The sequence below is a fragment of the Girardinichthys multiradiatus genome, chromosome 9, assembly GCF_021462225.1.
Source record: "Girardinichthys multiradiatus isolate DD_20200921_A chromosome 9, DD_fGirMul_XY1, whole genome shotgun sequence".
Lineage (NCBI taxonomy): Eukaryota > Metazoa > Chordata > Actinopteri > Cyprinodontiformes > Goodeidae > Girardinichthys > Girardinichthys multiradiatus.
The window spans coordinates 17,020,734-17,164,912 of NC_061802.1; the positions used below are offsets into that span (position 1 = coordinate 17,020,734).

General features: G+C 40.7%; 4 protein-coding genes and 1 pseudogene across 7 annotated transcripts in view; all 5 read left to right on the plus strand.

The window, feature by feature from the left end:
* Window positions 1–3,200, plus strand: part of c9h8orf82 (chromosome 9 C8orf82 homolog) — a 5,317-nt gene extending 2,117 nt beyond the window's left edge. Inside the window, exon 3 of the mRNA XM_047374073.1 lies at window positions 2,167–3,200. Coding sequence (XP_047230029.1) covers window positions 2,167–2,645 — 479 coding nt within the window. The 3' untranslated portion in view covers window positions 2,646–3,200. The remainder of the gene's footprint in view (window positions 1–2,166) is intronic.
* A 2,022-nt stretch (window positions 3,201–5,222) lies between these two features.
* On the plus strand, window positions 5,223–16,496 carry naprt (nicotinate phosphoribosyltransferase). Its single transcript, XM_047374252.1, has 13 exons — window positions 5,223–6,029; window positions 7,795–7,922; window positions 7,999–8,081; window positions 8,211–8,341; window positions 8,427–8,542; window positions 8,786–8,982; window positions 9,638–9,778; window positions 9,884–9,968; window positions 10,042–10,122; window positions 10,202–10,304; window positions 10,456–10,613; window positions 14,262–14,369; window positions 14,504–16,496. The coding sequence occupies exons 1-13, from the start codon at window positions 5,783–5,785 to the stop codon at window positions 14,588–14,590; spliced, it is 1,665 nt and encodes a 554-aa protein (XP_047230208.1). The 5' UTR covers window positions 5,223–5,782; the 3' UTR covers window positions 14,591–16,496.
* Window positions 16,497–20,428: 3,932 nt separating this feature from the next.
* Window positions 20,429–69,356, plus strand: LOC124873539 (1-phosphatidylinositol 4,5-bisphosphate phosphodiesterase gamma-1-like). 4 transcript variants are annotated; one of them, XM_047374250.1, is made up of 33 exons: window positions 21,126–21,160; window positions 35,566–35,664; window positions 35,767–35,916; window positions 37,152–37,245; window positions 44,779–44,826; window positions 46,441–46,525; window positions 46,628–46,708; window positions 47,048–47,082; window positions 47,414–47,486; window positions 47,558–47,653; window positions 47,735–47,853; window positions 50,556–50,641; window positions 50,778–50,898; window positions 51,020–51,188; window positions 51,399–51,518; window positions 53,041–53,148; window positions 53,307–53,491; window positions 53,649–53,849; window positions 57,454–57,573; window positions 57,702–57,885; window positions 58,717–58,794; window positions 60,416–60,519; window positions 60,605–60,701; window positions 60,790–60,856; window positions 62,026–62,192; window positions 63,424–63,520; window positions 63,612–63,836; window positions 63,922–64,067; window positions 64,176–64,290; window positions 64,378–64,539; window positions 64,624–64,712; window positions 66,399–66,583; window positions 67,846–69,356. In XM_047374250.1, the coding sequence occupies exons 2-33, from the start codon at window positions 35,625–35,627 to the stop codon at window positions 67,904–67,906; spliced, it is 3,708 nt and encodes a 1,235-aa protein (XP_047230206.1). In that variant the 5' UTR covers window positions 21,126–21,160; window positions 35,566–35,624; the 3' UTR covers window positions 67,907–69,356. The 4 variants fall into 4 exon arrangements, 3 of the variants coding, with proteins under 3 accessions (XP_047230205.1, XP_047230207.1, XP_047230206.1); XM_047374249.1 differs by lacking the exon at window positions 35,566–35,664 and having other exon boundaries at window positions 20,429–21,160; XM_047374251.1 differs by lacking the exons at window positions 35,566–35,664; window positions 66,399–66,583; window positions 67,846–69,356 and adding an exon at window positions 64,829–66,377 and having other exon boundaries at window positions 20,429–21,160.
* A 6,095-nt stretch (window positions 69,357–75,451) lies between these two features.
* LOC124874492 (alanine aminotransferase 1-like) lies at window positions 75,452–86,446 on the plus strand. The gene is made up of 11 exons (XM_047375869.1): window positions 75,452–75,568; window positions 75,987–76,076; window positions 76,637–76,745; window positions 79,636–79,769; window positions 82,720–82,963; window positions 83,039–83,118; window positions 83,195–83,331; window positions 84,581–84,755; window positions 84,839–84,994; window positions 85,867–85,976; window positions 86,074–86,446. The coding sequence occupies exons 1-11, from the start codon at window positions 75,452–75,454 to the stop codon at window positions 86,237–86,239; spliced, it is 1,518 nt and encodes a 505-aa protein (XP_047231825.1). The 3' UTR covers window positions 86,240–86,446.
* A 3,630-nt stretch (window positions 86,447–90,076) lies between these two features.
* LOC124873906 lies at window positions 90,077–96,802 on the plus strand (annotated as a pseudogene).
* Window positions 96,803–144,179: the final 47,377 nt, after the last annotated feature.

Genomic DNA, 144,179 nt, shown 5'->3' on the forward strand with positions numbered 1-144,179 from the left:
GGAAGCATGAAGTGCTCCAAAATCTCCTGATAGCTAGCTGCATTGACCCTGCCCTTGATAAAACACAGTGGACCAACACCAGCAGCTGACACGGCACCCCAGACCATCACTGACTGTGGGTACTTGACACTGGACTTCTGGCATTTTGGCATTTCCTTCTCCCCAGTCTTCCTCCAGACTCTGGCACCTTGATTTCCGAATGACATGCAGAATTTGCTTTCATCCGAAAAAAGTACTTTGGACCACTGAGCAACAGTCCAGTGCTGCTTCTCTGTAGCCCAGGTCAGGCGCTTCTGCCGCTGTTTCTGGTTCAAAAGTGTGAATGCGGCAGCTGTAGCCCATTTCCTGCACACGCCTGTGCACGGTGGCTCTGGATGTTTCTACTCCAGACTCAGTCCACTGCTTCCGCAGGTCCCCCAAGGTCTGGAATCGGCCCTTCTCCACAATCTTCCTCAGGGTCTGGTCACCTCTTCTCGTTGTTCAGCGTTTTCTGCCACACTTTTTCCTTCCCACAGACTTCCCACTGAGGTGCCTTGATACAGCACTCTGGGAACAGCCTATTCGTTCAGAAATTTCTTTCTGTGTCTTACCCTCTTGCTTGAGGGTGTCAATAGTGGCCTTCTGGACAGCAGTCAGGTCGGCAGTCTTACCCATGATTGGGGTTTTGAGTGATGAACCAGGCTGGGAGTTTTAAAGGCCTCAGGAATCTTTTGCAGGTGTTTAGAGTTAACTCGTTGATTCAGATGATTAGGTTCATAGCTCGTTTAGAGACCCTTTTAATGATATGCTAATTTTGTGAGATAGGAATTTTGGGTTTTCATGAGCTGTATGCCAAAATCATCCGTATTAAGACAATAAAAGACCTGAAATATTTCAGTTAGTGTGCAATGAATCTAAAATATATGAATGTTAAATTTTCATCATGACATTATGGAAAATAATTAACTTTATCACAATATGCTAATATTTTGAGAAGGACCTGTATCTGCATACGGGATAATATTTTTGAAATATAGTATCGTATGTCTGGCGTGTATATAACAATGATACTGTTGTGTTTCCTTATCTAGCTGTTTGTAAACTGTCTCGAAGGGCTTCGGGGTTGACCTATTTGATTTTGAGCAGCTTGAGACAGAATCACTAAACTTAAGATTTTAGATCCCTTCATGTAAAGGCGTTTCTGATGTATTTGAAGTTTGCTAGATTGGATCTCCTTCTGCCATAAATTATAAATGTAATAACCTCCCAATTAAGACAAGATTGCTATGATCCCCTGACTGTTGGTCAATTTTTAAACTCTCATAACCAGATTAATTTATAACACACTATTAATAGATAATACAAATGTTTTATATGACTGTCTGTCAAAACGGGTACAAAAAACCATCAAGGTATACATGAAATGGCGCCTGGTTTAAACCTAGAGGCCTGTTTCAGGCAACTCCTTTTTGTTCTCAAAAGGTTGGAGGATAGCAATACTGCAAACATACAAAATAGGGACAAAACAACCAGCATTCTTTGAGAGAGTTTTGATGAAATGTTTAAATTGTCAAATTTTATCCCAGGTCTCTGTTATAACATTTTTACAGTTTTCGAAGACAAAAAGAACATTCAACATCAAAGCTGTAACAGCAGAGTACAAGGTGTGTTACACCACCAGCAAAACTCTGAGCACAGAAATGTGTAACTTTATGGAGCTCTGATTTGCTATCAATAATGTATCAGTAATTAGAGTAGAAAATTACCTAAGATTATTTGTCTGCTTTTTGAATTTCCGGGTATCCTTCAGGTGTCGTAGATGAACAAATGTTTGAGCTTGAGACATTGTTGTTTGTCTTGGTATTTCGAAGAGATCACGATGCCATGCACTCTAACATGGTGTTTGGAAGAGAAACAGGCCCACAGCATCATAGATCCTTCACTCTACCTAACATATATTGTTGTTTGGGCAATCCTAAACTCTTGAGTTCACCCCTCTGCCACTGTAACACCAATGGGACCTACACAACACTTTTACAACCTGATTGTTTACTTTTAGTGACATTATTTGTAATGCACAATTTTACACTAAGGTTCAACAACTCTAAATCTGTGCTACACCTTTAGGTACCATTTTGTTCTGATTGTAGTTTTCTGGTGTCTGATGCATCTGTCTCATTTTTTCAGATAAACAGTTCCTGGTTTTCTTCTTCAGTCGCCTGCGGATAAATCAGAGCGGGCGTTACCAGGAGGATTTTCCCTTCCTGTCTCTGTGTGGTAGAGAAAGAAACTACCTGCGCTGCGATGACAGACCGGTGGTTTTCACCCACCTGCTGCAGAACCCAGCAGGAGATCAGGAGCTGCTGTCGTATTGTGGCGGCGCAGAGAAGCTGTCCGTTCCTTTCAAACCGGAGGCACTGTACATGCATCCAGTCAGTGGTCGGGTTTATCATCCCAGCTCAGAACTCTCGGGCAGGGTCGGACTGGTCAGGTCGGCCCTGGCCATAGAACTCAGTTCCAACTTTGTTTATCCACCAGAGAGTGGCCAGTCAGGACAGCCCACACACTTTCTGTGGGAAGGACAGAAACACAGACTGACCAATGAACTGGCAGGATGCTTCCCAGCAGTAGAGGAGGGTGGTGGGCAGCAGGGAGAACTGGGATAATCTTCAAAATTGTGCAAAGGTGTATTTCAGTTCATAAAATCTGAAATATCAGTTCTCTGGTAAGCTAACACCGCCACTGTAATTCAGCCCTGTGTATTCTTGCTGTGTGACTTTATGTTAGAGAAACGTATAATCTGATGACGTCTCGCGGTTTTGGTTTTAATCCAGATTACAGGTTCATTTTATCTAGAATGACAACAAACCTCAAGTAGAAATTTGAAAAACGAGGATGGTGATTTGTCCACTGCCATCTTGTCTTTTTATGTCCTCAGATATGCTATAATGTAACAAAATTACTGCTTAACATAACATTTGATCTGACAAATCTGTGAGGACTAAAGAGTGTAATAGAACAAGTAATATATTAATCATCTTTCAGTTTAATGTATCTGTATTAAATGTGGCTGTGCTGGTGAAAGAATGGGACACTAGGAATCACATGCATTCATTTGGAAAATGCTTTATTCATCTTTGTAAAAAAAAATCTGCTCTGTCTACGACTTGCATTGGAGAGAAACTAAAATAAAAAAAACCTTGAGGAAGAGGAATTTTGAAGTCGGCGCAACACTTGCTGAAAAACGCTTGCCTTTTCTTCCAATCAGCATTCACACATGACATGTTTGGTACTCAGAAAATCCGGGATTTCTAAGCCTTGTCCTGATTGTCAGGTTCAGTGAAGAGGGAGATACAACCAACGAGACAAATTAGACCATTTCTCTAATTTCACTTAATTATTTTGGTTTTAAAGTCTGAAGAAGAAAAGAAAAAGCATGGCAACGACCATTTTCTGAAGGTTTAGTAATTCAAAAAGTCTTGATAATAGAAACAAACATACAGTATTTTATAGTTACAGAATGCTGGCCTGAACTCTGTTCTGTGTAAGTAAAAGTTACTTTTACTCAAGGAATCATTTTGCTAGGTAGTTAAAATTACAGGCTGATATATGAAGGCTAAATATAGTACTTTATTATATAGAGCAGCAAACAAAATGATGAATGAATAGGAAAATGTTACTTAGCTGTCTGGTGGACCGCTTTGTGGCATGGTGTGGAAACAATCATCTCATTTTGAACGTGACTAAAACAAAGGAGATGATTGTAGATTTTAAGAGAAACAGGAATAAGTCAAAAACTATTTCTATCATGGGAGAAGAAGTGGAGGTGGTGGAGGAGTATAAATACCTCGGTGTTCACCTGGACAACAGACTAGAGTGGAGATGCAACTGTGAAGCCATCTACAAGAAGGGACAGAGCAGACTGTACTTCTTGAGGAAGCTTAGGTCCTTCAGTGTTTGCAGCAAGATACTGCATATTTTCTATAAGTCTGTTGTGGAGAGTGTGATCTCTTCTGCCATCATCTGCTGGGGAAGCAGCATCAGAGTCAGGGACTTAAAAAAACTCAACAAGCTGATAAAAAAGGCTGGCTCTGTTCTGGGGACTCCTCTGGAACCTCGAGATCATTGTGGAAAGACAAATTCTTCATAAAATGAAGAACATTATGGAGAACCCTGAGCATCCTCTTCATGAAACTGTCCTACAACAACAGAGTGTCTTCAGTCAGAGGCTTCTTCAGATCTGCTGTAAGACGGAGCGCTACAGGAGATCCTTCCTGCCCACAGCCATCAGCATCTACAACGACTCTTTGAGGAAACCTTCATAATGAGCTACAACAACGTTTAATTTCGTTTTGGGATTAATGAAGTATTTTTGAATTGAATTGAGTTTGATTTTATTAGCATAACAATAGACCCAATGTTAACATTAACTGCCCAATATTTTATTAATAAATTTGGCAATGGGTGCCCTTTTTTTTGGCACCTGCCTCCAAAAATGTCTGTGCATGTTCTGTATGATTCTAGTTTTAGCTTTCTGGATATTTTTTGTATTTCCCCCTTTCAGCATGAAGCTGTCTCTCAACATCAAGCTTAATTAAGTAAAGGCCATATTAAATGAACTCTTAAGAGGATTTTGGGCGTTTACAATTGACCAGTATAATTTCAGTGACATTTGATTAACCAATGACCATCACTGATTGATGATGATGTTATGTTCCACATATTCTCTTTTTCAAAATAAATGAACAACTGATATGAGTAAAAAGACACATTTTAAGATGTGTAGGTTTTTACTTTTCTGCCACACAAGACAACTACTTTGATAGAATTTTCCTATGAATAATTCTAAAAACTTCGATTTGATTCAGTTTTATTTATTTAGCACCAGTTCACATCACGTCGCTTCAAGGCACTTTACAAAGTCAATTCAATCAAATCATTCAGATTTCAAGTACATACATTCCAATTAATCCTAACTATCAAACAGTGCAGTCAGATTTACTTAATTATTCAAGTTGGTTAAAAGTCAAGTCAAGTTTATTTATATAGCGCTTTTCAGCAACAAGGCACTCAAGGCGCTGTAGGTTTTCTATCTAAGGAAATCCAGCAGATTGCATCCAGTCAGTGACTTGCAGCATTCACTCCTCCTGGATGAGCATGTAGAGACAGTGGACAGTCACTGGCGTTGACTTTGCAGCAATCCCTCATACTGAGCATGCATGTAGCGACAGTGGAGAGGAAAAACTCCCTTTTAACAGGAAGAAACCTCCAGCAGAAACAGGCTCAGTGTGAGCGGCCATCTGCCATTCCAAACCCTCCAAATGTTGTGAAAAGCAGCCCAAAATTTAACAACCGGTCCAAAGCTATTTTCCTCCAGCCCAACATGTTCAAAAGAAGCCCAACTGGGAGGAAACCAGTCCAGTCTGGCAAATTGCAGAGCACTGTACAGTTTACCCCATTCCCATAAAGAAAACACTAATCAACAGCAACCATAAACATGCCAGAGCATGTGTATGCATGATGATGCACTGCATGGAAGCATGCTTGAGTTGTAATGAATGCGTTAACAATTTGAATGTACATGTCGGGGGTATTTGGAGCCCTTAAAAATATATAAAACGTTTGGATTTGTCAAATTTGAAAAACGCTGTGCAGCATCCTCAAGCCTATTTTACTGAGAGGAACTGGACTCGCTGTTTCTCACCACAGTTGGTGCAGGGGTCAGTGGATGTTTGTGGAACTGCAAGTCCCAGAGATCCAAGTAGGACCATAGAACCAGGACCTGTCGCTCTGACTGGAGAACATGGCAGCTCCGTCCACAGGCACATGCGGGCTCATGGAGCGCTCGGTCCGGGAGCGGGTCCCACCTCTGCTCACCGACCTGTACCAGTTCACCATGGCATACGCGTACTGGCGGGCCGGCCGACACCAGGAGCCCGCAGTGTTCGAGCTGTTTTTCAGGGACAACCCGTTCGACGGCGGCTTCTCGCTGTTCGCTGGGCTGCATGACTGCCTGTTGTTCCTGCGGAGCTTTCGCATCACAGACCGAGGTGAGAGTGCAACTTTTCACCGTATTTTTACCATTACGTCTTTCATGAACTTAATAACCCCAACTGAACGAGTTTCATTGTGGAAATGCATCAGGAACTTGCGACGTTTCTTTCCTCCATGCTCCTATGGTGCACACACACAGCTGATTGTGCAACTTCTTCAGCGTGAGAAAACGGGCTCCAGCGCAGCATTTCTGCAGATTTTGACCTTTAACTTAAACAGTCAGCTGCATGTTGCACTGATAGGAGGGCCCACATGAAGAACCAGCACACAACCCACAGATAAAATTGAATAAGTACCCTTAAGAGACAGATTATCCTGCGCGCATGAAAACTGTTTCTGAAAGTTTTTAAAACTGACTGAAACATTAATTGCATCACACTGAACATGGTCTTAGGCTTACTACTAGAACTAAAACACTTTCCACTTTTCCTCTGTTATCCTGAGTACTTGGATGACTGTAAGCTACTGTTCTTTAAGCAGTTTGGTCTAATAACTAGACCAGGAACCACTGGAAATGCGATGAAGTTTGTGATTTACAGAATAAATAAGCAAACAAACAAACCATGAAAAAAGTTTGAATGTGTTAAATCGTATTCTAGGATATATTCATGCTCAGAGACGTCTTGACTTCAGTCAGTCTTGTGAATTGTTATTGATGCGTTATAAGTTAAATCCTGCTTTATTTTAGCTATGTAAACTTGTGTTTTACAGCTAAACACGTTAATATTTCTAGCCATATTAGGAGTTTACGTTGACTTTAGTTCATTATAGTTACTCCACTTACCCTCACCTTAACCTAAACTCTATTAAAACCATAGCAGTTACCCATAACCCTAAAAATCGAGGGCTGCTGCATGAGGACCCAGCCTTAGTCCCAGTAAGGCCAATTGGTCCTTGGAAAATAAGAAGACAAAAATGCCCTTAAGATAATATAAACCAGTACACACCTTAGACTAAAATAATTTTAGATCAGATAAAAGTCCAACGAAAACCTCTGAAAGACTACAGAAAGCCTGAGAGTCAGGGGTTGTTTAAAACATTTAGTAGAGCTTAAACGAACGTGTTTCACGTTTCACACCAGCTGTATACAAAACAGAATTATAATTACTGTTTATGGGACTTACAGTACCTTGGAAAGGTATTTCTAACCCTTGAATGTTTTAAAATTTATGTTACAGCACCAAGCTTCAATTCATTTTATTATAGGTTTAAATGATGGACCAACACAAAGTACTGTATAATTGTGAAATGGAATAAAATTGATAGATTGTGGCAAAGTAAATGTGACTGCATTGTCTTTTTTTTTTTGTCCATTAAGGCCAGATTTGTAGAGTGCATGATCGGACTTCTGAAGCCATTGGATTTGATTTTGAGTCATCTGAGTTAAGGAGGCTGAATACAAATTAATGTGTCCCTCTTCAGAATTTGATTCATAAAAGATCTTGAGAAGTATTGTTTATTATCTTTAAATGTCAAAATTATGCACCATGTTGTGTTGGTCTGCCACATTTAATCCCAGTTAAATGCAGTGACGTTTGTGCTTGTAACGTAAAGTGTGGAAAAACTATAGGGCTGTGAATACTTTTGAACCAACCGGCTGCGGGCCTTCTAATGTCTGCTGATTTACATTAGCTGCAAATTACATAAGATCATAGAACTTAAATAAGTTCTATGATCTAACAGATCACCCATGTTTGTGTAAAAGCACATGGTTCAGAGTAAAAGGTCATGCTCAAGCTCCAGCTGTTTTTGTGGATACAGATGTGGAGTTCCTGCGCGTCATCCTGCCTCCCAACACCGACCCTGCTTTCTTCGACTTCCTGAGAGGCATTGACTGTTCGACTGTGACGGTCCGCTCCGTGCCAGAGGGCTCCGTGGTGTTTGCCAGGGTGAGATTCTGGGCTGAAACTACTGCTGTCAGGGCGCAGGGAATATCAGGAGCTAACAGGATTCTCACACCTACAGGTTCCACTGATGGAGGTGGAGGGTCCACTGGCTGTGGTTCAGCTGCTGGAGACCAGTTTACTGTGTCTGGTCAATTATGCCAGGTAAAAGTTTGAGTTTGTGCTCATATAGGAATTGCTTTTACTTATCATTAATAGTATCGGATGGATGGATGGATGGATGGATTTGATCTGATTTTAGTTTGTCATGTCCTCCTTCTTTCCTACTTTCAGTCTGGTGTGCAGTAACGCTGCTCGTTTCCGTCTGGCGGCTGGACACCAGAGGAAGCTGCTGGAGATGGGCCTCAGACGGGCTCAGGGACCAGACGGAGGCCTCACTGCCTCACGTTACACACACATTGGAGGTGAGTGGACAGCCTGGTGTGTTTTCTGTATTGATCCTTTCAAAATCAACACCTACAGAGACTCACCCAGCGATCTGTCTTCCAGGATTTGATCTCACCAGTAACGTTCAGGCTGGTTTCCTTTTTGGGATCCCTGTTGCTGGGACAATGGCGCACTCCTATGTCACTTCCTTCAGCTCCTTGGAGGAGGTTTGGCCACAGGTAGGTACATCCCTCTGGCCTCATGCTAGCAGTTTTTAGCTTTAAACTGTCAGAACTAATTGTACAAACAATATTTTAAAAAGTGAATTGGGGGACTTATTCAAGCAGGGTTATTTTACAAAATTTCTGTCAGCCTTTTCAGAAGAGGTTTCTTTATTCTGAGTTATATTGTATTTAGAGACTTTTTCATCAGCCTGAAATCTGATTTAGCTTTGCCCATTTTCTGCATTTGTTTCCACTCAGACACTTGTGACAGCAAGCGGAGACCCCGATCCAGTCGATGCCATTTCTCTGACTAAAGTCTGGTTGAGGCGGGTCTGTGATCTCCTGGGAGCAGAACCGGGGAAAATCCACGAGGGTGAACTGGCAGCGTTTCTCTCCTACGCCATTGCCTACCCTCAGAACTTCCTGCCTGTGATTGACAGCTACAGCGTGGGATGGTAACTCCTGACACTCATATCAGGGAGTTTATTCTGTTGTTTTCTGGTTTTGGATGATTTGATGTCGGCAACACCCCATCCACCCACTCCATGTTGCCAAATGAAACTTCCTTCCTTCCTTACTTCTTTCCTTTCTTTCTTTTCCTTCTTCCCTTCTGCCCTTCCTTCCTTTGTTCATTTGTTCCTTCCTTCCTTCCTTCTATCGCTACCTAATCCCTCCTTCCCCACCAATATCTCCTTTCTTTCCTATTCTTGTATCCTTCCTTCTATCCTTCCTTCCTCCCTCAGGTCTTTCTTTCTTTTCATTTCTTCCTCACCCATTTTTTTTCGTTCATTACTCATATTGTGCCTGCCTGCCTTCCTTCCTTCCTATCTTCCTTCCTTCCTTCCTTGTGTTTTCTGGATCCATGTATAAAGTCTGCCAACTGTACAAATATGTACTAGAAATTCATTGTGAACTTTAGTATATTAGATTTACACATGTAAAGGAACCAGAACAGTGGAAAGTTGAGCCTTAAAATGCTTGAAAATGTGCATGAAAAGTGTTGGAACCTTGTTCAAAATCTGTTACTCAAGCTCACAAGTTGTAAGCAATATTTTATAAGACCTGGTTAATCTTTTTTTAAATAAAACAATTTATTTTTATGTATGTCAGTAGTGGACTGTTGAACTTCTGTGCCGTGGCCTTGGCGCTTTGTGAACTGGGTTACAAACCTGTGGGGGTCCGGCTGGACAGCGGAGACCTCTGCAGGCAGTCCATGGAAGTCCGTCGGGTCTTTAGACTCTGCAGTGAGCAGTGAGTGAGGTGGATGATGCACACGTGAAGTTTTCTGTTAGTTTGATGTGGTTTGACCCTTTTGGAGAATCTATTTGTTCCATCATCTTTGTTTCTCATCTGTAGGTTTTCCGCATCAACTTTTAATTCTCTGACCATCGTAGGGTCCAACAACATCTCAGAGGAAACCATGATTGAACTCAACAAGAAGGTGACTGAAGCATCAATAATGCTAAAGATTCGCTTTTTACAAGTTACTTATATTTTGTGTTTTTTTGCTTCAGGCAAATGAGATCAATGTAGTCGGCGTTGGAACACATCTGGTCACCTGCACCAAACAGCCGTCTCTGGGCTGTGTGTATAAGGTAATATTTGAAACAGAAATGGGCATGCTCACAGGGCCCTGTCGTGTTAAGATCTGTATCATGCTGTTTGTGTTCCAAGCTGGTGGAGGTGAGGGGAAGACCGAGGATGAAGATCAGCGAGGACCCAGAGAAAACCACTGTTGCAGGGAGGAAAGCCATCTATCGGTTGTTAGATGATGACGGTGAGATTCAGCGTGTTTACTCCAGTTTTGACCTGAGTTTTCTGTCTCTGCAGACTCACTGTGCTCTCCTGTAGTCATTTTTGTTTCTTGCAACCTTGTGCTGCTGCTGATGTTGCTCCAAACTTGATTCCCTATTTATTGTCCTCTGCAGGTCATCCTTTTCTGGACTTGTTGTGTCTGAACGTCGAGCCTCCTCCTGAGGCAGGGTGTACATTGACCTGTTATCCTCTAGGGGGCGACAACTCAGCTGTTTCAGTCACTCCAGCACAGGTGACCTGTCTGCGAAGGGAAGTTTTCTTAAAAGGGCAGGTTAGTCTGTATATTACACTTTTAAAACACTTTCCAAAAAACACTTAAAGCTGTTCAGGCATTGATGAAGTGATAAAGAGTTTCAGGTCTTATTTTGTCCCAGACATTCTCTGTTGGGGCAGGTGAGGCCAGTCTAGCAGCCGTACCGTATCCTCTTCCTAAGACATGTTGTTGGAATGTTTGCAAAATGTGTTTTTCCATTGTCATGATAAAAATGCATGGATGTCCCTGCAAAAGATGTCTCTGCCAGACTTTTCTGCATTAATACTGCAGAAGTGGAAACAAGCTTTACCAACCCCACACCATCACATAGCCTGGCTGCAGGAACATGCTGGATGTTTCTTTTCTTTCCTCCAACAAAAAGTTGGAATACTTATCCATCTGACCACAATCCAAGATCCCACTCTGTGATGGTCCATCCCAGAGGCCCCCCAATGCCAGACCTTTGGACAAGGTTAGCATAGGGCATCGTTTCTGCACAGTATTGTATTGTAGAGCCTGAGAAAGGTTTCCCAAAGTGATCTCTTGTCTATGTGGTTCTATAAACAGTGGATCAATGGTGGATGAATGCAGTGATGTCTGAGGGATCAACGATCTCAGCTGTCCAAGTTTAGGCTTATTCCCTCAATTCGTCCAACTTGTTTTAGTGGTTCAATTATATATTGTACTGCGCAGATGAAAATCTCATAAATACCTTCGTTGAGCATTGATTTTAACCGCTTGAAGGTTTTTCCCCCATCTGTGATGAGAACATAAGATTTTCTGGACTGGAGATCTGTGGTCTAAGCGGCTATGTTGGTGGGGAAGGTCTGGTTAATCCGGGTTGGACTATAGGGCAACAAGAGTTTAATCTTAAATAATTTTTGTAGAGCTTTGCCATCACTTAGGTTGTATTCACACCTGCCACTTTTGGTCCACTTTAAACGTTTCTCCTGTTGGTCCAGACCTTTGGTGCAGGTGCGAATACACTAAAAAGAACCCTGGTCCGGACCAAACAACCGGACCGAGACCCACTTTTTGAAGTCGTCTCGGTCCACTTCCAAACGGACTCTGGTGCGGTTCACTAATGGTCTGAATACGAACCGGCCCTGATCTAAACCAACTACAGAAAACGTACATCTTTTTGGACTTAACAAGCCACCGTAGCTGGTAGCAAAGGTGTACATTGTACTGAAATCATACCTGATAAGCTGTATGTTGCTTAGCAATGCTACTGGCATGTTGTGGGACAAGGCAAATGCATTCTCCGACGCCGTTTCAAAATTATAAATAGAGCTTCGCAAAATCTGTTGAATGAGCTGCTCTTGACTCTCACAATAATATTGCAGCTGGAATAACAGCACAAGTATGCAGAACAGAGGTGCTGCACGCAGCACGTCTACAGTTGTTTTCCTAAATCTCCGGGTCTGTGCTCTGTCCCGCCCCCGTCATTTCTGTCCACTGGGAACAATGATCGTCACCCGCGTGGCTTTGTTTACAAGTAATAGTTCACTTGCAAAAAGTACGATGTGAAAGCAAACCGCACCAAACAAAAAAAATAAAGTCCGCTGTTGGTCCAGACCAAACAAGCGGATTAAAGGACTTTTCTGGTGTGAATACACCCTTAATCATTCTCTGCATGTCATAAACAATAACTATGCTTTATCAAGTTTGTGTATGGAATGTTAACATCTCATTTAAGATAATATAACTGCTTTTTATATTATTCAATAATCCACATATTACTTTATCAAACAGTCAAACGAACCACATATCTAATTTAACCTAAGTAACAATTTAATCGCCTCAATGCTTATGTAAAGGAATGTGCAGCAACACGAGAAGCTGAAGCATGTTGTTAGCTTTGATTGTTGCCTCAGTGGTGGAACCCGTGAAGCTGCAGTTAAAATTAAACTTAGAAGAATATGCCTCAAAACTCTAAACACTCTCTGTAAAATGTATGGATGAGTATGGAAAGTATTTTCCAGGTCCATCCATCCACCCATCCATTTGGTTGCAAATCCAATTACCCATCCATCCAGTTGCTCGTCTATCTTTCAGTCCATCTTTCCGTCCATTGATCAATGCGGTTGCCCGCCCGTCCACCCATCCATTCGTCCAATCGTCTACTCAGCTGTACATGCGTATACAAGTCCATCAATCAATCCAGGCATCTGCTTGTCCATTTGTCCCACCTTGCAGTGTGTAGATTTTGCAAGTTTACTATGTAAGGCCTGAACACAGTAAACAAATCTGACATAAATTCATAGTGAATTTTCACTTGCATATTGAAAAAATTGCAGGAGAAATGAAAATCTGGAATTAGAAAAATTAAAATGTATTAATGTCTTAATAATAATAAATTTATTGAATCAATTCAATTCAGTTTATTTATATAGCGCCAATTCACAACACATGTTGTCTCAAGGCACTTCACAACAGTCAGGTACATACATTCCTATTAATCCTAACCATTGAACAGTGCAGTCAGATTCAGTTATTTATTCAAATTGGATAAAAAGTTTTTCTATCTTAGGAAACCCAGCAGATTGCATCCAGTCAGTGACTTGCAGCATTCACTCCTCCAGGATGAGCATGTAGAGACAGTGGACAGTCACTGGCGTTGACTTTGCAGCAATCCCTCATACTGAGCATGCATGTAGCGACAGTGGAGAAGAAAAACTCCCTTTTAACAGGAAGAAACCTCCAGCAGAACCAGGCTCAGTGTGAGCGGCCATCTGCCACGACCGACTGGGGGTTTGAGAGAACAGAGCAGAGACACAAAAAGAACACAGAAGCACTGATCCAGAAGTACTTCCTATGGGAAGGAAAAGTAAATGTTAATGGATGTAGCTCCTTTAGTCGTTTCACCTAGAAAGAAAGAACAGATAAACTCTGAGCCAGTTTTCAAGGTTAGAGTCTGAAAGAGAGCACATATAATTAGTTACAGTTAAGCTCAGTCAATTTCCATGTCTAGGAGAGAGAAAGGGTTAAACACTAAAAGACAGGGCTATGTGGATCATCAGTAGAGGGTGATCATTAAGTTGTTGCCAGCAGAAGCTCGGACGATTCCCCTCTCCAGAAAGGTGTCACAGGCAGAGACAGAGCCAGGCCAGGTGTAGCTTCTAGGAAGAGAATAGAGAGAACAAAATGTTAAAAGCTGAAATAACAGCAAATAATGCAAAATTGGAGAGTAGTGTGAGAACGTAGCGAAGAGGGTGAAATTGGTCGTTATGTCCTCCAGCAGCCTAAGCCTATAGCAGCATAACTACACAGATAGTTTCAGTTCAGATTATTTAGTTAAGCGGCGCTTATTTACAACAATGTCGTCTCAAGGCACCTCACAAAGAGTCCCACTGATGGTCATTGTTATACTAAAAACCACAATGATTGGGATACCTCTCTCTGTCAGACTGATTATAACCATTGGAAAAGAGAAGGGGTCATACAGGTAGCAGAAATGGAGGGTGTGTTTGCACCTCAACCATAACTGAGCCGGTTTAGGCTAAACCTGACTCCCCCTTACTCCAACCAACAGGGAGGGAAGAAGGCTCCTCTAAAAACTTATATTGTCTGGACACCATTAATCATTACAAAACAAGAATTTATTGCAAAACCACACTTAGGGTGAATTTCGGTCTTACTTAATCTGTATTCCACTTTTTTTAGGTCACAGAGCCTCTTTGCAGCGCTGCAGAAACTAGAGCAAAGGTCCAGAGCTCCCTGCAGACTCTGCACCCTCGACATAAGATGTTGCAGGAGCCTGACTCATACACGGTGAGTTTAAACCTTGTCTGCATCAAATACATATCTACTTCGATTTCCTTATTGACACATAACAGACTCTAAAGGACTACACAGCACTTTGTTCATTCAAAAGATTTTAAGACAGTGGTTTTCTCTCCCACCAGGTGGCGCTTTCAAAGAAACTCCACAACTTGGTCACAGAGCTCCAAAAAGGAAGCAGCAATGACAGCAACTTTCTGTTAGCCAACTAAAAATATATTTTTTTATTTCAGTCTTTTTCCAAAGTGCCTCAAAGTAAAATGTGCATCGGCTGAAACTGACATCTTTCACTAGCACTGATTGACTTTGTAGATCGGTAAAAATAAGCAGGGGGAGTTCTGAGTTTGTGGAGATAAAGAGATCATTTAACTAAATGTTATTTGCCATTTAACTTTTTTGCAAGCATGTTTTATAAAAATCTGGCAAATAAAATGTACGTGCATCTTGGGCTACCTTCATGTTTCAGGTTTTAATACTTTTATACTGACTTCAATCCAGTATAAAAGGTATATGGTCAGATGCAATGACATAACAGTCGGATAAAATGCGACATGACCGTTCAGACTGAGGTTACTTTAAAAAGATCAGACAAGTAAGGAGCCTGGTCTAGTTTTAGAAAATCACAATTATTCTGCTCAGACATAAAAGATCAGACCTTCAGTGTGTTTGTAGCCCTGGTTTATAGCCATATTCCATAAATTAGAATGTTATTAAAAAGTTTATTTCATTGAGTCAACTCATTTAGTAAAACATATTATATAGAATATAATCAATATATATAGTCTGTGAACACAAAGACTGATGTTTTCAGGTCTTTATTTCTGGTAATTATGATTTTCCACTAACAGCTAATGAGAACATAACATTTAAGATAATATTACATCCAACCAATCAAAACAGAAACAGAAATGAGCCTCATCAGAGCACATATTCTAGTTTAATGAATATGACTTTATATGATAGCCACGTGCAGAAGGCCAGCTAAATTGCATTAGAGTTTATAGAATGTGTCCTGAAATTTTGTGAAATATGTTTTGAAAATCTAAGAAAAGTGATTTAAAAGTTTTTAAAACTGATTTAATCAAATTTATGTTCCTTTTCGTTAGGGATGAATATGTGGATTAACATCAGTGTCAGCCGATGTTAGCGATTTCTTAACCTATTTATATCGGTCCCTTAAGTAAAACTGAGCCGATAAGCAACCAATGTTTATTTCCATCTTGTTTGCATTGGTGTATGTTTCGTAATGGGAAGGGGAGGGGGTCGGCCGTGTGGTATTTGTTTGGCATGTGATAGTATTGCAGCACAGGATTGTGGGGTTTTTAACTGAAGCAGAGAAGCAATGTTAGCAATGTGGTTGTTTTTTCACAATGTCAAAAGAGTACGAAAAACATATATAATGTTGGTAAATATCGGTTATCGACCATAGTAGCAATATTAATATTGGATATAGATATATTTTTAATTGCCTTAGTTTTTTGTTTTAAAATTCTCTTTATAGGGGTTGTCTGTTTAAGCACCTTCCCCTTGGTTAAGTCTCCTCCTTCAGACTTTTGATTGGTGGATTTGTTTTCAGTTAGAAGTTAGTTTAGAGACAGGTGTTAAATATGTGGCATGTAGACAGTGGTCCATACTATATGAATCCAAATGAAGAACGAACATTTTTATGTCTAATTTCTTTTTTAAATCGTTATTTAATCAGATATGTTTCTTTTAAAACAAAATTAAAGTAGCTCTTCAGCTAAATCCTACTTATAACTTTAAAAAAGAAGAGAAAACAAAAGATTAAACAGAGAAAGCTTTGAAACATTTTTCATAAATATCTTGAAAAGACGTAGCTTTTATGTGGATTCTTACAACTTTTATGATTAATTACATCCTCAAAAAGCGACAGTGAATGATACAATTCAGCAAAACCTTTGCTTTTCTGGTTAAAGCTCCATTGATCTCAATCTGCTGAGGAATGCAAATTAGGAACATGTGAGGCTTATGATTAAATCTGTCATAAGTACGACCAAACTCTGAAATGGTGTTTGTAAGCTCACCTCAAATGTACATCACAATATTGTGTATTTGTATCTGTTTTTATTTTGTGTCATAAATTCACTTACAACTTCAGTGGTTTTCTTTTGTTTTTGCCTACCCACCCCCCTCCGCCCACCATTCTCCCAATTCCTGGACGTTGTTGCCCTCTAGTGGTGGCATAAAAAAACTGTTATGGGCATCAGCTTCATGACTGTTTGTGTTAGAAAATTTGGCTTTCCTCGATTGGAGGTTCATTCCTCTTGACAGCAACATGACATTGTCCACCTCCCTGTGTTTGATTCAATTCTGATTGGTCGCCTGCTTGTCCAGCAGCAGTACGGGCTCAGATACGCCCAGTGGACATATGGTGCCGATTAGACATGGAGAGGACGTGATATCATACATGACTGTGTCATCCCCCTGAGGTGGATCAGTTAGCGCTCATTCACATACTTCACATGTGTGCTACTTTATAGCCTTCTCACAATTCTGCAGGTGTTGGCAGACAAGTATTTAGATGCAGATTTAAGTTAAGTACCAGTAAAGAAATAAAGAAGCTTTGTAGTCATAAACCAACTGGGGTAAAGGTAAAAAATGTTAAATGTATTGTTTAAACATTAAATTCTATTGAATGTATATACAACCCACTGTTTTTGTCCATTGGAGCCTCAAGAAATGTACACTTTAAACCTCTAAATCTTACTGCTAAGTTATTGCTTTGTCCAATGATTTTGATGTTAGTAACTTGCAATTTACTTCTAATGGTAATTACAGAACATTAAGTACTTATACAAGTAACTAATTAACTAATAAACTATACAGTGGAAGGACACAACAGTAACCTCATACAATTTTGTTGATGTCTAAAGGATTTTACATTTTCTTTTTGAAAAGTAATTTGAAAAATCAATAACAGTTGCCTTTAGAGAGATAATGCATCCCTCTTCTTTCAATATCCAATTACCGGTACATGCTTTTTTTGGGGGGGGATCAATGTGATAGAGGACACCCTTGACAAGTACATACGACCATACAGACACACTCAATATCTCCACAGTTAAAGAACTCGAAGAAACCGACAGGGCATCTTTAGACACCTTTTTACCAGTTGGCATTAAAAGACCAACTCACTTTACTGTACTGTACTATAATCATGATCACATTGGGCCATTTGTAATTGAATATGTATTGATCTGTGTAAGTGGACTGTATTAGAGTGAGCATGGCTGCTTTGAAATAAATTTGGACTAATTTGGAAGTCTTAGGGATCATGACGTTCTGTCTAGGAAATAGTGAGGGGGCCTTTGTGTTTCTTTCGGTCAGCAGCTGTTTTTGTCTTGAAACTCTTCCTTTGATGCCATTTCTGTCCGGTTTCTTTTTAAATTGTTGACTCATGAAAACTGACCTTAACCAAAGCAAGTCAGGCCTACAGTGCTTTAGATATGTTGTGGGTGCCTCTGTGACCTCCTGAATAAGTTGTCGATGCTCTTGGAGTAATTCGATAGCCTAGCCTTTCATAGAAAGGTTCTCTACTATTCCGTGTTTTTTCTCCATGTGGTTCACTGAAATCCCAAATGCCTGTAATCGACCATTTCTAGACAGAACTGCTTTAGATACTGGTGCAATGTGTTGATTTATGAGATCTTTTAGCCTCTTTCACATTTTCTGACAGGTTGAACTTAAGTGATTACATTATTATGCGGGTCTGGCTGTAACAAGGCTTGGTTGTGGTTAGTGAAATTGAACCAAAATATGTGGCCACACCTAATTCACAATTTAAAAGGGAGCAAAATTATATTTTCCCATAAGGCCAGGTTGATGTGAATAGCTTTTCCCCATAATAAATTAAATCAGTATTTGTAGACTGGCATTCACTGAGGTTATCTGTAAAGCTAAAAATACTTTTTCAAAAAAACTTAAATAGGGCTACACAGTGGACTTCTGCGTGGAGTTTGCAAGTACGTCTGTTACATGAGTAAGATCTTTTCCGAGAACCACCTACTTACCAATTAGGCTATAACGTCAGGCTAAAAGGTCCTTCAGGGCTCAGTGTGGGGCTTAGATGGTTCTTTCCTGGGTGAATCTGTTACATATGGGTGACCTGTCCAGGATGGACCTTACCCCTGGCCTATTGACTGCTAACAGACTGCTCCAGAGGACTTTGGTGCAGATATGCTGTTAAAAGGATCATTGTGTGGTGTAATTCATATACTCAAACAGAATGAAGGTGATTTTTTTTTGTAATCTTGATAGAAATCCAAACATACCCAAAGTAATTGATGGTTAATTAGAATTCAGGCACAAAGCTGCACTACTTTGGGGTGTTTTTCAGAACTGGCATAGGTGTTAAAACCTGGTCATTTTGCGCTAAATATTTAAGGTTTCTCTTAAAATAGCTCCGGATCTCATAAAGAAAACATTTGAAACCATATTTATCAAATACCTACATCAAACCATTAGCTTTACTTTAGAAAAGTAGAAACAGTGTCCTCTTTACCTCACCAGAAACTATCAATTCAGGTAATGTGGACAAATACAAAGGAAAACGTGAGACAGGACCTGAAAGAAGCATCATGCTTCAGTTGATCATCAACTATGTGTGCTTTGTGCCTGAATAACTCCTAGGTCATATTTAGGTGGCCAAAGAACAAAAAAAGTGAAAGCAAGTAAGTGAGTTAATAAATAGGTAAATAACCAACAATATAACACAAAGTAAACTTGGAGACATGTTCCTAAAAAGACTAGTAAAAGTCATTACTCCAGCACTCACCAGAGGAAAAAAAAAAACATAATAAGGGGGCTCAGTTGTGTTCAAAGTTTCGGTGAAGTCTCAAAGTTAATAGAAATAGTAAATAATTTGGTTTTTAGGATCAAATAAGTTGTCAAAAGCCCAAGAAAATCTACTTAGAATCTGAGGAGGAGTGTGGGAAGTGTAATTCTGACACAAGATCTAAACATGAACTTAGGTAGTTGAGGCGAGGGTCATGTTTATGAAAAACTGAGTGAACATAGTTTCTCCATGTTAAAGTGCAGAACTCAGATTAAGATATTTAGGAAATATCAGAAAAGAGTATTAATATCTGATTTAGGAAGTGATTTTTTGGTCAATCTTAAACTCTGTTGTTCTCAGTCCTTTACTCCAGCTGCTAAGATAAAAATAACAACCAAGTACAATGACTGTGCATATTTTTTTATTTAACTCAAATTTATTCACATTTATTCAACAACTCACATTATAGGCAGAGATAATTTGTTCTATTTTACTGCACTATTAAATTATTTCAAAATATTTTTGGTGCCACACCCAGATTCAGCCCTTTCTGGTCTAAGCCCCCAAATGTTTCAGGATCCTGACACATCTGGCCTAGCTGAAGGAAATGTGAAATGCATTGACTCATGTGAGCAACCCTACCCCTTCTATCAGGCTGCCCCAGGGCAGCTCTGGCTACAGAGTAGCTCACCGCTGTCAGTGTGGTTAATGACTGGTTTTAGTGTAAAGCGCTTTGGAGTCCTCGGACTTGAAAAACTCTATACAAGTGCAGGCCATTTACTTGACCTGCTGACATGAGCAATAACCCGCTGGGTTTAAGGAAAGTTCTGACCCCCAGAGGATAAAACCCTCCCTGGGGGCTGCAGATCTCCTGCAGACCCGCAGAGGTCGCTCTCCCATCTGCCTCCCCTCCTTCTCACACAGATCTCTCCTTTCACTCTCCCCATTCTCCCTCAGATCTTTCCAACAGCACAGAAAGGAGGAGAGAAAAAATCTGATCGAGCCTTTCCGGTCTGCCAGCCCTGGTTTCCTTTCAGCCTCTGGTGTTGGTGCTGAGGGAGGCGCAGGACCGAGTCCTGGACGAGGAGGAGCCGGGGACTTTAAACCCCGCACGGTAACTCCAAGCTGCTGCTCCCACCTCAGAGTGTAGCGTTGTGGCTATTCGTTTCATTACATAAGTCGGTGTTTCCGTCCCTTGTTCTGACTCCGTTCTCCCGAACCCAGCAGCGGCATAAGTCTGTCTACCGTCTCAGCGGCAGCGGTCCAGGGAGGATTTACAGTCGGACTGCGCGGCTCCCTCTTCTGCTGTCGTGGATTCGGGAGGCCCAGAAGGAAAACGCAAACTGGGTGGAAACCTGAGCCCAGCGGTGATGAGAACTAACCCTGAGTGGATTTCACTGGTGTGCTGCCAGAAGCATCTGGAAAGGATAACACAGGGATCTACTCCCCCTCCAGAGGACCAGAACATAATTCACATCTCAGACATTTTGGCGTGTCAGCTCTGCGGCTGCTGCTGAGGGATGTCTTTTAGTTTGTTTTTTCCCTAAGAAATTGTTGTGATCACGCTGGGTGTCCTGAGATTCCCAGATTCCCTCCTGGCAGCAGTGGGGTTGGATATGTTGGAAAGCGGTTTTCCTCTGTGCATTGGCTGAGGGATCTGGACCCTGCTCATAATTAAAGCCCTCTCAGCAGATCAGTGATCCTGATCCCAGCTATGCAGTGAGGATGTGTGCGGCCAGGTTCAGTGGCTGCCTTAATGGCTGCACGGAGGAGGCCGCCTGCGGTGCCGTTGCTCCGGTCATTGCCTCCAGGATGCTGGACTGGAACGAGGTCGGTCCCCGCATCCTTAACAGTCTGGAGATAGGCACTGTGATGACCATCTTCTACCAGAAGAAGTCCCAGAGGCCCGAGAGGAGGACGTTCCAGATCAGGCAGGACACCAGGCAGATGGTGTGGAGCAGGAGTCCCGATAAAATGGAAGGAGAGGGTGAGTGTTGGAGCTCCGAGGAGTGGACTTCTGGACCTGCTTCCTGGTTTCCACTGTTTAAACTAGGATGCTTTCAGGAAAAAACACAATTTGCATTACAGGCACTTTAACTGTTTGTGTAGTATGCACTGATTTTAGAAATGTGCTTGCTCTGATGATGCTCAGCATGGACGTGGCAGAGAAAAGGTTCAGTCCAACTTCAAATGTTTATGAAGCTGTAGGGTGACTACAGAGAAGCTGCTCAAACACAAGAAATACAGACAGAAAACAGTAAGAAAGTCAGTCTGTCTATGAAGACATATGCATATTGTTAATCGGCTGCAAAACTGCAAACTGAAAGTGTGGCTAATAAAATATATGTTACTACATATGTTTTATATGATGGGAAAGTACTTATATCCTTTTTAACTAGTATATTTTTCCCCATTACATCCACTAACTAACATATTTCATTTGGATTGCTAGGACATAATTATAAAGGGAAGGAAAATGATACAGGGGTTTCAAAGCTCTGGAGAAGTTTAAAGCAGGGTTAGATTATAAATAAATATCCCAAGCTTTAAACATCTCACAGAGCACTGTTTGAGCCGCAAACCTTTGAAGAAGTCTACCTGAACTCACAAGCCAGGCAAGGAGAGCATCAATCAGAGAAGCAGGGGAGGAGCTGCAGAGATTCAAGGCTCAGGTTGGAGAATCTGTTAACATAAGGCGGGTGTGAAAGGTCCTGCTCTAAGCTGTGTACTTGTAACCCAGCAAGGATGCCTGTTAATTTTAGCTCCATCAGGGTGGAGATGTGGTGTTGATTTTAAAAAGAGAACCAAGATGTTGGCCAATGGATACACAGTGACTACAACTGAGCTGCAAAGAGATACAAGAAGAAACAACAATGCAGTGACAGAAGTTAAACTAGCAACCTAAAGGTTTTCCCATCTGTAGGCCTTGTCTTTTTGGACCTGATGCATCCTGTAAAACATTTTACTTAGATCAGTTTCCAACTCAGACAGTAGGGCTGGGCCAACAAGGAGGCTCAGTTTATACAAACAAGACGATACTACAGATTAAAAGATGGCAGTTCATCAGCAATGCTGAATTACACCAAAGACACACAGTATCGCCTGCTGAGATGAGATGCGGTGTTCTGTTCCTGTGTCAGGGAGGTTGGATGTTCTACATATTGGTTCTCAGGCGCTGAAACGTATGATGAAGCTGCTATGCATCGGTTAGATTTTCTCCGGGTCACATTGACTCAAGAGTGTCAGAGATCGTGCTGACAAAGACAGAAACTCAACACCATTAACCATTTCCTCCTGCTGCGTTTTTTCCGTGAAGAGGTCATCGTTTGGTATGTGGTCGCCTTGAATCAGGTGCCGATGACCTGCCGGAGAATGTATTTCGACCTTGAAACAGAGCAGATAGAAGAGAAGTTTTGCATGTTCCTTCTGTAAGTCTCTGCTGCTCTTGAGTTGTTTTGAAGAGCTGCTATTCTTAACCATAATTTAAACCTTCGGAAGTGCAGCGGTTATGTCACAATTTTAGCTTTCTAATCTCGGTGCAAATGGCGCTCTAAAATACACACATGAAGACAAGCAAACTTCAGCAGCTATGTTTTATTCCTATAAAGAAAATCGGAGTTTGTTTTCTTTTAAATTAATGATGTAGGAAACAGCTCAGAGTAACAAGTGTTGATTTGCATTCAGTCTTTGGTAGCAACACAGCTGGACAACAGTTGAAGTTATCTAAAGCTTCTAAAGCAACACATTTGCAGAGTTGGCCTTTTCCCCTTCTTGTGTGAGAAGCTGACAAGGCCGGTCACATCCCCACTCAGCTGAGGTACTGTTACGACCTCTTCTGTGGACAGACAGATCACAACCCTTTGACCTCCGCTTCCTCCACTTTGACCTCGCAGTAACTCTCCAGGCACAGCGGCGTGCTGCTGCTGCTCGGATCCTCAACGGGCCTCAGGCTTCCTGACTGGATGTAGGCCGAAACAGCAAATCCTCGTTGCGCGGTCCGTCCGCCCCGTCTAGGGCGTGGAGGCTATTGTTTGCGAGCCGGATTTTGTGGCCTGAAGACGGATTTGTTGCAGTTTGTGTTGACGAAGAAAGGAAGACTTAAAGCATTCACAAGTGGCATGATGGAGTTTCCTTCTGTCTGCCATGTATCTTTCTAACTTTATGGCAGAACTCTGTAAAGAAAATAATCCCTTGGTCTCAGACGAACAGGCCGGATTGTTTTCACATCAGACAGATGCAGCTAACTCAACACAAGAGAGCAATAGTGAAAGCATGCACAGAACTAACATGAATACACAAACATTTTGTCTATAGAGTGGATATGAAACATGTCTCCTGTTTTAAGATAGGAGCTTTTCATGAAGTAAAAACTGAGAGAATAAATTCAAAACTGTTTTTTTGTTTAATCAACTTTTGATAAATTTTCTGCGTTCAGTCTTCTTAGGTTCAAAGCTGTCCTTGCAGGTTTTTCCTTGACATTTTCTCATTTGCCTCCTTTAGCTACAGTCATATTTCACAGAGAGATTACAAAGGACCACAATGATCTCCCTGTAAAAAGGTCAAAAGGCATCGGGCCCAGCCACCCTATTTTAAACCTGTTTTGGTTCTAAGTGTAAATGCTTTTGATAAATCTATCCAGCTTTAAAGTCTGAATTTTGAATCTATTGATATGATGCACTGGAGCACGTCTGATGTCCATTTACCTTTAAGCTCATCTGGCCGGGTTTATTAATGCAGAGCCAGTGTTCCAAAATCTAGCATGCTCTTTGCTTTAGCTTGAGTTAGTTGGTGTAAATAAAATAGAGCTGATTACCAGTTTTGCCTTAACTGGTCTAATCTTTGTTGCTTGTTCCAAACTTATCAGTGATTTGGCCTGCAGTGATTGATTGATTACTGGTTGAACAGTAATGTTGACTTTTAAAATGGAAAGTGATGAGGTTGTTTCCATCCAAACAACTGCATTATGCTATCAAAAGGAGAGCTACAGAACATCTCAGAAAGTGGGGATGGTTTGGAGCTGTGTTAGAAGGTGCAAATCTCTCTTGATGGATCCCCAATGTGAGTAACTGTTAGCTTGACTTGTCCGTTTGAATTTCTCTGTGATTTTCCCAACTTTGATCACTATGACTGCTGTGTGGCGCAGGTAGCATGTTGACTGATCAGAGCTACTGCGCACAACGCCTCATTAATCAAAAGATTCATGTTTCCTCAACTTTTATTCTGAAGTTGTGGTTTTCCTAAGATTCCAGCCTCATTTCTGGTTTCTCCTCTAAATTTCGTGATAAAAGACGGTATTGTGAGCAGGTGTAGCATCGTCAGTATTTTTCTTTTGTTTTAAACCCTACCGTCTTTCCCAGTCAGGCTTATTCATCCACACATTTTCTGGTGAAAACATGGCTTATACAAAAATAAACACACTGGCTTTCATAACCCCAGATCAGCCCTTTACAAACAACCTCCCACCGGACAAAGCCTCCAGCAGATTCCAGGAACTCAGCAGGTCTCTCCTTCATTTTATTTCCTACATTTTCTCATCATTTATCTCTTTGCTTTCTCTTGCTCCCATCTCTCCATTCTTTATATAATTTCCAAATTTCCGGCCTCCCACACATTCACCTAAACACCCCGCTTATTTTCAGATACACTAAATACACCCGTTTCAAGGTTGTTATTCACATTTATCTGTCTGACCTCCTCACTCCTCACCTCTGCCAGTACTTTGTTTTTCTTCTTTTCTATGGTTTGGTTTGATATTTGTTTTTATCCTGAAACACACAAATCTATACAGCTGTCTTAGTCCCAACCGAAGATTGATTCATCATATACAGCCTAACTCACCTCAGCTCCAACCAGGACCTCAGAAATTAAACTCAGATTTAGCTTCAATCTGTATAAGGACCTCTGTTCCCAGCAGAGTTGGTGACTAAACCAGGAAAAGCTATAATGAGCTAAGAAAAACAGGAACGCCGACACTTGGATTCTGTTTTACTTCGAAATGAGTGAACGAAGCAGTGGAGATATGAAATCCTGAGGCACAGGAAGTGTTGAGTTATCAGGGAGTGTCTTCCTTCCCGTCTCAGATTGAAGGACTGAAAACAAAAGCTTTGAATCTTCTGCAGGAAGGAGAGACATTGAGCACAAATGAGGCGCCAGTCCTGTGGTACGAATGGTTTGACTCACGAAGCAAGTATTTTAGAGCACAATTAATGTTAGACAGAGCTTTGTTCATATAAAGTTTAAAGTTAAAATGTTCAATAAAGTACAGAATAACTTTTTAACAACAGAAGTTTAACTAACAGTAAGCTAAATTCTTTACTTTCCAAGTATTAAATGGGGAAACAACCTTTAAACCCAGTTTATGATCAGACATGATCAGTATATTTTTGACAGTCTGAGGTTTTTGTGTCCACACCCTCCTAAATATATTTCTCTTGCTCTGAATCAGTTTGAAAACAGATGCATTTGACACGAAAAATTGGAGCTACCCCAGCAACCTACTGTCCAAAATCCAATATGGCTGCTGCAGATATGAAGTGTATAGATGGCTGCAATAATATGGTGTTTATTTCCACTTCTGGTGATTTATGTCTCCTCAAATTGGGCACACAGAGTACACTACATTATCTGTTTGTGATCATGCCCTCTAGATAGAAAAAAATATATAAAGTACCTTTATTTCATTTGGCAATTTGAAAGAAAGCAGTTCTGTTGACACTTGTGACCATTTCATCACACTCTAAAATAAAGTTAGGAAAATGGAAAAAGTTTCTGTAAATATTTGTCTTAATAAAACTGGAGAGAAGTCTCTTTTGTGACTAAGTCCAGGATATGTTGTTGCTCAGCTGAGAATCAAAAAGGTCTCACCCTGGATTAGCCTTTTAAGACATTCATCCTCCCAACAACTTTTCCATTAATTCTAAGAAAATCTTTTTCAGAGGGCTTGTACCATCTTGTCCCTTTGGTACAGGATGTGATGCCATTTCTTAATCTGTATTCTTTGTCAGAATAGCACCCATAGACTTCCCTATGAACACATGGCTTGTTCAATGTCACAGATTGTTGTCGTTCACTGTTTGGAACAAGATTAGATTTGGTTTGAAGTCATTCTGAGGTCTGACTTACAAATTTCTGTTGTAATTGCAAGCTAGTTATTTTTTGCTGGAATCACGGTGCTGAATTAACCAGAGACTCGAACATGTGTCGACCAGCCTGTTTTCTAATCCTACCCGTTTTTTGATAAAAATGTTTGATACAAAAAACTGGATCTGTTTGTTGGTCCCTTTGTAAAGAGGAATTATGTTTGCAGTGTGTTTTTTATTTGTATTTTAGACTTTTTTAAATTGAACTTTTATTTTCAGGAACCATATTGTAAAAGGCGGCTCTTTGTTTATCAGCAGTGTTTGATGCAATGAAAGTTCCATCAAGACCATTTGCTTTTTTAATCTCTTTACTCATTAAAGGTCTTTTTTTGTAGCCATTCCTTGATTTCTGCAGATCCACACACTCCTGGCTTACACAAATTACATCTTCTCTTGTCTTTCCCATTTTGAAGAGTTGCTGAGACAATTGTTCCTCTAAGTCAGACTTCACTGTCAGGACACTGCTCCTCCTGAGTTTAAATATTGTTGGGATTATGATTATTGATTAATTAATATTTATCAAGAATTATAATGAAAAATCATAATTTGAGAAAATTAATTTCTTAACCAAAAATCCTCATTTATGAATCGCAACCAGAGATGTCCTCTGGTGTTGTAATTGTGGCTCAAAACCCTTGATAATTACAATTGTTAAATTCTCAGTAATAATTGATAACTATTATTAGATGTCACTGTTTAATCAACCGTTTCTGCCGAAACGTGGGGAACTTTAACCTTATTTTGACTGACAAATCACTCTTGCACAAAATAAACAGAAATGCCTTCTCTTTATCTACGTGAACATTTATTAAATCAACAGCCCTGATACAACTTGCTCTTCCGATTCAATAATCTTCACCTAATCAAACATGCAAAGTTCTACTAAAAAAGGTAAACTATCTAACTAAACAAAACAAAACAGCATTGAGTGTGTATGAAATCAAACCAGCAGTTATGGCAAAATACAAAAGGACTATGGTTGAGCGAAGCTCGGGGAGGCCACTCCCCAAAGTGTAGCTCAGTGGGACACAGGCAGTCATAAAACTTCCTCCAAGCAAAGTTGTAAACCCCTAGGACAAAGGATAATAAAACTTTTGGCGGCAAGCTAGTAAAGCACGAAGTTGAGGACAAAGAAAATGGTTGATTTTCACCATAAGGTTATTATAGCAGTACAGTTTTACAGCGCACCTGCGTTCAAGTGTCCAGACAGTAAAACACAACTTGCGAGACTCGGCGGCCTCTGAAATTCAACAGCAATCAAGTTTCAAAAAAACAATGCCATGCACATACAATTCAGAACACATTAAACTATAAGTGGCAATTCTAAATCGCACTAAAATCCTACTCTATCCTGCCCAAGCTCTTCCTAATAAAGAAGTAAAAGGAACGAACGGACTTTACTTGTTGAAGTCTTCCTTGGGGCAGAGAGGCAGAGAAAGGAGTGGGGGGGAGAGTTTCCACGCGTCTGTGAGTAACTCAGGTGGGGATCGGTCTGTCTTCATCCTCTCGGCCTCCTTGGCAGAAAGGTGAAAAATATGACAGACCGTCACTAGTCGAATGGAACAAAAACAAACGAGGAAAATTGCGTCTCCCTGAAAACTCTGTGGTTTTTTTTTTTGGTTACGTGTTAAATCCACGCCTTCGATCGGTAAAGTTGAAAACTCCAGACCTTCCTAGTCCCAGAGCCTCTTTTATGAGTTTGTTCTCGTTGGCCAACAGGGTGAATGAATGAAAGTCCACGTGGGATTTTCTTCTCCAGAATGATGCGCTTCAGATGCCGGTAACTGTATCTCGGTCCCAACTAAAAAAGCGCCTCATTAAAGGGCTCACCTTACTATATAGCCCACTGTGACGTCAGAACTGGGACGCCCTGTCCTATCAGCTGCGGAACACGCTGGGATTTGTAGTAGCGGACTATCCTGGGGTACAAAATGGCCAATGGTGCCGGAAGGCCTGGTGGCGTCTAGCAACGTGCAAATGGTCCAAAATTCAGCAAAACGTGGTCCAACAATATCAATAATCTGTTAGAGCCTGAGAGGCTGAGAAATGTGATCCCTCAATGGTTGGAGGGTCTAAAATGTTTGGAAAATAACTCCAATCTGGCACTCCACAGCTGTAGTCCCAGTCCTCCATGTGATATTAAAGGGCTGTGTCAACCACAAAAGCCCCATAATGTTCAGAACCTTTAGCTTCTCGGGATGAATCATGTCTGCCTTGGGCGCCCTATATGAAGGTAATATATTAGTTACCTCAATGACCTTTGCTATGGAGGTACCAAACAATATTGTATGTCCAGGTCACTGGTTCCCCTCCCAAACCATACAAAGACTGGAAATGGTTTTTCCATTCCCTTTCTGAGATTTCAAACATTTTTAGGAGGAGTTTTGCTTTTGGCCTGGCTGTAGAGCAGTGGAGCAGATCTTTACATTCATGAAATTGTTGAAGAGATCATATGAGTTTGCTTTTTCTTTTATTTATTTCGGGGGGTAAGTTCTGTGGGAGTATGGGGTACTGGGTTGTCACTTGAGGGTTATCCTGTTCTTGGATATCCAAAGCAAAGTCTGTGTTCACATTCTTGGGACAAAGTCAAGCATGTTCCCAGTGCCGGCTGGGCTTTGCTGGAATCCCCTTCTCAGTGATTCTGTTTTTGATGCCGAAACCAAGCTCCTCTAACCTGAAACCATGGTTTTCTATTGGAAAAAGGTGGATTGTGCTCTATGGGTTGGGGTCGGTCTCTGCCTCAAATAGAGAACTTCAAGTAGCGTGATGTCTTGTTAATGGCTGAGAGTGGAATGGAGTGGGAGATGGATAGACAGATTGTCAGCTTCTCTGCAGAAATGCGGGCAGTGCTCCAGTCTGTTGTGGTGGAGCAAGAGCTAAGCCTAAAAGTAGATATTTTCTGCAATAAAAGTTGAATTTATTTTAAGGCCCTTCTCTAATTTTCACCCTGGGAGGGGCCAATACTTGTGAGGATGGCTGTCGTTCATCATAATATAACCCTAAAATATGTAAATAAAAGCAAACCACTGACAGAAAGGGTAACTTTCAAAATTAACTATGGATCGTATTTAATCCATCACCGTGATGACTAGACGTTTTTTGAAGGACTGAATTCCACCAGAATCCTTTTAATCTTTTAGTTTCCTCCTGTGCATCACATTTCTTGGACTTGATCTAAACTGGGGTTGCCATCTGGCAGGCAATGATGTGACCAACTGTACCATGAACAGTTTATTTCTCTGGAAATACTCTGCAATCATGAACAGCTGGTAATTTCAGGTCAACAGTATGCAGCTGTTTGGATGGACTGTAATTCAGTTCAGCACCGAGAGCTAACTGAGAAGGGAGAGACAGCTTCCTATCAAGCTGCTCTGATAATGAAACATATTAACATAGAACCTCAGATATGAGTCATCAGATTTTTTTTTTTCCTACGGGAAGACAGGGTAAAGGAGACCCTCTTGTCCAGGCGGGACGTTCTTCTTTGGAAACACAATGGATTCTTGGCAGCAGTGGAAGATTGTGTGCCTGACTACAATGTCGGTCGAGGACGTAGAAAATGTGTACATATTTGGACTTTGATAACAGGATTTCTGCTTTTTGGAGTTGGTGGTTACCTGGCTTATCGAGTGATTCTCAAAACGTGGGCGGCTGTTCAAAACTTTCCAAAGCTGCCTGTGATGTTAGATGGAGTCTGTAGAGCGATCAACACTCAGACTGAAATGTTAAGAGAGCAGAATCGCAAGCTGGACACAATTCTTGAACAGAATCGCAGCCTGGCAGCGGTTGGACTCAGAGGTTGAAGGATATAATCTTGTAGAAGTTTTACGCTCCAGATCTGCGGAAAATACCAGAAATTTGGCTATTTGGATTCGCAATTGAGACATACCAGTAAAACCCTTAAGGTGGTTGGAAATTCACAACTGCCTGAACCACAACATTTATTGTTTTTCTAAATCTGACTCCCCAATGTGGCCTTGGCAACTTCTGCTAACTGGCAATCGACAAAATATCTCCTGGATGTTATATAAACACGACGCTCTTCCCCAGCACTCCCCTACCAGCTGTGTGCTGATAGGACCTCTCTTCTCAAGGACAATGGCGCTTCTATCGGTGTTGACAGTCTAATTCTTGCAAACACACTCAGATTTACATTCGCACCATCAAGATTCCACTGTACCCTTGCCGAATCTTTACTTATGTGTGTGTTGCTTACCCCTGCTGAGGTTTTTTGTACTATTTCAGATTCTATTTTGCTAAGAATAGAGTCTGAAATATGATTTTTTTTTCCCTCCTATCTTACTTTACCTAAATGTGTGATTTCATTACTTTTCATAGATTTTACCAGCGAAAACCAAACATTATTAGTAACTTGGACTTTAGCTGCTCTTACACCAATGACCCAGCTTTCTTAATTAGATTACTTAGTTCAACTTCAGCACCAGTAAAAGCAATATATTATTAGCACCTGAAAATGTGGATTAAAGCTGTTTTGTACCAGTGACTCAGCTTCACTAGTTAGAATTCAGTGGAATGATGAGACTTAGCACAAGATGCTTTCCTCTACATAGAGGACTCAATGATATAATTACCTCTTTAGAAAGATTGGTTTAGAACCAGCTCTTACCAGTAAAACCCAAAGGATTATTAATGTTATCTGTATCATTGTAATATTGACCAGATATTTTTAAATTTCTCAGAAGGATTCATAGATTTTTAGCTTTCTTAGCATTTGATTTGTTTTTCTGTGTTCTTTGTGATTGTATTGTAATTGTATGTACAGCGCTTTGAGTGTCTCGTTACTGAAAAGCGCTATATAAATAAACTTACCTTACCTTATCAGTGTGTTTTCTATGATCTGACCCTCCCTGCTCATTAAAACTGATGTCACCCTGAAAGTTGAAGCAGTAGTGTGTCTTTATCACAGCTGTGTTTACAGCAAGAGCCAGGATTAAAGGTTGTGGTGTGTGAGAGCAAAGTGAGTTTGATGAATTGAGAGCCTATTTTCCTCAATGTCCAACGGCCAAGCTCAATGGCAGGAAATGATAAAGGGAATGGCAGAAAAACGTAGTAGTGTTTTGGTTTGTGCTTTATTGCTTTAGGCGAAACGTGACTCAGCTTTCACTTTAAAACCTTTGTGGTCTAAAACCTTTATTTGAAACCTGAGATTAGTCTAGTCTTTTTATACTATAAGATGATATTAACAATAAATTAGTTGTGTGTTTGAAGCTCTAAAGATACCGGTTTTTGCTCCCTGACCATCTGGAAATCGACATACAAGTTCCTGCAGGTCATTCTTTGTGCATTTCAGATCTTATGACAAAGTGTACAATGTGATATATACAAGTCACGTTTTTGTTAATCTTAGTCGGAAGGCTCTAGCCATTTGGGTGCCCTAAGCTGTGTTGACTCACAATTAATCACAAATTAATTGCAGATTTTTACAAATATTTTCAATTGACCTTAAAGGAATATTTTTTGACTCTCATGGAGGAACATTAACTAAGACAACAGATTTTAAGTGGGATTGAATGAGGAACCAAGTAAAGTACAATGAATAAAATGCAACAATGGGGAGTGTAATACATAACGGAAACTCATCCTATAAAGTGCTGTTAGACCTACTGTTTGTGCTGTTTTCGCATGTATTTGTTTGATTCAAACCCCTAAATACATCACGTTCTGACTTTAAACAGGAAACTAGGACAGATGTAAGAGGCTGAACATGGGATCATTTCTCATATCTCTTGGTTTTGCATTTATAATGTTCATGTTTTTATTTGTTCAAATAAGTTTAGTGTTGCTTCAGAAGTGAATAATTGCATGTGAAATGATGCTTTGATAAGTTTTTGTCTACAACAGTAAAAAAAATCTCCAAAGGTTTCTTCTGTTTCTCTCAGCTGCTACCGAGGGGCGCCCAGAGCTGCTGGCAGGTGGACAGGAGGCGGGACTGAGTGGAGTTGTCTCCCCAACTTTTTTAAGAAACGGGAGAAACAGCTGAAACAAAAAACTAAATAACGTTCAATCTATAGCGTATATGAGGTCCACAAAGTTCATAAGCACGTGCATTAATAGCACATAAAAAAAAAAAAAATAACGCCGACTCTTGATGATTTTCAAGGCCATGGTAGGTGGAGTGAGATACATCTTTTTCTTTAGCAAATATTTTTGTTTTGTATTGGTTATATCTAATAACATACATTACACATTTTTATTGTAAATATGTTGTACTGCCCTATGTTCACCGCGTGATGCGCAGGTTCTGGCTAGGTTTTCAATCTATCCCAGGAAACACACAAAACAGGCCTCAGTTGCATACCTGACTTTCTCAACTGTGCTGAATGCTGGTTGGCCACTATCAAACCATAGCAAACCCTGCTCGTCATAAACGTGCATGCTTTTTGTGAGTGCTTGGTCTTATTCAGCCCGAGCAGACTACAAACAAATAATGATGATCATGAGTATTGGGAGTAATTACTGCACTGTTACAGCTGTATGTTGAGCAGCAACAAGCAATCTGCAGCCAAGACAGCCCCAGGTCTTTGTCGAGTCACCAGCATTACTCTTCAACCTTAACATAAAAAGGAGATTTGATAATGCATGGCGATGTTTATCTGTAACACTGTTATAAATCTTTTTTTTTTTTTTTTTTTTACCTTTTTAGAGATTAAATCATATATATTTCTGCTTTTGAAAACTCGAATGAAAGATCAAAGAATGATTTCTTAAAACGATCAACTAAAATCAAACCACCATGTGAGGAAGATGATCCTCTCGCTTAATCTCATGCCAGACCTTCTCCCTGCTGTCTGCAGATGCAGACCATTCAGATCAGAACCAGACATACTCCTGCCTGTTTGATTCAGGATTATTTACAACTTGCTGAAGGCGAACCGCTTTGACTTGAATAACACGATTTCTTTCTTCTGTTGTTTTCCACTGTCATTTCTTGAATGGATAACTAAGTCCAAAATGTTTTTTTTTTTTCATTGGCCAAAATATATAAAGTTGTTGCTAATTTCATTTAGAAGAAGTTCCCCTCGCAGAAAATTTGTTTCCAAAGTTTTTTAAGCAACCGTTTGTGAATGTGATGAGTGTCTATGAGAGCGTGTTTATGTGTGTTTGCACTGGACATCTGCTATGTCAGTAAACTGGAGGTTTTCTTTGTGGGTGTGTCGACTGCTGCAAGTGTGAAGTAGAGTCCAGAGTTTACTTCACATTCTGCCGTTGCCCACTGGACCTTAATTCAATTCAATTCAAAAATACTTTATTAATCCCAAAGGGAAATTAAATGTTGTTATAGCTCATATTATGAAGGTTTCCTCAAAGAGCCGTTGTAGATGCTGATGGCTGTGGGCAGGAAGGATCTCCTGTAGCGCTCCGTCTTACAGCAGATCTCAAGAAGCCTCTGACTGAAGACACTCTGTTGTTGTAGGACAGTCTCATGAAGAGGATGCTCAGGGTTCTCCATAATGTTCTTCATTTTATGAAGAATCCGTCTTTCCACAATGATCTCCAGAGGATCCAGAGGAGTCCCTTGAGAGTCAGCTCCACTGACTGCTTATACACGGACAGACTTTCATTGTTTTTACTGATATTACAACACACAGAGCATTTTGGTGGGAGACAACAGTGTCTATAAACTTCTGATACTAAACTCTGAAATTAAAGTTTAGTAAACATAGCCGTCTATACATCTATGTTCTTAGAGCAAACCCACACTGCTGACAATAAGGATTGAATCCAAGGTTTTTGCTTGCCCCACAAACCTAACACAACTAGATACAATTTGTCTGAGTGTGACTTCAGTGTGGAAATCATTAAAGCATTTAAATGCAGATTCATACAAATACAAATTGAAATCCATACTTTTAGGTGACACTGAATCATCTGGATGTCAGTACTAGGGTGACCCAAACACCCATGTACTGTACATGTGAGACAAAAAACATGTCAAGGAAAGGTTACATGATAAAAAAAAAGAGTATTCAGCAAGCAGCAAAGAAAATATTCAGCATTTTAAAATTGCTTCTGTTTTGTGCATGAAAAAGTCTGAAGTAAAGACTTATCATTTATTTCATCACCTACAGTATAGACATATCATTCTACTTTTTGAAACTTTTGAAATTACTTGCACACCTGATGTCAGAAAGCAAAGTCCTCTGTTGAGAGCATATTAAACAATACAATCTCTGATATACAGTATGATGGAGCTTGATTATTAAGAGTTTCTTATGTAAGGAGGCGAATTCTAAATAATATTCAGGATTTAACATTGAGCCAATGAAGAGAAGCTAAATCTGGAGAGAAATGCATTGACTACTTTTTTCTGCTCTACTCTTGGGCAGGATATTTTTAATTATGGCATTATTGCAGAGGTGAAAGACACATAGAAACTTGTTTATTATGAGATTTAAAGGATTTGTCCAGATTAAAGATGACAGCAAGAACACCATCTAGAGGTAGTGACTGACTAAGCGGCTTGTTTTTCAGAGGCTCTGGTGCAAACATTACATCCTCTGTCTTATGTTTATCCTTGCATCCTTGCGGGGATATGCCTGTCTCCAGCAGTCCAGCAAAAAAAATAAAAATAAAAAATCTACTCTTATGAAACTGAAACGTTCTCTAACATTTGCCCAATTTTTTAAAACTGAATTATAAAAATGTTTTGTCAATGTATTTGTTACCCTAGAAAACATTTTTCAATTTCTTTTTAATGTAAAATCAGATGATCTTTCTCTCTAATCAGTATGTGATCACAATCCAATAACACCGTTAATGATATATGTTTCACATGATTGTCAAAGAAACGATCACATCTTATTAATGAAAAATAATCTTTATTCTTTAATACTCTAAATATTAATTTTTGCATGGCGACATGGAAGGATCTCACCGCATTTCGACACAACCTAGAAACAGATTCCCTATGGTCACGTTTAATAGAAATAATTTAAATTAAAACATACCAAAGATACTTTGAATTAACATTGCTTTGTATTTTTTTTCTAAATTTAAACAAATAAACTAGCTAACCTTGTTTTATTTTGCAGCAGTTTACATATTATTTTAAATGGTAAAAGAAGACTTTTTTTTCTTTTCCCTCCCACTGACGCTGCATTACTAGGTCAACTTGACCAGAATAATTGATCTTTTTAAAATAAATAATTCCATCAACGGCTTCATATTTTTGTGAGTATAAACAGTGTTCCTGCAGTTAAAGATGTCTGCAGACATTTTTCTCTTCCTGCAGCCCACGGTTGAGATGTTGGTGTATCCGTTTCTGGTCTCCTGCTCACACAGTGACCATTGATGCAGCTCTCCAGCAGCAGATTTCTGTGTGTTTGGCACGGTAATGAACAACGTGCCAAAGTGTGATTAATGGTTTAGCATATTTGTGTTCATGCAACACTATCCCTTCTCTCTCCTCCTCCTCCTCCTCTTCCTCCTTCAGTTGACATACGGGAGATCCGGGAGCTGCGGTTGGGAAAAGGCTCGCGTGACTTTGAGCGATACCCGGAGGAGGCTCGTAAACTGGACCCGGCACACTGCTTCATTGTGCTGTATGGCCTTGAGTTTCGCCTGCGGACACTCAGTGTAGCAGGTCAGTGCGAATTTTTAATAGGTTAAAGGTCATAACCTTCTTTTTATTTAGTATTTTTCTAGATTTCTTTGCTTGACTTACCACATGTTAAACATCAAGTATGCATTGGGGTATATATGTTGTTTTCCAGGTCTAAAGATCAACAGTGTCTGAAATCTAGTGAGGATTTATCAGCAATGACCTTCCATTGATGACTTTACTGGCTTTAAGTCAAGTCAAGTTAATTTATACAGCACTTTTCAGCAACAAGGCACTCAAAGCGCTGTACATGAGGAAAAACATAACAATGATACAGAAAATCAAACAGAAAAACAAATCAAATGACACTAATAATCCTTGAGAGTTTACTGGTAAGAGCTGGTTCTAATCCAATCTTTCTAATAGAGGTAATTAGCTCATTAAGTCCTCTGTGGTAAGGAATTCATCCGGTGCTAGAAGAAAAATGATTATATTAATCCTTGAGGTCGCTGGTATGAGGCATTTGTGGTCCCATCATTCAAATAAGCTGGGTCACTGGTATAAAACAGTTTTAGTCCAAACTTTTTAAATACTAATAATGTGTGGCTGTCACTGGTATGATATAGTTGTAATACTATCCTTTTAAGAAATCAAAAATTATCTGGTTGTTGGTGTAAAAACAGCTTTAGTCCAAATTTTCAAATACTAATAGTATTTGGCTTTCGCTGGTAATCCTTTCTGAGAAATCTAAAAATCTATGAAAAGTAATGAAATCACACATTTAGGTAGATGAGAAAAGAGACCACATTAGGTAAGAAGAGGGGAAAAAATAATAATATTTCACACTTTATCCTTAGCAGGATACAGTTTGAGATTGCAAAAAACCCTCAGCACAAAGAAGCAACACATTTGTTTTTGATGATACGATGGAACGTTCATCAACCGGCCACACAGTTCTGAGCAGGTCCACAGATGTCCTCAGGGAAGGGAGGGGGCAGAGGGAGCAGAGCGGGCTTCAGATATTTTTTTCTACAAAATCTTATTGAAAAATGTGGAATAATAAAGGTTTGGGGGTGTAATACACACCACTAAACTAACTGAATAACGAGAACTGAGATTTGTTCAAGATTTCCTGTGAGGTGCCACATGGCTTTATACTAGGGCCAAACTAGTTTATTTTGTACATCAGTGATTTTTCTCATGTGTAAGAGTTGTTTCAACCCGTTTTGTTTGTTAATGATACTAATGTTTGTATATTTTTCTCTGTGTGATGGTAGCCTACAGCGAGGAGGAGGTCAACATGTGGATCATGGGTCTGAACTGGCTAATGATCGATACCCAGAAAGCGCCAGCACCACAGCAGATAGACAGGTATTTAAACAACTCCATTCTGAAAAATGCCATAGCAATTTTTGTGAAACTTGATGAAACTTTGCAATGTCACTTTGGCTTTGGACGTCTTTTTACTTTAAGATCAGTGGTTACTTACAATAATGTTCGACTCTCTTTACCTAAGGAATAATGATCTTTGTGAAAGTACTGAAAAATTAATGACATTTTTTACACCACCTAACCTTTCAATCAGATTCAGGTTTATAACACAGTACTATCATGAACAGATAACAGGTTTAAGACTGGACTGAGATAGCAGAAAAAGATAGCAGGAAACATTTCTTATTGCAGTTTCATTTTAGCCATTGTGATTCGGTATGAGATCCCCGAGTTCCTTATATGAAAGTTAAAGTGAGGGAAACAACATTAAATTCAGACTGCACTGTTCAATGGTTAGGATTAACTGGAATGTATGTACCTGACTTGAAATCTATATGATTCGATTGAACTGACTTAGCCCATTTTGAAGTTACCCACCTTTCACACAATGCAACAGGAAACAACACTCTTCAATTATTTTTACCTCTGCCTTCCTCCCTCCTGTTGGATGGAGTAAGGGGGAGTCAGGTTTAGCCTAAACCGGCTCAGTTATGGTTGAGATCCAAACACACCCTCCATTTCTGCTACCTGTGCGACCCCTTCGCTTTTCCAATGGTTATAATCAGTCAGACAGAAACGGGTACCCTCAATCCGTGTGGTCTTTTGTATAACAATGGCCACCAGTGGGGTCTACAAACAAACTTTGTCAGTTTATTATTTTACTTAGTACCCCTACACATAGCCCATTCTAAAATGGCCAAACTCTAACACTCAGTAGTTTATTCTAACCTCCCCAACAACCCTACACCATTCCAGACCCTTTGTGAAGTGCCTTGAAACGACATGTGTTGTGAAATGGCGCTATATAAATAAAGCTGAATTGAATTGAATTGAATTGAAATTGAATTAAATGACGGTTATAACCAGGACTGCACGATGTTAGAAAAACTTGCAATATGAGATATTGGTAAATGTTTCGATGATACGAAACGCAATAAACACAAAATTAAAAAGTGTTAATGTGTTTCTGCTTTGGGTTCATAGCAAACATCGACTCCAGATAATATCTAGTCTGTCCAGCTACTGGAAAAAATAAAATTCATAATTTACATCTCAACAGCTGATTCTGGTATGAGTCCATTGTTTTGTTCCTAACAACTTGACCACCTTAACACCTCTTTACATTCTAAAATGTTTTATGCTGCAATGAACAAGTGTCATCAAATATATTTAGGGCCTGAATGCATGATAAATTAGCGATACATTGTGCAGCCCTATTCTTGAGGTCAGTTCTTGTTATCAACAGAAATTGAGTATGACACCTGTGGCAAAGATGAGTTTAGATAGAAAAATGTGTCTATTTAAACTCACTCCTTCAAAGACATATTTTTTGTGAGTATGAACAGGGTTCCTGCAGTTAAACGTGTCTGCAGACATTTGTGTATCTATTTCTAGCCTGGATGTTCAAAAAGCCTTAAATAAATTAATCTTTTATTGCAGTAGAATATTATCAAACAGAAAAATAAAAAATTCAACCTTTAATCAGGGGATGTTTATTCAGTGGGACAGTAGGGAACTTCTTATTTGTAATCCGTGACTTTCTGCTTCCGTGGGGTATAAATATGACATAACCCAGAGGCCCATTTCTCTTAGGCTCTCTGCAAAAGACTCTGTAAAAGACAAGAGAACATGCTATTCAAGTAGGTAAGATGTGTTTTGATCCTCATGGATATCCTTATGGATCAAGATTTGATCCTCCAAGAAATCCCACACAGTGAAGAGGATGGTAAAAAATCTCCAAACCGGGATCACAGTTTGTAATTTTACCGTCTTTGCCAAAACCTTTCATGGTGAAATAAAATCTCTGGTTGTGAGCTTGGTTTGGTGGTCTGTGAAGGATGCAGTGACCATCATGGTTGCATTTCCACAATCAAAGACTGCCTAAGACAAATATCAAGTAATGTCTGATATTTTCTGGGAACTTTGTTTAGTTTGACTGCTGCTTCGTGTGACGTTTGATTCTTGTTCTCTTTTCTCAGCCATGAACTCTTTTGTGCTATCCCCTCCTCTCCCTTTTCTCCCCTGCTCTCTCTTTTCTCAGCATCCGACTCTTAGAATAACCCCCCATAACTTGCTGTATATATATTGATTGACTGATATGTCTGTCTGATCTGTTTGATGTGATTGTGTTGCATCAAAAAAAGTCGTGCAGTCTGGCTTCTTCCATTGTTCCCTGAGAGAGGAGATATTTTAATATCTCGCTAACACAGTGTGACACGATGCAGTTCTTTAAAATTACACCTAATTACAACTGCAGCTAAGAGTGGGATCGGGGTGGGGGGGTTGGGGGTCACGGGGTCTCCATAGCATCCATTAAACACTATCAGTATGTCAAGCAGTTGTTTGGGAGGCATTTTGCAAATAAAAAAAACAACCTTTTCTATCCTACCTTTACAAAGACTGTTGTGGAGTTTGGACTAGAACCATTAATAGGCCAATGAGAATAAGGCTACATACACACTACTGAACCAAGTGGCCCAAATGCAACTTTTCTGCTCATATACATTTTTTTTAAGACTGCTAATTAGAATATTAGAATAAATGCTATTTTTTAAAACGACCCTGGATAAAATCTTCAACTACGCGCTAAGACCTGCAGTTTGAACATAGTCTTTAATTGAGCTTTTCAGCAACAAATACTTCAGGTGGGTCCGGGTTTAAACAGAAAATAAACATGGGGAATTGCTCCTCATGCCCACTGTTAAGTATGGTAGAACATCTGTGACGCTGTGGGTCTGTTACTCTTCCAAATATACGTATAATTGATATCTGGTGGACACTGCTAGAAAATTGAAAATGGGTCATCATCAGGGGCTGCACAGCGGCCTGCAGTCTCTCTGCATGGAGTTTGCATGTTCTCCCCATGCATACGTGGGTTCTCTCCAGGTACTCTGATTTCCTCCCACAGCCCAAAAACAGTTAAAACTGTTACTTTGTCTCTCTAAATTGCCCTTAGGTGTGCATGGTTGTTTGTCTTGTGTGTCTCTGTGTTGCCCTGTGATGAACTGACAACCTGTCCAGGGTGTACCCCAACCCTCGCCTGCAGACCGCTGGAGATAGGCACTAGAGGGTGACACGGGAGTGGATTTTCTCTCCTGTCCCATCCCGCTCCCACAGAAAAATGTCTTGTCCCATCCCAATCCCAGGCCAGCATAACAAAACAAATCCTGTCCCGTCCCACTCCTGGTAAATTGACTCCCACTCCCATCCTGCTCCCATTCAGAACGACTCCCACTCCTGTGCCACTCCCATTTTTGTTTTCTTCATTTAGTCTTTTGGCAATTTCTTTCTTTGAAGGACCAGTTAGGTCCCTGTTTTTAGCTGTAGTAAAGGCCAGTTAAAGTAAAAAGAATAATAATGAAGAAATAATAAAATATCAAACAAGGAAACAGACCCTGCCTATCTTAGTTGAATAAACAAAATGTACATAGTTGTATTTTACTTATTTATTAAGTGATCGTTTCCTTTGAACAATGACAATACTTTTATGTTTCAAGTTGCTGAAATTAAAGAAAAATGCACCTAGTAAGAGAACTGTACTTGTTGAACAAAAGGATAAAAAGGCATTACCTTCATAATTTAGAAACTGTACCTCAATGGTTCACAGCCCTGGTCCTCAGGGACCCCTTCCCTGCAAGTTTTAGATGTGTGTCTGCTCCAGAACACCTGATTTAAATTCTGACTTGACCTCCTATACAGGCATCAAGAATGGAGGGTCAAACTGGACAAATTTAATACAATAAAATCATCATTAAATAAATAAATGTTGTGAATGTCCAATAAGTGAAGTAAATGTAACAGGAAAGAAATGTAACATTAAATGTGCCATTAAATTAAAGGTACCATTTATTTATTTAATACATCATTAGAAACAATAAATGTATCATTATATCATGAAATGAACTATTATGCAATTAAATGTGCCACTGAATAATTAAGTATAATTTTAAAGACGACATGACGTAATTAGTGGTACACTTAATATTTAATGATGTATTAAATAAATTGTACATTTAATGGTACATTCATTTTTTTTCTATTTCACAACATATTTATTTAATAACTTCCCTTGATGAAGCCTTTCAACGAGGTCCGCGAGGGGACATGGGGGGAATTTTTTCTCTTTTGTGTCCCCACGCAATAGTCTTTGCGTTATTTCCCAATACTTTGTGGGATAGTTTCCAAACCAGATAACTGCAAAAATGAAACAAACACTACACCCGTTTTGAGATTTATTGAGTTTTATTTTGAAATCAGCCTTAAATAAAATGATCTTCAAATCAGACTAAAAGAGTTTTTATCCACAAGCTGTCAAACTACTGAACAATAATACTGCACGAAACCACATCTGTGACACTTTGTTTGCTTATTACTGCTGCATGATGTGTACTTTTTTTTGTACGGCATTAGTGTTTTTGTTCTTATCGTGATTTGAACGGTTCTTCTTATCCTAAACATTTAATTGCATTGTTTACTGCATGTTAACCAGCATATGACAAATAAATCATATCAATGACATATCAGTGCTGTTTGTTTTATGAGCAGTTTGTCATCTGTGCTGTTGCTCCAAAATGCCGAACGCAAAAGTATTGCGTGGGGATGCAAAAGAAATAAATTTCCCATGTCCCCTCACGGATTTCCGTACCTTACCTCTTAAATCTTTAGTGCACATGCAGTAGTTTTGTTGGTCAGATGAGACTTGACACATGATGGTACTTTTGGTTTGATGAATGAAGAGATGCAGGGTTGATTTAATCCAGAATCTGTCTTACAAGTGTTCCTTAATCACTGGTGAACTTGATTACGACTAAACACGTTTTACAAGCAGCAGACTGCGTGTTAACAGCAACTCTCCTGAAGTTCGGTAATATTTGCAACTTTCCTGTCAGCTTTATGAGTTTAATAGATAAGTCCTTACTTCTGACTTTACGTTACAAATCCAATTTTACCACGTCCAGTTCTCCACCTGCGTTTGCTCCCTCCATTCTGAACGCAGGTGGAAAACACCGAGCAGAAGCACTGTTGGCTTGTGGGTCGTGTAGTTCGTTTGACTCGCATGATAGTATAGGCTTCTTGGAAAAAAACTACACAATGGCGGCGTCGATCCAAGTTTTTTTTTTCTTAAAGTTTATAACAAAGTCTCAGTTTTACATTTCCAAAGATAATTGATCCTAGTTTATTTTCCCTCCTATTAGTTAGCTCCCGCTCCCGTCTGCTCCCGTTCATTTTTTATCCTGTACCGTCCCAATCACGTGATCTTTACTGATGCTGTCTCCCGTCCCGCGGGATTCCCGTGGGACTCCCGAAAAAATGTCAGCCTCTAATAGGCACCCCTGGATGGATGGATGGATGGATCATCATTGGAGCTTTCAGTGGTTCATGATCCAAAATATGTGACCGAATTAACACAGAAATTGGCCTCCAAACACAAAAAGGAAGCTTCCTCCATGGCCATCTCAGTCTCCAAAATTAAACTCATAGGAAACCTGTGTGGTGAGCTCAAGTGACAAGAGTATAAGAGGCGACCCAGGACACTGGATGGTAAGAGAGATTTTGCTAAGAGGAATGGTGAAATATCACTCCCTGCTCCAGCATTGTGAAAAGTTATGGCAAGAGTGCTGAGCTGTTGGCAAAGTATTGACCGCAGTGATGCCAATAATTGTGATACATATGATCTCCTATAAAAAGAACATCCTTTAAGTAAGTTCTTCCCTAATAATGACTGTACTTAATCAATTTTAAGGCGTCTTTGCCAGAGGCACCAATAAATATAGAGGTGTTGGTAATAATGAGCTAGCCAGGAGCCAAAAGACTGGGACGTTTTACAGTACAATAAAATAATATGTTTCTATAGTCATTAAAGCACTTATCTGTGCTTGCCACCCTGGATGCCATTAAGTAACGTCTGGCTGCAGCAGAGAGGAGGCAACCTGGACATGTATCCAGAGGACAGGACAAATATTTATTTTGGGATAAAAATATTTATTACCGGTGAATGTTCAGTGGTTGTTTTTGGCTTCGGGGGTGAAAGCAGGAAAACACCATGAGGCTGTGAAGGAGACCGACAGTTTAGTGGGAACATTGAGAGGAAATGAAAAGGGTAATTTTGTCTGTTTTTCTGAAGTTGTGTAAACAGTTTTTTTAGGAAGCATCCATCAGCTGGTTTAGATATTGTTTGTTGGATTTTATCCAGACCATCAGAACCTGTCTTTAAATTCAGTTTAAATAAAATTAAAAAAGAAGTCTTGTTTTTTCTGTTGCGTTTCTGCAGTCACGTTTTGCAGTTCTTAATTAACTTTGTTCTTAGTTGAAGTATTAAAGTAAATGTTGTTTATGAAAAATGAAATGTGATTGACTCATCTCCATATGTAGATATAGCTTCTAGTTCTCACCTAGAGGAACCTTTTCCCTAGCAAAAATAAAAGGTGCCCTGCTGTACCTGCTTGTGACGCTCTGACAAACCAAGACTGAGAAGAAAAATGTCAAACATTGTTACCAATGATTTGTATGTAGATGTCTGCATGTATGCACCGTGCATGTTGAGCCACACAGGACAACATTCAGGGGCAACCGATGAGCCGGCTGAAAAGACAAAGCCGCTAACGATGTAAGCCATGTTGTCTGTCTGCCGTACAGTGAGGGCCCATGTTTGATTGTTGCCTGTATGTCGCCGTGGGTGCTTTTTTGTGTCGACTGTATCCGCTTTATTTCTGTCGGTTTTAAACACGTTTGATTGTGCTTAAAACAGGTATATCCAACCTTTCAACCAGATGAACTCATAATTAATACATACAGTTAATGAATACACCTTACATGGTGATGTTGGTTTCCATTATTACTTTTTTTTTGGAGTTGCACTTACAACTAAAATAAAAACTCTTCAGTTCACATTCATCATACTTGACAGGCTTTTGAACTTTCTAACTGTATTTTATCCTTTTGTGTGCATTTTATTTTGTAGTATGCAATAAATGCAAAATTCAATTGAGAAAAAACAAACTAAAAATGAATTTCTTTCTTATTTTTGGAAGATAGTTGTTTAGACTTGTTAATTATTCAAACGAATAAACCAATAAATGAACTGGAAAACAGCCAATAGTGGCAACTCTAATTTATGTTGTATTTGTTTGGTAAATTAGTTAATTAGTTTAGTTAATTTAGTTAATTGTTAATATGTTTTTGTTTTATTTAGCATTTACTTCAGTTGTTGTGTTGGTCAAAAAAAATTTTCCATTAAGAGAAAAAAGTGCGTTAAAAACATCTTTAAATTTGAATTTTTTATCAATGCCGATTATCTTCTGATTTGTTTGATGTATTTTTTAAGTCTCCGTTTCCTGTAAAACATTTAAGCTCTGATCAGTTTTCATTTTCCACATTTCCGTCTTTTGAAATCCCCTTCCTTTGTCTCTGTAGGTGGCTGAGGAAACAGTTTGAAGTCATGGACAGGAACCACGAGGGCAGGTGAGTGGCTCGCTGCAAACATGTCACCACCCAATCACAGCTTTAGTAGCAGACTGTTAAAAATGCTCATCAGCCAAAGCTTTGCAACGGTTTGCACATGAAGGTAAAACCAGATTCACTTGTCATCAGAGAACGTGTCCGGACTGCAGGCTTCTGTTTTGGAGTAAGCCTCTCCAGGAAAAACAACCTGTCACTGCTTGATAAGAAGCAGGAAGTGATGCAAAGCAATGGGAGAGGGCAACTTCCTGTCCCCTTTGATAACAGAAACAGTAGCCAGACAGACTGGTGGGAGGCACCCTGACTCAAATTGTGCAGAGATCCAGGTCGATGACCTTGGAAGATCCTCTCGGCTTCAGAGGACTGAGCTGAATTCTTTCTGTCCACCTGTTTTTTAAACTTCCTTCCTGTTTCTGGTACAGACGGTTACATGTGTTTAGTTAATCACCAAATGATTATCCATGTGTAGTTCTTTCATAAAATAAAATGTGTGGCTGACTGAAGCATATGCACCTACAGATGTCATCCATTCATCATATTTGTTTTGTCCGGATATTTTGCGATATGGGGAAGAAGACCAGAAAAGGACTTTTCTGGTGCAGGAGTCTCCAGCTCAGGTTCTCGAGAACCACTAATTCAACTACACCAACTTTTACGTGCAGCCCTGTTCCAACACACCTAAATCAAATGGCTGAATTACATCTTCAGCATGTCATTAAGGTCCATCAAGTTCTGCAGAGGCCCGGTAATGAGCCTTTCATTTAATTCAAGCGTGTTGGAACAGGGATGCAACTAAAAGTTGCAGGACAGGTTTCTCTCAAGGACTGGATTTGGAGACCTCTTGTCTGAAGAGTTCTCATTATTTAGAAAGAAACATCTTTCTGCAATGTTTGGGACATAATTCACAAGTGTAAATCATTTAAAAGACCTGACAATCTTCCCAAGAGCATACTTCCCAACAAATTCTTTTCAAATCAAATTGTCCAAGTCTCAGACAAATTAGACTAAAACATCAGCTTTTCTTAGGCTTTACAACCTACAGGTAGAATATTAAATGTTGAGGTTTGTGATAAGACAAACCTTAGTTTCTGAATCAAATGTTTAAAAAGTATTCTTTACACAGATAAGAATAAAGAAGAGATGTTTGGTCCTAATGTAGACCACCATGTTGGGAATAAAAGATACAGAGCATATCATCACTAACATCTACTATTAACTGTCAGGCACTGTGGTGGAACGGTAATGGTTAGGGCACCAATGAACTTGGCTTCAATTGAGAGGGGATCTGTCTGATAGCTGAAGCTTGGCCCGAACTGGGTCATCAACACAACAATGATCCCAAACAGAGGAGTAAATCTACTTGACAATGTCTGCAAAAGACAAGAATCAAGGCAGTGCAAAGGCCCAGTCAAATAAAGACCTCAGTCTGATTGAAATGCTGTGATAGAACCTTAAGAGAGCAGTGCAGAACAGAAGGTCCGTGCACGTCCATGAACTGAAGCACCTTTAGAAAAAAGAGCGGATCAAAACAATTTTACAGCGTTGTCAGAGACAAATACAGTCAGTTGATAGGATCATAGTTGGACTGAAGCTTTTCTCCTCTCGCTTCCTTTGCAGCATCACATTGAAAGATGTCAAAGCTCTTCTGCCTCAGATCAACTACAGAGTCCCCAACATGCGCTTTCTCAAAGACAAACTGCAGGCCAGATGCTTTATGATTTTGTTTTTTACATATTATTCTCTTTGAATTTGACCCCAGCACCAGTCTGTGTAAAAACAAGTCCTGTTCTCTGTGTTTTTCCAGGACCTGGAGGGAAAGAGCGAACTGTTGTACCCCAACTTTGCACAGCTCTACAGGACGCTTATGTTTGACGCCCAGAAGAATGTAAAGCTCAGACTAAGACACATAAAATTTTGCTTTAATTGTAAAATCAAAGTAATAAAAAGCATTGCAAGCAGTTTGTTGACAAGGAGTTTTAGTAAAAACATTCATGAAAAAGCACATGAGGGCACCGGTTGTCAGAAAAACCTAATTGTAGTGTAAAGTGGAATAAATAGATTAAAATATTTATAATCCTTCTTTAGTAAGTTTTACACAAGTACTTTGATAGTCCCCACCTCTACACTCGCAACACACCACACTCACGTTGTCTTCTGCTGTTTATGCTTCACCTGACCCCCTCCCACCTGTCCATCACTTGGGTCCTCCCCTCTACTTCCTCAGATTATTGAGCAGCTGGAGCTCTCCTTTCCCCTGCGGTGAGTCCCTCCACCTTCACCTCCGTCTCCTCTTCTTCCTTCACACCACAATGTTATCAGTCTACTGATCCTTTCAGTTTTTATTATAGCAGTCTTGTATTCTCCATGTGCTTGTGCTGTCTTAAAGGTACTAAAATGTTTCTTTCTTTGCTTGATGAACGACAAACATTTTCCTAATGCTAGGAGGCATTGCCTAAAAAGTGGTACAATTTGGCCTAATTAAAGCTAAAAGTCTGTTGATGTATCACATCTCCTTTCTCTGAAACCTAAAATGTACTTTTGTTCAGCATTCACTCCTCTGTGATTAAACCTCTTAAACTTGTATTCTCAGAAATGTTGACCGACCAGAGCTTTGTCAGATATCTCTCTACGACTTCCAGAAGTTTTTACAGATGGACCAGAAGGTACAGCGCCTGTCAGCACAACACTAAAAATGATCCATGAAACCTGCTTTGATCTCACTTTTCTGTTTCAGGAGTCCTGGGCGTCGGATCTGAGTCGAGTCAGGGAGTTTCTCACGAGCTACATGAGGGGAGGACCTCAGCTTGAACCAGTGCTGCAGCTGGATGAGGTGAGACACCTCTGAAAGGCACAAAAAGAAATATTTGAAGAACTTTTCCATCTTACTGTACATTTATTTATGTTTTCTTAGTTCCTGACCTACCTGTTCTCAAAAGAAAACTCTGTGTCCGACCCTCGACTTTCACCTGTTGTCCCTGATGACATGAAAAGACCGCTGTCACAGTACTGGATCTCCTCTTCGCACAATACGTAAGATACCTATACCCAATATCTCAACTTTGAGACAATATATATGCAAATGTGTGAAGAGCAAAAGAGAATGAGTAAGAGTTCATATTTTTAGGGCAAATTTCCATGCAACGACGTGGAATGTCACCTCACTGGAGGGAAGGAGCCTGAGCTTGTGCGGGAGGTCGAGAGATATAGACTAGAAATAGTCAGGCTCACCTCCACGCACAGCGTGGGCTCTGGAACCCATCTCCTTGAGAGGTGCTGGACTCTCTTCTACTCTTGAGTGGCCCACGGGGAGAGGCTGTGGGCTGGGGTGGGTTTGCTTGTTGCCCCCCAGCTCAGCCGTGTCGTGTTAGGGTTTACTCCAGTGGATGAGAGGGTCGCATCCCTGCGGCCTTCGGGTTGGGGACAGGTCTCTGACTGTCGTTTCGGCCTATGGGACGGGCGGTAGTACCCGGCCTTTGGTCCTGGATAGTGCCCTTCCCGGGGACTCCATTATTCTGCTGGGGGACTTCAAAGCCCACGTGGGAAACGACAGTGACACCTGGAGAGGCGTGATCGCGAGGAATGGCCTCCCCAATCTGAATCCGTGTGGTGCTTTGTTATTAGACTTCTGTGCTAGTCATGGATTGTCCATAACACCCTTATACTTGAACATCATGTTCAAGCATACAGGTGTCCATCAGTGCCCTTGGCACCAGGACAGTCTAGGCAGGAGGTCGGTCGATGATCGACTTTGTTGTCGTATCGTCAGATCTTCGGCCGCATGTTTTGGACACTCGGGTGAAGAGAGGGGCTGAGCTGTCCACTGATCACCACCTGGTGGTGAGTTGGATCCGCTGGAAGTGGAGAAAGCCGGACAGACTTAGCAGGCCCAAGCGCATAGTGAGGGTCTGCTGGGAACGTCTGGCAGAGCCCTCGGCCAGGGATGTATTCAACTCCAACCTCCGGGAGAGCTTTGACCAGATTCTGGGAGATGTTGGAGACATAGAGTCCGAGTGGACCATGTTCTCTGCATATATTGTCGATGCTGCTGCCCGTAGCTGCGGCCGTAAGGTCTGCGGTGCCTGTCGCGGCGTCAATCCCCGAACCTGGTGGTGGACACCGGCACTAAGTGACGCTGTCAAGCTGAAGAAGGAGTCCTATCGGCTGTGGTTGGCTTGTGGGACTCCTGATGCGGGACCGTGAGGCCAAGCGTGCTGTGGCAGAGGCAAAAACTCGGGCCTGGGAGGATTTCGGTGAGGCCATGGAGAAGGACTACCGGTTGGCCTCAAAGCGATTCTGGCAAACCGTCCGGCACCTCAGGAGGGGGAAGCAGTGCTTCGCCAACACTTTTACAGTGGGGGTGGGAGGCTGCTGACCACGACTGGGGACATTATTGGGCAGTGGAAGGAGTACTTCGAGGATCTCCTCAATCCTGCCATCATGCATTCCCTGGTGGAAACAGAGGCTGGGACTCGAGGTTAGACTCTTTCATCACCCAGGCTGAAGTCACCGAGGTGGTTAAAAAGCTCCGCGGTGGCAAGGCTTCAGGGGTGGGTGAGATCCGCCCTGAGTACCTCAAGTCTCTGGATGTTGTGGGGCTGTCATGGTTGACACGCCTCTTCAACATTGCGTGGCGGACGGGGACAGTGCCTCTGGACTGGCAGACTGGGGTGGTGGTCCCCCTTTATGAGAAGAGGGACCGGAGGGTGTGTTCCAACTACAGAGAGATCACGCTCCTCAGCCTCCCTGGTAAGGCCTACGCCAGGGTATTGGAGAGGAGAGTCCGACCGATAGTCGAACCTCAGCTTCAGGTGGAGCAGTGTGGTTTTCGTCATGGCCGTGGAACACTGGACCAGCTCTACACCCTCTACAGGGTACTCGAGGGTTCATGGGAGGTTGCCCAACCGGTCCACATGTGTTTTGTAGACCTGGAGAATTCACTCGACTGTGTCCCACGTGGTGCCCTGTGGGGGGTGCTCCAGGAGTATGGAATCGGGGGCCCTTTATTAGGGGCCATCCGGTCTCTGTACAAGCGGAGCAGGAGTTTGGTCCGCATTGCCGGACCTGTTCCCGGTGCATGTTGGACTCCGGCAGAGCTGCCCTTTGTCACCGGTCCTGTTCATTATGGACAGGATTTCTAGACGCAGCCAAGGGCCAGAGGGGGTCTTGTTTGGGGACCAGTGGATTTTGTCTCTTCTTTATGCCGATGACATGGTCCTGGGTCATGACCGAAAGAACGAGATCCCGGATACAAGCGGCTGAAATGAGCTTCCTCCGTAGGGTGGCCAGGCACTCCCTTAGAGATAGGGTGAGGAGCTCTGCTATCTGGGAGGGGCTCGGAGTAGAGCCGCTGCTCCTCCACATCGAGAGGAGCCAGTTGAGGTGGCTTGGACATCTATATCGGGTGCCTCCTGGACGCCTTTCTCAGGAGGTGTTCCAGGCACGTCCCACCGGGAGGAGGCCCAGGGGACGGCCCAGGACACGCTGGAGGGACTATGTCTCACCGAGTTTGACTAAACATGTTTCAAATGCAATGAATGGACAGTATAAAGTTCAATATTTCACGATAATAAGGAAATTATTTCTCAGGAAACTTATTACATGCATTAATCCAAAAGTACCAGTTAGCATTGCGAACAAGCTGCTTTTCTTGAGGGGGCCTTTATACCGTAATTTCTTTAAACTCTCTATCTCAATGAACATTTGTATGCATTTGTTTTACACTGTCTTTTTAGGTACTTGACAGGTGACCAGTTTTCCAGTGAGTCATCTCTAGAAGCCTACGCTCGTTGTCTTAGGATGGGATGCCGCTGCATTGAACGTAAGAAAGACTTTTTGAAGTTATTAGTAGTTGTTGGAGGGGGGATGGATTGGATAACTTGGATTCTTAAGAGTTTTAGATTGAGAGTTTGGGTTAGAAGGAGGTTAGAGGTTGAATCACTGTTTTGTGCTCTCAGTGGACTGCTGGGATGGACCCGATGATCTGCCAATAATCTACCATGGCCACACTTTAACCTCCAAGATCAAATTCCTTGATGTGCTGCACACCATTAAAGAACACGCCTTTGTCACATCTGAGTGAGTTCAACTCACCTTCACCAGCCTTTACAATTGCCTACAAAAAATGGGTGAAAAAACATTTTTAAACCCAGACCCCCTCCAACATTGAGTTCACCTTCCTGCCATTAAACCTGTGTAGGTATCCTGTCATCTTATCCATTGAGGACCACTGCAGCGTGGTCCAACAGAGGAACATGGCCACACACTTCAAGAAGGTGTTTGGGGAGCTGTTGCTCACCAAGCCAGTCGACAATAACACAGACGAGCTTCCTTCACCCTTCCAGCTCCGCAGGAAGATCCTCATCAAGGTGACATCCTGACGTCTGTTTGACACCAAAGATTTCCGCTAACATAATAAAAAAAACTGAGAAAAAAAAAAAGCATAAATGTTGAAGATCTGACAAAAAGTTGGGTGTAAACAAATATCCGGTAGTGCTGTAAGGAGCCCATTAAGTTTGTACTGCTTCTGAATAAGAAGTGTTGCTTATTGTATCTCATGTTTAACTGTTTCATTGCAGCACAAAAAGCTGGTGGAAGGAACCCTGTATGAAGAGGTGACCTCAGCTAGCTACTCTGAAAACGACATCAGCAACTCCCTAAAGAACGGCATCCTTTACCTTGAGGACCCCATTGACCACGTGAGTGTCTCTGCCTTCTGTGTTTTTATTCAAGGTGCCACAATAGAAATATCACAAAAATGATTTCTGTGTGAAATAAATGTGAGAAAATATACAAAAAATAAATAACTTTGGAAATACAAAAATGTAAAATGTGAATACATTAAAAAAATTAAAACAAACGACGGAACATAAAATGCATTTCCAAAGTAGGCTAGTTTTATTAATTTTGTTATTTTCTCATTTATTTCTATGTTTGTTTTGTTGATCCTCAACTTACATAGGCTAAGAAAAAAAAACATTCAAGCAAGTAGTTGTGAAGAAGTAGACGGCAAAAGCTCGATCTGTCGCATTCTGAGGTTTAGATTGACCAAAGCGCAGACAAGAGGTAGGCAGCTGCATGTTTAAAGGAGTCTTCTTCTTTATTCAAAGAATAATCCAAAACGTAGCAAAAACACTGCAGGTACAAACACAAGACGAAAATCCAAAAACTTACAAAGTTTACTCTGCAGGAACATGGTAGACACCGTACTTAGGCGAGGGTAGTGAACGGGGTAGTGAACGGGGTGGTGAACGTAAGGAACCAGCGGAGAACAAACAGAACCAGAGAGCTTATAAGCAGAGGGGAGTGAGGTATGAACCAATGAGGACCAGAGGTAGGAAATCAGAGGAGGATGGAAAACAGGTGTGAACCAGGCTTGAGAGAACTGAGGGAATATGGATAGTTGCTAAGGAGACCTAACTAGAAAACAAAGGGGACATGAGAGGAGCTGGACTAAGACATAACCATGGAATGTATGTACCTGACTTTTGTGAAATACCTTGAGACGACATGTGTTGTGAATTGGCGCTATATAAATAAACTGAATTGAATTGAGCCAAAAATAGACATTAACGAAAGTAAACAGAGAACTAGAGAAAATAGAGGAACACTACAACCTAATAATTAACAAAGAACCCATAAAGAATCCCTGACCATAGAATAAACAAAACCTAAACAAACATTGACTGAAGTAACAGAAAAGGAAACAGAGAACCAGAAAATGTGCAAACCAAAAGTAAACAATAACTAAAGCTAACCTAAAAAGGGAGGCTGGAACTATAGAAACAAAACCGAGGAACTAAACCAAGAAAGAGAACAAATACCTAACATAAATAAACATGGAGATACTAAATTAGAAACTAGACTAAAGAATCCAGGGAGACAAAGAACTATAATAATAATAATAATAATAATAATAATAATAATAATAATAAGAAAACCATAACAAGAAATAGAAAAGCAACCACAAAAGGAACTAAGAGCGAGGGGAGAGAAAACAACAAACACTGGGAGGCAGTAGAAGGAAATAAACAAATAACCATGACTACAAAAACCAAACTAAAGTCAAAACACAAAACCACAACAAGGTCCAAAATGTCGCACCACGACATGATCAAGCTAATCAGGTTTGTCTGTTATCTGTTTGCTTATTTTCTTTCTGCAGTCATTCTATAAGACCACTATATCACTGATCCTGAAATGTGTTTTTGTGATTTTAAGACCTGGACACCGCATTATTTCGTCTTGACCAGCAATAAGATTTACTACTCAGAAGAGACGTCTCACTACCAGACGGCTGATGAAGAGGAGGACGATGAAGCAAAGGAGGTAAGGAGATAATTCAGTCTTGGTGGTTACAGGTCATGTCACATCCAACTCTGTTCAAGGATCACTTACTAACGGACTAAAAAATCATTTATGTTGTTTGTTTCATAGCTTTCATTTTAAATCTTCATCCTTTGTTTTCCCCTTCTGTGATCTGTCAGGAGTGCAACAACAACAAGCAGCACTGTGCAGAGCGCTGGTTCCATGGGAAGCTGGGAGGAGGTCGCGACGGTCGGCAGGTGGCGGAGAAGCTGCTCCAGGAGTACTGTGAAGGAGGGGGTAAAGACGGCACCTTCCTGGTGCGAGAGAGTGAGACGTTTGTCGGAGACTACACCCTTTCCTTCTGGTTAGTGGGATTTCACTTTTAATTTGATCCAAAGGGAACTAGGGGAACTGAAGTAGTCTATTGATGCATGTTAAATAAAAATGACCAGTTAGCAAATTTTCATCTTCCCTCCAAACAAATATTGGAAAAATTGGAAATCTTTCTCTTTCTTCTCCAGGCGTTCTGGTCGGGTGCAGCACTGCAGGATCCACTCACGTCAGGAGTCTGGCTTTACCCGTTTCTACCTGACAGACAACCTTGTGTTTGACAGCCTCTACCGTCTCATCTGCCACTACAGGGAAACGCCGCTGCGCTGCAACGAGTTTGAAATGAGGCTGGGAAACCCTGTGCCCCAACCCAACGCACATGAGAGCAGAGAGTGAGTGACTCAGACCTGGAAAACTTCACTAACGGAGAAAGTATTTGTATTTTTCTAGTTACCACATCCTTAAAATTCTCTTGCTAAGTTAAATTTGATGTTGAGAATTGCTGAGAGCATACTTTTGTAAGCATGTTTTTTATTACTTCCACATTTAAATCTTAAAAGTTTTAGCTACAAATGCTTAGAATTCTTGCTGTAAAAATGTTGTTTAACTCAGTTAAAACAATAATTTGTTTATTCTATGGTCCCTGCCTGTTGTTTTCAGGGTTTAGGGAGGGCAGGGCTAGATGTGCTTAGAGTCAAACATTTGACCGCACCCTTGACTCCATGTGTGATCGGACCCATGACTCACACCAAAATGTTTTATCTGATGTCCTTCTAGAAGCCTCTCACGATAGTTTGACTGTGTTTTGCCCAATTTCTGGTGACAGAGCTGGTGTAACCGAGTTAGGATTGTAGGCCACCTTTCGAACACACTACTTTTCAACTTTGTCACCAGATTTTCTATATTGAACTAAGATGAAGGTTTTGTTATGGCCACTCCAAAACACTGATATGATTGTCCTTAATCCACTTTGTAACTAATCTGGAGCAATGCTTAGGGTCATTGTCCATTTAAAAGACATATTTGTGCCCAACGTTTAACATCTTTTCTTTTGATGTTGCTTTAATATTTCCTCATAATGTTCTTTCTTCATGATGCCATCTACAGGTCCTTCTCAAAATATTAGCATATTGTGATAAAGTTCATTATTTTCCATAATGTCATGATGAAAATTTAACATTCATATATTTTAGATTCATTGCACACTAACTGAAATATTTCAGGTATTTTATTGTCTTAATACGGATGATTTTGGCATACAGCTCATGAAAACCCAAAATTCCTATCTCACAAAATTAGCATATCATTAAAAGGGTCTCTAAACGAGCTATGAACCTAATCATCTGAATCAACGAGTTAACTCTAAACACCTGCAAAAGATTCCTGAGGCCTTTAAAACTCCCAGCCTGGTTCATCACTCAAAACCCCAATCATGGGTAAGACTGCCGACCTGACTGCTGTCCAGAAGGCCACTATTGACACCCTCAAGAAAGAGGGTAAGACACAGAAAGAAATTTCTGAACAAATAGGCTGTTCCCAGAATGCTGTATCAAGGCACCTCAGTGGGAAGTCTGTGGGAAGGAAAAAGTGTGGCAGAAAACGCTGCACAACGAGAAGAGGTGACCGGACCCTGAGGAAGATTGTGGAGAAGGGCCGATTCCAGACCTTGGGGGACCTGCGGAAGCAGTGGACTGAGTCTGGAGTAGAAACATCCAGAGCCACCGTGCACAGGCGTGTGCAGGAAATGGGCTACAGGTGCCGCATTCCCCAGGTCAAGCCACTTTTGAACCAGAAACAGCGGCAGAAGCGCCTGACCTGGGCTACAGAGAAGCAGCACTGGACTGTTGCTCAGTGGTCCAAAGTACTTTTTTCGGATGAAAGCAAATTCTGCATGTCATTCGGAAATCAAGGTGCCAGAGTCTGGAGGAAGACTGGGGAGAAGGAAATGCCAAAATGCCAGAAGTCCAGTGTCAAGTACCCACAGTCAGTGATGGTCTGGGGTGCCGTGTCAGCTGCTGGTGTTGGTCCACTGTGTTTTATCAAGGGCAGGGTCAATGCAGCTAGCTATCAGGAGATTTTGGAGCACTTCATGCTTCCATCTGCTGAAAAGCTTTATGGAGATGAAGATTTCATTTTTCAGCACGACCTGGCACCTGCTCACAGTGCCAAAACCACTGGTAAATGGTTTACTGACCATGGTATCACTGTGCTCAATTGGCCTGCCAACTCTCCTGACCTGAACCCCATAGAGAATCTGTGGGATATTGTGAAGAGAACGTTGAGAGACTCAAGACCCAACACTCTGGATGAGCTAAAGGCCGCTATCGAAGCATCCTGGGCCTCCATAAGACCTCAGCAGTGCCACAGGCTGATTGCCTCCATGCCACGCCGCATTGAAGCAGTCATTTCTGCCAAAGGATTCCCGACCAAGTATTGAGTGCATAACTGTACATGATTATTTGAAGGTTGACGTTTTTTGTATTAAAAACACTTTTCTTTTACTGTTTATTGGGAGTTTTAAAGGCCTCAGGAATCTTTTGCAGGTGTTTAGAGTTAACTCGTTGATTCAGATGATTAGGTTCATAGATCGTTTAGAGACCCTTTTAATGATATGCTAATTTTGTGAGATAGGAATTTTGTGTTTTCATGAGCTGTATGCCAAAATCATCCGTATTAAGACAATAAAAGACCTGAAATATTTCAGTTAGTCTGCAATGAATCTAAAATATATGAATGTTAAATTTTCATCATGACATTATGGAAAATAATGAACTTTATTACAATATGCTAATATTTTGAGAAGGACCTCTATCTTGTGAAGTGCACCAGTCCTTCCTGCAAATTTTGATCTGTCTTACTATGTTGCTATGGGAGTAATGATGTCTTCATTGCTAAGTGGTCTTTCAGCCCATGTCTGTTTCACTGTGGATAATCACAGTTGCTTACCAGCTTCAGTTTGCATCTTCATACAGCTTTATGTGGTTGTAATGCACATGTTGTCTTGGATGCAGAACCTGTCTTATACTTGTATGGCATGGTGGGTGGACATTCCCATGCTGTTTATACTTGGATTTAATGGTTTAAACAAGATGAATGTTGCACCTTCAGTCATCTGTACCCAAGAATGAACCAGACTTATGGAGGTCAAAGGTTCTCTTCCTAGTATTTGTCTGATTTATTTTGTTTTTCCATGATGTCAAACAAGGATGATACATGATCGTCTCCCTATTGTACACTGTAGGAGATCTATTTGTTGAAACAGTATATAAAATAAATGAACTGTTTCTGGGGTTTTTTGCCCAAATCATTTTCTTATTTTATTTGTTCACTAAAATGATTAATTATTAACTAACCTAAGCAGCAATAAAGTTTAATAATGTGATATGTAACACCTGCCAGCAGACGGCACATTCAGGTTTGAGGTGGAGTCAAACATTTGAGTCCGCCTACATTTGACAGAGTGCTTCTCCTATTTGTAGAAAATAAGCATAACTATATATGGTATTTGTAATTATTATATGAATAAACATTAGCTCTTTAAAAGTGACAAAATGGTAGACAAGTAGAAATAGCTTGAAAAGAAAAGAAAATCACACCCTCAACTGAGCCATGAATGTTAGAGTCTCTTGTATATGCATTTACAAGTTCATAATTTTTTGAAGACACATTATGTTTTTGCTTTTGTCTCTTTTATCCATCACTGCTGAAAAGCTTTGACTGGTTGGCTGTTGGGTCTAAAAAATGGAAAAGTAGCTGATATGCACGTGTTATGGAAATATGTTTTTGTAGTGATGCCATAAAACAAAGGGAAAAGAAGCCTTAAACCACAAACAAGGTGTTTATATCATATAATGTTGCAGTGCTTTTATTGTACATACAGATCAATATACAAAAAAGCACTCTATTCTTAATTTTTTTCATGATATTATAAGTTATATGTCACATAAGTAATAAGCAAGGCTATTTTGTATGATGGGGATGTATCTTGATGTCCAGGTGGTACCACTCCAATCTGTCCCGTGTTCAAGCTGAACACATGTTGATGCGTGTTCCACGAGATGGAGCTTTCTTGGTGCGAAAACGCAGTGAACACAACTCCTATGCCATCTCCTTTAGGTAAATGATCAACATAAAGTTGAAGCTGACAATTTGAACTGCATAGTTTTACAGGCAGTTTTCCAAATGAAAACCTGCTGATTTATTATGTTAAAGGTTTTAATAAATAAATGTCTACTGGCTTGCAGGGCGGAGGGTAAGATCAAACACTGCCGCATCCAGCAGGAAGGTCGGCTCTTCATGTTGGGGGGTTCTGCAGAGTTTGAGAGTTTGGTGGATCTAGTCAGTTATTATGAGAAGCATCCACTGTACCGTAAGATGAAGCTCCGCTACCCCATAAACGAAGACACTCTGGACCGGATGGGCACCATGGTGAGTGAGACATAAGTCTAAGCTAAAAAGAAAACCATTCAATTATCATCAATATAATTTTGGCATTTTTTTTTTTTTTATATTTATGACCCATTTTATATTACTACAACTTTATTTTTCATTGCTAAGAATGTTTAGGCAAACATTTTAAGTCAACCACACATTTCTGTTGCATTATTTGGTGCCTTAGTTTAGAAATGCTGTCTAGCAATTGATTTTTAATACTTAAACTTGTTTTAAAAATACAATTTGTAGTTATTAATTATTAAGTTATGGTATGCCCCAAGGATGAGTCCTCAGTCCACTCCTGTTGTCCCTCCACCTTTTCCTTTTACCAGGTCATTTAGTAACATGGTCCACATTTAAATTTTCCAGTAGATGTTTCTCAAATGCACATGCAGTAAAACCCTGGAGATATGTGTTGATTTTTACCAAGACATTTTAGCTTGGCTGTGGTAATCTACAAGTAATATTTAATTTTTGTTATGATGCAGAAGTGAAGAGGTACAATCGTGATTTCTTTCAACAAAAAAACAATGTTTTGTTCATTTCCTTTAGAATGCTGCCTCAAAACAGGCACAGTGTTGAGTTTTTTTCTACCAAACCGGTTCTATTGCTAAAACCGGTTTAGTAATGGATCTCTTTTTGCTTTCTTTGCACCAGTCCTTTTTCTGAACCAAAGTAGAGTCTGCTTATGTACAGAGAAAAACTATATAAGTACCAAACTTGAACATTAATTTAAAGATCACATTAACACTATTATAATGTTAGGTCAGAGTCTCTCATGTTTAGAGGATATGTTAAAATGTGTTTCTCTGTTTGTCTTCTCAGGAGCTTGACTATGGAGCACTGTATGAGGTCAGAACTCCTCACTTTTACGTGGAGGCCAACAAGATGCCTACAGCGCGGGTGAGTGGTCCTCTACATTGACCCTTTTGAACCTTCTGTCCTGCATGTTTAGGTGTTTTCCTGCTCCACCACACCCGATTAAAATAATGACATTACCTACCCAGCATCACATGATGTTCTGCAGAAAGCTGTGAATTACCTATTTATTCAGATCAAGTGTGTGGCAGTAGGAAAACACGTAAAACATGCAGGACAGAGAACCCCGACAACCTGGCTTGGTAACTGAGTCCAAGAAATACACACAGTAGTTTTTGATTCTTTAGTAAATTAATCAGGTACAAAAGCTAAAATTAAGGCATACTGTTTCTATGACCAGGAAATGATGCTTCTGGTAAATATACAGGGGTTGGACAATGAAACTGAAACACCTGGTTTTAGACCACAATAATTTATTAGTATGGTGTAGGGCCTCCTTTTGTGGCCAATACAGCGTCAATTCGTCTTGGGAATGACATATACAAGTCCTGCACAGTGGTCAGAGGGATTTTAAGCCATTCTTCTTGCAGGATAGTGGCCAGGTCACTACGTGATACTGGTGGAGGAAAACGTTTCCTGACTCGCTCCTCTAAAACACCCCAAAGTGGCTCAATAGTATTTAGATCTGGTGACTGTGCAGGCCATGGGAGATGTTCAACTTCACTTTCATGTTCATCAAACCAATCTTTCACCAGTCTTGCTGTGTGTATTGGTGCATTGTCATCCTGATACACGGCACCGTGTCCATCTAGCACAAGTATCGGGCCAAGGGAATGCCATGATATGGCAGCCCAAACCATCACTGATCCACCCCCATGCTTCACTCTGGGCATGCAACAGTCTGGGTGGTACGCTTCTTTGGGGCTTCTCCACACCGTAACTCTCCCGGATGTGGGGAAAACAGTAAAGGTGGAGTCATCAGAGAACAATACATGTTTCACATTGTCCACAGCCCAAGATTTGTGCTCCTTTCACCATTGAAACCGACGTTTGGCATTGGTGTGAGTGACCAAAGGTTTGGCTATAGCAGCCCAGCCGTGTATATTGACCCTGTGGAGCTCCAGACGGACAGTTCTGGTGGAAACAGGAGAGTTGAGGTGCACATTTAATTCTGCCGTGATTTGGGCAGCCGTGGTTTTATGTTTTTTGGATACAATCAGGGTTAGCACCCGAACATCCCTTTCAGACAGCTTCCTCTTGCGTCCACAGTTAATCCTGTTGGATGTGGTTCGTCCTTCTTGGTGGTATGCTGACATTACCCTGGATACCATGGCTCTTGATACATCACAAAGACTTGTTGTCTTGGTCACAGATGCGCCAGCAAGACGTGCACCAACAATTTGTCCTCTTTTGAACTCTGGTATGTCACCCATAATGTTGTGTGCATTTCAATATTTTGAGCAAAACTGTGCTCTTACCCTGCTAATTGAACCTTCACACTCTGTTCTTACTGGTGCAATGTGCAATCAATGAAGACTGGCTACCAGGCTGGTCCAATTTAGCCATAAAACCTCCCACATTAAAATGACAGGTGTTTCAGTTTCATTGTCCAACCCCTGTAGGTCAATATCAATGTAGATGGGATTTCCCAAAGGCATATTCTGAAGCCTAATTTCAAAAATATCTCTTTGCCTGCACATTTTAGTGTACTGTCAAAGCTTTGTACGACTACAGAGCACAGAGAGAAGATGAGCTTTGTTTCCCCAAACAAGCGCTCATACTGAACGTGGACAAGCAGGAGGGCGGCTGGTGAGTCCTCACCTTCGCAGCTTTCTCTGGGTTACTTGTTTTTATATAAAAGTCAGTCAATGTCATGTTTGAACGCTGCATTCAGGTGGAGAGGTGACTACGGAGGAAAGAAGCAGCTGTGGTTCCCTGCAAATTACGTAGAGGAGGTGCCCAGCTCTCCTACCAGAGAGCTGGATGAAGCCGTGAGTCGGGATGTGAACCTGATTGTTTGAAGATCTTCAGGCTGTTGGAACTGTTGGAAATAAATTTCTCTCTTTTTTGTTGCTTCAGTCTACAGAGAACAGTCCTCTGGGTAACTTCCTCAAGGGCTTTATCGATGTACCCACCTGCCATATTGGTGAGAACATTTTTGTCAGAATTATGCATTAGTCAACAAAGTGTGACAGGTCAACAGAAATATGGCGATAAGCTATGAGTGATCAATTAAGTATTTTTACAATGTACTGTATTATGTGGATCAATACGGTCTATCCAGCCGCAGTTTTAAGTCCTTTTGACAGTGATTCCATGATACCAAGGCAGAATATTTAAAAGCATTTAGTTCTGCTATGAAGACATTTGTAGAATACCTTGAGAGCTGACTAATCTCTTCAGCTGCAGGTCAAGTGCATTCAACGAGTAGGTGTTTCCTTACCTGCAGTGAAAAACAAGATGTACAATGATGCATAAATATTTATAGGATGTCACCACTTTGTTTTTTTATCCCCTTGGGCAGTTTTGATCTTAACTCTTCGCCATTTGATAAAATCATGAACTTAGTCTTTCCAGCATTTAACATAAAAGGAGAACATCAATGACAGGCTGCAAAAATTCAAATATTTGAGCTACTGATGGAGATAAACAATAGATAATAGTTCCATCTACATACAATTGAAATGCAGCATTTTTTTATATTACACTTACAGAGTGATGAGCAGGGTTTCTAATACAGAGCCCTGAGGAACTTCCTTGGATACTGGAAGTAAAGAGGAAAAAGACCAGGCATGATGGACACTCCGTGTTCACGCTGACAAGTAATATGAGAACCAACTTGGACTTGATGCACAAAGGTCAACATGTTCTGGTCTGTTTATCAACACAGTGTGGTCAACTGTGTTAAAACATTTTGAACAAACTGAGGAAAAGAGCACCAGGATATTTTTCTGCTATCTCTTGCATCAGTTTTTGTGTTGTGTTGTTTTCGGCATCAATCCTGACTGATGCCTTGACAAAATAAATTTTTGCCTCCCAAAAATGATGTATCACCTGACGGGTCAGCTCCTTTTAAACAAAGGAACCATTTAGGCAAAGTTCCTCTTTATTTTATAGGGAAAGATTAAAAAAACATAAAATACCACCATCTATTGCAAATGTCCCACTTCTTCAATTTACTTTTCTAGCAGGATAATACAGAAGATTTGCTTATGTCAATGTTTTGGGTCCCAGATTTACTATAAAGATAATTTATTGACATGCAACTTGCACTATGTTCTTCCATCTTACACTGGTTTCTGTCCTACCTTCCAGCCGTGCATAAAGATGGGAAGAACTCCCGGCCCTTCGTGTTTACCATCCACTCCCAGCACTTGAGCTCTCATCCAGTTCAGAGTCTGGATGTGGCAGCTGACAGTCTGGAAGATCTTAACGCCTGGGTCAGCAAAATCAGAGAAGCTGCACAGAATGCTGATGCACGGGTCAGTGCAACGCTGCACAGCAGACACAGAAAACCCCATACAAACACCCTTTATACTGATGTTTTTGTGCAACAATCGGTGCCTTGCTAAAGTGTCAATACCTCTTGAAGTCTTACGCATTTTGTCATAATGTATGTCATTGGGATTTTAGAGAACTGACAAATACAAAGTAGCATTATTCTTTTGAAACGCAATGAAGATTTTACAGTTCAAAATCTGAACTTTTCTGAACTCTCAAATACCAATCAGTACAACCAATTACCTTCAGAAGCTAGTAAACGGAGTCCACTTGTGAGTCATTTCAATATCTAATGTATAATGCAGCTAGTTTTTTGAAGGCCTCAGAGGTTTGTTAGAGAACATTGGTAATCTAACAGCATCATGAAGACCAAGGAACATAGCAAGGGGATAAGGTGGTGGAGAGGTTTAACCCAGGGTTAGGGTAGAAATCCATCACCTAAAAAAGGGAACGATTTGAAGCAAAGACCACCTAAATTAGACAGGGTGGCCATGAAGAGCATTAATCTGAGAAGCAGCCAAGAGCCCCATGGCAACTTTTGAGTAGCTGCAGAGATCCACTGATTAGGTTGGAGAATCTGTTGAAAGAATAACTATTAGTTGTGCACTCCACAAATACTGCCTTTTAGATGAGTGGCAGGTAGAGAGCCATTATTAAACAAAGCCAAAAAAAGTCAAATTTGTACCAGGCACGGCCCACCTGTGAGTGACAGTGCTCTGGTCAGAGGTACAATGCTATGTGGGGTGTAAAACTACCCCTGTACATCACCCTAGACATATCCCTCCTACAGTTAAAAATGATGATGGCAGCATCATGCCATGGCAACACTTTTCTTTAGCAGGAACAAGGGAAGCTGGTCAGTTTTGATGGGAAGATGGATGAAGCTACACCTCTTACAGGCTGTAAAAGACTTGAGACTGAGGCAAGAGTTCACCTTCCATCAGGGCCAGAACCCTATTCAACCAGTGCTGCATTGGTGTTTGGATCAAAGCATGTTCATGTGTTAGACTGGCCCAGTCAAAATCTCCAGAAATGCAAAGTTGTTAGAGACATAACCCAAAAGATGTGATTTTACAAAGTAATGACTTGGGGAGTATAATTAATATCCTTTTTACACAATTAGATGTTTTTTTCTACATTTGTTTGTACATGGTATGAGATGATGTTAATACAATTTTGAGATTGCTGCATTGTTGACCTGTATGGCAACAGATGCAGGAGGAGAAACAAATGGAGAGGAGGAAGAAGATCGCTGTGGAGCTGTCTGATCTCGTGGTTTACTGCAGGCCAGTACCTTTCAACGAAGACAGTGAGCATCAAACATTACTTCTTCACTTTTTTTAAAGATCGGTTTTTTAATTGTTCCGTGTCTCAGTTCCTTTGTTATGTGCCGTTTGCAGAGATCGGGACTGAGCGTGCCTGTTACAGGGACATGTCTTCCTTCCCAGAGACAAAAGCGGAGAAGTTTGCGACTCGTGCCAGAGGGAAGCGCTTCCTACAGTACAACCGTCGGCAGCTGTCCAGAGTTTATCCCAGAGGCCAGAGGCTGGACTCGTCCAACTACGACCCGCTGCCCATGTGGCTCTGTGGCTCCCAGCTGGTGGCTCTTAATTTCCAAACCCCAGGTCAGTAGCTTTCCTACGCCCCAGGAACAAATATCACATTAGGACCCTCAGAAACTAATTTGTGCATTAAAATGTTTGTTTACAGATAAACCCATGCAGCTCAACCAGGCCTTGTTCATGCTCGGAGGGAGCAGCGGCTTCGTTCCCCAACCTGACATCATGAGGGACGACACTTTTGATCCTTTTGACAAGGACACACTGCATGTTGAGCCAATCACCATCCAACTACAGGTCGGCCTGACAATTGGGATTGATAATGGAGAAATTCAAGAAAATATTTGCTCAAAAGCAGAAACAAAACATTAAAAAGTCCAAAAATCCACCTTTTGTTTTAATCAGGTAGTGGGAGCCCGCCATCTGCCAAAAAATGGTCGCAGCATCGTTTGTCCTTTCGTGGAGATGGAGATCTGTGGAGCCGACTACGATGGTTTCAAGTGCAAGACTGATGTCGTAGGTGAGGCAGCTGCTGCATGGCATTTAAAGCACTTTATCATGGTGGTCTGAATGCACTTTAACCATCTGCTCCTCTTGGCCCTCCCAGCTGATAACGGTCTGAATCCTGTGTGGATGCAGAAGCAGTTTGTGTTCGACATCCACAACCCCACCTTCTCCTTCCTACGCTTCACCGTTTACGAAGAGGACATGTTCAGTGATCCTAACTTCTTGGCACAAGCCACGTATCCAGTCCGTCTGCTGCGAACAGGTGAGCCGCTCCCCCTCAGCACATCAAAAGAAAAACACCTTTTTTATCAAACATCCAGCTTCATGTAACGTTTCTGTTGGCCAGGCTACAGAAGTATACTTCTGAAGAACAGCTACAGCGAGGAGCTGGAGCTGTCCTCACTTCTGGTTCACATAGAGATCGTCAATGCAAAGGTAGGTGGTGGTTCTCCCTCTGTGATGTTTGAGGCTGGATCTAAAGCCACCAGATCACTCCAGCATTTTTCTTTTTGTCCAAAGATAGAAAACACTAAATATCTTACCTGTTGTAGAAACCTCTCTAGGCTGCTTCATTTGAGACAAAAGTGGACTTCTGCCACGACTGACCTGAGATGTTCTTCATTAGCCCTTGAGAGTACATTTTTTGTGCTTCACCTGTGGCCATTGGACACAAAAAATGCTCCTTTAAAGCTTACAATAGACATGTTATGTATAAATATATTTTTCTTGTTTTGTTCCATAAACCAGTATTAGCTTCAGTCCTCACCATTCACAGCAAATATCCCTTTGAAATTTAACCCCTTAAATGCCAATCTTAGCTATTTAAGGTCTTTTTGTTTTGTTTTGGGCAAAACACAAAACTTGATTGTTTTTATTTCCCCCTCTCATATATGCAAATTAGATTTTTGGGGGTCTTATCTGACAGGGTTTCTCTACAGCTGGAAAATGTATTGAAAGGTATCAACCGACATTTCAGTGTTTTCCACTTCTGGGTAAATATGGAAGAAAAAAAACAAGAGTATTGAAATGTATTTGTAATTCCAGACCCTTTATCCTTTCCTTTCATTAAAATGTCCTTGTATATTTCCTTGTGTCCTTTCTTCCTATCTTGCATCCTACCTCCCTTCTTTCCCTTCTCTCTGTCTTTCCTAACTCACTGTCCATCATTGTGCCCTTTCTCTCATTTGTTTCCTTCTTTTGTTTCCTACTGTACTTCCCTGTATCTATCCTTTCTTTCTTTATTTCATTCCTTCTGCCCTATCATACTTCTTCCTTCCTTCCATCCTTTGGTCCCTTCTTCCATGTGTTCATCCATGTGTGCTTCCATCCTACCTACCCATTTCTGGTTATTTCAGGTTGCATATGTAATGTTTGCAAACTATTAAAATATCTGTCATGAATTCATGGTGAACTTTATATTTTAGAATTTGATCATTTTATATTTTTTTGTTCAAAGTCGTTAAACAGTTGTCCAGTAGTTGTTTTTTACATGCCATATATGCAAATAAATTTTTTTAAACACTAAAATCACATAAAATTTGATTGTGAAAGATTTTAACCTTCTTAAAAAATAAACTACACTAAAAAATTTGTTTTTAATTGAGTGAATAAAGTAGTCAGATTTTCATGGACAAGGGACCTGAAAATCAGTGTAGATCCAAAATCTGAAAGGGTTTTGCACTTTTGCCTTATTAAAAGAAAGGAATCCAGTTTGCAAATTATTTTGAACTCGATTGAAAAAAACAAACATTTGGTCTATTCTCAGCTGTAAGAACAGGATTTGGGTCACTCTTTCTTTGAGAATACTTGTTGTATTTAGCCAAGTTTAATAAATTAAATAAAAGCAGATTTGAAAGCTTTTGAGTAAAGGTAAGTGGATAGATGTGGTCCTATTTACTATAAAAATTGAATAAAATGTGAAATGCGTGGTTTTTAAAGATAAATACTTTGTCTCCTTGTGCATTAACCACCTGTGTTGTGGAATAAATTTTTTTATCATCATTGAATTACAGTCGGGAGCCGCACAAAATCAGTACAGAGACCACAAATGCACACTGTAATCCACACTGACCTGATATGACCCCTGATACGCCACGCTCCTCACCCTCTCTGGGATTGCAGGAAGAAGATGACGAGAACATGTACACATCCATCCAGCGGCTAAGGGATCGAACCATTGAGTTGTCCACCAAGGTTTCTCTCCTGGAGAGGTCGGGATCTGCGGATCTCAGCTACCAGCAGAGTCTGGAGGAGCTCACGGTGGCCCAGGACCAGCTGAGCGAACTGGTCGAGGCTCGCAACCGCCGGTAACACATGATGTGCCACGAAAAGGAACAGAAACATACAAAAATGATGAATGATTATTTCTGACATCCACACGAAAACAGATCACACCTTGTACAATAGGAACAATTACTGGTTTTTCAGATGTTTGTTTTTAAATACTATATTTTTGTCTGAAAAAAACCTGTTATTCTCTTATAGTGGCCCTAGTGCCCTGAAAGCTGTAAATATCAAAAAATAATTGATCTTCTCTGTTGACACAACTTTCTGCTGTGTCATCAGAAGGACAAGATGTTTACACTCTCAAGCCTGTTAGATCACAACGCAACACGATGGAGAGCGGCCACAAACAATCTGTTGTGAGAACCGTCTTCTTCTCACAGTCTCAAAGGTTAGGTGGAGCAGGCAAGGCCATAAACTATATCTGTTTCTTGAGCATCATTGGTGGTTAACATGAGACCGTGCAATTAAAGAAGAAATTGCCAAAAAAAAGGAGCTCCATCCCAGACTCTGAAGGCTCTCGGTTAACATATTAAATATTAAAGCTGATCACAGGATTATTAGATAGATATAATACTAGGCGGAACAAGAATGAGTTGTTCAGGATTAAAAGAAAAGAACTATTTTGTTTTCTAAAAGTGAACATCTCAGTTTGGTTCTCTGTTACAAAAAGAGCCTATCAGCACAAACACGCCATACCAGCTGTCAAGCACGGTGGTGGAGGGGTGATAATTTGGGCTTGTTCTGCAGCCACAGGACCTGGGCACCTTATGAACTGCTGTATATCAAAGTATTCCCGAGTCAAATGTGAGACCATCTCCCTGGTAGCTAAAGCTCATCCCAAACTGGGTCATAAACATGACAACAATCCCAAACAGAGCAGCTAATCTATAACAGAAAGAAAGGAATCAAGGTGTTGCATTGAAAAGTCCAGACCTCTGCCTGAGAGAAACTTCATGAACTGAAGCAACGTTGCAAAATTCCTCCAAAGCTATATAGGGAGCTGATAAGTTCATACGAAAGATCTGTAGCTGTTAAAGATTTTTACGTGCTGCATGTCTGCTTTGACTGTTTTGGTCATTATATATAAATAAATATTACTTTGAACTGAAAAGGCGTTTCGAAAAGAAAACCAAGGATTTGTTTTTTTTTCTGTCTAAACCACTTGTTTTTATCTTATCAGTGTTTGATTTTTTAGCTTCTCGTTTGAGAAATTCTTTCCATCTCATATGTTATGAACTGGATTCTAACCTGCCTAGATCCTTAAATTCTGCTTGTTTTCCAGCCTGATGGAGAAGAAGAGGAGGGAGAAACTGAGGCAGCAGTTTGCAGCAAAACGCAGCTAATGGCATCGTCCACCAGAGAGCACTAACCTTCAAACATAGTGCCTGGCACGCTGTGAAGAAGCTGCTTCCACAGAAGCGGAATGCAATCTGAAACTGAAAAGAAAAATAAGTGGGATATAAAGCACGTATGGTAAAAATATTACAAACAGAAACATCTCATGGACTAAAAACTAAGCTATAAAACAATCAGGATTGAGGCTGAAACACACTAAGAGCAAACTGTGGGGGCTACCTCTAAAGATTTCATGAAAACAGCTGAAACAGGAACGTAATATATAGATAAAAGTATATTTTCCACTGCTGTGTAAAAATTTCAAAGCTCAATAAATAATCATTTTAGTAGAGTTTGACTTACATTAAAGCTTTTAAAAGAATAAAATGATATTACATCTGATCTTACTGTGTTTCAAAGTTTATAATAACAGGATGAAATGGAGAAGAAAACTCAGGTTACACACAAAAATTGAATAAAAGTGTTGCTATCAGGATGTAGAAAGGGAGTGGTGGGCACACGTAGCAAAGAGGTAATATCCTGTTTGTGCCTTTTTGTTATTAACGTTTTTAAAGTGTGCTGAAAAGAAAATAAAGTCTGCTTTTCACTAGAACTGGAAAAGTTTTCCTTTATGGGAAAACATAAAACAACTGGAGAACGAATGCACTCCTTTGGTTTAGACCACTAGTCATGAAGGAATTTAAAGACTGAAGTCTCCTAATCGAGTCTTTTTTGGGGGCAATAACAAGAACTAGGTCCTCAGAAGAGCACAAAATGTCAAACAAATTCCCCCCAACACAAATAAGGACTTATTTTAATACTTGTAAGGGCTCTGTATTAATCCATGCTACCTTCAGAAAAAGGGCGCCCACTGGATGTCAACCATTACACCAGTCAAATAAGGGCTATGACAGAAAACTAGTAGAGGACTTGTGTCTGATTTGTTTTGCTTTTTTAACTGCCAACTCTTTTTTCAACACATCTAATTAGCTTGATCGGTATCAGACTCAATCATCTCACTAATCAACAGATGGGGATGAGCCGGTCGTGGATCTGCAAAAAGCAGCTTTGAATACTGCATGGCTTCCTGTCTGACCCACCCATCAGGGGCTACTTTACTCTTGTCTAACTGATCATTGTGTACATAACTTCTTTTAGGTGAAAAAACATATTACAGAAACAATGCTCTTTGTAACTTTATGGTAAAATTAATATTGTGTACCTGGAGCTCCCTTTAAAAATGTTTCCATGGATAAAAACCTCTCTTTTCTCCCTTTAGTATGCTGTACTGTGCAGAGACTTCTATGCAAAAGTCTTCTTCTCTGCCTCTTTGTGTATTAGAAAACCAGACTCCAGTTGTGTTTTCTCTCTCTCTGTACCTTTGCTTACTGTCCAGTATTAATACTCTGTATTACAAATTCTGTGTGAGTTTCCAGTTAATAAAGCTCTTTATGTATACTTCTAGAGTGATCTTGTCTCTGTAGCAGAAAATAACTACCTAAAAGACCACAGAGGTATTGACTGAAACATTTACCTATGTGTCTCGTGCTTAGGAAAAGGGGTGGAATTTGGGCCAAGGACTGGATTCGAGGGTGATGTACTAGCCACATGTTAATTCCTTATAAAGGTTTAATTCAAAACATCCATCCATCCATTGTCTATACCAGTTGTGGGCAAACTTTTTGACTCGTGGGCCAAATTGGGTTCTAAAATATGACAGAGGGGCCGGGCCAGGAGCGGATGGATGTAGTATTTGTGTCAACTAATATAAATGACATGTAAAAGCCATAACATAAAAAAGGTTCTGTCCTTTGGTAGTAAAGCATGGATATGCAAGGCTTATTGTTCAATTGAATTCAAATTATTTTCCAAAGGCATTTTTTTCCACAACACAGTAGAGAGCCTTATGTTTGGCGGGCCGGATTAAAAACCCAAACGGGCCATAGTTTGCCCTTGCCTGGTCTATACCATCATATCCTTGAAGGCAAGGCAAGTTTATTTGTGTAGCACATTTCAGCAACAAGACAATTCATAGTGCTTTACATGATGAAAACATTAGGAAGGAAAGCACATTTAAAAAGCACATTGCATCTCCAATGTTAAAGAGATTAAAATGTAAACTAATCATTTTTGTCTTTGTTGTGAAATAATAGTAAAATAATTTTTAACTGCAGAGCTGGTAAATGTGTAATGCTACTTTAAGGCTTAGAATAACCAAATTAATGATTTAACAAGTTAATCCGTAAATCACAAATGTTTCTCCAAAGGAGTTCTGACACGACCCGGAAATAACATGTCAGTGAGGAGACATTCAGTGTGATGTGCTGGAACTAGTAGCACTTGAGGGACAAACCCTCATCTAAACCTTATCAGGAGATGGGAGATATTCTCACAGAAAATGTCCTGGAAAATCCTCTTACGTTTGTATACCCGATAAAATACTTTTGAACACAGTTAAACCCAAAATTATTCAACCAAGAGTATCGAATAAAAACAACTTATCTAGATTAAAATTTCATTACAAGAAGGTTCCGCATCAAGAAATGATTCCCCCTTCTTAATAACCTTAAGAAGGTTATTATAAAAAATTGTCTGAGTAATGAACAGTTTTGGGTTTAAATGCAACCTGCATAAAATAAGAATTATGGCCATATTATTTTCAAAATCATTCAAAAATGAAATTCATAATTATTCAAGTACAATAAAAGTTTGAAAACTTCAGTAGTAATAAGCACAGCTATAAAATAAGATCTAAAATAGCTTAAACTGCAGCTTTCTTCATCTAAAAGACAAAAGAGGAGCACCCAGTCTTCTCTGTGAAAAACAAGCATCTTATGACACCTCAAGGCTGTTGCAAGCTTTACATAGAAGGGATCGTTGGATTGACCTGAAAAGAAGAGAATAATGTTAAAAGAGTCACATCTGAAATAAATACAGTTTCTTGTCATCGGCTTTTGGGATGGAGCTCTCTCACGGGGAGGTGCCCCTGTGGGGAAATAACCTGTTCGATATCTATGTCCTGGTTGGGGGTGACTCTATGGGGAAATTCATGTTTGGGTTCATGGGGGGTGGGAGGGTCATGGAGTGGGGTTTATAATACATTGGTGGGGACGACTGTTTCACCCTTGGGTGGCTATGGATAGCTGGCTAGTTTGGACTAGGTGAACCCCTCCTTTTTTTTTTCAGTTTTTTATACCCTGTCTATGGATGGGGTTGGGGGTTATCTTGTATTCTCTTTATCCTTTTTTCGCTCCTCTATTCTTATCTCCGCTCCCTTTTAACTTTTTGCCCCACCACTCTCCCTTTCTTTCTTTTTTTTTCTCCTCTTATTTCCGTCTTTGTGTCCCTGCATTTGAAATAATCCCAAAGCAGTTTCTACTAAAGTTTTTTATATCTATCAAGTGGAACATTACAGAGAAGGCCGTAATGCTCCATTTGTAAAAGTAAATTTTTGGGCTTCTTCTTGGCACTTACACAATTCTGAGCACTGCTCTGCCAGACAGGACACGAAAAGAAAGAAGAACAAAACAAACACTCTTTGCACCGTGAGGGACCGGTGCAAAGAGGATTGGGTGGCAGACGAAGGTGGAGACCTCAGCGGCCCGATCCCCGGATGCTTAGGCTGGCTCTAGGGACGTGGAATGTCACTTCGCTGGGGGGGAAGAAGCCGGAGCTTGTGCGGGAGGTCGAGAGATATCGACTAGAAATAGTCGGGCTCGCCTCCACGCACAGCGTGGGCTCTGGAACCCATCTCCTTGAGAGGTGCTGGACTCTCTTCTACTCTGGAGTGGCCCACGGGGAGAGGCGGCGGGCTGGTATGGGTTTGCTTGTAGCCCCCCAGCTCAGCCGTCTCGTGTTGGGGTTTACCCCAGTGGATGAGAGGGTCGTATCCCTGCGCCTTCGGGTTGGGGATAGGTCTCTGACTGTCGTCTCGGCCTACGGGCCGAGCGGTAGTGCGGAGTACCCGGCCTTCTTGGTGTCCCTGTCGGGGGTGCTGGATAGTGCCCCTCCCGGGGACTCCATTATTCTGCTGGGGGACTTCAACGCCCACGTGGGAAATGACAGTGACACCCGGAGAGGCATGATCGGGAGGAATGGCCACCCCGATCTGAATCCGAGTGGTGTTTTGTTATTGGACTTCTGTGCTAGCCACGGATTGTCCATAATGAACACCATGTTCAAACATAAGGGTGTCCATCAGTGTGCTTGGCACCAGGACACCCTAGGCAGGAGGTCGATGATCGACTTGTCGTATCATCAGACCTTCGGCCGCATGTTTTGGACACTCGGATGAAGAGAGGGGCTGATCAGATCCCGGGGGATGTTGGAGACATAGAGTCCGAATGGACCATGTTCTCCGCATCTATTGTCGATGCTGCTGACCGTAGCTGTGGCCGTAAGGTCTGCGGTGCCTGTCGTGGCGGCAATCCCAGAACCCGGTGGTGGACACCAGCAGTAAGGGATGCTGTCAAGCTGAAGAAGGAGTCCCATCGGCTGTGGTTGGCTTGTGGGACTCCTGAGGCGGCTGACGGGTACCGTGAGGCCAAGCGTGCTGCGGCCCGGGCTGTGGCAGAGGCAAAAACTCGGGCCTAGGAGGAGTTCGGTGAGGCCATGGAGAAGGACTACCGGTTGGCCTCGAAGCGATTCTGGCAAACCGTCCGGCGCCTCAGGAGGGGGAAGCAGTGCTTCGCCAACACTGTTTATAGTGGGGGTGGGAGGCTGCTGACCTCGACTGAGGACATTATCGGGCGGTGGAAGGAGTACTTCGAGGATCTCCTCAATCCTGCCATCACGCATTCCGTGGTGGAAACAGAGGCTGGGGACTCGGGGTTGGACTCTTTCATCACCCGGGTTGAAGTCACCGAGGTGGTTAAAAAGCTCTGCGGTGGCAAGGCTTTGGGGTTGGATGAGATCCGCCCTGAGTACCTGAAGTCTTTGGATGTTGTGGGGCTGTCATGGTTGACACGCCTCTTCAACATTGCGTGGCGGTCGGGGACAGTGCCTCTGGATTGGCAGACGGGGGTGGTGGTCCCCCTTCATAAGAAGGGTGACCGGAGGATGTGTTCCAACTACAGGGGGATCACACTCCTCAGCCTCCCTCGTAAGGCCTACGCCAGGGTATTGGAGTGGAGAGTCCGGCCGATAGTCGAACCTTGGCTTCAGGAGGAGCAGTGTGGTTTTCGTCCCGGCCGTGGAACACTGGACCAGCTCTATACCCTCTACAGGGTGCTCGAGGGTTCATGGGAGTTTGCCCAACCGGTTCACATGTGTTTTGTGGACCATTCGACTGTGTCCCTCGTGATGCCCTGTGGGGGGTGCTCCAGGATAATGGAATCGGGGGCCCTTTATTAGGGGCCATCCGGTCCCTGTACGAGCGGAGCAGGAGTTTGGTTCGCATTGCCGGCATAACTTTTATGGACAGGATTTCTAGACGCAGCCAAGGGCCGGAGGGGGTGTGGTTTGGGGACCAGTGGATTTTGTCTCTTCTTTTTGCGGATGACGTGGTTCTGCTGGCCCCCTCTAGCCAAGACCTACAGCATGCGCTGGGGCGGTTCGCAGCCGAGTGTGAAGCGGCTGGGATGAAGATCAGCTCCTCCATGTCCGAGGCCATGGTACTCGACCGGAAAAGGGTGGCTTGTCCTCTTCAGGTTGGAGGGGAGTTCCCTCCTCAAGTGGAGGAGTTTGAGTATCTCGGGGTCTTGTTCACGAGTGGGGGAAAAATGGAGCGGGAGATCGACAGACGGATCGGTGCGGCTGCCGGTCCATTGTGGTGAAGAGAGAGCTGAGCCGAAAAGCAAAGCTCTCAATTTACCGGTCGGTCTACATTCCTACCCTCACCTATGGCCATAAACTTTGGGTCATGACTGAAAGAACGAGATCCCGGATACAAGCGGCTGAAATGAGCTTCCTCCGTAGGGTGGCCGGGCACTCCCTCAGAGATAGGGTGAGGAGCTCGGCCATCTGGGAGGGGCTCGGAGTAGAGCCGCTGCTCCTCCACATCGAGAGGAGCCAGTTGAGGTGGCTCGGGCATCTATATCGGATGCCTCCTGGACGCCTTCCTCGGGAGGTGTTCCAGGCACGTCCCACCGGGAGGAGGCCCAGGGGACGGCCCAGGACACGCTGGAGGGACTATGTCTCTCGGCTGGCCTGGGAACGCCTTGGACTCCACCCGTAGGAGCTGGAGGAGGTGTCTGGGGAGAGGGACGTCTGGGTGTCTCTGTTGAGTCTGCTGGTCCAGGTCCCGGATAAGTGGAAGACGACGAGTACGAGTACAAACGTTCTGTCACAAGAGCTGGGACTGAACATTAAAGTAAACTAAAGTTACTAAATGTTTTATGAAAACCTACTGAATCCATGCTGCGTTAAACAATTGATTATCTTTCAGCTTAAAGCTACTTTGCTGCTCTGAAACTGGCCTTACCTGAAGTCCTACAAGTAAAAAAAAATGGCTTCTGATATTGCAACTAGTCAAGGAAAGACATCAGAAGATGTTTCCTCTCCTGGCCTCCATTCTCCTAAATGTTGTTGACAACAAAAGTTGTACGTCTTGCTTTCTTAGAAACATAAAAAAACTTAAAGATGTCCACATCTGCTGCTTTTTTGTTTTTAATTTAGGGAAATTTTGCAAATAAATGTACTATCTTAATATGTCCCAACTTGGCTAAAATCAGCAGAGACCTCCATATGTCGTGGCACAAAGTCTGTCCTGCTTCAGTTTATAAAGACTGATTTATTATCAGGACATAACATCCATCCATCTTCAAGAAAAAAAATACAAATCAGGCAGAACATCAAGTTTGTTCAAAGTCCAGCTTCAGTTGTGAGTCCTGCTGAAATAATTCAGAGGTTTACACATCAAACACGTTTTGATTGGATCACCGAATAACTGTAGTACATCAGTTATACATTCATCAAATTTTCTCTGGACTGCACATCAGAGACACTAAGAACTTTACAGCAGCTGCCAGACAAAACACATCATTCAAGAAGACATTTTCTGCAAATCGTAGTAAGTTAAATTTAAGCCTTTTTTAAAACACATTTCAATGTCATTGTTATTTCATTTCAAGACCGACATGGCTTAACTTAACTTAATAGCTTTATGAATTGCACTGTTGCCCATAAAGTTGGTAATTTGCAAGATCTATCAGTAAATATTTTACAATATACACTTTATCAAGAATAAATCACATCCACATAATCACTTCATGAACAATTGTATTGTAACTTTATTGATGAGTGTATATTTAACCTAATAACTGGAGCTTACCTTACTTTAACACATTATCACAGTATATAGTAATAGTGCTAAACTGTTACATATGACAGGCTTTAGTCACCCAACTGATATCCCTTGCTAAATATATACTTTCTTAAGAGCCACAAGTGGATTACGCAACAATAACATTTAGCATTGTATTTGCATAAACATACAAACTTACAGCAGAAACAGGCATTTTCTACAATAAAAAATATATAATAACAAGCATTTAATGACTGAACATGTAAATTTAAATGATAAATAAATGTAGTTTTTGACTAAAAACTACCTGATGCAAAAGGTGATGACTTCCCTGCAAGATGTGAACCCCAGAGTGAGAGGGATCAGAGTCTCATCTCAAAGTGCGCTGCAGAGTCTGGCTGAGAAAACCACCAGAGAAATCACGCAGGTAAGTCCACCCATCTGCCTACAATTATCAAGAATCACTAATATTTATAGTAAGTACACTAAACCGTATTACTTGCCTAAGGCTCAATATGTCAAGACAAAGTAAAAAAACTTCTAATCATATACTACCAATTATTAAAACAAAAAATAAATTGCAGATGGTTTTTCTTTTCAATACATGCAATGTTTATTGAACCGTGCATCCAGTTACAAAAACTTTGAATAAGTTGAAAAATAAAGAATTAAGATATTGCAATGGCCTAGTCAAAGTCCAGACCTCAATCTAATTAAAATGGTGTAATGGGAACTTAAAGAGAGAGCTGGGTAGCAAGTAATGTCTCCTTACTTTGAAGAAGGACATGTAATTTGTTCAGGACTAGATGCTAATCTGTGGTGCTTTAAAACATGTTTTCTTACAGGGGGTGCCAAAACCCTTCAAGAAGGTGATTGACGTCAGTTCAGGTGATCCCCAGAGAGCAGGAATGAAACCCAACTCATTTGTTCGCCAGGTTAGCTTTTTCATATGCTTAAAATTGATTCAGACGAAAATCCAGATCTGCTTGTTTTTAATGCGAACATATAAAAGTCCTAAAAGTATAACTCTATTCGCTGGTTTATCAACATTTATGGATCAATCAAATCTTTGGGAGCTGTAATGGGAACTTAGCAATAGTTACGAAGCGGCTTAAAGACAACAAAGTCAATATTTTGGAGTGGTCACCACAAAACCCTCATCTCAGTCCCACAGAAAATGAATGGGCAAAGCTGAAAAAGGTGTGTGAGAGCAGGGCAACCTATAAACCTGGCTCAAATACACCAGCTGTATGAGGAGGGATGGGCTAAAATTCCAGTAAACTATTGTCAGAAGCTTCTAGAAGGACAACCACAGTCATGTTTCTAAAAGGCAATTCCACTGGGAGTTGTGTGACATATTCTCTGGAAAATAATCTCCTTATTCAGGCGTTTAAGAAAGAAAAATAATTTTGTAAGTATAATGTTCTGGTTTGTGCATCCTAGATGCTATATTTTATTGTTTTAATGAATCTTTGAATCTGATGCTGTTTTCCAGGTCCTGGCTGTGTGCTTGTGCCCTAAACTGCTGAGAGAAGAAGGTCTTCCTCTGGACGTCAGGCTAAGAGCTCAGAGGCTCCTCGAGGCTTGTGATGGTGAAAGCGTGGGTAAGGATAAAAAAAACCAAAAAACAAGAAAATCATTTTCCCCACAGTTTAATATTCATTGTGTATGCATGGTGCTATACATATAAACTTGGCTTGCCTATCATCAATACTGCAACTAAAAACCACATATGTGAATATTAAAACAAAGATAAAATAAAGAAAGCTACTTAAATTAGACATTACATGCACTGCATATTAAGACATAATCGTACCAAAATGCTGCAAAAACTTCTCATATTCAAACAAAGACAGCAATATGAAAATCCATACAAAAAGAAAAAACCTAGAACTAAAACCAGGTTCTACCAAAGTCCTGTTCAGTTATTGACGTTGACTGTAGGTGTGTGGATTTCATCATATCTAGTTTACAACTATTAGATTTGCAGAATAATTTCTAAAAACTGATTTAGTTGTTCAATGACCTTTTGCATCTGTGGAACCTATTTACGGTGAATTTGTGAAAGTTAGTGAAGCTGTTTCCTTATCTTGCTTGTGTGTTGTATATTTGCACATGCTTACTATGGTCATTGTCTCTTCATCTCTCTCAGCCACCGTAGAGAGGAAAAAAAAATTTGTTTTACTTTCACCAGTTTGTAACCTCCCAGTCCACTTCCAATAAATCGGAAACAAAAAGCAAAAGATTAAAAAAAAAATTGAATTGAATTGATAATATATCAATTAAATTCAGTTCAATTCAGTTAATTTATATAGCGCCAATTCACAACACATTTCGTCTCAAGGCACTTCACAACAGTCAGGTACATACATTCCGATTAATCCTAACCATTGAACAGTGCAGTAAGATTCAGTTATTTATTTAAATTGGATAAAAAGTTTTTCCATCTAAGGAAACCCAGCCTATTGCATCCAGTCAGAGACTTGTAGCATTCACTCATTCTGGATGAGCATGTAGAGACAGTGGACAGTCACTGGCGTTGACTTTGCAGCAATCCCTCATACTGAGCATGCATGTAGCGACAGTGGAGAGGAAAAACTCCCTTTTAACAGGAAGTAACCTCCAGCAGAACCAGGCTCAGTGTGAGCGGCCATCTGCCACGACCGACTGGGGGTTTGAGAGAACAGAACAGAGACACAAAGAGAACAAAGAAGCACTGATCCAGGAGTACTTTCTATGGGAAGGAAAAGTAAATGTTAATGGATGTAGCTCCTTTAGTCGTTTCATCTAGAAAGAAAGAACAGATAAACTCTGAGCCAGTTTTCAAGGATAGAGTCTGAAAGAGAGCACATAGAGTTAGTCACAGCAAAAGCTCAGTCAATTGTCTAGGAGAGAGAAAGGGTTAAACACTGAAAGACAGGGCCATGTGGATCATCTGTAGAAGTTGAGCGTTGTTGTTGCCAGCACAAGCTTGGACGACGCCCCTCTCCAGAAAGGTGTCACAGGTAGACACAGAGTCAGGCCAGGTGTAGCTTCTAGGAAGAAAAAAGAGAGAGAACATAAAGTTAAAAACTGAAATAACAGCAAATAATGCAAAATAGGAGAGTAGTGTGAGAGTGTAGCAGAGAGTGAAAGTGGTCATTATGTCCTCCAGCAGCCTAAGCTAAGGATCTGCCTCCCATTCTACTTCTAGAGACTCTAGGAACCACCAGTAAACCTGCAGTCTGAGAATGAAGTGCTCTGTTAGGAACATATGGAACAATCAGACCAAGACAAGGCTGTCCACCTAAACTTACAGGCTGAACAAGGAGAGCAGGGAGAGAATTGATCAGAGATGCAGCCAAGAGGCCTATAGTGACTCTGGACGAACTGCAGAGATCCACAGCTCAGGTGGGGGAATTTGTCCACAGGACAACTGCACAAATGTGGTCTTTATGGAAGAGTGGCAAGAAGAAAGCCCTTGTTAAACGAAAGCCATTAGATGTCCTGTTTGCAGTTTGCCAGAAGCCATGTTGGGACACAGCAAACAGGTGCTTTGGTCAGACAACACCAAATTTGAACTTTTTTGCCAAAATGTAAAATGCTATGTGTGGCTGAGAACTAACACTGCAAAATACTCTGAACACACCATCCCCACTGTCAAATATGGTGGTGGCAGCATCATGCTCTGGGGGTGCTTATCCTCAGCAGGGACAGGGAAGGTGGTCATAGTTGATGGGAAGATGGATGGAGCCAAATACAATGCAGTCTTGGAAGAAAACCTGTTGGAGTCTGGAAAAGACTTTGAAGTTCACCTTCCAGCAGGACAACAACCCTAAACATAAAGCCAGGGCTACAAGGGATTGGTTTAAAACAAAACATATTTATGTGTTAGAATGGCCCAGTCAAAGTCCAGACCTAAACCCAATCGAGAATCTGTGGCAAGATCTGAAAACTACTGTTCACAAACACTCCATCTAATCTGACTGAGCTTGAGCTGTTCTGCAAAGAAGAATGGGTAAAATTTTCAGTCACTAAATGTGCAAAGCTGGTAGAGACATACCCTAAAAGACTTGTCGCTATAACTGCAGCAAAGGTGGTTCCACAAAGTATTGACTCAGGGGGGTTGAATACTTCTGCACAATGGCCTTTTCAGTTTATTATTTGTAAAGAAAAATAAATAAAATAATGTTAAATTAAATGTTAATTAATATATATATAAATATAAAAATGGTGCATTTATAAAAAACTGAAGAAAAAAACTATTCCTAAAAAACAATTTAAGATGCACCCTTAGTAGCCTAATAACAGAGTGACTTTAGTTCTCATTGTGGGCATAAAGCATATATACTCATATGTATAATCCTGAGCAACATGTTCACTATAGAGTTTCGATTCCTCGTCCTTTACAGAAAATCCATTAAAACATCAAACATGAGTGATGTTTGAAATGATTTTACTAATACCCTATTTAAAAGGTTAAATAAACAACTGATTGTTCCTCCTTATTTTCAGGTTCCTACACTGCCTCCTCTGGGCTGCCTCACATCAGACAAACCATCGCTGAGTTCATCATGAAACGAGATGAAGGTGTTCCTGCCTATGCCGAGAACATTTTTATCTCCTCTGGTGCTCAGAGAGCACTGATGGTATGAGCATGAACATACTGTCATTACTATTATTAAATGCTAATCCTGTTCATATTAATCACGCCATTATTTCACTGATCACTAACACTAAGTTGAAAGGTATGACCAGATATGGCAATAAAAGTAAAAACAATAAGAGAAAGATTAAGAGTTGCAATGTAAAAAAGCAGGATGTTATCGAGACTATCACAAATAATCTGGCTAACATTAGGTGAATTTATCACAAATTTGAGTAGTCCAAGAAATCTGCTTGTATTGGCCGTTATGTAAAATCAACTAAAGGTTTACAGCAGATTAAAGCTGTGGTTTCACAAACATTACAAAATTGCTTTTTATATATTTTATCTGTATTTAGTTTGACTGTTTAGGTCATTATTCAGTTCAGTTTTCAATTTTTAAACACGCAGTTATCATTAAATCATGAAAGTGTTTCCATAATATGAAGGAAGGTGTTAAACATTGTTCAAATTTTGTTCAAATCTTTGAGTTTGAGCCATAAAAACTGTCAAGATAATTTTGATAATGGCATCATTAAACAGTGATATTTACATTTTTGACATGATACACAATCCTGTTTAGGTTTGAAGAAATTCAGAAGGATACATCCAAATTATGAAAAATATCTAGTTTTGAAACTGCTTGTCGATGTCCCTACAAAAAGAAGAGCTGGGCTTCTGCAGCTTGACTTGTATTTGTCCACAACAAACAGTTTACCCCCTTTAAAGGGTCACATAAATTGTATTTCCTTAAGACTATAGATATTAAGCCATTTACGTCATCTATGTATTTTAGTTTCTGGAAATTCTGGGTTGTACTGGTTTGGGTTCAGAAAACAAGAAATGGATGCTGCCTCAACAGAAAAATAATAATTGCCAATCAAAGATAAGAGTAAAATGATTACTTATGTACTTTATTGTTTACTTGCAAGTCAAATATCTGAGTTCCAAATCTTAAAAGTTAAAAGAATATCTAAACCAGAGATTAGATTCAATATGAATATAAAACGTATTCTTCTGACAGTTTATATCTCATTAAGCTATTGGCACACATTGCACTGTGCAACATTAATCTGTGAACATGTTCTTTTGAGGCCGACGGGCCCGCCGGTGGGCCTACTAGGCCAAGCCCCTTTTTTGACGGTCTATAAAACTAGGTAAAACTCGACCAATTTATTATTATTTTTTTAAATATATCGCAAGAGGAGGCTTTAATCTTTACAAAACATGTGTGCCCTGTAAGGTTTAATAAGTGGGATTTCAAGCCTTATAAATGGGGTTGGGACCATCAGTTGTGTTGTGCAGGAGGTGGATACAGTACACAGCTGATAGTCCTACTGAATAGACAGTTAGAATTTGTATTATGGCAAGAAAAAAGCAGCTAAGTAAAGAAAAACGAGTGGCCATCATTACTTTAAGAAATTAAGTTCAGTCAGTCCGAACAATTGGGAAAACTTTCAAAGTGTTCCCAAGTGCAGTCGCAAAAACCATCAAGCGCTACAAAGAAATTGGCTCACATGAGGAGCGCCCCAGGAAAGGAAGACCAAGAGTCACCTCTGCTGTGGACGATAAGTTCATCCGAGTCACCAGCCTCAGAAATCGCAGGTTAACAGCAGCTCAGATTAGAGAACAGGTCAATGCCACACAAAGTTCTAGCAGCAGACACATCTCTAGAACAACTGTTAAGAGGAGACTGTGTGAATCAGGCCTTCATGGTAAAATAGCTGCTAGGAAACCACTGCTGAGGACAGGCAACAAGCAGAAGAGACTTGTTTGGGCTAAAGAACACAAGGAATGGACGTTAGACTAGTGGAAATCTGTGCTTTGGTCTGATGAGTCCAAATTTGAGATCTTTGGTTCCAACCACTGTGTCTTTGTGCGGCGCAGAAGAGGTGAATGGATGGACTCTACATGCCTGGTTCCCACCGTGAAGCATGGAGGAGGAGGTGTGATGGTGTGGGGGTGCTTTGCTGGTGACACTGTTGGGGATTTATTCAAAATTGAAGGCATACTGAACCAGCATGGCTACCACAGCATCTTGCAGCGGCATGCTATTCCATCCGGTTTGCGTTTAGTTGGACCATCATTTATTTTTCAACAGGACAATGACCCCAAACACACCTCCAGGCTGTGTAAGGGCTATTTGACCAAGAAGGAGAGTGATGGGGTGCTGCGCCAGATGACCTGGCCTCCACAATCACTGGACCTGAATCCAATCGAGATGGTTTGGGGTGAGCTGGACCGCAGAGTGAAGGCAAAAGGGTCAAAAAGTGCTAAGCATCTCTGGGAACTCCTTCAAGACTGTTGGGAAACCATTTCAGGTGACTACCTCTTGAAGCTCATCAACAGAATACCAAGAGTGTAAGGAGCAGTAATCAAAGCAAAAGGTGGCTACTTTGAAGAACCTAGAATATAAGATATATTTTCAGGTGTTTCACACTTTTTTGTTCAGTATATAATTCCACATGTGTTAATTCATAGTTTTGATGCCGTCAGTGTGAAGCGGCAATATACATAGTCATGAAAATAAAGAAAACTCTTTGAATGAGAAGGTGTGTCCAAACCTTTGGTCTGTACTGTATATCAGACAACTGAGTGTTCATGTAGGTATATACAACATTTGCATTATTTGTCTGAATAAAAGAAATGATGCAATCAAAACAATCTATGCCTTTTTATTTGAGTCTTTTCTCATGGTTAATCTGTATCAGTTGCACTAAAACATGCAGGAAAAACAGGAAAATATTTAATTACTATACTTATTAATTTATATAATTGTTTAATGATGTACTTCATTCATTCATTTTTGTTTGAGACAAAAGCTTTAGCCCACAAAGACAAGACAAAGTTTGTTCTCCTGGTTAGTCAGTTTTATAAATGCATTTTGTAAAATAGTAGTTAAAATATTGCCTAAGATCAGATCAGAGAAAAAACTTTTATCTTTGTGTGTTAAGGTGATTGTAAAGCTGCTGTCCGAAGGGGAGGGGCAGCCCCAGACCGGCTTGTTGATCCCTCAGCCCTGCCCACACACGCTGCTCCCTCTGCTGGACGAGGCAGGGGTGATGGCGGCGCCCTACCGGCTGGTGGAGGAGAAAAGCTGGGCTGTTGATCTGAGTGAGTTGCACCGAGCTTCAACAACCTCTAGAGGGCACTGTACGTTAAGAGCAATTTACATCAGCAACCCAGGAAACCCCACAGGTACCCACTTTACTGGATCCAAGCCTAATCCAGCTCTTTACCTACGCTGATGAGGCCACTGCTTTCTTCTTTTAGGACATCTGCAGGACAGGAAGTCAATAGAGGAAGTGATTGAATTTGCAGCAGCTGAGAGACTCCTGCTGCTGGTTGATGAGGTGATGACAAAACGTCTCCTCAGCATCAGATTAATCTTTTTTATTTATTCGTCAGCTGTTCTTCTCCTCCCTCCAGGTTTACCAGGACAGTGTTTATGCACCAAACAGAGAGTTTATTTCATACAAGAAGGTTCTGTTTGAGATGGACAATCATCTGAGAGAAACGGTCGAGATGGTGTCCTTCAACTCTCTATCCTGCGCTTGTGTGGCAGAGTGAGTTCCTATTACCATCCTCATCAGTTTCCATCAGATCCAGCCAATGGGAATCTCAGCTATATGCAGTGAATGCTTTCTTTCTGTTCATGAATTAAAAAGATTTATATGATTTTCAGATCTTTTTACATAAATGTTTTTATTTCTCAGTTTAAATCTAAAAGTTATCCTTCAATCCTTGGTTTATGGGCTTAACTGAAAAATATGTTTACATATTTTGATAAATAAACACAATAACTCATCCAATATACATGTATTTTTCTTTTCAAATCTAAAGATAAGGTTTCCATATTTGTCCCTGAAAATATTATTATCAGTGACTACTTACATGTAAATAGTTAAATACATAATGCAGTTTTGTAAATATCGATGGTTGCAGGGAAAATGCAAATCTGCAAAAAGTTGAAAACTACATGTCTTTTTTTAGTGATTTTTTTATCTTTAGACATTGAAAAATAAATGCTTAAGTAGAGTGAGAGGATTATCACTATTTTATTGTATTTAATTTTTTTTATTTTCATACTGTTAATGGAAAAATCTTCTAATTTTTTAATTTGTTTTAAATATTTTATTTTATTTTATATTTCTTCAGTTACACAGGAATAAAGGGTTGAAATAATTTTATTTGATAACAGACACATGTTATTTCAGTCAAATTGTTTAATGTTAAGTATTAACAATGCTTTTAAATTACTTTTTTACTATCTTTTAAATGCTTAGAAAAAAATTGTGACTAATGTATTTTGTTACGTTTCAATATTTATAATGAGCAAATGCAGTAATCCATGATAAAAGTTTAAGGACTAAAATATTGTTTTATTATTTGTTTTATTTGTTTCATGGGTAAGATGGCATAGGGTTTTGAGAATTCTATATTATTTTAACACTGATAATGGAAAAATAATAATATAATTTCCAGGTTCAGAAACTAATCTGTTTTATTTGTTTCCTTTTAGAGGCTGCTTGAGAAATGAACAGTTATGACAACTTTACTTTATTTTAATTTTACATTTAATAAACCTGTATTTTAATACTGATAATGGGCAAATAAATCTATTATAAAAGATAAAGGATTAACAAAGTTGGTAATCTCTGTCTTTAGTGGCTAAGAAACCACCAGTTAATGCTAATTTAATTGAATTGTAGTTTTTTATTGAAAGACTGTATGTTTTTTGTGTCCATGAATGTGGAGAAGTAAAGACGTTTGTGGAGGATTTTTATGAATCAGCCCCCGATGATCTCTGTGTAGGTGTGGCCTCAGAGCGGGATACATGGAGGTGATCAACATGGACTCGGGGGTGATGCATTTCGTAGATACCATGCTCTGCACTGACATCAACGCTCCAGTCACAGGACAGCTTGCACTGGATCTTATGCTCAGCCCACCCAAACCAGGGGATCCTTCATATAACACATTTGCTGAGGTCAGAACAAAACCATAGTGTCATCAGCAGCTGATGTTGTTAATCTTCTAACAGTCTTCTCTTGGATGATATTTTCACTGAAGGAGACTCTCCTGACTCGAGCCACTCTGGCCCAAAATGCTCAGCAGACTCTAAAGCTGCTGAATGATCTACCAGGAATGAGCTGCTGGCCGGCGATGGGAGGAATCTACCTTTACCCACGACTGAATCTACCAGCTGAGATCAGGGAGCAAGCCAATGTGAGGAAGGATGCAGTAAATGTTTGTTTTTATTTGCTTGCATTTGTCATCAGTTACACCTAAAACCTACCAGCCTACCAAGAAAACAACAAAGTACACAATTCTGAGGAGATATTTTCTTAGCCATAAAAAACATGGTTCTGCATAATATCCTTGTTAATGTAAACCAGGCAATCATATACATCATGTAGCCATAAGTGTTTCAGTGCTTTCATTAAGTGTTGCCAATCCTATTCACAAAGAGCAAATAAGTTGTAGAAAGAAAAAACATGAAGACTAAGCTGCATTTTACCAACAAGAAACCAATAAATTAATCCGACTGCAGACACTTTAGCTGGAAGTTTTAACATTTGCATTGGTGTTTCTTGTATTTGCAGTCTTTGTCTTATATTCTAAACTTATGTCTCAGGTAATTTTAATTCCAAAGCTTAAAATCATTCACAAACAGAAGTAGAGCAAAAATAATCTTTGTTTGAAGTGAAATTGGAGATGAAAATAAGCTCTAATCTTCATTTGTATTATTTATCACCCTAAGTTCACCCTGAACATATTATAACATCTTTCATCATTTTGGCTTTTCATGTCTTGTAACTTCACCTTAGAGCTCAGATGTACCAGAAGTAGTTGAGCTCTGTACTTTGTTTCCTCTCTGCACGCTGCAGATGATGTTTCATAGGAACTCACTTAAAGTTTCTGTTAACCATTAACTTGCTATACATGACGTTCAGTCCTTTCTTTACAATAGCAAAACACAGGGAATCCTCATCGGAGTAATAACAAACAACAATACATGACATGAACAGAGACACGTGTCAAAAAGAAACAGAAAAATGCAAACCTTTGTTTTGATTTCCTCATGTTTCTGCTTTCAGATGCTGGGGTTGGAAGCAGATGTGCTGTACTGCCAGATGTTACTACAGGAGGAAGGTTTGATCTTGGGTGCAGGCCAACATGGTGGAACAACTGGCAGCCATCATCTCAGGTAGGAGACAAGAAATGACAAAGCACTGATGGCCCTGTACTGCATCGTTTGTTAGTGCAAAAATATTCCTCTTTATAATCTCTCTTGATTCCTTTAGATTATGTGTTCTGGTTCCTCCTGACACCCTGGAGGAGGTTCTCTCCCGCATTTCTTCCTTCCACCTTCGCCTCACTGACAGAGAACATAATGGAAGTTACAGAAAGACAAAGTCGAGAAGCAATATGCTGTCATCAGCCGAGGAAATAGGCCAAAGCTACATTTGACAGCTGTCCAATGTTAATTTCTACTTTATGTATTTCAACATATTGTCATTAAAATCATACATTTCTTTGTTTAGCAACATGCTAGTGTTTAAATCTGAAAGCACCCAGAGTTGTGGTTCTGGTGGGACTGCTTTTGCAACAATAGACCAAATAAAAAAATAAAACTTTGATGGAGATAAATAAGAGAAGCACCATACAATCAGTGTCAGAAAGATTTTACGTACAAAATGACACACTGAAGTATCTGACTTAATTAATGTGCTGGTTAAAATAAAATCATCAAATGAACAGGTTCAAGAGTGGAGATCATTTTTTTGAGAACTTTGAACAATGCTGGTTCTTACACGATGATCCTTAAGGAAGCGTAGCTCACCCTGTGGATAAACTAAAGATGTGCCCTGTGTTTTTCAGGGGCAAACTTCGGACAATTTATGCAGAAAACAGCAACAACATTTTCCCTCAGGGAGGGCACAAAACATGAACAGTCAGCTGACTGTTTAGCCGACTGTTTAGCACAGTCTGCTTTTGCAGTCTTTGTGAAGACCTGATCTTGATGTTTGACTCTCCTTTTAGGTTATATTTATCGATAATGTCTTTGGTTTGGTTTAAATGTAAGAATAGAAATTTAGGGGTCATGCCCTGATCATCAAAAAGGATTGAACAGAGTTATTTTGCACCCTAACTTTATTGTTTATAAGCAGGGGACATAGAGTCAAGCTGAAGAAGCTGCAGCTGCATGTCACTTTTAAATTTTCTGTTAGGCGACCTTCACACAGCAGGTCTTTATGCTTAATTCCCAAATCAGATTTTTTTGCATGGTGGTTCACATTACTATTTAATTGCAATCGCCATCAGAATTCAGTCTGAATGGTTCACCCAAGTGAGCCCACCACCTGCAAGGGGAACAGTGAGGGACCGGTGTAAAGAGGATTGGGCGGCAGACGAAGGTGGAGACCTCGGCGGCCCGATCCCCAGATGCTTAGGCTGGCTATAGGGATGTGGAATGTCACCTCATTGAGGGGAAGGAGCCTGAGCTTGTGGGAGGTCGAGAGATATCAACTAGAAATAGTCGGGCTCGCCTCCATGCACAGCGTGGGCTCTGGAACCCATCTCCTCGAAAGGGGTGGGACTCTCATCTACTCTGGAGTGGCCCACGGGGAGAGGCTGTGGGCTGGGGTGGGTTTGCTTGCTGTCCCCCAGCTCAGCTGGCTCATGTTGGGGTTTACCCCAGTGGATGAGAAGGTCGCATCCCTGTGCCTTCGGGTTGGGGACAGGTCTCTGACTGTCGTTTCGGCCTATGGGCCAAGCGGTAGTGCGGAGTACCCGGCGTCTCTGTCGGTGGTGCTGGATAGTGCCCCTCCCGGGGACTCCATTATTCTGCTGGGGGACTTCAACGCCCACGTGGGAAATGACAGTGACACCTGGAGAGGCATGATCGGGAAGAATGGCCTCCCCGATCTGAATCCGAGTGGTGTTTTGTTATTGGACTTCTGTGCTAGTCACGGATTGTCCATAATGAACACCATGTTCGAACATAAGGGTGTCCATCAGTGCACTTGGCACCAGGACACCCTGGGCAGGAGGTCAATGATCAACTTTGTTGTTGTTTCATCAGACCTTTGGCTGCATATTTTGGACACTCGGGTGAAGAGAGGGGCTGAGCTGTCCACTGATCACCACCTGGTGGTGAGTTGAATCTGCTGTAGGAGGAAAAAGCCAAACAGACTTGGCAGGCCTAAGTGCATAGTGAGGGTCTGCTGGGAACGTCTGGCGGAGCCCTCGGCAAGGGATGTATTCAACTCCCACCTCCGGGAGAGCTTTGACCAGATTCTGGGAGATGTTGGAGACATAGAGTCCGAGTGGACCGTGTTCTCTGCATCTATTGTCGATGCTGCTGCCCGTAGCTGGGGCCGTAAGGTCTGTGGTGCCTGTCGTGGTGGCAATTCCCGAACCCAGTGGTGGACACCGGCAGTAAGTGACTCTTTCAAGCTGAAGAAGGAGTCCTATCGGCTGTGGTTGGCTTGTGGGACTCCTGGGGCGGCTGTGTGCCGCGGCCTGGGCTGTGGCAGAGGCAAAAATTCGGGCCTTGGAGGTGGCCATGGAGAAGGACTCCCAGTTGGCCTCGAAGCGATTCTGGCAAACCGTCCGGCGCCTCAGGAGAGGGAAGTAGTGCTTCGACAACACTGTTTACAGTGGAGGTGGGAGGCTGCTGACCTCGGCTGGGGACATTATCGGGTGGTGGAAGGAGTACTTTAAAGATCTCCTCAATCCTGCCATCACGCATACCCTGGTGGAAACAGAGGCTGGAGACTCGGGGTTGGACTCTTTCATCACCCAGGCTGAAGTCACCAAGGTGGTTAAAAAGCTCTGCGGTGGCAGGGCTTTGCGGGTGGATGAGATCCGCGCTGAGTACTTCAAATCTCTAGATGTTGTGGGGCTGTCATGGTTGACATGCCTCTTCAAGATTGCGTGGCGGTCGGGGACAGTGCCTCTAGACTGTGTTGAAGAACCTCTTTAAAGAGGCCTTCAGCGCGTTCGTTTATTCACCATAACCTGGAGGAATTACACACATATTATAATAAATCACACGGAGACAGCTGTATGCAATTCAAAGTACCTGGACCAGGGAAGCTCTCATGTGATCAGGCCACACACCGAGACGACTTCAGAGCTTCTCACTGGGCACATTGCTTTTATTAAAACATACTTGAAAATGGGCAGCGCCCTTGATTACAATATTTTCTCACATGTAGTCACGTACACACTTTTTCCAGCTTACCATATTTAGACAGTCATTGTTCCACCACCTGCACTTGTATCTACTGATATAAGCAGGGAGTAAGTCAGTCTCTACTTTTCACACACTCCTTCAGCTCTCAGTATTTTTCTGCTTCATCACACTCAAGGCCAAGTTTGTGCAATAACAATTCTGCAGGCCACAATGTCTTATACTAACACGTTATACATTTTATTTCCCACACTGGTTATGGACATAATAATGATGCACACACATAATATATCTCCACAACTGGCAGAGTGGGGTGGTGGTCCCCTTTCATAAGAAGAGTGACCGGAGGGTGTGTTCCAACTACAGGGGGATCACACTCCTCAGCCTCCCTGGTAAGGCCTACGCCAGGGTATTGGAGAGGAGAGTCTGGCCGATAGTCGAGCCTCGGCTTCAGGAGGAGCAGTGTGGCTTTCATCCCGGCAGTGGAACACTGGACCAGCTCTAAACCCTCTACGGGGTACTTGAGGGTTTATGGGAGTTTGCCCAACCGATCCACATGTGTTTTGTGGACCTGGAGAAAGCATTCGACTGTGTCCCTCGTGATGCCCTGTGGGGTTGCTCCAGGAGTATGGAATCGGGGGCCCTTTATTAGGGGCCATCCGGTCCCTGTACGAGCGGAGCAGGAGTTTGGTTCGCATTGCCGGCACTAAGTCGGACCTGTTCGCGGTGCATGTTGGACTCCGGCAGGGCTGCCCTTTGTCACCGGTCCTGTTCATAATTTTTATGGACAGGATTTCTAGACGCAGCCAAGGGCCGGAAGGGGTCTGGTATGGGGACCAGTGGATTTTGTCTCTTCTTTTTGCAGATGACGTGGTCCTGCTGGCCCCCTCTAGCCAAGACCTACAGCATGCGCTGGGGCGTTTTGCAGCCGAGTGTGAAGCGGCTGGGATAAGGATCAGCTCCTCCATGTCAGAGGCCATGGTTCTCAACCGGAAAAGGGTGGCTTGTCCTCTTCAGGTTGGAGGGGAGTTCCTGCCTCAAGTGGAGGAGTTCAAGTATCTTGGGGTCTTGTTCGCGAGTGAGGGAAGAATGGAGCGGAAGATCGACAGATGGATTGGTGCGGCTGCGGCAGTAATGGGGCCACTGTGCCGGTCCGTTGTGGTGAAGAGAGAGCTGAGCCGAAATCGAAGCTTTCGATTTACCGGTCGGTCTACGTTCCTACCCTCACCTATGGCCATGAACTTTGGGGTCATGACCGAAAGAACGAGATCCCGGATACAAGCGGCTGAACTGAGCTTCCTCCGTAGGGTGGCCGGGCACTCCCTTAGAAATAGGGTGAGGAGCTCGGCCATCCGAGAGGGGCTCGGAGTAGAGCCACTGCTCCTCCACATCGAGAGGAGCCAGTTGAGGTGGCATGGACATCTATACCTGATACCGTCCTGGGCGCCCACCTCGGGAGGTGTTCCAGGCACGTCCCACCGGGAGGAGGCCCAGGTGACGGCCCAAGACACGCTCGGCTGGCCTGGGAACGCCTTGGGATCCCCCCGGAGGAGCTGGAGGAGGTGTCTGGGGAGAGGGACGTCTGGGTGTCTCTGCTGAGTCTGCTGCCCCAGCGACCCGGTCCCGGATAAGCGGAAGACGACGAGTACGAGTACGAGTACCCTTTAAATTTTCAGTACCTGGTAATTAATCTGTATTATTGTTTGTTATTTGCTATGTAATAACAATTTAAAGGGCAAAACAAAAAGCACATGCCAAGACCCATGTGTGCTGACAGGATTTTAATAAGTAGGGTTAAAACTGTACAAACATTGACCACTTTCCAGTGAAAATGTCAGACTCGTTTGGTAACGTTTGTAAAATGGTTGACATGTTTCCTCTCAGGGTGAGCAGAAACCTTTTCAGAAGGTGATCGATGTCAGCTCAGGGGATCCCCACAGGGCTGGGATGCCGCCCCTCTCTTTTGCTTGCCAGGTTGGTTCTAAACATTTTGTTTTCATGTGTTTTGTTGGTTTCACTGAGATCATCCATGCTGCTACACACGAGCTTGTCGTCTTCTGTTTGCTTTCTCAGGTCTTGGCAGCCTGTTTATGCCCTGAGCTCCTTAAGGAAAATTCCTTTTCCTTCAGATGTTTGTCAGAGGGCACAGAAGCTGCTGGGTGCCTGTAATGGAGGCAGTGTTGGTAAGGTGAATCATATTTATTTCGTGTCATTTATTTCTAGCTGTTTTTCTCTAAAAGCTGATCTAATTGACCATGGCAGGCTCGTACTCTGCCTCTTCCTGTGGGATACCCCATATCCAGAAATCTGTTGCTGAGTTTATCACAAGGAGAGATAGTGGGGTGGCTTCAGAACCAGAGAACATAATTTTCTCCAGCGGTTCCCAAAGGACCTTAATGGTATGACAGCTGGGACTTGAAGAGGAAAGGGACCTCATGATACAACATCCAATGTGTTATTCTGTTATTTGTTGTTGCATATAGCTGGTTCTGCACCTGCTGTCCAGTGGACAGGGGCTCACTCAGACAGCTGTGCTGACCCCCCTGCCATGTCCACACAGCCTGCCCATGCTGTTGGATGAGGTGGGGGTAAAACAGGTTCTGTACCAGCTACTGGAAGAACACGGTTGGGCCACAGACCTGGAAGAGTTGCACCGAGCCCTGAAAGCTGCCAGGGGGCATTGTGAGCCCAGAGCCATTTACATAAGTAATCCAGGAAACCCCACAGGTACACAGCACAGCGATGCACCATCAGACATGCAGTTAGAACCAAACTTATTTATCCCACTGCCATAGTTAGTTTTAAAGTTATCTTTAAATTTGACAACAATTTCCTTCTGATTTGATGTAACATTAACATTTTGGAGTGACGCAGCCAGAGGTCATTCAGGCTTAAACCTGATAAACTGTGGGGCTAGTTAGCTAGGGCGCCTTCCAGTCTCAAAGAGCTTATCAAGAAAGATAAATTTTAATCAAACTCTTTGGTTGAAAGAAAATAATAAAAAATTCAAATCTTAAATTTGGGATTTATTATTTTTTGTTGTTTATTTTTTATTGTCTATCATATTTATGTTGTGCACCATTTTTATCTTTTGCCCTAAAATAAATTAAAAGTATTTTTGTTTTCTGCTAGGTCATGTACAAGACCTAAAAACTATACAAGAAGTGATTCGTTTTGCTGCATCAGAGCGGCTCATTCTGTTAGTTGAAGAGGTAAGTGCATCCTGCACAGGCTAATTATAGCTTTTATTTGTTTTGCAGTTAAACTGGATTCTTTCTTTTCACCTTCTTGCATCCTTTTAGTTGTACCAGGACAGCGTGTTTGGACAGGAGAAAAAGTTTATTTCATACAAAAAGGTCCTGTTTGAGATGGGATCATCCTACTCGGAAATGGTGGAGATGGTGTTGTTCCACTCAATATCCGCAGGCACAATGGGAGAGAGTGTAATCGGTGCTCCATCAGGAACATTAATGTATTTAGTCACCACAAGCCTCAGAAATCAAATGTTTTACACACACATTTTACTACTCTGAGCAAGGTTTTTCTAGATGGCATTCATCAAAAATAATCTTATATCTCACAGATGCAATGTGTATGAAGTTTTCTTATCAAGATACTGTTTATTATATGCATGTCAACAAACTTTATAGCATTTCTTGAAGCAAAGTTTTTTTTCTGCTGGTTGTAAACGCGATAAGCTTAAGAAATTATCCACTATTAATTTGTGATTAGTTAAACCTTTAAAAAAAGTGTTAAATGTTGAATCCATTCTTTTTCTCTTTCGAATCATCACAGTTTACATCTAGACTTTGCAGGAGTAAGCTCCAGCCAGAAATATAATTTAGTGCTATTGATAAAGTTTTACCTTTAATCAGATGATAACAATCCAAGCGTTATTCTCAGTCTCATCTGGAATTTCTTTAGAAGAGTTAATTTTACATTTTCTTGTCCATGTTCTGTTTTCATTACTTTAGGTAATTAGTCAGTAAAATAAATGAGTGTGATTACTGATACAAAGCCCTATCTATTGGGCTGTTGTGTAATCATGTTTGAATTCAGAATGTAAAACTCTAGCAACTTGATTGTCATCAGTTTGAAAATATGTTTTTAGATAACTTAAGGTTACAATTTCCAGAACCTCTCAGTAAATGGTATCTTTTATCACCTCAATTGTGTGCTGCAATCAGCGCTGGTCAAATTTTGCATTTTTCCCTCCTATTTAATCAAGCAGTTGTACTTTTCCCTCAAATGCATTTATAAATCTCTATTTGAATATAAACGAACTGAACCAATGCAGTTTGAGAAGACGTTGAGAATTTGATGGATACACAAATACAGTTTTTTGTGAAGAGTATATTTAATGGCTATCAAGAAAATATATCTGTCTAATCTAATTTTATTTTATTTAGGTGGACCTGATCTGTATCCTACGTGCTCTGTTTAGGTGTGGTCTGAGAGGAGGCTATATGGAGGTCATCAACATGGACCCACTGGTCAAAAACTTTTTAGTGAGTATGCAGGCTCCATGCAGTCCTCCAGTTTTGCCACAGCTGGTGCTGGAAATCCTGGTTAATCCACCATCACCTGGAGATGCTTCATATGAATTGTATACTCAGGTAGGGAGAAAACTTAAAAACTTTTTTAAATACATATCTTTGAGAGTATGCACATAATACAATTTGGACAAATGTTAACATTTTTCTTTGGAATAAGAAACACATTTTTCTTTGTCCTCAGTTATTATTCTTACCTTAGATCGTACAATTTCAAATACTTGAATACAAGTGTCTTTTAGGTATTAATTAGTCAACTCAGAGGAAAGAAGTAATGACACAGAGTCTCTGTTCTTTTCTTGCACAAGAGGTAGCCCACACTTTGCAGCGCAAATCTACAAAGTGTTGGCACCCCTCTCTCTTTATTTATACCTGCTGGTTCACACACAGTTCAACAAACATTCAGGGTGTGTGTGTGTGTGTGTGTGTGTGTGTGTGTGTGCGCGTGGGGTCAGTACAATACAAATACAATACAATACAATACAAAAGTTTTCAAACCCTAACAGTGTCCCTTATAAAGTTGCTGAAAAACCAGAACCCTTTGGAGGTATCTTCAAGATTCTAACATAATTCGACTATGACCTCCAAATTCTTCTATTTCAACTTATCTCAAACCAACGGTCTCAGGATTTGTAAATTTGTATAAGGACCAAATTGCAGACAGGCGTCTGGAGGTAGCATGATAAAAGTTTAATTCAGTTCAATTACATTTAAAAATACTTTATTCATAGTAATGAAAAACAGACAAACTTACACCAGAGGACTAGGACTAGCAGCAGAAACAGAGAAACTCAGCAATGAGCACTGACAACCAGATAGCTTATATACTGAGGGAGATGTGGAGAGTGACATAGAATGCAGGTGTGTTAATCAGTGGATATGTAGAGCAGCTGATGCAGAATAAATGCAGGAAGAGGAGGGAGACTAATTAACCTGTATGGAGCTGAACTAAAACACACAGAAACTTTAAGAGAAAAGACTAACAGAGATCTAACAGAAATAATTCCAAATTTACAAAGAACAGAACACAAGAATAAACTATACACAAAACAACTATCTAATACAGCTACACCTTAAAGAACATAAACAATAGGGAAATGAAGAAAACAGACAAAAGAAACCCAAAAACCCAAAACACCTAAGGATAATAAATAGCTGAAAGTTGAAGCTTAGACACAGTAAGGTGTTATATCACAGTTGGGTTTGGAATGGATAAAGCAGGCTAACTTTGGACAACTAAAATGGTCTAAACCTTAACCCTATTGAGACAATAATGGACCATGCCTAAACCATACATGCTGCTAAGGGACATTTATTTCAGTCTGAACATATATATAAATATATGTACATTCCGTAAGATCTAACAAAGAACAAGCAACAATCCGAAACAATATAGTAAACACTTTTAAATGAGCCTCTTTATGTTCAGCCATGGCACATGTATGACAAAAACTTAATTATGTCACAATGTAAAGAGGGAAAACCAATGAATTAGTAAGAATAATAGGATAAAAATTTGTTTTAGTAAGGTTTGGTAATTTGTTCAGTCTTTTTTTCTTGACATCTTTGTTATTTTCTTATAGGAGATTCTCCAGAGAGTGGAAACTCTCTCCCAAAATGCTCAACGAGCATGTGAGTTTCTAAACGACGTACCAGGGATAAGCTGCCAGCATGCAATGGGAGGAGTCTTTCTTTATCCTCGTCTGCATTTACCTGTGCAAATCATAGAGGAGGCTGAGGTCAGGTTCAAACCAAGACAATGTTTAAGTATAATGCCAAAATAACTATAGATCCAGCCTTCATGCTTTTTAGTAACCAGTAAATAATTATTAAGTGTGTTTGTTATACATAATAGATGTCAGGCTTGCAAGCTGATGTTCTGTACTGTCAGACATTACTGGAGGCAGAAGGTGTTTGCTTGGGTCCAGGCTCTGAGAATGGACATGACAATAAAAACTATCATATTAGGTGAGGAAAAAAATTTAAATTGTTAGCTAATGTGTGTGTAGAAATAAAATTTTGGTGTCAGCTAGCTCTAGTCTGGGGAGACAGTGGTGACAGCGGTAGGGGTTCGCCTGCAACTGGTGGGTTGCTGGTTCGAACCCCTGCTCTGTCCGTCTCAGTCATTGTGTCCTTGGGCAAGACACTTCACCCACCTTGACTGCTGATGATGGTCAGAGGGCTCAGTGGCACTGATTGTATGGCAGTTTCACTTCTGTCAGTCTGCCCCAGGGCAGCTGTGGCCACAATGTAGTCTACCACTGTCAGTGTATGAATGGGTGGGTGACTGATTGTAGTGTAAAGAGCTTTGGGGTCCTCGGGCCTTTTAGTTTTCAAAGACCTTAGTTATATCTGGTTTCTGATCTACCAAAGTATATTGCTATTTTAATTTTCAACTATATAAGCGTGTTAGAAACTAAGGCTATTTTAATTTTCAACTATATAAGCGTGTTAGAAACTAAGGTCTGATGTATGACTGAATTCTTCTAAATATTTTCACTGTTTCTTCTTCAGACTTTGTGTTTCAGCTCCTCCTGCAGTCCTGGAGGACGTCTTGAAACGTCTTCGTTTGTTTCATCTGCGCATCCAGGACAGACATCACTGACAGAAATCCGAAGCATACAAACTTAGAAGAAAAATCACTTTAAACAAAATGTGCCTTAAAACCTGCTTAACTTTTAAACCTGAAAACAACATGAACAAAATGGAAAAAAGTCATAATTTTTATTAATGTCTGTTGTACAGCAGGTCTTGCAGTGACTTTGTAATGTTTTGATTATTAACACTTTAGGGTTGCAGGAGTACCAATGAAGTTTATATAGTTTGCTGAAGGATATTCTAACCCCACTTTGATCTCCCAACTCTCAATCTATTTACATCCAAATGTTGCTGCTTTTAGCCTTGTGTTCCTTGTGTAGCCTTGAGTTTATGAAACCCTCAAACTTACTAAATCTCTTGTTTTATTGAATTAGAAGTTCTGATTAGTTGACTGCATTTTAATCTGAATCTGACTGCCTTGGATTAGACAGATTGCAACAGGAAGTAAAATGCCTTGATTTTTTAATTGGTTTATTAACTTCATGCATTGGCAGATTTAGTCGCCTCACACCCAGATTTCTTTTTTTGTTGAAAAGGAGGGGTTTGCAATATGTCTCTTCATACATATAGTACCTTCCACAGTTGAAACACAATATTTACATACACTATTTAAAAGAAATCATAAAGTCTTTTTTCTCTCTCTCTCTCTGACAATGAATTAGATTAAACCTTTCTTGCTGTAAATCTGACAGGATTACCAACATTTGTTTCCTATTTGCTAAATGACAAAATAGTAAATCATCCACAATTCTGGCCTATCTTTGCCATTATTCCAAAAGCAATTTAAGAAGCCAGATTATAGTTTCCAAATGCACTCAGAGACAACATTCTTGATTTTGTACTGTTTTTGAAGACTGAAGTGTTTGACCATTATGACTATGGTTAAATTTAGGGAAAAATAGATGCTTGCAAGCCTCAGATCGCCATTCCAGCTGTGAAACACAGAGGTGAAAGCATCTTGCTGAATGGGTGTTTTGCTACAGGGAGATTGGCAACATCTTAAAACATCAACTAAGAAGTTCAAGCTTGGGCACAGATGGGTCTTCCTAATGGACATTGAATCTAGGCATAGCTCCAAATTATTTACAAAGTGGCTTCAGGATAACAAATGCATTGTTTTGGAGTGGCCACTGCAAAGTCCTGATCTCTGTGCAACAATAGGTGTTGTTTAGCTTTAAATAACTACACTGCTCAAAAAAATAAAGGGAACATTTAAACAACACAATATAACTCCAAGTAAATCAAACTTCTGTGAAATCAAACTGTCCACTTAGGAAGCAACACTGATTGACAATCAATTTCACCTGCTGTTGTGCAAATGGAATAGACAACAGGGGGAAATCTTTGGTGATTAGCAAGACTCACTCAATAAAGGAGTGGTTCTGCAGGTGGGGACCACAGACCACTTCTCAGTAACTATGCTTCTTGGTCGTGCTTTCACAATCGTGGTAGCATGAGACGGACTCTACAACCCACACAAGTGGCTCAGGTAGTGCAGCTCATCCAGGATGGCACATCAATGCGAGCTGTGGCAAGAAGGTTTGCTGTGTCTGTCAGCATAGTGTCCAGAGCCTGGAGGCGCTACCAGGAGACAGGCCAGTACACCAGGAGACGTGGAGGAGGCCGTAGGAGGGCAACAACCCAACAGCAGGACCGCTACCTCCGCCTTTGTGCAAAGAGGAACAGGAGGAGCACTGCCAGAGCCCTGCAAAATGACCTCCAGCAGGCCACAAATGTGCATGTGTCTGCACAAACGGTCAGAAACCAACTCCATGAGAATGGTAAGAGGGCCTGACGTCCACAAATGGGGGTTGTGCTCACAACCCAACACCATGCAGGACGCTTGGCATTTGCCAGAGAACACCAGGATTGGCAAATTAGCCACTGGTGCCCTGTGCTCTTCACAGATGAAAACCGGTTCACACTGAGCACATGTGACCGACGTGACAGAGTCTGGAGACACCGTGGAGAGCGATCTGCTTCCTGCAACATCCTTCAGCATGACCAGTTTGGCAGTGGGTCAGTAATAGTTTGGGGTGGTATTTCTTTGGAGGGTGGCATGGCCCTCCAAAGAAATACCAGCTAGAGGTAGCATGACTGCCATTAGGTACCGAGATGAGATCCTGAGACCCCTTGTGAGACCATATGCTGGTGCGGTTGGCCCTGGGTTCCTCCTAATGCAGGACAATGCTAGACCTCATGTGGTTGGAGTGTGTCAGCATTTCCTGCAAGATGAAGACATTGAAGCTATGGACTGGCCCGCCTGTTCCCCAGATCTGAATCCGATTGAGCACATCTGGAACATCATGTCTCGCTCCATCCACCAACGTCATGTTGCACCACAGACTGTCCAGGAGTTGGCGGATGCTTTAGTCCAGGTCTGGGAGGAGATCCCTCAGGAGACCATCCGCCATCTCATCAGGAGCATGCCCAGGCGTTGTAGGGAGGTCATACTGGCACATGGAGGCCACACACAATACTGAGCCTCATTTTGACTTGTTTTAAGGACATTACATCAAAGTTGGATCAGCCTGTAGTGTGTTTTTCCACTTTAATTTTGTGTGTGACTCCAAATCCAGGCCTCCATTGGTTAATACATTTGATTTCCATTGATGATTTTTGTGTGATTTTGTTGTCAGCACATTCAGCTTTGTACAGAACAAAGTATTCAATGAGAATATTTCATTCATTCAGATCTAGGATGTGTTATTTGAGTGTTCCCTTTATTTTTTTGAGCAGTGTATTAATAAGTACTAAAGGCAAATATTAACACTGTTTCTAATTCAGATTACAATTACCAAGTTGGGGCACCATCTGATTATCAGGAATTAATAGCCAAACTGCTCTTAGTCTGTCAATAATAGTTGTATGAATACCTGACTGGTGAAGTGTGGCATTATTTAGCAACAGATGAAGGAGTGAATTATCAAACAGCAAGTCCTGTACACATACATAGAATAAACACAAACAATTTCTCTCCAAAATCTAAGAATTTCTTTGCAATATAATTCAACTTTAAGTTGAAATAATTAGTATTTATCACCATTATTCATCAAAAATACTTAATGCCCAAATAAAAAGGGGGACAAAACTGGAATAAAAATACATATGCACAATGGTACATGGATACAAAACATTAAGCAGGTTGGAATAAAATGATATTACTGAATCTAATGAGGATGTAATGTGTGTTGACAGAGTGAAGTAGCTCAGAGATGATATCCTCTATGATTCTTTTAATTGACATCACTGTGCCTGCTGTCTATTGCAGGTAAGATACTGCCTGCTCACAGGTATCTAACTGTTAGTTAGCTGATAAATACAGACAAGTATAAAATAAGACAGAAGTGAACCAAGTAAGTTTGACTTGCAAGGTGACACAGTCCTTTGCCAGAACAGCGACCTCCTTCTCACAAAGGGAGAAATCCTTGCACCAGCCTTTTATTTACAACTCACATTCCAACAAGCAAAAAGCGGGAATTGGTTCAATTCTTACAGAGATTTCAACCTAAAAGTGTAGTCATTCCCACATATTGTATAAGCTTGTCATGTCCAGGGAATGATCCACTCCAGACCGCATTCTTTAACCTTCCACAAACCCTTTTTCACACTACAAAACAATCATAAGAATCATCTTAGCTATAGAACTTCAAACGTAAACATGATTTAAACTGAACAATGACATCTTATATAAAATTTTCCAACAATTCACTCCTATTTATTATTGATTAGTTTAATATCACATCCATGCTTTATGCATACACCTCATTAAACATTAAACAATTGTTAAGTTTAGTGACTTCTCCTCCATAATGTCATCATAGTCTTGGTTCTTGTCCAGAAACTGGTAATCCTGGAACAACATTGTACCAACAATTCCTCCAACCATTCTTAATATCATTGCTATGATACAGGGAACAACGCACAGAGTAAAAAGGCAAACAACAATAACACAGCGATGACAGGGGTCATGATTTCAATAACAGTTGCCACCAAGGTCCTGAAGTAAGCCACAAAAAAAAACGTCCTCGGCTGTGATGGACATTCTGCTGCCTACCCCTTTTAATTTCATTTAATTGACGTATAGCATCACTCAGTGTGTCCATCTTCGCCATTGGTTTCATCAGGGTTGTAGGTGCAGCAGGTCTCGTTCAGGAGAGAGCAAACTCCCCCAACATAAGCCATCAGCAGGTCCAACACCATCCTGTTCTGCAACACCACGGTTTGAAGAGTTGTGACTTCTGTCGACAGTCCTGTGAGAGCTTTTGAGGTTGCATTAACAAACAGTCCCAGTCAATAATCTATAGTTTCTAATCTAAGCATGTTCTTTCCTACTCCCAACCATGGGAATAAATTTTGCAAAATCTTATTTTCTGTTGATCTATACTTGAATTCCTCAGGAACATCTGATCCCCACACACTGTCATGTGGCTTCACACAGTTCTCTCTTACTCCTATTTAGGGAAGGTTGAATTGAAATGACATAAGTGTGATCAGTGACATAAACAGGTGCACAAACACCACTCCAACCTGGAGGCAACTGCAAATAAATGTCAGTTCCACACATCCAGTGAAATCCATCTATTGCATAAGTGCCTTTTATTTCATGGACCTTTCCCCAAGGTTCAGCTTGGTGGGAAGGATAACAGTAAGTCGTGTTACACATGCGCATTGGAATAGTCCCCACTGGGATGTAACCAGTGCCTAAGACACAATGGGAAAAATGGGAACCTGCAAGAAGCTCCACATAGTTGGACACAGGAGTTGTAACATTAAACTGTTTAAACTCTGTAACATCACAGTTGTAAAATGTTACATTACCCATTACCACGCGGAAACTGGTACTGACACCAGAAACGCTGTTTCTGATAAAACACTCATCTCTTGGCACTGGTACTGGTCTAGCTGTCAACCTGGGCTGGCTGGAAGAGATAGGAAGTTTAGTGCATACATAACAACCAGAAATGTTTCTGGACTTAGTTACAATTTTTGTATATTGGTACCAGCTGTTAGTCTCATACAAGTAATTTATATCTTGTATAAACATTTCATGGAAATCTTCATTTATGCACCGTTCATTTTGCCACCGTTATAGCATCTGGTCCTTTGCAGGGAAAGATTTCCTTGGGAGTTATGTTTCAGACATATCAAACATATCATCAGACATCATTCAGACATTAGACATATCATCAAGATGCACAAAAAATGTTTTATTAAGTTTTAAATCCATATGTAGAAAATTGTTTGTTCACTAGGCCAATCATCCCCACTGTTAAGACATGGCTCTGCACATGGCTCACATTTGCAACCCAGTGAAACATTGATTTAGGTAATATAGGCTTTCCGTCAGGGCATCTTGTAATCCCTTTACATTTACCCTTAGCTAATTTAGCTGGTAACAGCACAACATCTAATAATTTCAGTAATAACTCTGCATTTTTCCATTGTACTACCAATTATACCTTTTTTTTATTTCTTTCCATACATAATATGTGCAGTTATTATCGTGCACATACATGACATGAAAGAGACATTCATTCACAAAAACAGACAGACAAAATGGACAGACATTGGTCACATAAAAGTTTGATTACTCTGTTTGTAAAAGAATTGTGAAAAATTGAAGACACGTTATGAGCCTTCTTATGTTTATCAGTATTTCAATACAAGTAGAACCTTTCATCCTTATATGATTTTGGAAAAATTCTGAAAACCTTATTGAGATTGAAGTTTGGCAATGATCATCAGAACATCAGGCCTTTATTAGCGCTTTTAAGGTCCCTCAAAGACGCTCTATAATTAAATCAGTTATTTCCATTCACACACATTCATACACTGATAACTCTTCCCCTATGGCTGTCATGAATATCCGCTTAATGGTTTTTAGGATTTTGTGTTTTTATAATGTAAAGTACTTTGAATTGCCCTGCCGCTGAAATCTGCTTTACAAATAAATTTTACTTACTTACTTACTTCTCTATCAGAGCAATTTCATTTGCAAAAATTTTAATATAACTTTCTTTTTATATTTTTAAAATGCACATTTTTCTTATAACCCCTTTTGTTTCCACTAGGTCTGTTTTGAATGCTTCAATTCTTTTTTATCCACCCATGATCAATAAGGTGGTGTTAGTGGGGTCCACCTTGAAGGTGGTGTTGTCTGTTGGGTCTGTCCAGTCTGTCCAGTGTCAAGTTATCATTGTCAGGTCAGTGAGGTTCATAAGTCAGTCAGAACCTTGGTCATTTGGTCTTGGGTCGTTTGGTCATTTGGTCTGTGCACATAATGTTTCATAGATCCAGCCTATGATTAGTCAGTAAAACTTCTCTCATCAACTTCCCCTTTTCCTTCTTTAACAATATTCTGTTCTCCCTTATCCAGTCACTGGGTAGGCCAGTTGGACAGTTTTTAGTCCAGTGACCATTCTCATTCTATACTCAACGATTGGCTCCCCTATTTTCTGTTTAGTCTGGTTAATAATAGTATAATCTGCTCTCTGTCTAAACTCTCCTTCTAACGTTTTCCCACAACACCGCAAATTGTGGATTATCTGTTCAACTGGCGCTAAGGGTTCAGGGCAGTCGCAGCTGCAGCAGCACCCTGGGGTTGTAGCTGCCTGCCCCTCCCCCTTAGTACACAAGCGTTGTTATCTTCTTCTCTGGATAAACCTCCTTGCTTTTTTTTAATTTTTTAATTTGACTTTCTGTTTTATTCTCTGTACCAAATGGGTACAAGCAGGAACCAAAAAACCTCCTTCAAAATTATAATGTTTCTACCATTTAGTGAGGTTTTTTACTGTATCTGGATCTTTTTGAGTGCATAAACTTTGCATCTCCTTCTAACGGGGCTGCTTCTGGACGCAGTTAACCATTTTAAGAGTTGTTGTTTTTTATCTATTAAAAACTATTGTTAAGAACTGAGTTCTACTTCTACTAATTTATATTAGCGCTATTTATTTGATTCTCTGTGCTTTATTATATATACTTTTATTCTATTTTGCTCAAGTTTATTATTATTGTTCAGACTCCGCTCTTTTTTTTATATAACAGGGGTGTATTTATTATACATATCTTATACCATCAAATCAAAACAGAATTCCTCAACAGGCCCCCAACATCTCCCAGAAAACAGGCTTCTAGATCAAACATCTAGTTTTGATCCGGTTTTCCGCATTGATTCCTACTCTCGGAGATTGCAGGGGTTTTAGACTTGATGGCACCTAATATCCAAATCAGAATTCCCCATGACACATCTCAGCTGTCAACAATTTTATGTTAACACCGGCAAGGTTTCGGGTTGTCTCACTGAGAGTGCCGTATGATTCTGCAGACACACACACATGCACCAACACGCAATCACTTATAGGCCTAAATCACGTAGACAAGGTTTTCCATATTTTGAGCAACACGCCTTTCTAGAGTAAGGATTTTTCTATGGAGTCGGCTGCTTTTGAATCTCCTTAAGGGAAATTTCGAGGACAGTCTAAACTCAAGACCCCTATTTATTAGTAGACCTCTTTAAAAACTGCAGTTCTGTGAAACGCCGAGCATACCGGCTCGCGTGCTCATCTAGCGCTAACGCCAAGCTTACCGGCTTGCGTATTTCTTTTTATATACTTAATTGGTTCTGTCTTACCTGTGTGTTCGTTCACACTGTCTGTCGGAACGCGCTGATCCACCTTCCCGGTGCCCCTCGGTCGATTCGACGGTTACCAACACAGAATTTACTGTGCAGGATTTTCGTTCTCCAGACGTTCTGAACCCCATACGCAGGGCCCCGGGCGGCAGATTTCTAAATTCGGCTTGAAGGACCAAGAAATGCTAGAGTAAGAAAGCTGATAAATACAGACAAGTATAAAATAATACAGAAGTGAACCTAGTAAGTTTGACTTGCAAGGATGAGACAGTCCTGTGCCAGAACAGCGACCTCCTTCTCACAAAGGGAGAAATCCTTGCACCAGCCTTTTATTTACAACTCAGATTCCAACAAGCCAAAAGCGGAAATTGGTTCAATTCTTACAGAGATTTCAACCTAAAATGTAGTCATTCCCATATATGGTATAAGCTTGTCATGTCCAGGGAATGATCCACTCCAGACCGCATTCTTTAACCTTCCACAAACCCTTTTTCACACTAAAAAACAATCATAAGAATCATAGCTTAGCTAGAATAGAACTTCAAACATAAACATGATTTACACTGAACAATGATAACTTATATACATTTTTCCAACACTAACACACACTGTAAAAGTTAAATGTTTAACCTCTCAGCAAATTATCATGGGAAACAGTTTAGGCTTGCCTCGCTGTAAATGTTAGTGTCCAATAAATGTATGTAAAACACAACTAAAAGCTCACTGAACAATAAAAACTAAATAGTTTAATCTGACAATTTGAATTAGTTGAATTTTGCCAGTGTTAATATGTATAAAGAGGCTAAATGGCAACATGTGGCACAGTTCTTTTTTGTATTAATGATCTATTTTGAAATTTGCATAAATTCAATAGAATTATCCATAAATGTGCCAATGAACGAACGTGTCAGATTATATATGAGGTTGGTTTTAAGCAGTAATAAAAAGCCCACCCAGTTCTGCCTTCCTGAGCACTTGCCTCCTGAGAGTCCAGCTGGGTTTGTCACCCTGATCCCCAGTTAGATGGACAGGGAGGAGTTCTGTGCAGGAGGTGAACCCGAGGGTTCAGGGATCAGTGACTCTTTGGTCTGGCTGCACAGATCTCAGAGCAGATCGCACAGGTAAGTCATCAAACAGTAGGTTGTGCTTCAACAGATCATGATAAAATTGTTTTAAAGTTCTCAAGTACTGAGACGGTAAAAAATAAATAAAATCTTACCCACGCTTCCAATAAAATACAGTGACTGGTTTTACTCAAAAATTGTTTTAATTGTTTACAACGAAACAAATAAGAAAACAATTAAAACAATCAAAAAATGTATTAATTGTTTTCTTATTTGTTTCCTTGTAAAAATAAATGTGTAACATGAAAATTCTTACCTTAGATATTGAATATATTTAGCAGATGTTTAGAAGTTTACTTAGTAACAGCATTTTTGTAACCGTTGCAAGAGTTTATTGTTGTTAGTTACACAAGTGACATACTAAACGTTCAAAGTATAAATGACAAAAAGATACAACTTAAAAAATAACAATACATTTTGTATTATGCATTAGATATTAAACAAAGTACAACAAGTGCAATGTTAACAAATATATTTCAAACAAAATTTGAGTATTTGGGTCACAGTATTCAAATGTGGTTTATAGAGAGTAATTAAAGTTAAACTGTGACCTAAAGCGGTTTAAAAGCTGCTTGTCACGTATCTTCATGGTTAAACTTTAAATAAAGCCTTTGGGTTGAAGTTTTTTTTTTTATCTTAACTCCAAATAGAGGACAGTATGTGGCAATACAAAAAGCTCATGGTCCAGGAAATCGTGCGTGTTAGTGGATGCTTTACTGTTGGCATGACTTGTGATACAGTTCACCTTTACCTCTTGTGGGAGTTCATTCACCAGATGTCTAATACAGTGTGAAGGAGGATTCATCAGAGAAATCTCCTTTACCATTGTCTTTTGCAGTCCAAATGCGGTACATCTTATAGAGTGTCAGTCTGTCCTTGATGTTTTTCTTGGAGAGAAGTGGCTTTTTTGCTGCCCTTCTTGACCCCCGGTCAGCATACAATCTCCACTTCTCTGCCTCTGCGCACAGAAACACTCACAACTCTTTGCTGCCATTCCGGAGAGAGCCTTGCACAGGTGGTAACCCAATACCTTATTTGAGACCACTTTAGGAGACACCCTTGGGACACCTGGGCTTTCTTAGATACCCTGAACTTTTCTTCACATTCGCTGATCCCTCTCCTTGAATTTCTTGTTAATTTGATACTTTTTTGATTTTAATGCAATCTTACAGGTAAGAATTGAACCCTCTTTATGGCAAAACAGGCAATCTCTTCCCGACTTGAGATACTGGGTTATGCCTTCTCTGATCTTCATAGTTTGTCAGACTGGTAAGCAGAGGTGCAGCTACTGATAAACAATTAGAAGAGCAGGGGACAAAGTACAACACCTTAAAAGAAGCCAGTACTGAGGAACAAAGAAACAAAACCCTTTCTGCCTAGTCTCTTTACTGTGAGCCTCTCATTGACATGATACATCTGATCTATGTTACATCATACAAATGAGACTTTGGAGGATAAAACTCCACATGTAGTTATGTTTTGCTTATTTGGCGTCATTTATAGTTTCATTTTGTTTTTTAAGCAGACAACAGGAAAGTAGTTGTTAAACACATAAAGAATATGTTAAAACTGCATCAGTTTAACCAGAGCTGACTTCTTCCCTCTCAGGGTGAGCAGAAGGCTTTTAGGAGGGTGATTGATCTCAGCTCCTGTGATCCCCACATGGCTTGAATGCCACCCATCTGAGTTGTTCGCCAGGTTGGTCTTAAACATTTTCTCCTTGTGGGTTCTCTACTCTGTGACTACACACTGAGCACTCCTAAAACTGTGGCCTCAGAAGTCACATAAATTTCTGGATGCTTGTAATGGAGGCAGCATTGGTAATAACAGAAATGCAACTGAAGTCAAAAGTTTACCTACTTTTGTTGACTTATTGAGGGGTTTTTCTTATTTGTTAGTTTTTTTTTTTATTCAGAGTGGAATGATTACATAGTACTCAACTGCAGTGGTTTAAAGAAATTCTGGCTGTTGATCTGAGTTCCCACTGGCTCATTTTCTTTAAATGTTTGCAGCAACAACTACATTATCAGGTTTGCAGCAATTGTCTTGGAAATGGTCTTTCATTGGTTTGGTCATGGTCTTCTTCCTCTTTGGTCTTGGACTTTGTCTCATCACTCTCAATGACTTGCTTTTGTCTCGGTCTTGACTTGGCTGTGGGTTAGATGGTTTTGACTACCACACTAGTTGACACCCCCTATGTCCATAGTGATTGAAAACTAACTTTACTGTGGACAGTGACCCAGGATGTCCCTGCAGACTCTAGTTCACAATAGGCCTGAACCCTGGTTGTTCCTGGGTTGCTACTGAACATACTAACAACTTTTTTTAAATCTGAATTTGGGTCTGTTTATAGATCTTGGCAAAGTGGTGACAAATCCAAATAAATTCATTTATTCTGTTAAATGATGATCTTGAAATATGTTTTTGTTAATAAAACAGCTGAAAAAGATTTTTGAAATATATGTGCTGTAATTGAAAAAAAAAACAAAAAAACAATTTGTGTAAATAATTAATATAACATTCATGCCTAGAATGAATAAAACTTTCTGACCAGAGCAGTATATACCTTTAAAAGCTTCAGACTTTTATGCTCAAATAGCTCATCTATTTCGCTACAATAGGCTCATGTTCTTTCTCTTCTGTTGGGTTACCTTCGATACAACAATCTATTGCTGAGTTTCTTGCAAAAAGAGATGATGGCGTAAGTTCAAATCCAGACCACATTATCTTCATAGAAGACTTTGGTGGTATGACAATTACAGCTGGAAACTAGAGGGTACCTCATTTGATGATAGGTACTGCTGGATTGTTTTATGTTTCATTTAAAATATTCTACATTTGCTGTCCAGTGGGGACAGGCAGACTCAGACAGATCTGTTGATCCCCCAGCCATGCCCACACATGTTGTCCATGCTTCTGGATGAAGTGGGGGTGAATCTGGTGCCCTAAAGGCTACTGGAGGAGCGAGGCCGGGCATTAGACATGAAAGAACTGCATCAAGCCCTGACGACCAACAGAGGGCAGTGTGACCCTAGAGCCATTTACATCAGAAGCCCAAAAGATACCTATCACACAGAAGTATCAACAATCATTCATGAGTAATCTGTATGTTTGGTTGATATGAGGTAGGATTTTGTATGGAAAGCTCAAGGTACTCTCTACACAGAGGAAACATATTCAACAAAACAAATTCCCCGATTGGATTATTCATTTAGCCATTGTCTTTCTACGGTTCACGACAAAACAGTGGAATCAAGAGAAAACTCAAAAAGCACATTAATTCATGTTGTTAATTTGATGCTATAATGCAAATATCTTCCTTAGACGGATTATCTTTAACCAACTTACATTATATGATCAGCTGACTTTGATTGTAATGTGTTATATTTTTGATTTGCATATGCTTCCGTCTGAACTCTTTCATTTGAATTGTATTGAAATTAATTTAGTTTTTTTTTATTGAATTTGAAATTAATTGGGTTCTATATAATTGGATATGAATTGGTTCTGTTTGCCTTTAAATGTGTTATTTGTTGTAATTCCTCACTTTATAAATAAACTCAATTTAGCTGAAATAAAACATATTACAATTACAGCAAATAAGCCCTTATAACTGTAATATGAATAAAGTTACTGAAGCTTTAGTATACCCCAAACTAAAAGGGCTGTAATGCATGATCTGCAGTTTGCAAAAATTAGAAAGGAAGATGTTATCCATAGCTAATCCCCAAATTTCTGCATTCTAGAGTAAATAATGAGGATTCCTTGGTGTTTACTGGAACTTGTGAGATCATCTTTCTTATTGCTGAAAAGGAAAGGCAATGATTTAAAGCAGAGACCATTCTCGGCTCTTTATTAGATTTAAATTAGGGGAATTTTAATACTCATTGCATTTGGTCCAATTATATGAAAAATGATATTTACTACTTTGCTTCTGATATCCAAGTATTTTTCTTTCTTAAATTAAAAATAAACTCTGGACTAAATTATGTGACATTAAAACGCTTGTTTCTTTAATTCAAAATAAGACTGAAGCTCAGTCAAACAGGATGACCTTGTCCACCATCAAGGATGTAGTGAATATGATTCAGTGTTTTGTCAGGTTATGTGCAAGACAGAAAAACAATAAAAGAAAATATTCGTTTTGCAGCATCGTAGCATCTTATTCTGTTAGGGGGAGAGGTAACTGCATTCTGCACATTAAAATTTTAGTTTTTGTTATCTTTTCATTTAAATTTTTTATTTCTTTGTTCCTTTTGGCAACATTTTAGATTTACCAGGGCAGTGTGTTTAAACAGGACAAAAGGTTTCTCTCATACAAAAAGGTCCTGTTTGAGATGGGAGCATCCTACTCAGAGACAGTGGAGATGCCGTCATTCCGCTCAATATCGACAGCGTGATCATTCCAGCTATTATTTCAAGAGTCAGGAATATAAACACACCTCTGTTAGGGTCTAATTTACACCAAACTCCCAAAAATATCCTTTTTATAACAATTTCTAAAGATACAAAACACAAAATCATGCTTGCGTTTGGTTGACTGAGTGATTGAGGATCCTTGAAGTACTCCTTCCACTGCCCGATAATGTCCCCAGTCGAGGTCAGCAGCCTCCCACCCCAAATGTAAACAGTGTTGGCGAAGCACTGCTTCCCCCTTCTGAGTCGTCGTACGGTTTGCCAAAATCGCTTTGAGGCCAACCGGTAGTCCTTCTCCATGGCCTCACCGAACTCCTCCCAGGCCTGAGTTTTTGCCTCTGTCACTGCCCGGGCTGCGGCACGCTTGGCCTCACGGTACCGTCAGCCGCCTCAGGAGTCCCACAAGCCAACCACAGCCAATAGGACTCCTTCTTCAGCTTGACAGGGTCCCTTACTGCAGGTGTCCACCAACGGGTTTGGGGATTGCGCCACGACAGGCACCGCAGACCTTACGGCTGCAGCTACGGGCAGCAGCATCGACAATAGATGCGGAGAACATGGTCCACTCGGACTCTATGTCTCCATATCCTCCGGAATCTGGTCAAAGCTCTCCCAGAGGTGGGAGTTGAATACATCCCTGGCAGAGGGCTCCACCAGAAGTTCCCAGCAGACCTTCACTATGCGCTTGGGATCGGGAGGCCATTCCTCCCGATCACGCCTCTCCAGGTGTCACTCTCGTTTCCCACGTGGGCGTTGAATTCCCCCATCGGAATAATGGAGTCCCCGGGAGGGGCACTATCCAGCACCCCCAACAAGGACGCCAAGAAGGCAGGGTACTCCGCACTAACACTTGGCCCGTAGGCAGAAACGACAGACAGAGACCTGTCCCCAACCCGAAGGAGCAGGGATGCAAACCTCTCATCCACTGGGGTAAACCCCAACACGAGATGGTTGAGCTGGGGGGCAACAAGCAAACCCACCCCAGCCCGCCGCCTTTCCCCTTGGGCCACTCCAGAGTAGAAGAGAGTCCAGCCCCTCTCAAGGAGATGGGTTCCAGAGCCCACGCTGTGCATGGAGGCGGGCCCGACTATTTCTAGTAGATATCTCTCGACCTCCCGCACAAGCTCAGGCTCCTTCCCCCCCGACGAGGTGACATACCATGTCTCTAGAGCCAGCCTAAGCATCTGGGGATTGGGCGGCCAAGGTCTCCACCTTCATCCGCCGCCTAATCCTCTTTGCACTGGTCCCTTACGGTTCCCCCTGCAGGTGGTGGGCTCACTCGGGTATGGCCTCGCATCTCTCGTTCGGGCTTGGCCCGGCCGGTTCCTGCAAGGAGCAACCCAGCCACCAGGTGCTCTCCGACGAGTCCCTACCCCAGGCCTGGCTTCATGGTGGGACCCCGGCTCTGCCGTACCGGGCGACGTCACGTGCCTCGTTCTAGTAGCCCTCATGTAGGTGTCTAGATCTATATTTTAGATTCTATTGTAAAATCATACTTCTTGCTTTCTTAGCATTTCTAGCTTCTATGAACCACTTCTGGTTTTTACCTGTAACATTGCTATTGAAACATATTTTAGTTACTTGCACAATGTTCTCACAGGGAATTAATTCAACAATCCTCTGTGTTAAAGGCTGTGATAGTGTTTCTGATTTAAAAACTGACAGTACCTGCCGTATTACCTGAATACAGCATCTCTGACATATCAAATAGAAACTTGAGTGATCATCAATCTGACAGTTTTACTGCATCCAAGAACAGTATTTGAAACCATCAAAATAATCATAAAAACATTAATTTGGCACCAGTGGCCTTTATTAAACCGTAGTTTGACAGGAAATAGGGTGGAAAGAGAAGGTCTCATAGTTTTAAACAACACTATTGTATGCATTGCCATTATACTCACTGCAATCTAAACAGAACAGGATAACACATATACTGAACATCAAGAGCATCTTGGTGCTGGAGGCATCATTCTGAGAGAAGCCCAATCCTTGCAGCATCTATAAACAAGTCAGAGATTTAAGTTTTGTATGTTAAGTCTGCACACTGTTCTGTTTATATTGCATAGCACTAACCCCTGTATGCCAGCAAAATATTTTCAATGTGATCTTTGGTATGTGTAGAATATGCATCAACTGACATTTGTGGATCTGTTGCCCTGTCTGCTGTAATACCTACCATACAGAGCATGGCTTGGGAAACACAGCCAAAATCCAAAGATCAGAATTTACTAATCCATTTACCAATCCGTTTACAGGAGCTCTGGCAAATAGAGGGGGCCTTCTGTAATTATTTAAATTTACATCTTAATTAAGACACTGTGTCCAGTGCCGACAACATGGGCTAGAAATTGAATATGGTGTCTTGTGGTCACAACCAGGTGTCACTGTACACTTGGATTTTCTCCAAGCAGATTTCTCTGAAACTGGAGTTGTGCTTTTGCTAATGAGGCACGTTGGCATCATAAAAACAGACTACTTTATATCCATCAATAAAACAGATTATTTTATTTTACAAATGAATATGTTCGGTCACTTGGCTTTGTTAAAATGTCAGAAGCTGGTACTTTTGTTGCATGTGTTTTTATTACCAAGCCATCATGTAATGCGCTACAATGCAAAAGACTAAAGTGACTAAATTAGAAGGCGGAGCAGGCTTTGTTTTAGTCCAGAGAGTCTCTAGAGTCCTGGAGAACAGCCCAGTGAGTGAATAAGTGAGTTTCAGATCACAGGCCATCGGCTGCTTGCTCATTACTGAACGATGCATTAGATTCTCAGCTGTAAATAATGTGATCGCTGCTGTGCAGGGCTCAGAGCCATCCACAGGAAGTAGGGTCCATTCTTTCTTTTGCTTATTTTGTTCCTGTTTAACATTCATCACGCTATCCTCTCACAGTGAATGGAGTTCAGATTTGCACATGCTACCTAATTATTCCAGTCCAGTAGCTCTGGGAAAAATGAGTGAGAGGGGTAATAATTCCTCAAAAGCAAAGCCCAACAAAACCCCAATTCCCCCACCTCTCTCCACACAGACAGAGCTTAGGGAGCCACAGAGGAGGCAGCAGGAAACCACAGCAATACCTCAGAGTCTCTATATTAATGCACAATCAGCAGATTTACAAGACAGACAAACAAGGCAGGAAATGTATTTCCATCTCTTCACGATGCTCTTAATGTGAATAAATTATGAGTTTAATAAATGTCTGCATTTCTGCCATTAAATCTCTAGCCTTTTTCACAAAACACTTCAAACTGGGACTTAGATCCCTTTTGGCGGTCTCCATGTGCTTTCTAAAATGTCATGGGGGTCCCATCTCCAGTGGACAGTGGGTGAGAGGCTGGGTACACCCTGGACAGGTCACCAGTCCATCAAAGGACAACACAGAGACACACAGGAAAGACAATGGTGCACACACATGGTAAAAAACACTCATACCTAAGGAAGTTGAAGTACCAGGAGAGAACTGATGTATGCTCCTCCTGTTATTGCTTCTCTTAAACCCTTATGGAATTTAGGAAAATTAACCATCAACTGAAGTGCTGAACCAAGGGGACATCTAAAACTTGCAGGGCAGTGTGCTTTGAGGACCGAACCAGGGTTAAAAAACACAGATTTAACATTATGTATATCAGTAATTATTATTGAGATGTCTCTTAGCAGACAAATATGTGGTGACAATGAGACGAGGCAGCCAGGTAAAGAGGAAAGGGATGTCTTAATTTGTTTCCAGAGGTTTAAAACAAGGATATAGAGCATGGAGCATGATAGTACACACATAACAGTTTTCAGATTTCAAACAGCAAAACCCATTTAAAAATCTATTGTTCTGTGTAACGCAAAGTTATCCAAACGTTTTACCATGGGGACCAAAACTGTTAAGTTGATTGTAGTTGCGGGCCACAAAAAATTCCATGATTTTTAAAAATTTATTAAAAATGTAAAAACAGATTTTTTAAAATGTGTTGTTTTTACCTGCTCATCGCTAAATGAAACGCACAATATTTTAAGGAAACAAATGAAGTAGTAAGATTAGTAAGATTTATGTAGAAAATGCATCTGTAAATCATTGCAGATGTTGGCTTTTGAATAAAAGTGACTGGATGTCTGTGATCCTATTTACATTCAAGTTAAATTGAGAGCAAAAAGTTAATAAAATATTAATTGTTTTTTCTTTCTGTTTTATGAAGGTTTTAATTTGTCTGCATCTTTTTTGAAAGGCCTGGCCTCAGTGAAAAATTCACCCCAGTTTTTAAAAAAAGGTTGCTTTTAGTTTGTGTATTTTAGTATATTTTAGTTAGACTATATTCATATCTCCTAGTCCACAAAACTTGCACAACAAACATAATCTGTACCCACACACGAGGGTTCACAGGTTCTTGTTGGCAATCATGTGAAGCCCAGATTTTCACAATTGCTCTGACAGGCAAGGATTCTGTTCAGGATTGGTGGGGGGGGGCTCTTATAGGCAGTCAGGTTTCTTATCAGATCAGAGACGCGGCGCTACGTGCATAAGAAATAAAAAAAACCTGTTCATCTCCTTTCAAAAGTACAGAGCCTGCGAGGGGACATGGGGGGACTTTTTTCTTTTGCGTCCCCATGCAATACTTTTGCGTTATCTCGCAATACTTTGTGGGAGACCCGTTCTTGAGATTTAGTGAGTTTTATTTTGAAATCGGCCTTAAATAAAAGGATCTTCAATCAGACATAAAGACAGTTATTATCCACATGCTGTCAAACTGCTGAACTCTGGACAATAATACTGCACGAAACCACATCTGACACTTTTTTGCTAATTACTGCTGCATGATGTGTACTTTTTCTGCACGCCACTTTTGTTTTTATAGTGATTTGAACGGTTCGTCTTATCCTAAGCATTTAATCGCATTATTGACTGCGTGTTAACCTGAATATGACAAATAAACCATATCGATACCATATCAGTGCTGTTTGTTTTGTGAGCAGTTTGTCATCTGTACTGCTATTCCAAAATGCACAGCTTTCTCAAGGTGATTAACAACTTTTGCAATCGAACGCAAAAGCATTGCGAGTGAACGCAAAAGTATTGTGTGGGGACAGAAAAGAAAAAAAAATCCCCCGTGTCCCCTCGCGGACTCTGTACAAAAGCACAATTATTAACAAAGGCTTGGTGGATAAAAATAATAATCATAATACATACCTCAATGGCAAGCTGATGTGGCAAATAAAGTCAAAGCCTACCTTGTTTACAGTATCTAATATTTAAGGCATAACCTTAAAATTGCCAGTAATAAATATACAAAGCTGTAAAAAGTGTGTGCAAAGCAGAGATTACTTGAATTCAATATTTAATTACATGCAAGCATTTGGACTATCTTTAGGCGCACAGAGGAAACTCAGACAGAAGCAACAATTAGCAGCATGCAGACACTGGGCTAATTGGGCTTGATACAAGAACATCTGCGCTTCCTTGAGCCTGACATTAAGAGGAGACAGGAAATGAAACAACGAAAATGAAGGGGCCTGTCAACTTTATTTTTGCACAACCATTCATACAGAATAGCAGTTGGTAATCAATAATGGAGATTATCGGATTGACTGAGTTTTAGTCCTATTTTTATTTCGAACTATTTTGGAGCCAGAATCCAAAAGAGACTGAGAGATTGTTGCAGACTACTTCTTTGTTTATTATTGTTGCTATGAAACATATCATTTCAATCCCACTTAATTTGCCACATGTGCTTTGTCTGGTTGCACAAATGCAATTCAAACCTCAAGTTAATCCAGTCTCCATCACAACTACCTGCCTGTTTATTTGGCCATCTGCCTGCTAATCAGCCTGCTTTGATTCCTATAGCAGAGACACACACATGTACTACAGCTCTTATTATGCACATCAATGTAAACGTATTTTGCTGGAGGTGACAAGGATTAGACTTAAACCTAGACCGATCTGCTGTCAGAGGGGAGGTGTTTTTGTCCTGCAGCATGCAAGCGGTCATGATGTTCACCAAGGAGACCCAGCAGGATGAACTTATTGCTTTCAGCTTTCTATTTTCTCTTGCAAGACATTTTATCTGTCTTGCAAGAGCAGGCAGATGAAAAGAGAAAGATTGTTGATGCTTAGTGTGACATATTTGCAGCAGTTGAATCACATTTGAAAAGAAAAAAGAAAGGAAAGCAGACAAAAATCAGTAAATGCTGTCCTGTAGGTGCTTCCTGTTTAGGCATAAGGGGCACTTCAGATCTCCCTCTTTACAACAGCAATGTACAAAAGTAATCAGTCCAGTAAGCACAGGTGCGGATCATGACAGAGTATCTATTTTACCATTCAGCGGTAGCAGTGTTAAGAAGAAACTGAATGTAAAGTAGTCGGGACGAGAGTGAGCTCCTCCTGGTTTGAGTCCACGGTTCTCAACCGTGGACTCTGTGTTCGTGTGGCCTGGGAATGCCTTGGGGTAACTCAGAAGGAATGTCGCTGGGGAGAGGGATGTCTGGGTGTCTGGGTTTCCCTCCTGGGTTGGCTACCCCCACGGCCCATCTGTGGATGGATGGATGGATACTTTACTTTATTAGTAAGACAAAAAAAATGGAATGGAGCTACCATGGGGCTGTTTTGTCAAAGTGTGAAAAAAACAAGACCACATAGTGCAAACCGTTTTTACAAGTAACCGGTGAAAACCACAAAGACAATCACTAGACCAGAACAACAACGAAAGAACAACCAGAAATGAAAATGTTTCTAAATAAATCGAGAATGTAAGATTAACAACACAGGAAAAAAGCTGGAACTTAAAACAAATAACAAATAAACAAAGAAAGAGATCTTGATTCAAGATACAAAAGAAACAAATCAGAACCCACAGATCATGACTTTGCCTTTTTCTCAGACTTTGTGACTCTGCAGCAAGATCATTAAACTGTTCTGCACAAACTAGTGCACTAATTAACTCTTTTCATCAGATTCATCAGTATTAGGCAAAATAAGTCATTCTGTGTTGTTTGTTAATATCTCTTTGAGACTTAATTGGCTCCTTATGGATTCACAGTGAGGACAGATGACTGTTCAGGTCCAGGGAAGCTTTGAAATGCCACAGAAATGCAGAGATGTCAACCCAGTTCACCTGAGTGTCATGCACAGCTTTCGAGAAGTGATGCTTGACAATAAGCGTTGCCATGGATACCATCTCTGCAGGATTTTTTTCCCCATCTCATCCTGCTCTACAGCAAGTTTTTGCTTGAGAGACTTCAGCATACACCCATATCTGTATGTCAGGATGATTGTGTGGATTTGTTTTACATGTGTGTCAGCCTCAGCTCAGTCTGCCTTAAACTTACTGGCGTTAGCTGCTGAGAGCCGGCAGGTGCTGTTGGAGGGTGAGGAGTGCCGGCTGGAGGGCAGCAGGGGAGCTGGTGGGGCTTTGGCAGGTACAGTTTGCCCCCTGTGGCCTCCACCGGGATGAGTGACAATGAAAAAAGGAGCACCTCGCAGACCTGGGTCAGGGGTCGGACAGTTAGCATGTTGTTCGCAAAGCCTGCAGGGCTGTATAATCTCATTACTGTCAAAGAGGAGAGGAAAACATGCCCACATGGCTACAAAGTTGAGCACTGAAATTATTTGAAGTTCAGGAGATTTTTCATGAATTTAAATCAAATAAAGAGCTTGCCATGGAAATGCCTTCCCAAAAAATGCATATGAAAAAGAAAAAAAAAACCACTTTGGTCATAACACAGAGCATTTATTAAGATCCTGTATGTTAGAATTAATGTCCCAATCTGGATTTTTCTCCTATTTACTGATCTGAATCATTTAAGAATAGACATAATCTTTTTATAAAATATAGTTAAATACTTCAGCAGAAAATCAATACTATTAAAAGGTTCATCTAAAAAACATTGAATAACATAAAGTTAAATAAAGTTCAAGGTTTTTTTTGTCATTGATTTCAGAAAGGGATTATTATTATTATTATGTAGATTGATTAGGTACGTGCTTCATTTTTTGAAGCATTTATTTCTTTTAATTTTGATGATTATGGTTTACAGAAAATTAAAACCCAATTCAGTGTTTCATAAAATTACAATATTACATAACACCAATTTTGGAAACCTTTTTTAATTTATAAATGTTATGTAATGCCCATGTATTGCTCCCACAATAATAGGGAAGACTGCTGACAGAGGTCCAGAGGACAATCACTAACACCCTCCACAAGAAGAGTAAGCCATAAAAGGTCATTGCTAAATAAACTGATTGTTCACAGAGTGCTATATCCAAGCACATTCATGGAAAGTTAAGTGGAAGGAAAAACTGCAGCAGAAAAAGGTGCACCAGCAACAGTGATAACCACAACCTTGAGAGGATTATCGAGCAAAACCTGTTCAAGAATCTAGGGGAGTTTCACTAGTGGACTAAGGCTGGAGTTAGCACATCAAGAGCAGCTACACGCAGACAAATCCTACACATGGGCTACAAGTGTTGTATTCCCCGTGTCAAGCCACTTCTGAACCAAAAACAACATTAGAAGCATCTTACCTAGGCTAAGGAGGAAAATAACTGACTGTTGCTTAATGGTCCAAAGCCCTCTTTTGAGTTTGCATTTAAATTAGAAATCAAGGTCCCAGAGTCTGGCGGAAATTTTCACAGTAAGTGATGAGTTTGGCACCCATGTCTTCTGCTGGTGTTGTGTCCACTGTGTTTTCTGAAGTCCACAGTTGGTGCAGTCGTCTACCAGGAAATTTTAGAGCACTTCATGCTTCTTTCTGCTGACAAACTTTATGGAGATGGTGGTCTTATTTTCCAGCAGGACGTGGTACCTGCCCACACTGCCAAAAGTACAAAAACCTGGTTCATAACCTGTGAAATAGTACATATCAGGACAATCGAGGGTCTAGGGGTGAAGTTACCACAATTTTTGTCCAGAAGACTTTACTTTCTGTGTCATTAATTAGATTGTAAGCTAAATTTCTTTTCAAACTTAGGTTCCGTCCTGAAACGTCCTGAAATTTAGGTTTTCTCCTGCTCACAGCCAAACAGACATTCCACCCTCCTTTGACCCACAAGACCCACAGCTGTCCAGTAACACCTCAATTTTTTTAACTTCCACCTCAGCCCTAGACCCTTCTGCTTCTACATGTTTACCTTCAACCATATCAGAAGATGCTGATGCTTCCTTTGCTTCCCCCTTCCACCTGTGTGTCTCAAGAAGTCAAGTGAAGATGCAACTGGAGAGACTGAATTGGAATAAGGCTGCAGGTTCAGATTATGTCAGCCCTAGAGTCCTGAAGGCCTGTGCAGAGCAGCTCTGTGGGATTCTGCAGCAACTCTTCAACCTTAGCCTGGCCCAGAAGAAGGTTCTGGTGTTGTGGAAGACCTCCTGTCTTGTTCCGGTACCAAAGAAAACTCAATGTTGCCCTGACATCTCACATCATGAAGGTCCTAGAGAGACTCCTGTTGGCCCACCTGAGTAAGCAAACAGTGAACCATCAGGAACCCCTTCGGTTTGCTTATCGCTGTAGAGTTGGAGTTGAAGATGCCATACACCTGCTTCAACAAACCCACTGTCATCTGGACAAAGCCAGCAGCACCGTGAGGATCATATTCTTTGATTTCTCCAGTGCATTTAATACAATCCAACCTGATTTGCTTTGTCAGAAACTCCAGAAGACTCAGGTGGAGGCCTCAACAATTTCCTGGATCAAAGACTACCTGACAAACAGATCACAATTTGTGAGACTGAAGGGTTGTGAGTCTAACCAGGTAGTCAGCAGCACAGGAGCACTACAGGGGAATGTACTCTCACCATTCCTTTTCACTCTGTACACCTCAGACTTCCAGTACAAGACAGACTCCTGTCATCTGCAGAAATACTCGGATGATTCTGCAGTCATGGGGTGGATCAGAGATGGACAAGAAGATGAATACAGGAAGGTGGTGGACCGCTTTGTGACATGGTGTGGAAACAATCATCTCATCTTGAACGTGACTAAAACAAAGGAGATGATTGTAGATTTTAAGAGAAACATGAATAATTCAAAAGCTATTTTCATCATGGGAGAAGAGGTGGAGGTGGTGGAGGAGTATAAATACCTCGGTGTTCACCTGGACAACAGACTAGAGTGGAGATGCAACTGTGAAGCCATCTACAAGAAGGGACAGAGCAGACTGTACTCCTTGAGGAAGCTTAGGTCCTTTGGTGTTTGCAGCAAGATGCTGCATATCTTCTATAAGTCTGTTGTGGAAAGTGTCATCTTTTCTGCCATCATCTGCTGGGGAAGCAGCATCAGAGCCAGGGACTTAAAAAAACTCAACAAGCTGATAAAAAAGGCTGGCTCTGTTCTGGTGACTCCTCTGGAACCTCTGGAGATCATTGTGGAAAGATGGATTCTTCATAAAATGAAGAACATTATGGAGAACCCTGATCATCCTCTTCATGAGACTGTCCTACAACAACAGAGTGTCTTCAGTCAGAAGCTTCTTCAGATCTGCTGTAAGACGGAGCGCTACAGGAGATCCTTCCTCCCCACAGCCATCAGCATCTACAACGACTCTTTGAGGAAACCTTCAAAATATGAGCTATAACAACATTTAATTTCCCTTTAAGATTACTAAAGCATTTTTGAATTAAATTTGAATTGAATGCTTGTCATTTTAAGTGAGAATCTAAGATGATTTGTTCCCACAAAATATATATATATATATATGAAATATATATATAATGTGTGTCCCAAATACTAAATCATTCCCACAACATAGGTATTACGTGGACATGAAATACTAAAACAGGACACTTTCTCAAACATACGGAGGAACAAAACAATAACTGGATGGACAGGGATAGTCTGATCGAGTTTTATTTTATGCTGGGGAGGAGCTACAAAGAGATTCTGAAAAGCCTGGCATTGCAGGTAATTATTATTAGTGAGAGGCATTTAAATAGAATATTGAGAGCCAGGTGTTTAACCCTTCTAGCCTTCCGTTTCCCGACCATGGTCGGGAAACACAGGAGAGATGCTTCCTCCAGTTGCCGAAATGGTTGTTCACTTCGGGGTTAACTCTCTGTACTTGCGTGTCACAGGCGGTGAGACTTCTATAATAATGAATGGACGGAGTTTTTAATAACTGCACCGCACACTCATTGCACGTTAAATGTACAGTCGCCAGCTGAATCTCCTCCCTGGTTGCCGTCATTCATACTGCCAGAAGACACAACACACATGCACAATCTTCTTCTCTCTCTGCACTCTTCTTCGTGGTCCCAGTCTGACAGCGCCACCACACGTATGCAGACAAATTTACACACACACCATACACTGAGCTCCATCACTTATGAGTTACACATCACCTGTAACACAGGTCACTTGATTCCTACTTCGTGAGAACAAATTAGTATTTCGTGGGAACGGATTATTGTTACATGCGCACTCGATATATGTTTTTCCCCCATGTCAGTTCTCGGGCGCCATAACAGTCTCCTACAAATGTGAAGCATATTTTGAGTTGTTATGGGTTCCCACCTCACTACACCACTACAGCAGAGAGAAAATTATTTGAATCTTTTTTTTATAGCAGCACAAGCCTGCACCCTGAACCTTCAATTCATCAACCTCATTGACAGGCCTCTCTTGAAAAGGAGGCATTATTCTCAATGAGGTTTTTTACCTGGTTATATAAAGGTTAAATAAAAGTAAAATTATTTCTTTACGTTGGGTGCGAGTGATTTTATGTGTATGCATGAGGGTGGGAGTGGGTGATTGTGACTGTGTGTGCCTGTTTATTTTTATTTTTTTTTTGTGACAAGTTGGGTCTTGAACTGCTCCCTCTCGTGGATCAGCTTAGGCCCCCCCATATTATGGGGGACCTATTTCCTCCCCGCCACACTACCTGCCGGTGGTTGGAGTCTCTGCCCGCGGGTGTACTTGTGGTTCTCGGTGTCCGGGGCTGGGTGCTTTGGTGTGTGCTGGCTCACTCCAGGTGGCTGCTTGCCGGGGCCTGGCCTGCTGGGCTCTGTCGGGCATCTGCTTGGGGGGTGGTGTGTTCCGGGGTCTTGGGTCTCTGGGTCCATGGCTGGATCTGTGGGCCTGTGGGCCTGTGGGCTCGTCGCTGCAGCTCCCTGGGGCTTCTGCACTGTCGCTGCTGGGTGGCTCCCCTGGGACTCTCCACTGCTCTTCTCTGGGGGGGGTTGCGATAGTCCCGGCGGTGGTTCTCCTGGGGTTCCTGCGCTTTGGGGGGCCTTTGGATGTCTGTGGCTCGGATCACCTCAGTGTTGTTGTGGAATTTTCTTATCAAAGTGGGTAGAAGTTGACTCATAACAAGATAAAATCCGGACTTTGTCTTAATAAGTTTTATTCAAAGGCATTCAGAGCCCTGAACGCTATTTTCACACAGTATTTATACCAGAACAAGACAGTGTCATCTCAACTGCAAAGAGTCCATGTTCTATGACCCCAACCCTTCTTGAGTTCAACAGTGACAAGCTTATCTAGGAACAGACCTAACTGCTCTAACTGACATTGTCCTAAAGATGGGTCTGAACCATTAAACTTCTGATAATGGCTTTACAGCTTACTCCCTAACACAGATGTTCTGAGGAGTAAGATAAAACAAAATCATACACTGTGAAATGCTTACTGCAAGAATTTCCATCACACTCCCCCCTTGTGATTACAAGACAATCATATAAAAATTCTAGCAAACCAACACCCAGAAAAATAATCAAAAGAAAAGAAAAAAAACAAAAAAGAAAAATATATAAATCAAACGCCGTATATTCATGGCCCCACGAAGAGCTAAGGTTCGCAAATCACCAGGAAAACAAACTGAAAGAGCAAGATAGCAACATCACAAAAGAAAAAGAAAACATCAAAACTCCACGTATACCACTAAAATGCTGAACATCAGTAATAACTCCCCAAACACTTTAGAGTTAGCACATCATTAAAGCATCTTAAGCAACATAAAATCCATCAGTATCCATACCGTCTGTCACCTCAAATGCAGAATCATCACAATCATGACAAACAGAAATTAAGTTCACATCCTTATCAACATGTAACATGGAAAAATGTATCAGTCTCATTACCATTCCCCTAACCATTGGAATAATACAACATGAAAGAAACATCAAAATCAAAAAGAAACATAAAAGAATCACTCCAATCTTTACTAACCAAGATGTCCATCCACCAGGAAAGAACCAAGACCAAGGATTCCAAGAGGAACTCATATTCTCCTTCTGTTGGGTCGTCAGCAAGTCCTCAAACGTATCATGGATACTTGTCATGTTCTTAGACACATCGGGAATAAAAGCGCAACATTGTTCCCCAATTAAATGACAAACACCACCCCTCTCAGCTAACAGATAATCCAAAGCCATTCTATTTTGCAAACTCATAGTTCTTATAGCCTGCTGCTCCGTATTTAGAACAGTGAAACCTTCCTCAGATAAAGCAGTAAGATTTTCTAACTCAACTGACAACTCTTAATCCTATGGGCGGCGTTAGCAGCACCATAACTAGGAAAAATTGTACCCAAAATCCCTTTCCAATGTGGGATCCTAGCTCTCTTTTGCCGTTTGAGCATTGTCTTCCTCTCTAATAATGGGCTGATTGAATCATAAGTCGTGACTGTAGGTAGTAAATGAGCTAGATAACATACTCCAGACCAATTAGCAGGCAGATACAGATATGATCTGTTTCCACACATCCAAACCATGTTCTTAGGACATGAGAACCCATCTCTACTAGGAAAAGTAACAAGTAACACTGGTTAATTTACCTGCCTGGCCATACAATTGACTTCCATTCGGTAAGGCTGTAAGATTAAGAGTTAACACAAAAGGATCTGGAGCCAAAGATTCTGAAATAGTATAAGGATCAGTTCTGACAGGGCAAGGTCTAGATGTATTAATGTGGGTCAAGGCACATGAAACTGGTATAATAGTTTTACAACCCTCCGTCTTTCCAAGGAAATAAGGTGTGCTTTCCTCCTGAGCAATACAAATATCTGGATCTTTAATCGGATTTCTATTACCCCGAAATCTATAAAGAGTTCCTGTAGAACATTTCTGCTTTCCCGTACAGTATAATTCCTCACAGTTTTGATGCATCAGTTGCCACCAAACATTATCAGCATGATCATAGTAGTCAGAAAAGTGATGAATCTCTCTTCAAATCCGCTGATGAGTATTATTAGTCAGATTAACCACACATTGTCTTTGCTGTACCTTTCCCAAAATGAACACAAGAGTTATAAAAAATACTTGCAATACCAATCATTAGCATCAGAACAGACCATCTTCCATTTAGCTGCATCGTGACCTTGAAGTGGAATGTCCTTTCTTCTGGTACTGAAAGCAAACGGTTTTTTCCAAAGAAAACAAATTATAAACACAACTTAAAAAACAAAAAATCCTGCTGTCTCTCCTGAGTGGCTTCAAGCTGCCCTGTTACCAGTCTGATACAGGTGGGCGGTCGTAGGAATCTCTTCTAGAAATATATTTAGAAACAGGAACTCTAACCTGCTGGAAGTTAGGCTTCCATAGTCCAACTAAACAACGGTGGAAATGAACACATTCAAATTTGTAATAATACCATAATGATAAATATCAAGCAATAAACATAAAAGTTAGATAAAAGCATCCGAGATTTCCTCCTCAGAGTCAGTCTCGCTGTCAAAGTGGGAGGAAAGAATCTCTCACTGTGGTGTGTGTGCAGTGAGGCAAATGACCTTATGATTTCTAACTTTCAGGCAATGCGATGGCCTTAAGTAGATTCTGAAATAACGTTGCACTGCCCAAGGGATTATTGTGCCCTTGTAAGAACAGTGTTCTTCAACCACCTCTTCAATCTCTCGCCAGTGATCAGCTTACAGTTCTTTGTCTTGTGGTGGTCCGCTGTCCTCACACCTTTCAGCCGTGGATGATCCAGTTAGAAGATGACTTGTGTCCTGGAAGCCAGATGAAACTGGAGGAGCTGGAGCTTTCCTGCAGCTTTCCTGGGTGTCTTGTAGGATCTGATATGGGCCATTCCAGCGCCTGGACTTCCTGTGTTTTCTCCTAGATTCTCTGACCAGAATCCAGTCCCCAGGAATAAAGGACTGGAGGGTGGAAGTGGCTGTTTCTGGTAATGCAGCCTTCACCATCTGTGAAACTTGAGAAAACACAGTGGACAGGTTTTGACAGTAAAACAACATCCTACCTTCACACAAAGATGTGGAAGAAAATTTTCTTGGCAATATCCCCATGTCCAAATTAGGAGACTTGCCACACAGCACTTCAAAAGGACTGAGATCTGCCTGTGTCCTTTGTCTCAATCTCATATAAGTGAGAACAATAGGTAGAGCCTTCACAACGCTTGGCTAATTTTCAATTCAAAGTCCCATTCTCAAACCTAAGTGCTTAACTACATGAACTTCATCAAAACATCCAACAAAATCCAAAGAATTGATCTTCTGACTTCACCTGATATACTAGCAGTGACCATCAGCTAAATATTCTGAATATCAAAAATGTGACATGATGTTTGTGGAAGGTCTGATTATAGGTCAATATTTCATAGTTTCAGAAAACCCAAAAAGAATTAAAAAAATGGTCTAATCTGTGGAGATGTAAAATTTCACAAAAGAATCAACACCATAATTTCAGAGAGGTTTTCATAATGTGGTCTTAGGGAGCTATGCACCATTTATATAAACAAAGTACAACGTCTCTCTCGCATTGTCACTAAGTCCTCACTGGAGGTATGAGCTACCCTTTTTCCCATGAGTGCTACAACTTTTGGAACCCCATGTTACTTTATTCTGACATTCCCCTCTCCTGGTGCAGGGTCCAACCCATGCGACAATCCAGCAAAAAGTTTGTACAAAAATGTTTTAGTAACCAAGATCACATAACCTAGAACCAAAGAGATGAATTCTGACATAACTATGTGTCACTATGAATTTAATGAAAGCAACATAAAGACAATCCAGATGTTTTTAACTGCAATTCAGTTCCATTTACAACAAAACACAAACTTTAATTATTCAGTTCATCAATGTCTCACTTAGAAATTAGTCACATATCATCCTAATTTGTCTTGTACAAAGATGAGTATTAGATTAATGGACATCTAATGTAATTTGGATGAATAAACCCTACAAATTGAATCTAATAAATAATTCCCACCAAGTATGAAGTCATGACTCAGATTCTTTATCAAAAATATATTCCTTACTTTTGGCATATCTTGAATTGTCAGCTAGTTTAATGGCACCAGGGAAACTTTCAATCTAATAAATCACCAATGATTCTGCATGCAAAACTAATTCTTCAAACTAGTTTAAACTATTTCATTAACCTTTTAGTAATAAAACACATAAATCTAAAAGTCATGCTACATATATAACAAACATTCATTCCAACAAAACAAAGACAAAACATCAGAGACAGACAAATGGCCAAATTTGAAGCTTCAAGAATTCAAATAAATTTTTAACAATCTCTTTTCAGAATATGTTTTCTCAGCCATATCTTTTAATGCTATAATTGATCAATTTTGTTATGACAATCGTCAGGATCCTTTTTTTAAAAATGAGTGCACATAGTCCAAAAAATCTCAAAGTATTTAGAAGCACAGCAACAGTTTTCTCTTATATGAATCCAAATTTACTGATGCTGAAACCTTTTGCTAATTCTTTGTACTGTAACTCTATAAAAATAACTACAATCCTGAGAGTTATTGTTATAATTCTCTTTTTGTTTGGCTCAATTTGATCACAGCTGTATTGCAGAATTTCAGGTTAAATGCAAAAGAAGTATTTTAATTCAATTCAATTCAAATTCAAAGATACTTTATTGATCCCCGAGGGGAAATTAGAAAAGTTGGCATTGACATTTTTATGGTATACCCAAACAAAACAAAAACTGCAGTGTTTGACTTAATCAGAAATTAAGATAAGAAGCTTGTCTCCAAACTGGACTTTTTCCCACATAAGTGTTTAAAAAAAACAAAACATCATTTTCTTTAATTTGGCTATTTAAATTTTGAGAGTTGGGGAGAACTTATTACTAGAACCCCTCTTTTACAATCCAAATGCTGATAAATGTTCCAATATTTTATCTCTTAGTAATCTGGAATCACCTTGTGCACCTTTGTACTCATATGGGTCCTTTAATCTTTAAACCCTAAGAAATCAAACAAGGAGACTGGAGTTTAAGCCGACCATCCTCTTACTGTTAAGAGGGCCTTTATTTCTTTTCTTTTCCTAAAATGAAGGATTTTACTTGTCTTGATTCTGTTATAAAAATCCTAACCTTGGTTCCAAAACTAAACTCTTCAACCCCAGTCTGTGTTCCCCAGAGTAGAAATTTTGAGTATTATTGCATTTCAAAGCCACCAAATGACTGGAACTCATCATTGGCTTAGATCTGTTTTAATAGGTAATCGGTCTACCTTTAATTAAATATTATAATTTAATGGACCCAAAATCTATAGCTTACGGGCTTCAGGAGTCCAGGAACCACAAGTTGAGTACTACTGCATTGAACAATGGTGTTAACTTTCTGCAGAGATTGAAGGATTGGCTAAACATATTGTTTCTGCTCGGACAATAATCAGATTTAAAATTATTAGTTCACAGCTCCTAATTTACCTCAGATCATATTTGCTTCTAACCCAGTTCATAAGAAGCTTCAGACAAACATTATGCTAAAAAACCAAAAACAAAACAAAAAAACAGATCTGTTTTAAAATAAAGAAAAAGCATGCTTAAAAAAACTTGTTACTGTGGTGGAAAATAACTCCACGGTTCTGAAGGCCTTTTCATGCAGAGTCTTTTAGGAAGCATGAGATTAGTTTAATTTTTGTGTGGTACCACTGTCCAATCAGATTCTTTCTAAAGAACCCAATTTTTCATACTCATTTTAAAGGTTTGTGTTTAACAAAACCAATTACTCTCAAAAGTTTTAAAAGTTTTTAGCTGGTGATATCTTAGAAAACAAGTGTTTTAATATTTCTATGCAACACAGAACTGATTAGGTGTCCTTTCCTTCTCCAAAGGGAGAAAAAAGAACCTGCAGAACCAAGCCTTTCATAGTTTTTGTCAGGATCTGATATAAGGTACAGTGTAAATCAACACGCTGCATGAATCAGAAGAGGGAAGAAAAACCTAATATAACCTCTTCCCAGCAGCTGCTGTGAAAAACAATGAATTTGTACTTTCCATAAGTGTCAGTTAGCACTTGCGGACAAAAACTGCACCAAACTGTAAGTACTGTGTCAGAGACTGTATGAAGACCATCTGCAGGAGAACTAAGCCTGTTTTAATGAGGTCTCTACCCTTTAGATTTATGGAATACAAAATCTGACAACAGAAAATAATACCTGAAGGAGAAACCCATCAGGTTTTACGCATTCGCTGGGTTTTAAAAATACTCCTTCATGAGATCTGTCCTGAGAATAACATAGAAACACTTGGTTACTGCTGAGTTTTGGAGATGTTGTAACTTCCTCTGCTTTTAATAACTTTTAATAACTATAATAATTGACCCTGAATATTCCACGACAAAAGAGAACTTGTTTCTCTAAAAGAATTAACCGGAAAGTATCAAATGAGTTAAGTTATCACCCTTTTAAAGATACTTTTCTAACTCCAAAATAATATTTTAACCCGCTATATCTGTCCACGTCAAGCAAGCGTCACATGAGCAGCGGTTAATAAGCGTTCTTCATTGCAGAAAATAGGAAAAGATTTATGCAAATGTGTGTGTGTGTTTGTACGTTACCCCCATCAGTTTCTAAATCGCTCCAGAGTCAGACTGTCATGGCACACAGTCCTCTATCAGTCCAAAAAACAACCAGGCTCTTCCCAGGTCTGTTGGTGAGACATTCAATCATTCTTTGTCCACTTTAACTTCTCCAGGAGGGAGAAAGAAGAAACTTTGCTCCGGTTTCTCTTCTGCCCGCATAAGATGCTTTCAATATAAATCCAGTGTATCACTCTTCTGGCTCTTGCAAACAGCATGGATCGTTGTCCATCTCAGTGGGTCCAGACTTCTTCTGAGTTTTTTTTTTTTTTTTTTCTTGTAGAAAGTCACACTGCGATTTTCAACATGCAGGGAGGCAGATCTCTCTCTTTCAGGCCGTGCTGGAGAAGCGTCTCTGGCGGAGTAGCCATGGAGAAGGACAGGTTTCTAAAATCCAGACTCAAAATTTGCAGATGTTGAACTCAAATCCCATATATGTGTGTATTTGTGTGTGAGAGAGGCAGAAGAAAAGTTTAGTATAGGTTCAGATTTTGCACAAAGAAATATTATCAGTCAGTCAGTCAGTTGTCCCCCTGCCTGTCACTTCCTTCCACAACATGCACTATACTCCTTTCTAAAACAACTTTCTTTTCGACTCTCTAATGTCCCTTTTCACTTTTACCTTCTTTTCCGACTGATCGCAATATTTAAGACAAACAAAACTTCCTTCAGGAAAGGTTTAACTCTTTAACCCCTTAATTGATGCACTCTGTGCTTTTTAATCTTTTTCTTATGTTTTTTTTTATTTTTCCATCTGCATCCATCAACTGTTTTACTTGAAACTATTTAAACTATTTAACTTATTTACACTCAAACTTCCATGCTGTAAAAAACCAAACTTATCTTTCAAATTAAAGCACATTTAACACAATCATCCCCACTTTTTCCTTTCATTATTTTATAAATCACAGAGTCTGGAGAAGGAGACACCCCTGATGCCTTTGAGGTTCCGGAACCCATTTTTTCTTTTTACCTGTTCAGCGGCACGTCTGCCGACTGGCTTTTCTCCTTTATGAGGTGTAGAAAATTGCAAAAAACCACCCGCAAAACCCTGTGTTCTGCTTTTTGTTATCGTTTCCAATAACAACCTCCCTGTTTACCTCTACAGGGTAACGTGGCACTCAGCTGATGTCCTCCCTCTCGCAACTCCAGAACCTAATTAATTAATTAGGAGATTATGGTTAATGTGTAAAAAAATATATATATTATATCATACAGAGCAACTTCTCACCCAGATATATTTGTAGACAATTAGTTCGTATCCAATCAGCCACAAGCCGCAGGCGGGCACCCGGACTTCACTACCGTAATATGGAGGTGGACTGAGGACAACGTCTCCAGGCTGGCCAGGCGTCCGTGTCCCCTCCTGCGGTCTCCTCTGGCACGTTAGATCCTGTTCGTGACGCTAAAATTGTTGTGGAATTTTCTTATCAAAGTGGGTAGAAGTTGACTCATAACAAGAGAAAATCCGGACTTTGTCTTAATAAGTTTCATTCAAAGGCATTCAGCGTTTGAATGACTCTGTCACCAAGCAAGTCAGTTGAACAGAGCCCCGAACGCTATTTTCACACAGTATTTATACCAGAACAAGACAGTGTTATCTCAACTGCAAAGAGTCCATGTTCTATGACCCCAACCCTTCTTGAGTTCAACAGTGACAAGCTTATCTAGGAACAGACCTAACTGCTCTAACTGACATTGTCCTAAAGATGGGTCTGAACCATTAAACTTCTGATAATGGCTTTACAGCTTACTCCCTAACACAGATGTTCTGAGGAGTAAGATAAAAAAAATCATACACTGTGAAATGCTTACTGCAAGAATTTCCATCACAGTGTCCATCCAGGGACCGTTCTGTGAGTCCTCACACTTGCGATTGCATATTTTTGTGGAGAAACCTTGTATACAAAAGCGCGTCCACACCCATACTCACAGGTGTTAAGCTTCAGGTGTTGACAGATACACAGATGTTCTATATTGGGCTGCACCTCTCACTAAGTACATTTTAGATTCATAAGTACCGTGTACTATTCTGTTAAAAAAACCCCAAAAAAAACCAGCTGCAGGTGTATAAGCAAGCAGGGTGTAATCTTGTATTCTCTTCATCCTTCTTTCTCTCCTCCACTCTTTCCTCCTTTTCTCCCCTTTTTCCCTTTTGCCCCATCTCTCTCTTTTTCGAGCTTATTTTTTCCTTTTCATTTCAGTCTCCGTGTCCGTAACAATTGAAATATTCCCAAAGAAGTTTATAACAAAGTTTCTTTTATAAATATCAAGCAGAGCTTTAAAGTATTAGCTGGGATGCTCCACTTGTGAAAGTGAATCTATTGGGCAATGTCTTGGCACTCAGACAACAATTCTGAGCGATACTCTGCCGGACAGGACACAGTTAAATAAATAAATAAATAAAAGTCAAATAAAAACAAATGTAATATAATGTACTGCTATAGAAAATCACTGGAACTCACTTAAGTGAAGCCCTTTGTAGAGCTCATAGATCGCTTTATCTTCAGGAAAACAAATCAGTGTGGATTTCTTATGATGCTCTTTAGGATTTTTGACAGTAATGTTTAGGTTCACATGATTGAGAGCTTTAAATATTTATTGTATGTCATTGCTGTGGATTCTGGTCCGCCAACAAAGTGGCCCAATATTACAACAGGACGTTCATCCCACAAGCTGTTGTAAAGAGTGCACATGCATCATATCACGCATCTCTCTAACGTGCGCTCACTTCCCAACAAAATGGAGGAACTACAACTGTTGTTGGGGAAAAACAGGGACTTTTATTCATCGGCAGTTTTGTGCTTCACGGAGACGTGGCTGTGTGGATTAATACCGGACTCTGCGCTGCAGCTGGCAGGATTCCAGCTCTACAGAGCGGACAGAGACATGGAACTCTCCGGCAAAGCGAAAGGTGGAGGAATCTGTTTTTACCTCAACAGTGGTTGGTGCAACGACGTGACAGTGATTCAGCAGCACTGTTCTCCAGACCTGGAATCCTTCATCATAAACTGTAAGCCTTTCTATTCCCCCCGTGAGTTCGCTTCGTTCATCCTGGTCGGTGTTTACATCCCGCCGCAAGCTAACGTGCAGGTCGCACAGCGCATGCTCGCCGACCAGATACTGAGTGTGGAGCGGACCAACCCGGACTCCTTAGTAATCGTCGTTGGTGACTTTAACAAAGGTAATCTCACCCACGAACTCCCCAAATATAGACAGTTTATAAAATGTCCGACCAGAGAGGACAACATTCTGGATCACTGTTACACCACCATCAGAGACGCTTATCACGCCGTCCCACGTGCTGCACTGGGCCAATCCGACCACATCATGGTCCACCTGATTCCTGCATACAGGCAGAAACTAAAGCTCTGCAAACCTGTTGTGAGGACGACAAGGAAGTGGAGCAGTGAGGCTGTGGAGAATCTCCAGGCGTGTTTAGGCTGTACAGACTGGGATGTGTTCAGGACTACTACCAACAGTCTGGACGAGTACACAGAGGCTGTGACTTCCTACATCAGCTTCTGTGAGGACAGCTGTGTACCATCATACACCAGGGTGAGTTACAACAACGACAAACCCTGGTTCACAGCTAAACTCAGAAGGTTAAGACTGGATAAGGAAAAGGCCTTCAAGAGTGGGGACAAAGACATATACAGAGAGGCAAAGTACAAGTTTGGCAAGGCAGTGAAAGAGGCCAAACGACTGTACTCTGAGAAGCTCCAAAACCAGTTCTCAGCCAACGACTCTGCCATCTCTCCAACCTCAAGAGGGGTCTTGGCACCTCCAACCCCCACCCTGAAGTTCCCCCCCACCAGCCCCCTACCCACGCCGAGGACGGCTCTTTCCATCCAGGAGAGGGACGTCAACAAACTCTTCAGGAGACAGAACCCCCGGAAAGCTGCTGGTCCGGATTCTGTCTCACCAGCCAGCCTGAAGCACTGCGCTGATCAGCTGTCTCCAGTCTTCACAGACATTTTTAACACCTCACTGGAGACATGTCATGTGCCAGCCTGCTTCAAGTCCTCCACCATCGTCCCTGTTCCCAAGAAGCCAAGGACCACAGGGCTTAATGACTTCAGACCCGTCGCCCTGACCTCTGTGGTGATGAAGTCCTTTGAGCGCCTTGTGCTCTCACACCTAAAAGACATCACCGACCCCCTCCTGGACCCCCTGCAGTTTGCCTACAGAGCCAACAGGTCTGTAGATGATGCAGTCAACCTAGCCCTTCACTTCATCCTCCGGCACCTGGACTCCACAGGAACCTACGCCAGGATCCTGTTTGTGGATTTCAGCTCTGCCTTCAACACCATCGTCCCAGTTCTGCTACAGGAGAAGCTCTCCCAGCTGAGTGTGCCCGACTCCACCTGCAGGTGGATCACTGACTTCCTGTCTGACAGGAAGCAGCGCGTGAGGCTGGGGAAGCACGTCTCTGACTCCCTGACCATCAGCACCGGTTCCCCCCAAGGCTGTGTTCTCTCTCCTCTGCTCTTCTCCCTGTACACCAACAGCTGCACCTCCAGTCACCAGTCTGTCAAGCTTCTGAAGTTTGCGGACGACACCACCCTGATCGGACTCATCTCTGATGGTGACGAGTCTGCGTACAGATGGGAGGTGGATCATCTGTTGGACTGGTGCAGCCAGAACAACCTTGAGCTCAACGCTCTAAAGACAGTGGAGATGGTTGTGAACTTCAGGCAGAACCCAGCCCCACCTGCCCCCATCACCCTCTGTGACTCCACAATTGACACTGTGGAATCTTTCCGCTTCCTGGGAACCATCATCTCCCAGGATCTCAAGTGGGAGCCAAACATCAGCTCCCTCATCAAGAAAGCCCAGCAGAGGATGTTCTTCCTGCGGCAGCTGAAGAAATTCAACCTGCCAAAGACTATGATGGTGCACTTCTACACAGCCATCATTGAGTCCATCCTCACCTCCTCCATCACCATCTGGTACGCCGCTGCTACAGCCAAGGATAAGGGCAGGCTGCAGCGTGTCATTCGGTCTGCTGAGAAGGTGATTGGCTGCAGTCTACTGTCGCTCCAGGAACTGTACACCTCCAGGACCCTGAAGCGGGCAGGGAAGATTCTGGCTGATCCCTCCCACCCCGGTCACAGACTCTTTGAGACTCTCCCCTCTGGCAGGAGGCTGCGGTCCATCCGGACCAAAACCTCACGCCACAAGAACAGTTTTTTCCCATCTGCCACCAGCCTGGTTAACAAAGCCCGGAAACCACCCTGACACTGTCCCTTTCCCCCACACCCCCCCTTTTTTTGCTGACAGGACACTTGTAACTTGTAACTCTATGAGTTACATTAACGCTCAGCTTGGACTCCTGCTTTACTTGCACTGCTTTACTTGCACAATGATCACCTGCACTGTTGTATTGCTCTTGCATCTTATACTGCTCTATATTTACTCTCACTCACTTAAAACTGTGCACATATATTTATATTATATTGTAGATATGTTTATACTGTTTAATTTGTACTGTATTGCACCGACTACGCCAAAACAAATTCCTTGTATGTCCAAAAACGTACTTGGCAATAAAGCTTTTCTGATTCTGATTCTGATTCTGATGTCCAAAACCTGACCCCTGTCAATCTCTAATAAGTGCTTTTAAAAATGCGTAATGTTTTCTAAAGGCTGCCTTAACGTCTGACAGGCTGTAACATCTCCTGACTCACGAAGATACAATTTATGCCCTCTAGTTGTTGAGATACCAGATCCTTGTAAATCAAATCACCTACATTTCTTCTGGGTGCTTACCTTGCTGTTTGATTTTGTCAGGTGATGTTTTATCTTTTTCTTTTCTCTAATAATCCATAAATGGTTTGTGTAAAAGTTGAATTCCCAGCTTGTACTTGTTGTATCTGATTGTTGTTTCTCTCAGACTGTGTACCCTCTGTCCTCGGTTAAAATTGTGTCTCCTTCCCCTAATGTCTCCTTAGGGATATTTTAGTTTTCATATATTTCTACCTCATTACTTTACCGGCCCAGAGGCTACAGGCTAACTCCAACCGTTCACTGTGGGGTTGAGAGAGTTTGGCTAAAATATATCTGCCTCTGGGCTCTGTTTTTGTTGTCATTTGTATAAATGTGTTGACATTATATGGGATTAGAAAATAACATCCTGAAGAAATACATCTATTCAAAATGATTGTTTCAAACAGAAAAGGACTTCACGGAGCCAGGATGATGCTAGCAGATGGTTCTTTTTAATTGCTACATCTAATTAAAAGAAATAAAAGCATCACCCACGAATACAGCACAGCGACTGACTCATCAAGTTAGCAGTCTTCTCTGGGTAGCCCTGGAAGGACATGCAGCCATTATTTCCCTACTGTATTTATTTAATTGGTTGTGGAAAGGGATTGTCAAGGGGTTTGCAGTGGCAATTTTCCTCACACTACACAGACACACTACACACACTTTATTAGCCTGTAAGCACCAATAAATCTAAAGCTGCAAAAATCCCATAGGATAGAAAGAAGGGCTTAACTTTTCATGCTGATCAGGATTTTGTTCTGGAAATGTTTTCTAGCCACAAATAATAAACAATTTAAACTTAAAATAGTTTCACATCAATACACACAGACCTTTGATTTTGAATTGCAATTTGAAAGAACAAATATTTACCTTTTGTCATGATTCCCCGGTGTTAGGTTTTTGAATTTGAGTTTATTTTGTGGATTTGTTTCCTCCCTGTTGTTTTCTAGTTGCTGTTGTTTACTTATTTCCTGTATTCCTGTAAACATAGAGTTCTGTTCTGAATCTTTCCAATGTTTCTGTGTTCCTACTCATTAGCTTTCCTTTTTCAGTTGTTCTGCATTCTCCCTGCCACCATCAGCCCCATATTTCTCCTGATTAGCCCCTCTAGTTCATTGGTCATTTCTCCACCCGGCCTCTGTATTTAAACTCCCTGGTTTTCACCGCTCACCACTGGATCCTACTCTTTGTCATGCCCTGTGTGGTTTAAAGTCCTCCATGTTTGTAACTCTGCCCATGTTCCATGTTCCTACATCTCCTGTAAGCCTGTTCAGTTATATCATTAAATACTTCTACTCACCATACAACTCTTCCGCTCCTGTTCGCACATTGGTCCTACTAAACACCATCGTAATGTGACAACTTTCTCTTCACCAAAGGACTCATCCATGAAGCTCGGATTTGTAACTAGACCATTTTTATGCAGAGAGAATAATCAGGGCTGACCTTCCCTCCATCCAGGACTTATACAGGTCTAGGGTCAGGAAAAGAGCTGCTAAAATCTCTGCAGACCCCACACACCCTGCACATAAACTGTTCAGAGCTTTACCTTCAGGCCGCCGCTACAGAGCACTGTTCACTAAAACCAGCCGCCACAGAGACAGTTTCTTCCCCCAGGCTGTTTCTCTGTTGAACATTCAATAAAGTACAAAACAACAGCATACAGATGTTACAAATGCACCTTTTTATTATATATGTGTATATTGTACATTGTAAATTTGTATATTCTGTAATGCAAAAACAGAACAAAAGAGCAAAGTGTACCGGAGTCAAATTCCTTGTTTGTATGTATGAACTTGGCAATAAAGCTGATTCTGATTCTGATTCTGATTTTTATACTTGGCATCCATGGCTTTGGTACTTGTGTTTAGGAAAACAGTCAGATAAAGAGGAAATAGAAGAAACAGCTACCAACATGCTAACCACTGGCAATTGGTGGTCTTGCAATTGGAATCTTTACGGTTCGATTCCAGCTTCCTCCGACCATAAGTTGATTTGCTCCTGCACAAGGCCCTTAACCCCTATCTGTCACACTGTGTAGGGATATGTGTGCATTGTGAAAGAGGTGCTTTGGCCGGAAAGTGCTGTAAAGGTTCAGTCTACATATCATTAACCACAGAGCCTAAAGGTTAAAGCTTTTCTTTTCATGCTGATGATGATGGTTGATCAGCATAAAAAGCTGAGTACAAGCTGGAAACTCAACTTTTACACAAAGCAAAATGATGATGGTTGATGGAAAACAACCATATATTCATTAAAAATTGAGCCACGAAGCCAGCGTAGCAACCCTGATGCAGAGGTGCTGAGAAATATGAAATAATCAGCTGAATGATTCTTAATGTTTCCTCGGTGAAAGAATTTCCTCACATGAATATTTGGAATACAAAATATAATAAATTACATACATGTTTCTGCAGACAAGCGAGCAGTAGTTGGATACATGGCCAATTCACATTTGAACAGCCTATACCTTCATGTGTGGAAAAAAACTATTTGCTTAACCTGCTGTGTAAAATCTCAGACTTTAGACAGCTCATAGAACAAGCAATATAATAAACAGTGTTGAAACATTTATGCAAAATAAATTTTCATCTGGATACGTAAGACTCAAGCTATCACAAAACTACTGGTACAATCACAGAATTAGCATGGCAGATGCTAAGCGCCCTTTTAACTTAACTGTAGCCCTTCAAACAAGTTTCTAACTTACTCAAGAGACATGCTGGTATCTTTGAAACTCACTTTACAATTAGCTTTAGATTTATGCAAATTTGGGAAACCAAACTTGGAAACCTTTACACTAAGTAGAGTTTTTGTACTATTTGATGTTGCAAATACTTTCTTTCTCATTTAAAATATCCTACACACTCTTGGTCACAAGCAGCACCTACAACAATCAAACCAATGAGGATGATAAGGCGATGATTTATAAGGTGGTTAAGATCTTAAATTGGGAGCTTATTAGATCACATAATTGCCATGTATTTTAGAACTTGAAAAAATTAACTCTGTAATGTCATTAAATGATCAAATCTCAAACTTATTTTGAAATGCTTACATGAAAAGACATCTCAGATGCACAGTTACTTTTAGGGCACTCATGGAGCATTGTGACTCACGTAGCATCTGGTGGAAATTATAAGATGGCTTCATATAAAACTTATCTGGAGAAGACAATATTTTCTGTATGCGGAGTAACAATGAGGAACTCCTAACTGGCAGAACTAAAACTGAACTCCTACTGGCCTCGTTTCAAATCAAAACTGAAGCAGTTTTTAAGTAGTACTAGTTCTGTAGTCATGAATGATTGCCACAGTTTTTTATTTATTTAAATTGATGGTATTGTTTTTTGCTTTCCTCCGTTTTGCATTTGCATTTTAAACCTAGAATATTTTTGTTTTTATGTAATCAAATGTCTACCTATGGACTGCCATCGTGAATTTGCTTGAGCTATAAATGTTTAAGTGTTTGGGATTTGTTGTCACTAAACACCTGTCAATAGAAAAAAACTAATAAATAAAACATATTCAGCTCATGTAGCCTCTCCTGTTTGGCAGGAGTCAATGAATAAATTCTAGGAGGATGTTCAAGGAGAGACAGAATTCCTTTTAAAGAAGCTTTTCCTTTATCTGATCGCTCCTTAATTGTTTTCAACAGGCTTACCGGTGAGCTGTTGTGTGCTGTTCTATTATAAATGCTATCAAAAGACTCCTCAGACGTCACTGAGCTTTGTTTTGTCACTCTTCCTGCTGGCTGGCATTGATTGCCTCTATGAATAGCAACACTTTGCTGGATGACAGACACGGAGCAGAACACAGCATCACAAATACTGGGATATGTGGGCCATTCCAAATGCTGCAAGGCTTTTTCCGAAGAATGTATGTTTGACAAAGACAAAGTGATGCTGTGACATTATTGATATTCAAAATAAAGGGACGCTAGGAAAGTTTCCATAGTGATTTATGAACAGTAGGTGCTGCAGTGAACATCGTGCTAAAAATTGTGTTTGTCTCAAAGAAAAACAAACAGAAAGGCTAATTTATTATTTTTGTCTTGCCAACCATCTGAGCCAAGGTATGCATTAGACACTGATGACAACAAGTTATGAGGCAAACCTTTTAAATGATCAGGGGGACCTTTTAAATGAATCATCTAGTGGGTTAAAAAAATAAATCCCACATTAAGAAATCTTTGGTTTTACAAAATGAACTAGCACCGTAATTAATGTGACCCCTATAGGATCCATGTAACTTTTAAACTGATCATTATCCATCCATGCATTGTCTTTGCCCACTTGTCATTGCAGTTTTACGGGAGGCTGGTGCCTATCTCCAGGAATTAATGACTAGAAAGCAGGATATACCCGGGGCAGCTCACCAGTCCATCACAGGGGCACGGAGATAACACACAACATACACACACTTTCAGAATGACCTATTAACCTAACACGCAATGGCTGTTTAAGAGCTTTGGGGCAGCTGCTCTAAAAGGTCTGTCACATTTAGTCTTCTGCCCAATCAAGGAGACTTCCAGCAAAAGCTCGTTAGCAGAACAGTTTAGTTCAGCAAGAACTAGGGTGCTAGCACAATTGCCTGAGTCATTTAGCCAAAATGTGACTAGGCAATTAATCAATGAGGCTAGAGACTTACTAATGAGGAAAAGATAATGCAATATGCACTAGCTGCAGACAATGTATTAGTGGCATAATGTAATCTTCACAGGTCAGGAAGTGGCTACAGGAAAACAATTACTCACGTAAACCTGAAAGTTTGAAACAATTTCAGCTGAAACAAACTGTACCTTGCCACCACTGAGCAGAACTGTGAAAAATTAGTGCGCCATAAACAAGGCATGAATAGATGGAAAAGCCCCTCATGGCAACTGTAAACTGCAGTGGAAGATCCCTGATGCTGCAGGCCTGTTTGTCTAATGGCCCTGGGAACCTTGATAGGTGTAATAAACTCTTAATACCAGGAGATTTTTTATAAAATAAATAGAATCTTGTGATCACTAAAAACTGAAACTGTATTGCCAATGGGTCTTATAGCAAGATAATAATCCAAAGCATATGGCCAAAAAAAAAATCCTTTAATACCTGTAATATTAGAACATTCACAATGTTACTCCTTTTGTGGCTATTCGCTGACACTTATTGAAAGTAAATAGGACTTCTTACACCCTGACAAGAGTTCCTGCTGTGAAACAAAGCCTATTACATGTACGTTGATATACCCTAATTCTGTCATCAAGTGGAAGCTGTGGGGCCTCACTCCTGATTTCATCATTATTTTAGCGAGATGTTCTTCTGCTCAGTTTCTTCAGAGGTTGTCACAAACCCCAGGAAGATTATAGATTACACTGTATGACATACTGGTTACTTTTGCCGTGAAATTGTAGGTAAATAATACTGCTGTTTTTGCACTAGCTTTTAAGTTACACTATTTTATTAAAACATTTAAAGTAATATATTTTAAACAGGACTTCCTGCTTTATGCCTTTTAGTGCCCCCGTGTTACTCTTAATCCACCTAATTTTTACCGTTCAACAGCAAGGCTTGCAAGACTGTGTGTGTGATCTGACTTTGAACATCCAGTGTCTGTTTACCGACCACACTTCTGGGATGTTGTCGCATAGATTTCTGATAGATTTCTCTTCCATCGATTCCCATCCTGAGAAGATGTTTTCCCCCCCGTCCTCATCTGTAATCAGGTAATTCAATCACACTAATATTTAAAAATCTTTATAGCTAATCCTGTAGATACACTTTACAAGATAAACTTGAATATAAAACAGATTAAACCATTGTTAAAGCACCACACATATGCTCATTGTAGTTATGTAATCAGCCATGTGGCACATTTAGTGCATATCAGCCTCATCAGAACAGTTTCACTGCAGACAGTGTCCTCATCCTCCTCCTCCTCCTCCAGCTGTCATGGGAACAAAAGCTTAGTCTCAATTGCTTTGGGAATGTGCGCTCATAAAACAGGCTGTTCAGTTTTTACTGTTCTTTACCTTCATTCACTGGTAGCACTTTGGTATTTAAAGAAAAAGGTGCAGTTCAAAGGAATGTCATATAGCTATAGAAGGGGTTTAGCTGCTACTGTGTCCTGTTTTTACAGATAAGAGGAGAAAAACTAGTTTAGGAAAATTAAACCTCAGAAATCTGGGCAGAGTTTGGTACACAGGTAATGTAATGCCGATTTTGATGTCTATACCACAGCAATAAAAATGAAATTATATACATTTTATAACAATATCAGATGTTACTCCCAGAACAGTTCAGGTCAATTTTGTCTTTTGGTTGGTGATGTTGTTCCATTTTCTAATTGCTAGGAGAAGTAAACACTTACAAGACTAAGCGTTTATCCATAAATACATAATACATTTTAAAGAGACAACATTGCAGATGACAATCAACTATAAATGCCAATAACTGCTTTCTGTATTGAGTAATGACAGGAAAACGGGGAGTGCTGTCCCTTTGTTAACTACGCTATGCCATTATTGCACATTATCACCATCTAATTGATTTGCAAGGTATTTTCATTGTTTTAAGGATTTCTTTGCATTTTCAATTAGGAAGAAAATTCTTCTTTTTTAAATATCTAGAGTAGTGAAGGTGATCCCAAAGGTATTTATCTGTCTAAGGGAACACTGACAAGGAACAACATGTTTATTGTTCATTTGTCTTTGTCCTGGCAGCATAAGGGATTTATGTGTAAAGTAACTTACGCTCCATGACAACCAATTGCACTTTGATTCGGAGGCGTTAAGGGATGCACAAATAGTTCTTCCACGCAAGCAGTTCTTGCCCATGGCTTGAGCAAAAACAGTTCCCAACTGGTTCTCTATTGCCTCTTTTCCATTCATGGTACCAGCAGCTCACGGCTCCATTTGATCTCGCTCTCCTCCGCACAAAACTGTTGTGTTTCCATTGACTCCCTGACCATTGACTCAACTACCTCCAGTAATGGCCTCATGGGAGGTGGGGCCGTAACTCCAGGCATCAGCAACTCCAGTGCTGTGCTACTTTTAACCTTTACTGTGTTATGGTTTGGTGTGACTCTACCAAACATGAAATAAGTAAAAGTATGCAAAGTAAAAAACAAAAAAAGAACTCACCGTTGCACAGTGGTAATTTTGAACCACCATGGCTTTTGGTGGTTTCTCATGCAGCTGACATACAGTTGACCACATTTATGGCCAATCAGTGGACAGCAGTCTGTCCATGTCACATTTTGGCTCTGCTCAGCCTGATGGGACTTGCTGATGAGCAGGTACCAAAAACGACAGTCCTGGGCTATAAAAGCCAATAATGGAAACTGTTGCAAAATGAGCTGAGTGGAGTGGAGCTGGACAAAGTAAAGCTCATGGAAAAGTGGCCTAAAAGAACCGAAGTAAATTAGCAGATCAAAACAGAAATAACTCTTACAAAGTTTTTATTGGTTGTTGTCCTGGGCAAGGTGTCTCCAGTTCCAAATGGAAGTGGTGTTTTCTTCTGGCCTGGGCTAGAGTTTGTGCTAAGAAATAACTGTTTTGTGACGCTTACTGTAATCACTGCACCTGTAGGTGGCGTCATGACTACCACACACAGGACATGATGGTGAAATAACTGTTTAGGGAAGGCTTGATTACAAACAAAATTTTAGAAAACAAAGCAGCGATTGTCACTGCAGAAAAAAAGCCCAGATATGGTGCCTTGCGAAGGTATTCATAGCCCTCGAATCTTACACATTACAACATTGTAAATTTACAAATAAAAAGCTAAAAATTGTGGTGTGACACCAATTTAATAGACCACCTTTGAGAAGTTTAATCTCAGTATAAACCCAGATGTTCTGTGAAGGCCTCTGTAGATTTGAAGACCAAGGACCACAGCAGGCCAGGGATAAAGTTGTGGAGACGCTTCGAACATCATACAGCACTCTGTTCATTCATCATCTGAAAATGGAAATAGTATGCAAATTTAAGACATGATCAACTTAAACTGACAGGCCAGACAAGGAGATCATTAAGTGAAGCAGCCAAGAGGCCCCATGGTAAGTGTGGAGGAGTTGCAAAGATCAATAGCTCAGGTGGAAAAACACGTGTGCCTCACAGATCTGGGCCTGTAATTACAAAGGTTATCAGAGTCCTCTGAAGAGTGATTCACTTCACTGCTGAGAGCCGCTCTGAGTGACAGAACTTCCTGTCATAGTGAGGAGGTGTGGTTGACCCCGTTGCTAGGGGTGATGCCGTCTTCCAAGAGCAGTGATTGTTTGTTAAAAGTAACGAAAAACAAATGTGCTCCTAGTAATCAATGGAGAGAAATTAACCGATGATAGAATTTAGACTGGATTACAAAATGTGTAAATCATGATAAAACCTAGCGAGAATTAATTGTCACAGCTTTAACATGTTTGAACGTAGCTTATTTACATACTCATTATTTTGATTAGCTTATTATTGAACTGGACAGAGGAGCAGAGCTTGGAGGTGGAGGGGAAGAGAGGAGTGTTGAAAGGTAGATTTGGTCCTGGGATCACGGTGCGACCAAACAGGCGTTCCCAAGCAGATCAATGTTTCGTTCCCTTTGCTTTCAGCACCAACTGTATATATATTTATTCCAAACATTTTATATTTAAAAAAAATATTCTGTACTAGATTGTTTGTAATTTTGTTCGCTTTTTATTTATGGCTATTGTTTCCACAATTTATTTATCCCTCCAAATATTACCTTACTAGAGGTTCACCTTTAACTTGTCCTGTCGCTGAAACTATTTAATTTCACCATAGGGGGGTGATAAAGTTCATCTTATCTCTACAGGGGTTTTTATTGGTTGTTGTCCTGGGCAAGGTGTCTCCAGTTCCAAATGGAAGTGGTGTTTTCTTCTGGCCTGGGCTAGAGTTTGTGCTAAGAAAGAATCAGTTTGTCACTGTCAGAGCTGGCAATGGTTGAAACACAAATAACTGGTGCTAAACAAGCACTAGCACCAGTTTAGCACTGGAAATGGTTTGGAGAAAATATCACAAAGACAAGTTCAGTGGGTAGCCAGACCCAGTCAAGTTTGGGCTGACTAACAGTAGGGCCACTTGATAGGTGATCCTCATCAAATGCTAAAACACCCAAGCACCAAAACTGTAGACACTACCAGGTGCCTCGTGGAGTACAAGTGTGCACCAGAGACCATCCTCAACTCCACTATGGAAAAAAAACATCAGTATTAACCAGAGGAGAGCAGCTGAGAACCCAGTTGTAGTTGACAGTAGGGTCAATCAAACTATGAGGGATTTTTCTGCAGGTTCTCCAATAGACATTGTTCCTTCCACCAGGGGCATCAAGAATCATTGTTCTGCCGTCGCTCCAAAAGGACTATGACTGACCCTGGCAGGCATGTAAGCCATCCAATCAATTGTATCAATGAGCCCTTTGCGGTAAAGACAGATCTCTTTTGTCTAAACATTAAGGACCTGTTGCTGTGTTACAGTGATCTGTTACTCCCTGAAAGTTATAGTTTACCTTATTGTATGTGTTACAACATACCTGCTTTACCACATTGAATAGTTTTATATCTGATATGGTGACTTTTACCATGCAACACTGTGACATAGCTGTGAAGGTCACTGCTAAGCCAGTGTTGTTCTTTTGGTTCTCCTGCCTTAGGTTTGCGCTGTTTAAACCTTAATCTTAATGTTTTGTGTTTTGCTTCCTTCTGCTACTTAAGAAACGTTATTCTTCAACAACTTAATTATGAGCTTTGGTCCTCCACCTCAACATGTCCATATTAATGTCCATATTAATTTTAACTGAATCCAGTCATAACTGAATGCATGTGTGTGACAATCAGTTCCCTTTTTTAAATTTAAAACAATTACATTTCTGATTGCTGAAAACATGTTCAGGCTCAGTGAAAAATAAGCTCTCCAGAGCTAGTGCCAATCTTCACGCCTCATCAGATTAATGAAGATCAGCAGAGAGAGGCAAAAAGGAGTGAATGACTGACAGCTGCAGATTTCCCGAGGGTTTCGTGCAAATGTTTGCCAGCACACAGTGGGTAGCTTTGGAAACTTATCTAAATGCCATAGAAAAAACATTTTTGAGCCTCAAAGTAATCAGCGTGGTAACAGACAAAATGTTTGCATCAGGCAACTTATATAATACACAAATTACATAAGATACATCAAATATTTTAAAAGGAGTGGTGACAACATATATACTGACCACAAAAAGTATTTTAACCCCAACTAACACAACCATATTCTAAACAAAAATCATATTAGGCTATTTTTCAAAAATAATCTAGGCTGCTCAGCTTTACCTGAAAAAACAAAACTTTTGCTTCTGTTATAATTTAAACAGTTTAGCAGTTGT

What these genes read in the sequence shown, in the direction of transcription:
- naprt (XM_047374252.1), top strand. Translation starts at nt 5,783, where the DNA reads ATGGCAGCTCCGTCCACAGGCACATGCGGGCTCATGGAGCGCTCGGTC. An exon ending in TTTAGACTCTGCAGTGAGCA is followed by an intron (nt 9,779 to 9,883) that starts GTGAGTGAGGTG and finishes TCTCATCTGTAG; the next exon opens with GTTTTCCGCATCAACTTTTA. An exon ending in AAGTTTTCTTAAAAGGGCAG is followed by an intron (nt 10,614 to 14,261) that starts GTTAGTCTGTAT and finishes CACTTTTTTTAG; the next exon opens with GTCACAGAGCCTCTTTGCAG.
- LOC124873539 (XM_047374249.1), top strand. Translation starts at nt 20,899, where the DNA reads ATGTGTGCGGCCAGGTTCAGTGGCTGCCTTAATGGCTGCACGGAGGAG. An exon ending in TGTTTGACGCCCAGAAGAAT is followed by an intron (nt 46,709 to 47,047) that starts GTAAAGCTCAGA and finishes CTACTTCCTCAG; the next exon opens with ATTATTGAGCAGCTGGAGCT. An exon ending in CACAGAATGCTGATGCACGG is followed by an intron (nt 62,193 to 63,423) that starts GTCAGTGCAACG and finishes GTATGGCAACAG; the next exon opens with ATGCAGGAGGAGAAACAAAT.
- LOC124874492 (XM_047375869.1), top strand. Translation starts at nt 75,452, where the DNA reads ATGCAAAAGGTGATGACTTCCCTGCAAGATGTGAACCCCAGAGTGAGA. An exon ending in CCAACTCATTTGTTCGCCAG is followed by an intron (nt 76,077 to 76,636) that starts GTTAGCTTTTTC and finishes GCTGTTTTCCAG; the next exon opens with GTCCTGGCTGTGTGCTTGTG. An exon ending in TCCTGCGCTTGTGTGGCAGA is followed by an intron (nt 83,332 to 84,580) that starts GTGAGTTCCTAT and finishes ATCTCTGTGTAG; the next exon opens with GTGTGGCCTCAGAGCGGGAT.